General features: G+C 49.4%; 3 protein-coding genes across 4 annotated transcripts; all 3 read left to right on the top strand.

Moving 5' to 3' along the window:
* Nucleotides 1-1,246: 1,246 nt before the first annotated feature.
* Nucleotides 1,247-9,179, top strand: LOC122374720 (trypsin-3-like). Its single transcript, XM_043353647.1, has 8 exons — nt 1,247-1,448; nt 4,682-4,731; nt 5,181-5,336; nt 5,420-5,538; nt 6,683-6,788; nt 6,988-7,156; nt 8,109-8,305; nt 8,812-9,179. Exons 1-8 carry the CDS (start codon nt 1,355-1,357, stop codon nt 9,019-9,021), a joined length of 1,101 nt encoding a protein of 366 aa, XP_043209582.1. The 5' UTR covers nt 1,247-1,354; the 3' UTR covers nt 9,022-9,179.
* A 6,394-nt stretch (nt 9,180-15,573) lies between these two features.
* Nucleotides 15,574-86,421, top strand: LOC122374705 (hemocyte protein-glutamine gamma-glutamyltransferase-like). 2 transcript variants are annotated; one of them, XM_043353627.1, is made up of 18 exons: nt 15,574-15,689; nt 38,502-38,977; nt 41,673-41,798; nt 45,102-45,256; nt 51,393-51,596; nt 52,580-52,707; nt 53,055-53,193; nt 63,018-63,244; nt 64,570-64,750; nt 66,305-66,420; nt 66,884-67,022; nt 68,326-68,494; nt 68,907-68,994; nt 69,270-69,446; nt 69,824-69,950; nt 71,779-71,939; nt 73,280-73,419; nt 84,717-86,421. In XM_043353627.1, exons 4-18 carry the CDS (start codon nt 45,145-45,147, stop codon nt 84,856-84,858), a joined length of 2,250 nt encoding a protein of 749 aa, XP_043209562.1. In that variant the 5' UTR covers nt 15,574-15,689; nt 38,502-38,977; nt 41,673-41,798; nt 45,102-45,144; the 3' UTR covers nt 84,859-86,421. The 2 variants fall into 2 exon arrangements, with proteins under 2 accessions (XP_043209562.1, XP_043209570.1); XM_043353635.1 differs by lacking the exons at nt 15,574-15,689; nt 38,502-38,977; nt 41,673-41,798; nt 45,102-45,256 and adding an exon at nt 47,833-48,258.
* A 1,217-nt stretch (nt 86,422-87,638) lies between these two features.
* Nucleotides 87,639-89,551, top strand: LOC122374696 (NAD-dependent protein deacetylase Sirt6-like). The gene has a single exon (XM_043353616.1). It carries the CDS (start codon nt 87,786-87,788, stop codon nt 89,115-89,117), a length of 1,332 nt encoding a protein of 443 aa, XP_043209551.1. The 5' UTR covers nt 87,639-87,785; the 3' UTR covers nt 89,118-89,551.
* Nucleotides 89,552-121,896: the final 32,345 nt, after the last annotated feature.

Raw genomic sequence — 121,896 nt, 5'->3', positions numbered from 1 at the left:
TTTGAAATTGCTTGGTAACTGTAGCTTTTGTGAGCGTTTCAATATTTCATGTTTTTTGCTCATTTTTGCTCGAATATGACCTCAGTTTGACCTCAATAGCTCCTGACCTAAGGTGACCTAAGATTTGAAATTTTGTGTGAAGGTGTCAAATTGATGCCCGGGAAGGTACAGAAAATTTGGTGCCGCTGCGCGCCGCCGTGTTCTTGCTATTCAGGAAACACCACAGGGAGGGGGGGGGGGCAAATTGCCCCCCCCCCCAGCGGGGCGAGGGTTAAAGGTTTGGTAACGATATGTGATTATATGTAGTACTTTAGGAGATATCGACAGAAAGAGAGAGGGGCCGTTTCTGTTGCCCCGGGGCGTGGGTTAAGATGTTGATTTCATGTCCATAATGGGTCAAACCCAGCTAGGCTACGCAGTCCGTCGAAGGCGGTCATGCTGCACACAGAAAAATATTAACACCGTTAGCGGTGTAATTGCACTGTACATATGTGAGCACTTGAGGAAAGTTAATTTAGTCCCTTCCCCGCTTAAATTACTCGCGCTTCCAAATGAACACCAGGAAGAAGGTAATAGAACACTGTTAGGAGGGTTGGGTGTTTTGCTACATGTAGTAAAACACCCAACCCTCCTAACAGTGTTCTATTACCTTCTTCCTGGTGTTCATTTGGAAGCGCGAGTAATTTAAGCGGGGAAGGGACTAAATTAACTTTCCTCAAGTGCTCAGATATGTACTGTGCAATTACACCGCTAACGGTGTCAATATTTTTCTGTGTGTGTATATCTGTTTTCTTTATAATTCCTGTACTACCTGTCCACAATTGATGAGGAATGCCGCGAAGGGAAGACCTACAGCAACATTGGTAAGGATTTCCTCCATTGCTCTTGGTGATAGTGTAGCAATGGAAAAAGACAGCGGGCAATACTAAATCCAGGTGACGGAGCTGACACCAACTACCCATCAAGGTGAGGGGGAGGGGGGAGCGGCTGTTCCCGATTCGGCCGACAGTGGGGGGAGGGTCAGCTCACAGCCGGCGGACTCCGGGCAGAGGAGGGGTAGGCACTAGGCAGGTGATCCCCGGTTTGGCCGCTGTGAACAATGTTCGGTGAGAGAGGGTGACGGAGAGGAGCCGAGGGAGTGACCGAGGGATGACCCGGGGGAGCAGAGGGGGTGACCGAGGGGACAGAGTGGGCGGGGCCACACGCCGGGCCGAGCTGACGAGTCTGGGTCGGTTTGAACGGTCGGTTGTCGGCTGTAGCGGGGCCAGCGGTCAACAGGCGCCTCTCGCACTGTCAGAGCTGGGAATACAGTGCACACGTGCTGTATACAGTGCGCACAGAGACGGGTTCCGTTATGGGCAGCGGTAACCTCCACTGGCCGGTGGTGCTGCTCGGTGTGGCTGTGGGTTTTCTGGTGGCACCGCGCACGCTCTCTGCTGCCGGACTCGGTAAGTGGAGACGGTAACTGGGACGGTAACTGGGACGGAAACTGAGACGGTAACTGGGACGGTTATTGGGACGGTAACTGGGAAGGTAACTGAGACTGGGATGGTAGCTGGGACGATTACTGGGACGGTAACTAGGATGGTAACTGGGACGGTAACTGGGACGGTAACTGGGACGGTAACTGAGACGGTAACTGAGACGGTTACTGGGATGGTAACTGGGATGGTAACTGGGATGGTAACTGGGATGGTAACTGGGATGGTAACTGAAACGGTAACTGAGACGGCAACTGGGATGGTAACTGGGACGGCAACTGGGATGGTAACTGGGACGGTAACTGGGATGGTAACTGAGACGGTAACTGAGACGGTTACTGGGACGGTTACTGGGACGGTAACTGGGACGGAAACTGAGACGGTAACTGGGACGGTTATTGGGACGGTAACTGGGAAGGTAACTGAGACTGGGATGGTAACTGGGACGATTACTGGGACGGTAACTAGTTAGGATGGTAACTGGGACGGTAACTGAGACGGTAAGTGGGACGGTAACTGGGACGGTTATTGGGACGGTAACTGAGGCCGACTGTCAGCACGACAGTGCACCTGTGTGTAACTATGTGTGCAAAGACGCGCTAAATTTGCTCAACCGTGAATCTCTCGAGAGAACTCGTCAGCGGGGGATCGACCTTACATCAGCCAACTATGTGAAAGTGATTACCGTGCAGATTTTTGCCTTTATGATAGGTAGAGGCAGGTATGCTTACTGGTATCATATAAAATGCACTTTAAACATGCTTTTACACATCATTTAATTTTGAACGTTAGCGTCAACTTTTCAAAAACTTAAGCTATGTTATTACATACTTATTTGGTATGTATTACATACCAAATACAATTATTTGAACATCTTAAATACTGCAGCATGACTACAGCTTTAGAAAAAATTTGTTTTCTTAGCGATGTTTCAATAGTTATGTGTATCAATAGTTATAGTTCAATAGTTATCTTTGTGCAATTCACACGTACATATTTAGCTCCTTTGATGCTTGAAGGACGTCAATGTTCTTTCTTATACATATACGCAAAACGATTAACCTTCGCCCTACCACCCTGTCGCGTTTTTTGCGTGTGAATAAAAAACCGCGGCGCATAGCGCCGCGCCACTTGGGTTAGCTTTTGGTACATCAATTTTGGACAATGTGTGAAATTGTTGACCCCAGGTCATGTCAGGTCAGGTCACCAGGTCAAGTTAACTGACTAAGCCTAAAAAAGTTAGCAATCCTGTCCAGCCTGCAGTGTTTGTCAAAAAGGTTTTAAACTTGGTGGATTGCATGCTGTTATGGGCGCCTACAATTTGTATATCTCGGATTTTTTATATCCATGACCTAAGGTCAGGTCAGTGGCGTGACCTTTCCATTACAAGTCAATGGAGAAAAATGACAATGCCTTTAGATCCGTGTGTACGCATAGGAACAGTCCAAATATTTCAGAATTACAATGATTTAGACCACTCGTGATGACCAAGGTGTATTTTTTTGCTGATAGCCTCTAGAAAGGTCATCCGAGGTCATTTGAGGCTACAAACAGTTTTTTTTGCCAATAACTCGCGATTGGAAAGAGGTAGAACGCTGGGGATGGTCTCATTGTGTTTGTCTTGTTGAGACGCATCGACTGATCAGGGCTGGTAAAAAAGCAAATTGCGTCCCCGACCAAAAAATGAGAGCGAAAAATGACCCCGACCTTTTTACGATTCATGTATGCAGGCTGCATGCAACTACGATGCGCGTTTCCTTAGGTTTCATTTCTACATTATTTTTTTACGAGCAGTCATATGTACTAAATTGCTTATCAGACTCGCGCTTCGAAATTTCCAGTTTGTTAATTACATGTCACGGCATCACTCGGTCAGCGGGTAGCGTAACAGACGAAGAACCCGGAAAGGGTAGGGGGCGCTGCGATCGTCAAACAGATGCAATAGGTGTCGCTATTGTATCGGTAGCTCACAACGACGACGGCTAGAAACTATCGACCCCGCATGAATTTACCATGTCCAACCGGTTCGACCCCGGTTCTGAATCTAGTCGTTTGTCTAGTCGTATAGCTGGCTACAACTGGTCGTCAATCAACCCCGCTTGAAATAGCACAGCCGACAGCGGGGTCGGTGTCTAAGCGTCTGTTAGTATGTGTTTGATCATCTAGTTTGATCTAGTTTTCGTTAGCAACTGTCGACGGTAGTTTTGCTGTTAACGGAAGTGAGTTGTGGCTACTAATTGTTCATAACCATGCTGTAGGTATGAATTAGGTATAGGGGCTTTTTATGTCCTTGTTAAAGGGGATATACGTTGTGGATTCAATGATATCTTTTACTTGCGTTTAGTTCCTGCTTTATTTGAAAGTTATTTATTACTGTAAAAGTTTACTAAATGTGGTAATTTTGACCCCGGGTACTTGAACTTTTACTGGTACTGTGTCCCCGACGACGTCAATAGGACATAACACTTTACCAGCCTTGCGACTGATATGCAACATGACCTTTTCCGGTCAGGTCATGACCTTGACCTGAGGTCAAATTTTCAAGTTGATCATTCAAGGTCAAATTATAGTTCATTCGACGCGTCTCGGCGAGAGGAACACGATTCTGCCAATAGAAATGTCGTGGCTTTTTGAAGTCGAAAGTTATTGTCGAAAAACACTTTTCGTAAAAAACAGCTATTTTTGGAGTTTTTGCCCTCTGGAGGCTAAACCGTTGACCTGAGGTCAATTTTGATTATGACCTTATCAAAAGAAGAGTTCAAAAGCTATCGATTGCTTTCATGCGTTTTTAGCTACCATAGTTCCTGAGATAGCGGCATGTTTTCTGAAAAACATAATGACAATTGGCAAATTTTGACCTTTGATGACCTCTGGTGACCCCAATATTGCTCTAAGGTGAAAAATGACTGAAATACTTTCAAACGTACGCATTGAGAGCTATCGACTGCTTTTTACCGCGTCTTTCTAGCCCTCTTAGTTTTTTTAGTTAGAGGTGGGTGGTAACATATGCCCCCCCCCCCCCCCCCCCACTAGGGCGAAGTTGGCTGAGACCGCCACTGGGGCGCGGGTTAATTGGCGCTAGGCTTATCTGTAGAACAGCTTTTGATCGTATCGCTTTCTTGCCATATAGCCATGCATTGTTGTCACATTTCATAATGACATATCGACTCAAAGCACTAACGCCGCTGGCCATATTTCAGACCGTTTCGTCCAAGGTACATCGATCAAAGCTTCTGTCTTTTCCAATGACGTAAGTACTTACATACCCAAAAACGTTGGTTTGCTGCGAAGTGCTAACTATTGTATTTGGCCTATAGCAGCGGCTCGAGGTGAATAGAACTCTAAAGATGAGCATTTGATTTGTTAGCTGCGTTAAAATTGAAACGGATGGATTCAGAGGCAACATGCAAAAGTTTCCTAAATAGATTTTGCATGAAAACTACCGCCAATCACTCTCGTGAATTGTCAATTGTTAGCTGCACCTAGCAGCGAGTTTTCTTCAGTTATCAACGCATTTCACAATTCAACATTGCCTATATAGAAACTACTGCTGCTTATATCCACGAAACACTGTACATATAGAGTCTTGTAATCTATAAATTTTGCCAAATACACTATGCACATTACCAACTGCTATCGGGTCCTCGAAAGTTCCGTCCGCTGACCGCTGCTGGCACCCCCCCCCCCTCCCCGCTACAGGACGACCCGGCCCCGTCTCGAGGGGGACGGCTGACGGCGGCCGGGGACCATCCGTTCGGCGGCCGGCAGACGCAGGCCATTTTCGGGGGTCGTCCGGCCACCTACGACCCGGACGTGCCTTACGGCCAACGCCAGCGCTCCAAGTGGCCCTGGATGGTAAGGGTATAGTACTAAGAGCGGGCCGGCTGCGTTCAGAGGTGAGTTCCCGGCTGATATCTGTCACTTCTCTGTGTGTGCAGGCCATGCTGCGAGCCCGTACGAAAGCCGTCTTCAGAGTGCACGTCTGCGGCGGCTCGGTGGTCGACTCCCGACACATTCTAACGGCAGCCCACTGTATGGATGAAAGCCGCATCAAACGGTCAGTGGTTCATCAGTTACTCAATAAATGAGTAGGTAGTTATGTTGAGGATTATCAATAGACAGGTGTGACATATTATAGTGCATGTATGGCCTAAACTTTTGAATTCATTTTAAAAGGGAAAAACGCAAGAAATTACCCTTTTAAAATGTTTTTCCCTTTTAAATTAATTCAAAAGTTTAGGCCATACATGCACTATAAGGTAGTTATGTACCGGGACAGCCAACCACTCCAGTATGCAATGTCAGTGCGAGCTCAGTTTAAATCAGGTCCAGGTTTCAGAGATCAGGTCAGGCTACACTTCAAATTTCCAAGCTCATCATTCCGAGGAGTAATCCAGAGATCGCGGACCTATTATCTATTCATGCTGAACCAGTGACTTGCTGGCAGGGGGGGGGGGGCGTTAAACTCACGCAAAATCTACTCGCTCTCTTCAATATTTGGATCAATTTTCTAAATTTTTCTTTAAAAAAAAATGAATTCGGGTACTTTCTCGTGATAAGTTCATGCATCGTCACGATGCATGAACTATTTTTTACCAAAAACGCACTTTTAGGTAATGATAAATGGGTGTCACAATAGACTTCTAGCCTAAAAGTGTTCATGAATATATGTCATAACTCATATGCCGCGAATGCCGAATTTGATTTTCGGGGGTTGGCTCTTACCCAAGTGACCTGATCTCGACTCTGACATTGCGCTTAACCCGCGCCCGACTTGGGGTCCTGGATTTCCACGCCCTGCTGGGGGGGGGTGTTTGAACACTCCCCCCCCCCTTATAACTCGGCTCCTGGACCAGGTAGCGATACGCGGAAGGCGGCGTTCGAAAGAGCGCCAAAAATAATGACGAAATCACTTGGTCACTTTTTGATCAGGTCAAAGGTCAGGTCTCCAGCGGTCATTGAAGGCAAAATGTCGCCGATTTTCAGGTCGAATGTCGACAATTTCCAGGAAGCCAATGCATAACTCGGGAACCAATATAGAGCTAAAGCGCCGCGGAAAAGCGCATTCGATAGCCCAGATTCTGTCGCGGGCTAAATATATTCTGTAGACTTACGTGCTTATTAACTGCTATGGAAATTGCTCATCTAAATAAATCGATTACCTATATGATGGACATCGTGCTGCTTTGTTGATGTTGCAGGGACTCCCTTCGGGTCCGACTGGGGGAGTATGATTCATCCACCTTCATCGAAGGAAACCACACAGAATATGACGTCGAGCGCATTATATTGCACCCTAACTATGAAGTAAGTAACGATTCGACCGACTGATCTAATATGGGACGAATTCTTAGACAGCATGTCTTATATACGTTTATGAAAGTTGCGTGTACATACATATATCTGTATAGTGTATGAAAAGCATACGTTATGTTCTCGAAGCAAGCTATGTTCTGTTCGCGGTGCGGTTTTCTGACCTCTCTGTGTTCCCTGCCCGGCGGAGCAGGCAGGTGTGCTGAACTACGACATCGCGCTGCTGCGTCTCAGCCGGGAGATCGCCTTCTCTTCGTCGGTGTGCACCATTCCGCTGCCGGACGGTCCCAGTGGAGACCTGGCCGGAAAGACGGTCACCGTCGCCGGCTGGGGCATCACTGAGCGGACCCTCAGCTACCAGCGTGGGTCACACAGGCAGCGGAAGGGATTTACGACTACCTGTGTGGGTCGCAGAGGCAGGGGGAGGGCTGCAGCCTGTAACGCTCAGAAGCTTGTCCGTAAACCTCTGGTATTTACGTTCGTAACCATTGCCCCCTTTCATAAAAGGGCGTAAAATACTACTGCCGTAGTTTTTCATCCATGCTGCTGCATTTTACGCCCGAACGTTTTCATAAAACAAATGCGGAAAGAACCAAATGGTGTTACCGATTATGGTTTAGTTAATAAATGTAGTAAAATAGGTATAGTTCTGCAGGGCAAACGGAAACATACAAGTGGCGCAGAATGCGCCCACTACTGCTACCTTCTAGTGACAATTTGGTTTCTACCCTTATAGTGCTGATATTCCAGCTAGTGATATTGCAGATAAATTACATGTATCTTTATAGCATAACTGGCCGTTTTGTGCATATAGAATTATGCATGCTGTTTTTACAGTTTACTTGAAAGTAAATCCATTTAAAACTGTCAGAAATCAAGCAAAAAGATCGGCTGTCACATGAGATTTTAAGCATGGAGCGCGTCTATGAGCTCCATGCTGTGCTGGCCGGCTTGTACCTACCAGTTGGTGACCGGCTGCCCCTGTTCCCCCAGACTCGAGGTGACCGGCTGCCCCTGTTCCCCCAGACTCGAGGTGACCGGCTGCCCCTGTTCCCCCAGACTCGAGGTGACCGGCTGACCCTGTTTCCCCATACTCGATGTGACCGGCTGCCCCTGTTCCCCCAGACTCGAGGCGACCGGCTGTCCCCGTTCCCCCAGACGCGAGGTGACTCTCGAGGTGACTGGCTGTCCCTGTTCCCCCAGGCTCGAGGTGACCGGCTGTCTCTGCTCCCCCAGACGTTCCCCCAGACTCGAGGTGACCGGCTGCCCCTGTTCCCCCATGCTCGAGGTGACCGGCTGCCCCTGTTCCCCCAGTCTCGAACAGCGTGCTGAGCGAGCTCAACATGACGGCAGTCAGTGCCAGCGACTGCCGCGATAAGATCCAGCTGGCTCTGGCTGGTGGAGATGTGCCCACACAGTCACAGATAGAGTTGGACATTTTCAGCGGCGGCTTCAGGAAAGACGACCATCTCTGCGCCGTTCCCAAGGAAAATGGCCAGGGCATCTGCTTCGTAAGTTGTAGTAGGTACGAGTGAGTGTCTTAGAGCTCTATCTTCGTTTGTCTATTTGTGCAACCGTCTGCCTTCTCTCTCTCTCTCTCTCTCTCTCTCTCTCTCTCTCTCTCTCTCTCTCTCTCTCTCTCTCTCTCTCTCTCTCTCTCTCTCTCTCTCTCTCTCTCTCTCTCTCTCTCTCTCTCTCTCTCTCTCTCTCTCTCTCTCTCTCTCTCTCTCTCTCTCTCTCTCTCTCTCTCTCTCTCTCTCTCTCTCTCTCTCTCTCTCTCTCTCTCTCTCTCTCCTCTCTCTCTCTCCTCTCTCTCTCTCTCCTCTCTCTCTCTCTCTCTCTCTCTCTCTCTCTCTCTCTCTCTCTCTATCTCTCTCTCTCTCTCTCCACTTTGCTATTCATTTTTGACACGGAATACTTTATTGATGTTTCGTTTCTCTAGCTATGCTAGCATGTGCCGTTGTTGGTTTCATCACTCATTACCGCTAAACTTATTGTATACACTAAACTCCGGCAGGGCGACTCTGGGAGCCCGCTGCTCGAGTTTGGTCAGTTCCGGGTGGTCGGCGTCGTCTCGAGCGCCTTCGGTGACTGCGGCTACCCGTGGGTGCCGGAGCTGTACACCAGGGTCAGCGCCTTCCTGGACTGGATCAGGAACGCCACGGCCATACCGGGCCAGGAGACAAAGACGCACCACTGCCAGAACCCCTTCGTCGCGGCCGACTAATGCAGACACACCGGGAACTGACACGGGTACCAGATATGGCCGATCTGGCGCCAAAGCTCTCAACGCCCATTCCAAGAGCACCATGCTTGTTCTGAAATGTACGGTCAGTTTATGCACTGGGTTATGGACGAAAATAAAGAGCAACTGCGTATATCCACGCCTCCTGTTTTTCTCTGTTGTTGACAACACAATCAACTGGCGGCGCAGAGCTCGTCATGTTTGTTATCAATAATTCAAATAGCTCAGCAAAACGTCTTTGGGTTTGTGCGACGGTCAAGTGAGCGCAATGTTGACTGGTGAGTCACGCTCACGACCTTGGATGAATGACACATAACTCAGTCACCATTGCCCTATTTCGGGATGCCCGTCACTACATATACCCATGGTCTCTGAATGCCCACCCAGGCAGATCCTTCACGGACATCATATTTTATGGTATCGAAATGCATGGGGTTGACATCCGCATGGTCTCTGCCAACGCCGCACGTTCACGGCAACGGGGCGGGCTCAGTAGTTGCGGCCCAAGCCAAGCCAATTGCACTGCAGCTCAACTTTTTTTCTCACCCAGTGGCCCTAACATGTTGGGGAAGCGGGGGGAACACCGCCACTGTGGGAAACACCGGCACCCCATCTGGCGGCGAAAGTATGAACTATAAAGTGTAAAAATCCGTTATTTCCTATTAACTGCACGAAGGTAAGCGTCTTCTGATTTGTGTTCCGGTGTTTCAGTGTAATCGAAGCTCATTGTGGGCATTTAAAGAAAAATGCACATTCTCTTATAAAAATTCGATGAGTTGGGAGCACTTTTGAACGGTCTTTAGAGACTCATTTTGATTTACTTGATTACATCGAAAAATAACTGATCGGCTTTGTCCAGTAAGATAGGTTTGCTTGAACCGTGTAGTACATTCTTGCCGCTGGCGATTTTTGCTTGTGATCACTTATTGGGGAACACCGCCACCCCGTGGCGGTGTTACCCCAATTGAGGTTGCGGTGTTTCCTGTTCGTTGCGTGATAAGTGATGAAATTCCAAAGACACGCTTTATTTATGTTCGTAGATGTTCCTAAGTCGGGAATAAGCAGCTTATTTGACTTTTTACTTTATATTTTTCATGCATCCCGACCAAGCACTTGCCAGCAGTATAAAACTGGCAAACAGCTGATGAACCTATACCTATTTAGGTGTCCATTACCGATTATTTGCGAAAATTACCACTTACCGACAGGAAACTCATTGCACGCGATCTCTGAACAATTAAAAGCTTTCGTAGGGATGGGTTGGGTTAACATCAACACCGGTGGCGGGGTTACCCACACAATTTGTATAGGCGGCAAATATGCAAGGTATTTTTATTTTTTAAAAGTCTTGATACATGAAAACCTTTTAGGAGCATGCAAAATAAGTACCTAAAACACGTGAGCAAATGTTTAACCCGCGCACCGACGGGGGTCTGCGCCAACTTAGTACCGACGGGGGGGGCGGATGACCGCCCCCCCCCTGAGATCTCGAGAACGAAGCAAGATAGCGACAAGCGGTAAACGGCATCGGATACGCACGGACAAGGTCTACAATTTTTACTAAGGTCATTTTCGGGTCAGGTCAAAGATGACGTCACAGGGGTCGAAAAAGTCAAAATGGCGGCGCTAGATATGGAGAGGGTTTTTCTAGAATAACTTTCGAAGTAGTCAAGATAGGAACAAACTAAGGGCATCATCGTGATCCTCTCGTCAATCCGCATCGAATGATATATATGTTGACCTCGAAAGGTCAAGGTCAAAGGTTGACCTCAGGTCACGTGACCTCGAGGTCATCATGTATATCATTCGATGCGTCTTGACGAGCTGAACACAATGAGACCATCCGCGCGGCTATATCTTGTTCCTGTAAGGAGTTATTGGCAAAAAACCTTTGGTGACCTTTGATGACGTCACATGACCTTACAGCTGCCCAACAGCAAAACAGACCTCAAGGTAGTGAAGGTTGATCGTATGTGAAGTCATGTATGGTATATGGGGCCATTCTGACCCGTTTTAGTGGTAAAAACAGGGAGTTGATTTTTCCCCCATTGACTTATAATGGGGAGGTCGCGAAATTGACCTGACCTTAGGTCACCGACATCAAAATTCCGAGATATACAAATTGTAGCTACTAATGACCTAATAACATCCTGCGACTCTCAAAGGCCTCCGACATCTACTGTAGCTCTGGCACGGTGACAAAGTTGCAAAAAAGTGACTTGAGGTTGGGTCATTCAAAGTGACCTGGTGACCTGACCTTGAAAGTTAGGAGGTTCAAACTTGCACACCATGTGTAAAATTGATGAGAGAATAGTCATACCAAATTTCGCGGCGCTACGCGCCGCGGTTTTCCCGCTATCCGCGAAAAACCTCAGGGGGGGCGGATATCCGCCCCCCCCCGTCGGTGCGCGGGTTAAATATTGTAACCAAGACAATAACTACCAAGAGACTTCACACATATTCTCTCATTTTGGCGAAAAGCTTAGGGGGGCGGTGTTACCCCCGCTTCCCCTTCTAAATATGAGTAGACCCAAGTGGCCTCAAATAGCAAAACTAATTCGAAGTGGAGTCAGCAGTCAAAAAGTACGGAGTCCATATTGGGTCACACAAGAAACTTATTACGAAGAGCTCACTTCACACTACACAGTAAAAAGCATGACGATGGTTCAAGCTGGGTGTCATCGGGTGCCTTTCGTGACGGGCAGGACGTTCAGTTGTCGCAGAGTATACCGTTCAATTAGATGTAAAACCGCTAGCAGTGAGTCATGTCCGTTCCTCTTCCCATGCTCGGCACTTCGAGAACCAATAGCATATGTGAGGGTTTTTTTCTGGCACAAACGATCCTCTATTTTCATTATGTACGTTATAAGGCATATCGTTCCGCTGAGCGAATCCACGAATTAATACAAATAATGCTTCAAGCTTGATATATCTACATAGTGGTTCATGCAAGGATTAGCCGTTTGTATAGCGTGAGAGGCACTGGTCCTCAGCTGCGTGTGACAAAAACTGGCTGCTTGCCGTCCTGGGTTACGGGTAGCCACCGTGACCGACCCACGGCCCGCATAAAACGCCGCCTAGCCGAGCAGACGGGCAGTGTGGTCGCAGTGCTCCCACGGTAACCAGACTGAGGACTGAAGAGGCTACGCGGTAACAATGAAAAAGGTCAGATCTTCGGTTTCGAAGTTATCTGGGCAAGCCCTATCTGGGCAAAAGAGGCATTGTACAATGTACATCTCCCTGTTTTTTTTTCGCGATTGTTTGGAACGCGGGATGTTAACTGAAATCTGGGTTATCTATTTAACTCTTGATTCAAGTTAGATCTTTTGATAGGTACAAAAGTTGGTATGTACTTACATACCAACCGCACTTCTCAGGTCGGATCAGGTCACTGAACTATTATGACGTCCTATACCTAATGTTAACCCTCGCCCTGGCAGGGGGGGTCGATGCGACCCCCCCCCCTTAGGTTTATCGAAGATAGCGTAAAAACGGCGGCGCACAGCGCCGCCAAATTTAGCACAGCCTATGGGGCAACCTTTTTACATATGATCAGGTCCGGATGACCTTGGGTCAGGTCACCAGGTCAGAAAAACCGGTACAAGGTCATGGTCAAATTTCAATTTTCTTTTTGCACCAGTTCAACTCACAGTTTTCGACTGATTTCCTTCAAACTTTCTGGATGTGCTAAGTTCACCGAGTTATATTACATATAGTTCGGGTTTTTTGAGGTCACGGACCTGAGGTCAGTTAGAGGTCATTGCGTCGTAATGTTAAGCCTATGGGAAAATACTAAATTCGGAAAATAGGTATCCTACTTGAGATATCCGCTTCGTTCTATCGCTTTTGTGCTTTGAAACCACAGTACTTAACAGCAGGTCACTTGGTGCTTCTTTGTTTGGTGTACTTATCCATGGGTCAGGTCAAATGAGGTCAACTGAGGCCAAATGACGTTTTTGCCAATAACTTGGCACATAATGACGCTAGAGCTAAAAAAAAATGGTGTCATTGTGTTCCTGGTGATCAATCGAATCGAATGATATGCGATATGATGCAATTTGGTTAATTTGAACTTAATTAATTAATTAAAGTTTACTTAAAAATTAAGAAAAAACTTTAAGTACACTTAAGCAAGCTAAAAAGTATATCATTCGACGCGCCTTGACGTGCTGAGTTCACTGGTGCTTTTCTTTTTGCTCTATCTGAATTAGACCAAAAGTTAGGTAATAGGTATACTTAACCCTCGCCCTGGCATGAGGGCATTTTTCATAACACGGCCTGGCAGGGGGGGTCGATGCGACCCCCCCTCGCGATTGGCTCCTATGGCACCTAGAAACACCAAATTTGGTAGGTAGGTGAACCCCCTGGAGTTCTCGCCCCTGTGCAAATTTGGTTGCTCTAGGTCAATATTTAGGGGGGTTTTGGGGGGTACAAATGTAAAAATTTCGCTAAAAACAGGTCAAAAGTTTTTCGCTTATAACTTTTGATCTAATTAAGATAAAGCAAAAGAAAAGCACCAGTGAACTCAGCACGTCAAGGCGCGTCGAATGATATACATTTTAGCTTGCTTAAGTGTGCTTAAAGTTTTTCTTAAATTTTAAGTAAACTTAAATTAATAAATTAAGTTAAAGTTAACCAAATTGCATCATATCGCATATCATTCGATTCGGCTGATCACCAGGAACACAATGATACCGTTTTTTAAGCTCTAGCGTCATTATGTGCCAAGTTATTGGCAAAAACGTCATTTGACCTCAGTTGACCTCATTTGACCTGACCCATGGATAAGTACACCAAACAAAGAAGCACCAAGTGACCTGCTGTTAAGTACTGTGGTTTCAAAGCACAAAAGTGATAGAACGAAGCGGATATCTCCGGTATTTTCCGAATTTAGTATTTTCCCATAGGCTTAACATTACGACGTAATGACCTCTAACTGACCTCAGGTCAGTGACCTCGAAAAACCCGAACTATATGTTATACAACTCGGTGAACTTAGCACATCCTGAAAGTTTGAAGGAAATCAGTGCAAAACTGTGAGTTGGACAGGTGCAAAAAGAAAATTGAAATTTGACCATGACCTTGTACCGGTTTTTCTGACCTGGTGACCTGACCCAAGGTCACCCTGAACTGAAATTTTCAGGTCATATGTAAAAAGGTTGCCCCATAAGCTGTGCCAAATTTGGCGGCGCTGCGCGCCGCCGTTTTTACGCTATCTTCGAAAAACCTTAGGGGGGGGGGTCGCATCGACCCCCCCCCCCCTGCCAGGGCGAGGGTTAAAGGGACCCTCCCACCTTAACATTAGTTTTGAGTTGAGATAGCCAAGTTTGCGGCCAGGCTCAGAAACCACCATTTATCCTGGTCGCAACCCCCGCAGCTTTATGGTGTTCAAGAAATTTCTTCCCTTTACTTGCAGGGTGGGACCAGCGTGGTCCCTATCTCTTAACCATTACGGGAATCTGATGACGTCATCAGACTGTCGAACGTCCGTTAAATATTTGACTAAAACGTTTTGTAGCACGCGGTGGTATATGCTGCTTTGCGCGCAACAAATGCCGCACTTTCAAATAAAGTCGCTAGGAACAGCGGCCGATTCCAAAAAGTAAACAAAAGTAAAAGTCTAATATCTTGAAAACCGGTGAATATTTTTCGATGAAATTTGGTAGATATTCGTTTTTGCTCTTTCTGAACCGAGCGACATCACTTTCATGCCAATTCATTAACTTTTTTGAAGGTGGGAGGGTCCCTTTAAGCGAAAAACTTTTGACCTGTTTTTAGCAATTTTTTTACATTTATACCCCCCCAAAACCCCCCTTTGACCCAGAGCAACCAAATTTGCACAGGGGCGAGAACTTTAGGGGGCCCACCTACCTACCAAATTTGGTGTTTCTAGGTGCCATAGGAGCCCATCGCCCCCCTGCCAGGCCGTGTTATGAAAAATGCCCTGCCAGGGCGAGGGATAAAGGATAACGATCAACGGTTAGCGTATTTTCATCGCAACGTGGGCAGAGAAACAAATAAAATTAGGCATTCATAACCACCTCGGACTTCACCCTATTCCTAGAAAACTGCACAGGGTGAGGTCCATCAGTTTTGAATTTCGACATAATGGCAACAGTTATGCCCTATTAATCCAGCCTGCAAAGCGTTTTATCGTGCTTTCCGAAATGATATATCTGAGGTCATTCTATTCTTTTGGCGGCTGCAGCCCCGTCACAAATAATATCGGTCCCACTTACATCCCTCTCGGTTACTAATGTCTCGTTTATCCTCTGCACTGGTGAAGCATTTGTAGCACCATTCCAGCCATCCAAAATCACCCGGCACCGCTGCACCCTCAATTTGCCTCGTCTTGCACCCCATCGCGCATGACTGGTAGGCCTATTTGCGGCGCCTGGCGCGACAGTCAAGCGGACAAACCTTCCTCGAAGTGCCGCCGGCGCGACAGGCCCTCCGGGGCTGCTCCGGGGTCCGCCGGGGGGTCGGGGGGTCTGGGGGGGGGGCGCCACCGTCGCGGCCCGCGCGCCCCCTGGCGGGGAGGCTCAGCCAGGGGACGGAGCTGGGCGGTAGGAGACGGACTGTATAAATAGTGCCGGCGCGGCGACCGGGTGACTTTCAGAGTGGTGACCGACGGCAGACCGTCGTGACCGGTGAGTCGGGACCTGGGGCATGGGGGACCTCGTGAATGGCTGATCAAACACCGGTCTGATAGCTGAGCACAAAATCTGCCTGCTTTGCTTTTGATCTATTCGGATTTTCATATTTTTTCCATGAATAATGGGTATTCGTCGCGAAAGTAGGTATGTCATAACCCTGTTCATGGTTCAGGAATCAGGCTCACTTCGCCGAATGGCGAACAAGGATGGCAATTGGCAAGGTCTGGTCTGGGCTGCGGACGTAAATTACCCTGGCTGAAATGAACACCTGGGCTCAGATCCCTGGAAGGATTTTTGCCCCGTTTCATCATTTTTCAGACCTCAAACCAGCCAACTAAGTAGCCAACTTATCAGTCGGAGAAATTTCCGGCAGCTGCCAACCGGTAGGTATATTTAGGAGCCGTGGTGTTCATAAAACAATGCTGTGCGTTCGGGCTCCGTTACAACATTCATCGTGTACGGTTCGATCACTTATGGACTTAATATTACTTCAATAATTTGATGGTAACCGACAAATCGTATATGTAACGGAAGTTGGCACAGATTCAGCACAGGTTCAGCACAGCACAGATTCGGTAGGGGGAAAAAAGGCCACGGTAGAGGGAAACCTTTATGACCCGTTTTCCCCTAGAAATGACGTCACAAGGAGGTAAAAATGGGTATCAATCGAAAGCTCTCGTTTACCCAGACACAGTCCTGCAGGAAAATTTCACTTTTTCCCCATAGGAAAGTTTGTACGGGAAAATCAAAATTTTGGGTCAATGGGGGGTCCCCCCGATTTCGTTCAAAATCGGCACACAGGTGCCCCACCACCAGCCGAGAAACTTTCCCCAAAACGGTCCCCGTTGCATTGACGTTTAAGGCCCGTAAAGCCCCCTAGACTCGTAAAATATCCGTAAAATCGCCTTTGTACGGACAAAAAAGTGGTGCTATGGTAAAAATGGGTATCAATCGAAAGCTCTCGGTTACCCAGACACAGTCCTGCAGGAAAATTTCACTTTTTCCCCATAGGAAAGTTTTTACGGGAAAATCAAAATTTTGGGTCAATGGGGGGTCCCCCCCGATTTCGTTCAAAATCGGCACACAGGTGCCCCACCACCAGCCGAGAAACTTTCCCCAAAACGGTCCCCGTTGCATTGACGTTTAAGGCCCGTAAAGCCCCCTAGACTCGTAAAATATCCGTAAAATCGCCTTTGTACGGACAAAAAAGTGGTGCTATGGTAAAAATGGGTATCAATCGAAAGCTCTCGGTTACCCAGACACAGTCCTGCAGGAAAATTTCACTTTTTCCCCATAGGAAAGTTTGTAAGGGAAAATCAAAATTTTGGGTCAATGGGGGGTCCCCCCCGATTTCGTTCAAAATCGGCACACAGGTGCCCCACCACCAGCCGAGAAACTTTCCCCAAAACGGTCCCCGTTGCATTGACGTTTAAGGCCCGTAAAGCCCCCTAGACTCGTAAAATATCCGTAAAATCGCCTTTGTACGGACAAAAAAGTGGTGCTATGGTAAAAATGGGTATCAATCGAAAGCTCTCGGTTACCCAGACACAGTCCTGCAGGAAAATTTCACTTTTTCCCCATAGGAAAGTTTTTACGGGAAAATCAAAATTTTGGGTCAATGGGGGGTCCCCCCCCGATTTCGTTCAAAATCGGCACACAGGTGCCCCACCACCAGCCGAGAAACTTTCCCCAAAACGGTCCCCGTTGCATTGACGTTTAAGGCCCGTAAAGCCCCCTAGACTCGTAAAATATCCGTAAAATCGCCTTTGTACGGACAAAAAAGTGGTGCTATGGTAAAAATGGGTATCAATCGAAAGCTCTCGGTTACCCAGACACAGTCCTGCAGGAAAATTTCACTTTTTCCCCATAGGAAAGTTTTTACGGGAAAATCAAAATTTTGGGTCAAAGGGGGGTCCCCCCCGATTTCGTTCAAAATCGGCACACAGGTGCCCCACCACCAGCCGAGAAACTTTCCCCAAAACGGTCCCCGTTGCATTGACCCGTAAGGCCCGTAAAGCCCCCTAGACTCGTAAAATATCCGTAAAATCGCCTTTGTACGGACAAAAAAGTGGTGCTATGGTAAAAATGGGTATCAATCGAAAGCTCTCGTTTACCCAGACACAGTCCTGCAGAAAAATTTCACTTTTTCCCCATAGGAAAGTTTTTACGGGAAAATCAAAATTTTGGGTCAATGGGGGTCCCCCCCGATTTCGTTCAAAATCGGCACACAGGTGCCCCACCACCAGCCGAGAAACTTTCCCCAAAACGGTCCCCGTTGCATTGACGTTTAAGGCCCGTAAAGCCCCCTAGACTCGTAAAATATCCGTAAAATCGCCTTTGTACGGACAAAAAAGTGGTGCTATGGTAAAAATGGGTATCAATCGAAAGCTCTTGTTTACCCAGACACAGTCCTGCAGGAAAATTTCACTTTTTCCCCATAGGAAAGTTTGTACGGGAAAATCAAAATTTTGGGTCAATAGGGGGTCCCCCCCGATTTCGTTCAAAATCGGCACACAGGTGCCCCACCACCAGCCGAGAAACTTTCCCCAAAACGGTCCCCGTTGCATTGACGTTTAAGGCCCGTAAAGCCCCCTAGACTCGTAAAATATCCGTAAAATCGCCTTTGTACGGACAAAAAAGTGGTGCTATGGTAAAAAATGGGTATCAATCGAAAGCTCTCGGTTACCCAGACACAGTCCTGCAGGAAAATTTCACTTTTTCCCCATAGGAAAGTTTTTACGGGAAAATCAAAATTTTGGGTCAATGGGGGTCCCCCCCGATTTCGTTCAAAATCGGCACACAGGTGCCCCACCACCAGCCGAGAAACTTTCCCCAAAACGGTCCCCGTTGCATTGACGTTTAAGGCCCGTAAAGCCCCCTAGACTCGTAAAATATCCGTAAAATCGCCTTTGTACGGACAAAAAAGTGGTGCTATGGTAAAAATGGGTATCAATCGAAAGCTCTCGTTTACCCAGACACAGTCCTGCAGGAAAATTTCACTTTTTCCCCATAGGAAAGTTTTTACGGGAAAATCAAAATTTTGGGTCAATGGGGGGTCCCCCCCGATTTCGTTCAAAATCGGCACACAGGTGCCCCACCACCAGCCGAGAAACTTTCCCCAAAACGGTCCCCGTTGCATTGACGTTTAAGGCCCGTAAAGCCCCCTAGACTCGTAAAATATCCGTAAAATCGCCTTTGTACGGACAAAAAAGTGGTGCTATGGTAAAAATGGGTATCAATCGAAAGCTCTCGGTTACCCAGACACAGTCCTGCAGGAAAATTTCACTTTTTCCCCATAGGAAAGTTTGTAAGGGAAAATCAAAATTTTGGGTCAATGGGGGGTCCCCCCCCGATTTCGTTCAAAATCGGCACACAGGTGCCCCACCACCAGCCGAGAAACTTTCCCCAAAACGGTCCCCGTTGCATTGACGTTTAAGGCCCGTAAAGCCCCCTAGACTCGTAAAATATCCGTAAAATCGCCTTTGTACGGACAACAAAGTGGTGCTATGGTAAAAATGGGTATCAATCGAAAGCTCTCGGTTACCCAGACACAGTCCTGCAGGAAAATTTCACTTTTTCCCCATAGGAAAGTTTTTACGGGAAAATCAAAATTTTGGGTCAAGGGGGGGTCCCCCCCGATTTCGTTCAAAATCGGCACACAGGTGCCCCACCACCAGCCGAGAAACTTTCCCCAAAACGGTCCCCGTTGCATTGACGTTTAAGGCCCGTAAAGCCCCCTAGACTCGTAAAATATCCGTAAAATCGCCTTTGTACGGACAAAAAAGTGGTGCTATGGTAAAAATGGGTATCAATCGAAAGCTCTCGGTTACCCAGACACAGTCCTGCAGGAAAATTTCACTTTTTCCCCATAGGAAAGTTTGTAAGGGAAAATCAAAATTTTGGGTCAATGGGGGGTCCCCCCCGATTTCGTTCAAAATCGGCACACAGGTGCCCCACCACCAGCCGAGAAACTTTCCCCAAAACGGTCCCCGTTGCATTGACGTTTAAGGCCCGTAAAGCCCCCTAGACTCGTAAAATATCCGTAAAATCGCCTTTGTACGGACAAAAAAGTGGTGCTATGGTAAAAATGGGTATCAATCGAAAGCTCTCGGTTACCCAGACACAGTCCTGCAGGAAAATTTCACTTTTTTCCCATAGGAAAGTTTTTACGGGAAAATCAAAATTTTGGGTCAATGGGGGGTCCCCCCCGATTTCGTTCAAAATCGGCACACAGGTGCCCCACCACCAGCCGAGAAACTTTCCCCAAAACGGTCCCCGTTGCATTGACGTTTAAGGCCCGTAAAGCCCCCTAGACTCGTAAAATATCCGTAAAATCGCCTTTGTACGGACAAAAAAGTGGTGCTATGGTAAAAATGGGTATCAATCGAAAGCTCTCGTTTACCCAGACACAGTCCTGCAGAAAAATTTCACTTTTTCCCCATAGGAAAGTTTTTACGGGAAAATCAAAATTTTGGGTCAATGGGGGGTCCCCCCCGATTTCGTTCAAAATCGGCACACAGGTGCCCCACCACCAGCCGAGAAACTTTCCCCAAAACGGTCCCCGTTGCATTGACGTTTAAGGCCCGTAAAGCCCCCTAGACTCGTAAAATATCCGTAAAATCGCCTTTGTACGGACAAAAAAGTGGTGCTATGGTAAAAATGGGTATCAATCGAAAGCTCTCGGTTACCCAGACACAGTCCTGCAGGAAAATTTCACTTTTACTCCATAGGAAAGTTTTTACGGGAAAATCAAAATTTTGGGTCAATGGGGGGTCCCCCCGATTTCGTTCAAAATCGGCACACAGGTGCCCCACCACCAGCCGAGAAACTTTCCCCAAAACGGTCCCCGTTGCATTGACGTTTAACCCTCGCCCGTATAGGGGGGGGGGGTCGAACGGACCCCCCCCATGGTTTTTCGCGAATAACTCGCGTAAAAACCGGCCGATCGCAACGAAACTTTCAGTACCCTCGCGTTGATCAATTTTACACCCACCCTGAAAATTTCATGACCCTGACCCCAATGACCTTTGACCTGTGACCTACTTTTCGAGACCATGTTTGGCCGGAATCGCGATTCGGCGTATGTCGGCTCGCATTAGCCGCGCGTTTGCAGTCTTTTCGTGGTTTCAAGCGTTCAAACATGTGATATGATGTTGCCCCCATGCATTAGGGTGGGTGTCAAGGTCATCTGAAGGTCAGGTCAGGTCATTGACCTTTGGTGACCTCGGTTCACTTTTTCGAGTTTTACATGTTTCTAGGCCAGTTTTTTTTAGCTGAATTCGAATTTAGTAACCATATGAACGTTTACGAAGTAGTTTTGGTACCTTCGTAACATGTTACGAAGCTGTCAGAGGCGGTTGACACCTACTAGGAATACCCGGCAGGACCCCTACTGGTTGACCTGACCTGACCTGACCCGACCTGGACTAAATGCATAAAGACATCATCTGTGATCAAAACTAACATGATATTCGTGATCGGCGCCCCGAAAACCCCCATAGCAGCCACACTTTACGACGTTTTAACAGGTCCCGATTTTCCCGACTTTTGGGTCATTGACCTGACCTGCAAGGTCAACCAATGACCTAGGACCTTAAAATTAGGTATCATCGGCTTCCTCTCGTGACGGGCAACACGCTCGTTTTTTCCGCGAAGCTCTAGCTCGATCAGGGGCGAAACGGCAAGGGGGGGTCCAACGGACCCCCCCCCCCCCCTTATACGTTCGCGGCTGGAAAAACACTAATACGGGCGAGGGTTAAGGCCCGTAAAGCCCCCTAGACCCGTAAAATATCCGTAAAATCGCCTTTGTACGGACAAAAAAGTGGTGCTATGGTAAAAATGGGTATCAATCGAAAGCTCTCGGTTACCCAGACACAGTCCTGCAGGAAAATTTCACTTTTTCCCCATAGGAAAGTTTTTACGGGAAAATCAAAATTTTGGGTCAATGGGGGGTCCCCCCCGATTTCGTTCAAAATCGGCACACAGGTGCCCCACCACCAGCCGAGAAACTTTCCCCAAAACGGTCCCCGTTGCATTGACGTTTAAGGCCCGTAAAGCCCCCTAGACTCGTAAAATATCCGTAAAATCGCCTTTGTACGGACAAAAAAGTGGTGCTATGGTAAAAATGGGTATCAATCGAAAGCTCTCGGTTACCCAGACACAGTCCTGCAGGAAAATTTCACTTTTTCCCCATAGGAAAGTTTGTACGGGAAAATCAAAATTTTGGGTCAATAGGGGGTCCCCCCCGATTTCGTTCAAAATCGGCACACAGGTGCCCCACCACCAGCCGAGAAACTTTCCCCAAAACGGTCCCCGTTGCATTGACGTTTAAGGCCCGTAAAGCCCCCTAGACTCGTAAAATATCCGTAAAATCGCCTTTGTACGGACAAAAAAGTGGTGCTATGGTAAAAATGGGTATCAATCGAAAGCTCTCGGTTACCCAGACACAGTCCTGCAGGAAAATTTCACTTTTTCCCCATAGGAAAGTTTTTACGGGAAAATCAAAATTTTGGGTCAAAGGGGGGTCCCCCCCGATTTCGTTCAAAATCGGCACACAGGTGCCCCACCACCAGCCGAGAAACTTTCCCCAAAACGGTCCCCGTTGCATTGACCCGTAAGGCCCGTAAAGCCCCCTAGACTCGTAAAATATCCGTAAAATCGCCTTTGTACGGACAAAAAAGTGGTGCTATGGTAAAAATGGGTATCAATCGAAAGCTCTCGTTTACCCAGACACAGTCCTGCAGAAAAATTTCACTTTTTCCCCATAGGAAAGTTTTTACGGGAAAATCAAAATTTTGGGTCAATGGGGGTCCCCCCCGATTTCGTTCAAAATCGGCACACAGGTGCCCCACCACCAGCCGAGAAACTTTCCCCAAAACGGTCCCCGTTGCATTGACGTTTAAGGCCCGTAAAGCCCCCTAGACTCGTAAAATATCCGTAAAATCGCCTTTGTACGGACAAAAAAGTGGTGCTATGGTAAAAATGGGTATCAATCGAAAGCTCTTGTTTACCTAGACACAGTCCTGCAGGAAAATTTCACTTTTTCCCCATAGGAAAGTTTGTACGGGAAAATCAAAATTTTGGGTCAATAGGGGGTCCCCCCCGATTTCGTTCAAAATCGGCACACAGGTGCCCCACCACCAGCCGAGAAACTTTCCCCAAAACGGTCCCCGTTGCATTGACGTTTAAGGCCCGTAAAGCCCCCTAGACTCGTAAAATATCCGTAAAATCGCCTTTGTACGGACAAAAAAGTGGTGCTATGGTAAAAAATGGGTATCAATCGAAAGCTCTCGGTTACCCAGACACAGTCCTGCAGGAAAATTTCACTTTTTCCCCATAGGAAAGTTTTTACGGGAAAATCAAAATTTTGGGTCAATGGGGGGTCCCCCCCGATTTCGTTCAAAATCGGCACACAGGTGCCCCACCACCAGCCGAGAAACTTTCCCCAAAACGGTCCCCGTTGCATTGACGTTTAAGGCCCGTAAAGCCCCCTAGACTCGTAAAATATCCGTAAAATCGCCTTTGTACGGACAAAAAAGTGGTGCTATGGTAAAAATGGGTATCAATCGAAAGCTCTCGTTTACCCAGACACAGTCCTGCAGGAAAATTTCACTTTTTCCCCATAGGAAAGTTTTTACGGGAAAATCAAAATTTTGGGTCAATGGGGGGTCCCCCCCGATTTCGTTCAAAATCGGCACACAGGTGCCCCACCACCAGCCGAGAAACTTTCCCCAAAACGGTCCCCGTTGCATTGACGTTTAAGGCCCGTAAAGCCCCCTAGACTCGTAAAATATCCGTAAAATCGCCTTTGTACGGACAAAAAAGTGGTGCTATGGTAAAAATGGGTATCAATCGAAAGCTCTCGGTTACCCAGACACAGTCCTGCAGGAAAATTTCACTTTTTCCCCATAGGAAAGTTTGTAAGGGAAAATCAAAATTTTGGGTCAATGGGGGGTCCCCCCCCGATTTCGTTCAAAATCGGCACACAGGTGCCCCACCACCAGCCGAGAAACTTTCCCCAAAACGGTCCCCGTTGCATTGACGTTTAAGGCCCGTAAAGCCCCCTAGACTCGTAAAATATCCGTAAAATCGCCTTTGTACGGACAACAAAGTGGTGCTATGGTAAAAATGGGTATCAATCGAAAGCTCTCGGTTACCCAGACACAGTCCTGCAGGAAAATTTCACTTTTTCCCCATAGGAAAGTTTTTACGGGAAAATCAAAATTTTGGGTCAAGGGGGGGTCCCCCCCGATTTCGTTCAAAATCGGCACACAGGTGCCCCACCACCAGCCGAGAAACTTTCCCCAAAACGGTCCCCGTTGCATTGACGTTTAAGGCCCGTAAAGCCCCCTAGACTCGTAAAATATCCGTAAAATCGCCTTTGTACGGACAAAAAAGTGGTGCTATGGTAAAAATGGGTATCAATCGAAAGCTCTCGGTTACCCAGACACAGTCCTGCAGGAAAATTTCACTTTTACTCCATAGGAAAGTTTTTACGGGAAAATCAAAATTTTGGGTCAATGGGGGGTCCCCCCCGATTTCGTTCAAAATCGGCACACAGGTGCCCCACCACCAGCCGAGAAACTTTCCCCAAAACGGTCCCCGTTGCATTGACGTTTAAGGCCCGTAAAGCCCCCTAGACTCGTAAAATATCCGTAAAATCGCCTTTGTACGGACAAAAAAGTGGTGCTATGGTAAAAATGGGTATCAATCGAAAGCTCTCGGTTACCCAGACACAGTCCTGCAGGAAAATTTCACTTTTTCCCCATAGGAAAGTTTTTACGGGAAAATCAAAATTTTGGGTCAATGGGGGGTCCCCCCTGATTTCGTTCAAAATCGGCACACAGGTGCCCCACCACCAGCCGAAAAACTTTCCCCAAAACGGTCCCCGTTGCATTGACGTTTAAGGCCCGTAAAGCCCCCTAGACTCGTAAAATATCCGTAAAATCGCCTTTGTACGGACAAAAAAAGTGGTGCTATGGTAAAAATGGGTATCAATCGAAAGCTCTCGGTTACCCAGACACAGTCCTGCAGGAAAATTTCACTTTTTCCCCATAGGAAAGTTTTTAAGGGAAAATCAAAATTTTGGGTCAATGGGGGGTCCCCCCCGGTTTCGTTCAAAATCGGCACACAGGTGCCCCACCACCAGCCGAGAAACTTTCCCCAAAACGGTCCCCGTTGCATTGACGTTTAAGGCCCGTAAAGCCCCCTAGACTCGTAAAATATCCGTAAAATCGCCTTTGTACGGACAAAAAAGTGGTGCTATGGTAAAAATGGGTATCAATCGAAAGCTCTCGGTTACCCAGACACAGTCCTGCAGGAAAATTTCACTTTTACTCCATAGGAAAGTTTTTACGGGAAAATCAAAATTTTGGGTCAATGGGGGGTCCCCCCGATTTCGTTCAAGATCGGCACACAGGTGCCCCACCACCAGCCGAGAAACTTTCCCCAAAACGGTCCCCGTTGCATTGACGTTTAACCCTCGCCCGTATAGGGGGGGGGGTCGAACGGACCCCCCCCCCATGGTTTTTCGCGAATAACTCGCGTAAAAACCGGCCGATCGCAACGAAACTTTCAGTACCCTCGCGTTGATCAATTTTACACCCACCCTGAAAATTTCATGACCCTGACCCCAATGACCTTTGACCTGTGACCTACTTTTCGAGACCATGTTTGGCCGGAATCGCGATTCGGCGTATGTCGGCTCGCATTAGCCGCGCGTTTGCAGTCTTTTCGTGGTTTCAAGCGTTCAAACATGTGATATGATGTTGCCCCCATGCATTAGGGTGGGTGTCAAGGTCATCTGAAGGTCAGGTCAGGTCATTGACCTTTGGTGACCTCGGTTCACTTTTTCGAGTTTTACATGTTTCTAGGCCAGTTTTTTTTAGCTGAATTCGAATTTAGTAACCATATGAACGTTTACGAAGTAGTTTTGGTACCTTCGTAACATGTTACGAAGCTGTCAGAGGCGGTTGACACCTACTAGGAATACCCGGCAGGACCCCTACTGGTTGACCTGACCTGACCTGACCCGACCTGGACTAAATGCATAAAGACATCATCTGTGATCAAAACTAACATGATATTCGTGATCGGCGCCCCGAAAACCCCCATAGCAGCCACACTTTACGACGTTTTAACAGGTCCCGATTTTCCCGACTTTTGGGTCATTGACCTGACCTGCAAGGTCAACCAATGACCTAGGACCTTAAAATTAGGTATCATCGGCTTCCTCTCGTGACGGGCAACACGCTCGTTTTTTCCGCGAAGCTCTAGCTCGATCAGGGGCGAAACGGCAAGGGGGGGTCCAACGGACCCCCCCCCCTTATACGTTCGCGGCTGGAAAAACACTAATACGGGCGAGGGTTAAGGCCCGTAAAGCCCCCTAGACCCGTAAAATATCCGTAAAATCGCCTTTGTACGGACAAAAAAGTGGTGCTATGGTAAAAATGGGTATCAATCGAAAGCTCTCGGTTACCCAGACACAGTCCTGCAGGAAAATTTCACTTTTTCCCCATAGGAAAGTTTTTACGGGAAAATCAAAATTTTGGGTCAATGGGGGGTCCCCCCGATTTCGTTCAAAATCGGCACACAGGTGTCCCACCACCAGCCGAGAAACTTTCCCCAAAACGGTCCCCGTTGCATTGACGTTTAAGGCCCGTAAAGCCCCCTAGACTCGTAAAATATCCGTAAAATCGCCTTTGTACGGACAAAAAAGTGGTGCTATGGTAAAAATGGGTATCAATCGAAAGCTCTCGGTTACCCAGACACAGTCCTGCAGGAAAATTTCACTTTTTCCCATAGGAAAGTTTGTACGGGAAAATCAAAATTTTGGGTCAATAGGGGGTCCCCCCCGATTTCGTTCAAAATCGGCACACAGGTGCCCCACCACCAGCCGAGAAACTTTCCCCAAAACGGTCCCCGTTGCATTGACGTTTAAGGCCCGTAAAGCCCCCTAGACTCGTAAAATATCCGTAAAATCGCCTTTGTACGGACAAAAAAGTGGTGCTATGGTAAAAATGGGTATCAATCGAAAGCTCTCGGTTACCCAGACACAGTCCTGCAGGAAAATTTCACTTTTTCCCCATAGGAAAGTTTTTACGGGAAAATCAAAATTTTGGGTCAAAGGGGGGTCCCCCCCGATTTCGTTCAAAATCGGCACACAGGTGCCCCACCACCAGCCGAGAAACTTTCCCCAAAACGGTCCCCGTTGCATTGACCCGTAAGGCCCGTAAAGCCCCCTAGACTCGTAAAATATCCGTAAAATCGCCTTTGTACGGACAAAAAAGTGGTGCTATGGTAAAAATGGGTATCAATCGAAAGCTCTCGTTTACCCAGACACAGTCCTGCAGAAAAATTTCACTTTTTCCCCATAGGAAAGTTTTTACGGGAAAATCAAAATTTTGGGTCAATGGGGGTCCCCCCCGATTTCGTACAAAATCGGCACACAGGTGCCCCACCACCAGCCGAGAAACTTTCCCCAAAACGGTCCCCGTTGCATTGACGTTTAAGGCCCGTAAAGCCCCCTAGACTCGTAAAATATCCGTAAAATCGCCTTTGTACGGACAAAAAAGTGGTGCTATGGTAAAAATGGGTATCAATCGAAAGCTCTTGTTTACCCAGACACAGTCCTGCAGGAAAATTTCACTTTTTCAACATAGGAAATTTTTTACAGGAAAATCAAAATTTTGGGTCAATGGGGGGTCCCCCCCGATTTCGTTCAAAATCGGCACACAGGTTCCCCACCACCAACCGAGAAACTTTCCCCAAAACGGTCCCCGTTGCATTGACGTTTAAGGCCCGTAAAGCCCCCTAGACTCGTAAAATATCCGTAAAATCGCCTTTGTACGGACAAAAAAGTGGTGCTATGGTAAAAATGGGTATCAATCGAAAGCTCTCGTTTACCCAGACACAGTCCGTCCGATTTTGAACGAAATCGGGGGGACCCCCATTGACCCGAAATTTTGATTTTCCCGTAAAAACTTTCCTATGGGAAAAAAAGTGAAATTTTCCTGCCAGACTGTGTCTGGGTAACCGAGAGCTTTCGATTGATATCCATTTTTACCATAGCACCACTTTTTTGTCCGTACAAAGGCGATTTTACGGATATTTTACGAGTCTAGGGGGCTTTACGGGCCTTAAACATCAATGCAACGGGGACCGTTTTGGGGAAAGTTTCTCGGCTGGTGGTGGGGCACCTGTGTGCCGATTTTGAACGAAATCAGGGGGGACCCCCATTGACCCAAAATTTTGATTTTCCCGTAAAAACTTTCCTATGGGGAAAAAGTGAAATTTTCCTGCAGGACTGTGTCTGGGTAACCGAGAGCTTTCGATTGATACCCTTTTTTACCATAGCACCACTTTTTTGTCCGTACAAAGGCGATTTTACGGATATTTTACGAGTCTAGGGGGCTTTACGGGCCTTAAACGTCAATGCAACGGGGACCGTTTTGGGGAAAGTTTCTCGGCTGGTGGTGGGGCACCTGTGTGCCGATTTTGAACGAAATCGGGGGGGACCCCCCATTGACCCAAAATTTTGATTTTCCCGTAAAAACTTTCCTATGGAGTAAAAGTGATATTTTCCTGCAGGACTGTGTCTGAATAACCGAGAGCTTTCGATTGATACCCATTTTTACCATAGCACCACTTTTTTGTCCGTACAAAGGCGATTTTACGGATATTTTACGAGTCTAGGGGGCTTTACGGGCCTTAAACGTCAATGCAACGGGGACCGTTTTGGGGAAAGTTTCTCGGCTGGTGGTGGGGCACCTGTGTGCCGATTTTGAACGAAACCGGGGGGACCCCCCATTGACCCAAAATTTTGATTTTCCCTTAAAAACTTTCCTATGGGGAAAAAGTGAAATTTTCCTGCAGGACTGTGTCTGGGTAACCGAGAGCTTTCGATTGATACCCATTTTTACCATAGCACCACTTTTTTGTCCGTACAAAGGCGATTTTACGGATATTTTACGAGTCTAGGGGGCTTTACGGGCCTTAAACGTCAATGCAACGGGGACCGTTTTGGGGAAAGTTTCTCGGCTGGTGGTGGGGCACCTGTGTGCCGATTTTGAACGAAATCGGGGGGGACCCCCCATTGACCCAAAATTTTGATTTTCCCGTAAAAACTTTCCTATGGGGAAAAAGTGAAATTTTCCTGCAGGACTGTGTCTGGGTAACCGAGAGCTTTCGATTGATACCCATTTTTACCATAGCACCACTTTTTTGTCCGTACAAAGGCGATTTTACGGATATTTTACGAGTCTAGGGGGCTTTACGGGCCTTAAACGTCAATGCAACGGGGACCGTTTTGGGGAAAGTTTCTCGGCTGGTGGTGGGGCACCTGTGTGCCGATTTTGAACGAAATCGGTAGGGACCCCCCATTGACCCAAAATTTTGAATTTCCCGTAAAAACTTTCCTATGGTGTAAAAGTGAAATTTTCCTGCAGGACTGTGTCTGGGTAACCGAGAGCTTTCGATTGATACCCATTTTTACCATAGCCCCACTTTTTTGTCCGTACAAAGGCGATTTTACGGATATTTTACGAGTCTAGGGGGCTTTACGGGCCTTAAACGTCAATGCAACGGGGACCGTTTTGGGGAAAGTTTCTCGGCTGGTGGTGGGGCACCTGTGTGCCAATTTTGAACGAAATCGGGGGGACACCCCATTGACCCAAAATTTTGATTTTCCCGTAAAAACTTTCCTATGGGGAAAAAGTGAAATTTTTCTGCAGGACTGTGTCTGGGTAAACGAGAGCTTTCGATTGATACCCATTTTCACCATAGCACCACTTTTTTGTCCGTACAAAGGCGATTTTACGCATATTTTACGAGTCTAGGGGGCTTTACGGGCCTTAAACGTCAATGCAACGGGGACCGTTTTGGGGAAAGTTTCTCGGCTGGTGGTGGGGCACCTGTGTGCCGATTTTGAACGAAATCGGGGGGACCCCCATTGACCCAAAATTTTGATTTTCCCGTAAAAACTTTCCTATGGGGAAAAAGTGAAATTTTCCTGCAGGACTGTGTCTGGGTAACCGAGAGCTTTCGATTGATACCCATTTTTACCATAGCACCACTTTTTTGTCCGTACAAAGGCGATTTTACGGATATTTTACGAGTCTAGGGGGCTTTACGGGCCTTAAACATCAATTCAACGGGACCGTTTTGGGGAAAGTTTCTCGGCTGGTGGTGGGGCACCTGTGTTCCGATTTTGAACGAAATCAGGGGGGACCCCCTATTGACCCAAAATTTTGATTTTCCCGTAAAAACTTTCCTATGGGGAAAAAGTGAAATTTTCCTGCAGGACTGTGTCTGGGTAACCGAGAGCTTTCGATTGATACCCATTTTTACCATAGCACCACTTTTTTGTCCGTACAAAGGCGATTTTACGGATATTTTACGAGTCTAGGGGGCTTTACGGGCCTTAAACGTCAATGCAACGGGGACCGTTTTGGGGAAAGTTTCTCGGCTGGTGGTGGGGCACCTGTGTGCCGATTTTGAACGAAATCGGGGGGGACCCCCCCATTGACCCAAAATTTTAATTTTCCCGTAAAAACTTTCCTATGGAGTAAAAGTGAAATTTTCCTGCAGGACTGTGTCTGGGTAACCGAGAGCTTTCGATTGATACCCATTTTTACCATAGCACCACTTTTTTGTCCGTACAAAGGTGATTTTACGGATATTTTACGAGTCTAGGGGGCTTTACGGGCCTTAAACGTCAATGCAACGGGGACCGTTTTGGGGAAAGTTTCTCGGCTGGTGGTGGGGCACCTGTGTGCCGATTTTGAACGAAACCGGGGGGACCCCCCCATTGACCCAAAATTTTGATTTTCCCTTAAAAACTTTCCTATGGGGAAAAAGTGAAATTTTCCTGCAGGACTGTGTCTGGGTAACCGAGAGCTTTCGATTGATACCCATTTTTACCATAGCACCACTTTTTTTGTCCGTACAAAGGCGATTTTACGGATATTTTACGAGTCTAGGGGGCTTTACGGGCCTTAAACGTCAATGCAACGGGGACCGTTTTGGGGAAAGTTTTTCGGCTGGTGGTGGGGCACCTGTGTGCCGATTTTGAACGAAATCAGGGGGGACCCCCCATTGACCCAAAATTTTGATTTTCCCGTAAAAACTTTCCTATGGGGAAAAAGTGAAATTTTCCTGCAGGACTGTGTCTGGGTAACCGAGAGCTTTCGATTGATACCCATTTTTACCATAGCACCACTTTTTTGTCCGTACAAAGGCGATTTTACGGATATTTTACGAGTCTAGGGGGCTTTACGGGCCTTAAACGTCAATGCAACGGGGACCGTTTTGGGGAAAGTTTCTCGGCTGGTGGTGGGGCACCTGTGTGCCGATTTTGAACGAAATCGGGGGGGACCCCCCATTGACCCAAAATTTTGATTTTCCCGTAAAAACTTTCCTATGGAGTAAAAGTGAAATTTTCCTGCAGGACTGTGTCTGGGTAACCGAGAGCTTTCGATTGATACCCATTTTTTACCATAGCACCACTTTTTTGTCCGTACAAAGGCGATTTTACGGATATTTTACGAGTCTAGGGGGCTTTACGGGCCTTAAACGTCAATGCAACGGGGACCGTTTTGGGGAAAGTTTCTCGGCTGGTGGTGGGGCACCTGTGTGCCGATTTTGAACGAAATCGGGGGGGACCCCCCATTGACCCAAAATTTTGATTTTCCCGTAAAAACTTTCCTATGGGGAAAAAGTGAAATTTTTCTGCAGGACTGTGTCTGGGTAAACGAGAGCTTTCGATTGATACCCATTTTTACCATAGCACCACTTTGTTGTCCGTACAAAGGCGATTTTACGCATATTTTACGAGTCTAGGGGGCTTTATGGGCCTTAAACGTCAATGCAACGGGGACCGTTTTGGGGAAAGTTTCTCGGCTGGTGGTGGGGCACCTGTGTGCCGATTTTGAACGAAATCGGGGGGGACCCCCATTGACCCAAAATTTTGATTTTCCCGTAAAAACTTTTCTATGGGGAAAAAGTGAAATTTTCCTGCAGGACTGTGTCTGGGTAACCGAGAGCTTTCGATTGATACCCATTTTTACCATAGCACCACTTTTTTGTCCGTACAAAGGCGATTTTACGGATATTTTACGAGTCTAGGGGGCTTTACGGGCCTTAAACGTCAATGCAACGGGACCGTTTTGGGGAAAGTTTCTCGGCTGGTGGTGGGGCACCTGTGTGCCGATTTTGAACGAAATCGGGGGGGACCCCCTATTGACCCAAAATTTTGATTTTCCCGTAAAAACTTTCCTATGGGGAAAAAGTGAAATTTTCCTGCAGGACTGTGTCTGGGTAACCGAGAGCTTTCGATTGATACCCATTTTTACCATAGCACCACTTTTTTGTCCGTACAAAGGCGATTTTACGGATATTTTACGAGTCTAGGGGGCTTTACGGGCCTTAAACGTCAATGCAACGGGACCGTTTTGGGGAAAGTTTCTCGGCTGGTGGTGGGGCACCTGTGTGCCGATTTTGAACGAAATCGGGGGGGACCCCCCATTGACCCAAAATTTTGATTTTCCCGTAAAAACTTTCCTATGGAGTAAAAGTGAAATTTTCCTGCAGGACTGTGTCTGGGTAACCGAGAGCTTTCGATTGATACCCATTTTTACCATAGCACCACTTTTTTGTCCGTACAAAGGCGATTTTACGGATATTTTACGAGTCTAGGGGGCTTTACGGGCCTTAAACGTCAATGCAACGGGGACCGTTTTGGGGAAAGTTTCTCGGCTGGTGGTGGGGCACCTGTGTGCCGATTTTGAACGAAACCGGGGGGGACCCCCCATTGACCCAAAATTTTGATTTTCCCTTAAAAACTTTCCTATGGGGAAAAAGTGAAATTTTCCTGCAGGACTGTGTCTGGGTAACCGAGAGCTTTCGATTGATACCCATTTTTACCATAGCACCACTTTTTTTGTCCGTACAAAGGCGATTTTACGGATATTTTACGAGTCTAGGGGGCTTTACGGGCCTTAAACGTCAATGCAACGGGGACCGTTTTGGGGAAAGTTTTTCGGCTGGTGGTGGGGCACCTGTGTGCCGATTTTGAACGAAATCAGGGGGGACCCCCCATTGACCCAAAATTTTGATTTTCCCGTAAAAACTTTCCTATGGGGAAAAAGTGAAATTTTCCTGCAGGACTGTGTCTGGGTAACCGAGAGCTTTCGATTGATACCCATTTTTACCATAGCACCACTTTTTTGTCCGTACAAAGGCGATTTTACGGATATTTTACGAGTCTAGGGGGCTTTACGGGCCTTAAACGTCAATGCAACGGGGACCGTTTTGGGGAAAGTTTCTCGGCTGGTGGTGGGGCACCTGTGTGCCGATTTTGAACGAAATCGGGGGGGACCCCCCATTGACCCAAAATTTTGATTTTCCCGTAAAAACTTTCCTATGGAGTAAAAGTGAAATTTTCCTGCAGGACTGTGTCTGGGTAACCGAGAGCTTTCGATTGATACCCATTTTTACCATAGCACCACTTTTTTGTCCGTACAAAGGCGATTTTACGGATATTTTACGAGTCTAGGGGGCTTTACGGGCCTTAAACGTCAATGCAACGGGGACCGTTTTGGGGAAAGTTTCTCGGCTGGTGGTGGGGCACCTGTGTGCCGATTTTGAACGAAATCGGGGGGGGACCCCCCATTGACCCAAAATTTTGATTTTCCCGTAAAAACTTTCCTATGGGGAAAAAGTGAAATTTTCCTGCAGGACTGTGTCTGGGTAAACGAGAGCTTTCGATTGATACCCATTTTTACCATAGCACCACTTTTTTGTCCGTACAAAGGCGATTTTACGGATATTTTACGAGTCTAGGGGGCTTTACGGGCCTTAAACGTCAATGCAACGGGGACCGTTTTGGGGAAAGTTTTTCGGCTGGTGGTGGGGCACCTGTGTGCCGATTTTGAACGAAATCGGGGGGGACCCCCCATTGACCCAAAATTTTGATTTTCCCGTAAAAACTTTCCTATGGAGTAAAAGTGAAATTTTCCTGCAGGACTGTGTCTGGGTAACCGAGAGCTTTCGATTGATACCCATTTTTACCATAGCACCACTTTTTTGTCCGTACAAAGGCGATTTTACGGATATTTTACGAGTCTAGGGGGCTTTACGGGCCTTAAACGTCAATGCAACGGGGACCGTTATGGGGAAAGTTTCTCGGCTGGTGGTGGGGCACCTGTGTGCCGATTTTGAACGAAATCGGGGGGACCCCCCATTGACCCAAAATTTTGATTTTCCCGTAAAAACTTTTCTATGGGGAAAAAGTGAAATTTTTCTGCAGGACTGTGTCTGGGTAAACGAGAGCTTTCGATTGATACCCATTTTTACCATAGCACCACTTTTTTGTCCGTACAAAGGCGATTTTACGCATATTTTACGAGTCTAGGGGGCTTTACGGGCCTTAAACGTCAATGCAACGGGGACCGTTTTGGGGAAAGTTTCTCGGCTGGTGGTGGGGCACCTGTGTGCCGATTTTGAACGAAATCGGGGGGACCCCCATTGAACCAAAATTTTGATTTTCCCGTAAAAACTTTCCTATGGGGAAAAAGTGAAATTTTCCTGCAGGACTGTGTCTGGGTAACCGAGAGCTTTCGATTGATACCCATTTTTACCATAGCACCACTTTTTTGTCCGTACAAAGGCGATTTTACGGATATTTTACGAGTCTAGGGGGCTTTACGGGCCTTAAACATCAATGCAACGGGGACCGTTTTGGGGAAAGTTTCTCGGCTGGTGGTGGGGCACCTGTGTGCCGATTTTGAACGAAATCAGGGGGGACCCCCTATTGACCCAAAATTTTGATTTTCCCGTAAAAACTTTCCTATGGGGAAAAAGTGAAATTTTCCTGCAGGACTGTGTCTGGGTAACCGAGAGCTTTCGATTGATACCCATTTTTACCATAGCACCACTTTTTTGTCCGTACAAAGGCGATTTTACGGATATTTTACGAGTCTAGGGGGCTTTACGGGCCTTAAACGTCAATGCAACGGGGACCGTTTTGGGGAAAGTTTCTCGGCTGGTGGTGGGGCACCTGTGTGCCGATTTTGAACGAAATCGGGGGGGACCCCCCCATTGACCCAAAATTTTGATTTTCCCGTAAAAACTTTCCTATGGAGTAAAAGTGAAATTTTCCTGCAGGACTGTGTCTGGGTAACCGAGAGCTTTCGATTGATACCCATTTTTACCATAGCACCACTTTTTTGTCCGTACAAAGGCGATTTTACGGATATTTTACGAGTCTAGGGGGCTTTACGGGCCTTAAACGTCAATGCAACGGGGACCGTTTTGGGGAAAGTTTCTCGGCTGGTGGTGGGGCACCTGTGTGCCGATTTTGAACGAAACCGGGGGGACCCCCCATTGACCCAAAATTTTGATTTTCCCTTAAAAACTTTCCTATGGGGAAAAAGTGAAATTTTCCTGTAGGACTGTGTCTGGGTAACCGAGAGCTTTCGATTGATACCCATTTTTACCATAGCACCACTTTTTTTGTCCGTACAAAGGCGATTTTACGGATATTTTACGAGTCTAGGGGGCTTTACGGGCCTTAAACGTCAATGCAACGGGGACCGTTTTGGGGAAAGTTTTTCGGCTGGTGGTGGGGCACCTGTGTGCCGATTTTGAACGAAATCAGGGGGGACCCCCCATTGACCCAAAATTTTGATTTTCCCGTAAAAACTTTCCTATGGGGAAAAAGTGAAATTTTCCTGCAGGACTGTGTCTGGGTAACCGAGAGCTTTCGATTGATACCCATTTTTACCATAGCACCACTTTTTTGTCCGTACAAAGGCGATTTTACGGATATTTTACGAGTCTAGGGGGCTTTACGGGCCTTAAACGTCAATGCAACGGGGACCGTTTTGGGGAAAGTTTCTCGGCTGGTGGTGGGGCACCTGTGTGCCGATTTTGAACGAAATCGGGGGGGACCCCCCATTGACCCAAAATTTTGATTTTCCCGTAAAAACTTTCCTATGGAGTAAAAGTGAAATTTTCCTGCAGGACTGTGTCTGGGTAACCGAGAGCTTTCGATTGATACCCATTTTTACCATAGCACCACTTTTTTGTCCGTACAAAGGCGATTTTACGGATATTTTACGAGTCTAGGGGGCTTTACGGGCCTTAAACGTCAATGCAACGGGGACCGTTTTGGGGAAAGTTTCTCGGCTGGTGGTGGGGCACCTGTGTGCCGATTTTGAACGAAATCGGGGGGGACCCCCCATTGACCCAAAATTTTGATTTTCCCGTAAAAACTTTCCTATGGGGAAAAAGTGAAATTTTTCTGCAGGACTGTGTCTGGGTAAACGAGAGCTTTCGATTGATACCCATTTTTACCATAGCACCACTTTTTTGTCCGTACAAAGGCGATTTTACGCATATTTTACGAGTCTAGGGGGCTTTATGGGCCTTAAACGTCAATGCAACGGGGACCGTTTTGGGGAAAGTTTCTCGGCTGGTGGTGGGGCACCTGTGGGCCGATTTTGAACGAAATCAGGGGGGACCCCCTATTGACCCAAAATTTTGATTTTCCCGTAAAAACTTTCCTATGGGGAAAAAGTGAAATTTTCCTGCAGGACTGTGTCTGGGTAACCGAGAGCTTTCGATTGATACCCATTTTTACCATAGCACCACTTTTTTGTCCGTACAAAGGCGATTTTACGGATATTTTACGAGTCTAGGGGGCTTTACGGGCCTTAAACGTCAATGCAACGGGACCGTTTTGGGGAAAGTTTCTCGGCTGGTGGTGGGGCACCTGTGTGCCGATTTTGAACGAAATCGGGGGGACCCCCCATTGACCCAAAATTTTGATTTTCCCGTAAAAACTTTCCTATGGAGTAAAAGTGAAATTTTCCTGCAGGACTGTGTCTGGGTAACCGAGAGCTTTCGATTGATACCCATTTTTACCATAGCACCACTTTTTTGTCCGTACAAAGGCGATTTTACGGATATTTTACGAGTCTAGGGGGCTTTACGGGCCTTAAACGTCAATGCAACGGGGACCGTTTTGGGGAAAGTTTCTCGGCTGGTGGTGGGGCACCTGTGTGCCGATTTTGAACGAAACCGGGGGGACCCCCCATTGACCCAAAATTTTGATTTTCCCTTAAAAACTTTCCTATGGGGAAAAAGTGAAATTTTCCTGCAGGACTGTGTCTGGGTAACCGAGAGCTTTCGATTGATACCCATTTTTACCATAGCACCACTTTTTTTGTCCGTACAAAGGCGATTTTACGGATATTTTACGAGTCTAGGGGGCTTTACGGGCCTTAAACGTCAATGCAACGGGGACCGTTTTGGGGAAAGTTTTTCGGCTGGTGGTGGGGCACCTGTGTGCCGATTTTGAACGAAATCAGGGGGGACCCCCCATTGACCCAAAATTTTGATTTTCCCGTAAAAACTTTCCTATGGGGAAAAAGTGAAATTTTCCTGCAGGACTGTGTCTGGGTAACCGAGAGCTTTCGATTGATACCCATTTTTACCATAGCACCACTTTTTTGTCCGTACAAAGGCGATTTTACGGATATTTTACGAGTCTAGGGGGCTTTACGGGCCTTAAACGTCAATGCAACGGGGACCGTTTTGGGGAAAGTTTCTCGGCTGGTGGTGGGGCACCTGTGTGCCGATTTTGAACGAAATCGGGGGGACCCCCCATTGACCCAAAATTTTGATTTTCCCGTAAAAACTTTCCTATGGAGTAAAAGTGAAATTTTCCTGCAGGACTGTGTCTGGGTAACCGAGAGCTTTCGATTGATACCCATTTTTACCATAGCACCACTTTTTTGTCCGTACAAAGGCGATTTTACGGATATTTTACGAGTCTAGGGGGCTTTACGGGCCTTAAACGTCAATGCAACGGGGACCGTTTTGGGGAAAGTTTCTCGGCTGGTGGTGGGGCACCTGTGTGCCGATTTTGAACGAAATCGGGGGGGACCCCCCATTGACCCAAAATTTTGATTTTCCCGTAAAAACTTTCCTATGGGGAAAAAGTGAAATTTTCCTGCAGGACTGTGTCTGGGTAAACGAGAGCTTTCGATTGATACCCATTTTTACCTCCTTGTGACGTCATTTCTAGGGGAAAACGGGTCATAAAGGTTTCCCTCTACCGGGGCCTTTTTTCCCCCTACCGAATCTGTGCTGTGCTGAACCTGTGCTGAATCTGTGCCAACTTCCGTTACATAAATCGTATGCCATATTTATGAGACGTATGCATACCTACAAGTTGTTTTCGCTAACTCCATGCAAAAGTTCACACAAAGGTCAAAGTTCCATTATAAATATGCAACGCATTACTGACCAAATAAAAGATCGGTTTCAACAAAAAAAAACAAGTTTTGACATTGACGACATTGATGACATTGACGCAGCTGAAAAATATGTGTGTGCTGGCGAAAGGCTGTGAGTGTATATGCCATGGCAAAAAGTGAGTTTTTTCTTATTTTCTTCTTATTAGCATCAGTGTCGAGGCGACATTCTTCCATGGCTGCTCCCGGCACTGATGGAATCACACTGTTTCTCATGTCCTCCGTCGGTTGTCACACAAGGTCATGTGGACCCGGTTCACCTTCCGAAAAAAAACTTGCTCTCCTGCTGCGCGGCGTACTGCTAATTTATTCCACGGCGGCTCTCTCGCGGCCTCGGTAACAGACGAGCCGACTCCCACTCCCTGCCGCTCCTTTCCGCCGAACGGGCCCTCTCCTCCCTCCCTCTCCTCCCTCCCTCCCTTTGACCGCCGCTGACTGCGTCTCCCGCTATCTGACGGCGTTTCCTGACCAGTCTCCTGGTGCGTTTCAGACCCGTTCATCTCGCCCCGACCGACGCGGTCAGCAGCGCCGACCGACCTCTCCGGCACTACCGCCCTTCCCGGGAGACAGCGAGGAGCGCCTCTCCTGCCGGTGCCCTTCCCCCGCCGCCGGCGACTACCGACAGCACAGAGACTACGACCGCTGTCCGCAGCGAGACTACGACCGGTACCCACAGCGAGACTACTCTCCGCGCCCGGGCCCCAGCCGATCCGTAAACGACGGAAACTGCGGCGACTACAACCACTCCGGCGACCGGCGCTCGAAAAATCTCTACAACTCCGGTGAGTGCTGCCGCTCAGGCGACTACAGCCGCCCCGGCGACTACTACCGCCGCGACTACGAGGACTATTTGAGCCCCGACGACACCGAGCCCGGCCGGGTCTCCGACCGAAACTACCGAGCTCCGAGCACCGACCAGGAAAGGAGGCGACGGGCCGCGACCGCTGCCGACCGCTCATCGAAACGGTACGTCACTACTTTTATGCAGCCTTTGTTACGTGTCAACCATCCATACACGACAATGCTTCACCTCGCGCGCAAATGTGTTCAATTCATTACCCGTTAAAACTATTTTATGTTTTCATTAATGCAGTGGTTCGTTTGCTCTAGAAGTCCCTTTTCACGAACTTCTATGATTTGCAAGTCTATTGTTACATTTTAAACCGTTCTACGTTGTAAGTAGGGCAGCTCTGTACCGTCCAGCGCCGGTGAATTATCTGAGAGGATGTCTGTCGTCATTATTCCGCAAACAGTCATCCCAGACATCTGGTCATTCATCCCTTTTCCGGCTACCTCCGTGACGTGTTGCACTACCGGCGCAGAGGGTTCTCAGCATTGTGCTCACTCACGGGCTCCATGACGCACATCCTCACACCATGGCGTGGTAACCGACCCATTTCCCCGGGGTCAGCTCATGAGTCGAGATGACGAAACTCACCTCGCGGCTGCCGGAGCCCGGGATCCGCCCAGATTCGTATTGATGATACTATGCGGCCGATTCCTGTGAAAATTACACCTTGGTCCGCAGTAGTCTGTTGTGCCCGCGCTGACCTTGGCAGGGGGCCACCGGCCACCGGGGTTCCTCATTAACCCGCGCCCTGCTGGGGGGGGTGTTTGAACACCCCCCCTTGTGGTTTTTCGCGAATATCTCAAAAACGGCGGCGCGAGGCGCCGCCGTTTTTGGTACACCTTATCATACATCAATTCTACACATGTTGTGAAAATTTCAGACCAAGGTCATTCAAGGTCAGGTCACCAGGTCACTTGAAGTGACCTCACCTCATAAAAAGTTTCAATGTCTGTCATAGCCACACCGAGTGACCGATCGCTTTGAAACTTTCAGCGATTGCTAAGAGCAATAGCACATACAAAATGTATATCTCAGAATTTTGATATCGATGACCTAAGGTCAGGTCAATTTTGCGATCTCCCCATTATAAGTCAATGGGAGAAAATTGAAATGCGCCTCTTTTGGACGAAAGACATTATAAACACTCCCAAACACTGAATTACAAGTGGTTTAGACACACTGAACATGAAAATGGTGTCCGTGACCCCTGTTTATGCCCTGAGGTCATCTTAGGTCACGAATGGTATCTAACAGTTTTTCGCAAATAACTTTTGATAGAGGCATGCTATAGCGATGAAAACGCACTAGCTGTGTTCAGCTCGACGATACGGATCGACTGATATGCAACATGACCCTTTCAGGTCAGGTCATGACCTTGACCTGAGGTCAAATTTTTAAGTTGACCTTTCAAGGTCAAATTATAGTTCATTCGATGCGTCTTGACGAGAGGAACACGATGACGGTAAAAGTAAGCTCGTGCAAGGCTTGGGTCAAAAGTTATTGCAGAAAAACACTTTCCGAAAAAATCGGCTATTTTTGCAGTTTTTGCCCCCTGCAGGCAAAACCGTTGACGTTAGGTCAAATCTGAGAGAATTATTCAGAAAGGGCGTTAATAGGGCTATCGGATGCACTTTTCTGCGGCGCTGTAGCTCTATTGGTTCCCGAGTTATGCGTTGGCATCTTGGAAATTGTCGACATTCGACCTGGAAATCGGCGAAATTTTGCTTTCAATGACCTCTGGTGACCTGACCTTTGACCTGACCAAAAAATTGACCGAGGTGATTTCGTCATTATTTTTGACGCTCTTTCGAACGCCGCCTTCCGCGTATCGCTACGTGGCCCAGGGGCCGAGTTAGAAGGGGGGGGTGTTCAGACACCCCCCCCCCCCCCCAGCAGGGCGTGGAAATCCAGGACCCCCAGCCGGGCGCGGGTTAACAACTCATGGGGGAGGGGCTGCTGGCCGCCAGACTGGCAGCCCCTCCACGAGACCTCCGAATACGATACCGGCTGCATGACCGATGTGTCCGCGTCTTCGTGTCTCTGCAATGATGTATCGCCAAACTGTCCGATCGGGCCTGTTGTCATGCCAGTCACGGCTTTGTGCCAATGTCGGAGCTCGTCTTTATGACGGAGGGCGGGGACGCGCCTGACGTACCGGCTCCGTATACTCCCGTATTCGGTGCACGAGCTCCTGCACGGCTTGTCCTGCACCATGCACGGCGATCGTTTCCCGGGATGGGATAATTGGAAACGATCCGCAGCGCTCCTCCTGAACCGATCGCCCAACGCATCAGTCGCTCGTTCCACGGCCTTATACGCCTTATGGAAATGCGCCGTTTGGGGTAGTGGCAACCACTGTGGTCAGGACGAGTCGTACGTGATGTGTGGCATTCTACTTTTAGGTATTTCGCTCATGAATTTATTGTGCAATGTGCATGGTGTCTGGCCGAGCCACACTTGGTCTGCATCTTTTTACAGCGTTAAGCTATTCATAAGGTTTGAACAAGGTGTCCGATCGTCCATTCCTGCATGACCAGCGAGCGATTTTGACGTTTATCCTTCAATCAGTCCACGGCTTCCGTTTCTTACACGGTGCGCGGTACGCACACTCTCCCTTCGATCAAGGCTATAGCTCCATGGTTTCACAGTTGTTGAACTGAAAACACACGGCTGTCTTCTGCTGGTAAAGTTAACTTTGCCTTGCCTGTCACACCTCTCACCTACTCCTTTGTTCCGTCACCCCGTTACGTTACCGTCACCCCAGGTCTCCCTCACCTGCCCCTCACCTGACCCTGTACCTCTCCCTTACAGGGAGGCCGCCCTCTCACCGAGTCGACCCAGCCGCCGAGGAGACGACCGGCGTTCGCTCTGCACGGTACCCTACTTTGGCTACTCGACCCTCGGAGGAGCCCCTCGCCAGGAACCGACCGATACCCGGTGAGTGTCATCCGCTCGGCACGGAGGGACGCTGGCCGCTGGGTCACCTGCCCGGCACGGAGGGCCGCTGGGTCGGCTCACCCGCCCCCTGGGAGGGTCGCTGGGTCGGGTCACCAGGAGGGACGCTGGCCGTTGGGTCACCAGCCCGGTACGGAGGGACGCTGGGTCGGGTCACCCGCCCGGTACGGAGGGCCGCTGGGTCGGGTCACCCGCCTGGCATGGAGGGTACTCTCGGCTAGCTCGACTGATGAGCCTGGTTATAGACATCTAAACAAACTTCAAATGATAATGCATATTTGGCATATCAAAAGAAAAAAATATAATTTTTTGGCATACAAGATTAGGAAGCGATCCTTTATTAAATTTATTGAAATATCAGAGTAAGACCTAAATCCATGGGAGCTTTCGTACGAGTATGTATAGCACACTGACCTATCAGACGCTTTTACGAGCGAAAAGGTAGGTCTAACTAGTCTACAAGGAAAATACTAACTGGTTCATATGCCGTGTCTAAGCATGTCGCTGCAATTCGTGAGAAGGTAATTATGGAACTATAAAATACCGCACAGCTATCCATCATATTTTCCTTCCTAACAATGACATTGACAACAGTCGCGCATGATAATATTGAGAACGAATGGGACTTAGCGCTATATTTAGAACCATGTTTTGGTACAAAGCAGCATGGCTTTCATCACTTTCCTTATAATTCATGTTATTACTCTATGCCCTCACATTCCACTCGTTGCACTACATAGAAGGATAAACCGTTAAGCTTGCTTTAATTTTGACATTATTTCATTATAACGTTACGTTTTTAGGAAAAATGCAAACAGAGTTGCACGCAATATTGATAAAGACGAGGTCTTAGAACTATCAACATATCCGTTGTTTTTCAATGACATATACCTTATTTTATGTTCTTTTTCCTGTAATTGTGTTTTACTATTAGTATTCAGCTTAGTTTGAGCATTTTTCATGGTACGATTGAGAACCGTGTCCGTGCTCCCGGATGTAAAGCGCTCGATCTCAACGGATGTTCGACCGTCCCTGATTTCTCGGTAGGCTGGTATCTGTAACACAGACTGGGCTCTGTTTCCCCGTACACTCTCTGTCGTTCGTAGATTTCCTTCGTCGCGACATTCCATGTCACAGTAATCCCTATCCTGGCACGGACGTAGTTCATGGTTTTGTGGCACATTGCATCAGAGAATGATAATGCTTGATGTTGAGAATCTAGGATCCGCACAATTTTCTAGTCAGTACCCAGCACGTACCGCCTAATCGTATACCATTTGTAGGCGCGCCTAATTTGCTCCTTCTACGGAATACCTGCCCTACCATTGCGGCATTTGTAAAGTTCATTTGAACGACACCTAGCTCGCCTCGCCGTTGATCAATACCTGCTCCCAAACAATCAGTTCAGTTCCAAGAATATTGACGGCTACGAATGTTGGACAGCGACTAACTATATACGTGTTGTTCCATCGATATATTGTCCTTCATCTCCGCTGCCCAACTCCGAACAGCACCGAGCGACAGCACCATTAAAGGGACCCTCCCACCTTAACATTAGTTTTGAGTTGAGATAGCCAAATTGGTGGCCATGGCCTGAAAATACCGGTTTGGGCATTCACAACATCGAAAAATGCTTTAATTCGGAGATATGGAATTTCAAACTTGCAGTTCTCGGATTCTAAGGGGCTAATGCATTGGTATGCCCCCTTAGAATTTGTGACGTCAGCGGAGATCTAACGATTTTTAAATCTTTTACTAAAACGTTTGGCAGCACGCGGTGGTATATGCTGCTTTGCGCGCAACAAATGCCGCACTTTCAAATAAAGTCGCTAGGAACAGCGGAGATCCCAAAAAGTAAACAAAAGTAAAAGTCTAATATCTTGAAAACCGGTGAATATTTTTCGATGAAATTTGGTAGATATTCATTTTTGCTCTTTCTGAACCGAGCGACATCACTTTCATGCCAATTCATTAACTTTTTTGAAGGTGGGAGCCGGGAGGGTCCCTTTAACACGCGCACTGCAGGGGGGGTGTTTTCAACCCCCCCTGTGGTTTTTCGCAAATTGCGAGAAAACGGCGGCGCGTAGCGCCGCCAAATTTTGCATACCTGTTCTCACAACTTTTGCACACCTTGAGTAAAAATTTTGACCCCAGGTGACCTATGGTCAGGTCACCAGGTCAGGTCAAGTGACCCTACCTCGAAACATAAATTTCGAAGTTTGCAATCCCACCAAGCCCACAGTTGTTGAGATATGATCTTGAAACCCACAGGAAATAGTAAAGTCATCACGAGCTACAACTTGTATATCTCGGAATTTTTATATCGATGACCTAAGGTCAGGTCATTTTTGCGACCGGCCCATTATAAGTCAATGGGAGAAATTTCAACTTACTCTGAATGCCATCCTATGACTTCAACACGCTCAGGATCATAGTATTACAGGTCCCTGTTGGTGATTTCACCGAAACATATCACTTATGACCTTTGGAAGGTGATATCCAGGTCATCTTAGGTCACCTGAGGTCACCAGCGGTTTTTCTTCAATAACTTGAGATTGAGTAGAGATAGAGACTCCGTTCGACGTTTATCGTGCTTTTCTCGTCAGTGCGGATCGAATGATATGCAACATGACCTATTTCGGTCAGGTCATGACCTTGACCTGAGGTCAAATTTTCAACTTGACCTTTCGAGGTCATATTATATATCATTCGATGCGCCTTGACGAGCTAAGAACGATGGCGTTCGAATCGATCCTCTGTCTTGTGTGCAAGACAAGTTATTCAAGAAAACTACCGCGAAATTCCTGTTGTGAAAATCGTAACATTTTATCTTCGGTGACCTCTGGTGACCTCGTTTTTGACCTGACCCAAAAATGATCTTAGTATTTCTTGTCGATCTCATCTTAACCTATCCAACGCCGTTTACCGCTTGTCGCTACGTTGCGCCGTTTTCGAGATCTCAGGGGGGGTTGTTTTCAACCCCCCCCCCTGCAGTTCGTGTTCGGCTCAGACCCGCTATACAGTGCGCGTGTTAAACCTCTCCCAGCCTCCGCCGCCCCCCCCCCCCCCCGCAGAATATCGGCTGCTTCTGACGACGTCGTGGCTTGCTCTGACGGTCCCTGCGGCTCGATCTGACCCCAAAGACCTCCATTGCCCCTGCCAGCCTCTTCAGCCTCCTGCCGACTCAGAGGTCCTCTAGACTCGACTCCCTGTGGCTATCGCTGACCTTGAATGATGTTGCACCCTCAAGTGACCTATGTTGACGAGTTCTGTTCACTCGGGCAGGGTTGGTGATTTCTCGTCCGGACCGAACCACTCTCCTGACACCATGCACCGCCGCTACAACCGACGGATGGGCGGCAGCTACGCCGGCTACGCCAGTGAGATGGCGTCCCGCTTCCGGCGCGATAACGACCGCCGCCAGCAGCCGTCCGAAGCAGGTACGTACCGCCGCCAGCAGCCGTCCGAAGCAAGTACGTACCGCCGCCAGCAGCCTTCAGGTACGTACCGCCGCCAGCAGCCTTCAGAGGCAGGTACGTTCGTACCGCCGCCAGCAGCCTTCAGAGGCAGGTGCGTACCGCCGCCAGCGGCCTTCAGAGGCAGGTGTCCAGGGATGTACCGCCAACAGGCGTTGGGGCCAGGTAGGTAAAGGAGACGAGAGAATTTTAACGGGACGGGACGGGACGGGACGGAAACGGACTGGAACGGGACTGGTCGGGATAGAGGGAGACACAAGCCGAGCCAGGTGGGTGAATGGAACGGGACGGGACGGTACGAAATGGCACAGCTCAGCATGGCACGGCACGGCACGGGACGGGACGGGAAGACGCGAGACAATTATGGACAAAAATCATGTAAATGAATTCTTCCCATTGTTCTCATTCAGCAAGCACGGTATTGCTTAGCGAGGCTTCGCATGGGTGCAATTATTGTTAAATATCATCGCTTAGCCTGCCATTTAAATGAGACTGGAATAAAGGAAAATGGCATTAGTTGTCACGAACTATCGCCGACAAATGTCAAAGAAGGGCAGACGGAGAACAATCGCATGATGCTATTTGACAGAATTCCGCAAAAACATGCCGTAGCGAATAAGACGTCACGAAGAGCCCGCTGCTCGCCATGCGATGCCAGATCACAGTTGATAATGTTTATGTTGCACAAAGTTCAACGGGTTAATTACGACTGAACATTCCCATCACTACGCCAAAGAGACAAAGAACCTTCTATTGTTTTCGTCGGCCACCAATGTTTGCTCAGGCGATAGCGCCATGATAGAATTTTAGAACATTAGGTATATTTAGTCATCTAATGAGGACATAAGCGAATGCATATGTATACCATGCACCCTCCCTGACACGTTATACTTTTATGGTACATGTGGTATTTCTCTGCATACAATAAACACACAACACACAATGCATAATGCATATCACGAGATGGACGGGACCTGCACAGCTATATAATAATGCACATACGAGACGAAAAGGACTGAGACAGTGACGGACGTGACGGAACGGACGGAACGGACGGAGACGGTGACGAACCTGACAGAAGTTATTGACAGAACTGAGACATTGACGAACGTGACGGAACGGACCGAGATATTGACGGACGTGACGGGACGGACCGAGACATTGACGGACGTGACGGAACGGACCGTGATATTGACGGACGTGACGGAACGGAACGAGACATTGACGGACGTGACGGAACGGACCGAGATATTGACGGACGTGACGGGACGGACCGAGACATTGACGGACGTGACGAGCTCAGTGACGGTGACCGACGCCCACCCCGTGACGCGTGAATCGAGCCCCAGACGTGCGGCGTGCCTGCTGGGATGCTGCCAGCCGCAGCTCTTGCTATGAATATTGACCTGAAGACATATAAAACCTAGACTGCTTTAGATTTAGATTTAGAAAATAGCACGAACGGCAACATACCTCACACCTGCATTGGTTGGCATCTTTTACAGCTCCGTCGTTGCAGCTGAGTCAGTCGCATTTTGTATGTAGGTATTGCTGTTTATAGCAAGTTATTAGGCAGTTTTAGATAAAGGTTTTGTTTACGCTAATGATACCGACTTTTGAGTACACCTATCGTACAAGTGTACCTACGAAAGAGTTGGCTATTTTATTTTTGTTTGTTTTGCTTCATTGCACGTTTGCCCTTAAATACATGTATAGCATATAGCTACTTACAGTTGCTTGTTTGATATATCTATGTTTAACACGCCGAAAGTTGTAATACACATGTATGTCGTTCGACTCTTATTTGTCATATAGCTCACCACATGGGGAACTGGATAGTGGATAAAATCCACGACGCCTTCCACTTCCGAAACATGTGAACCACTGGTACTGTAATTATGGATGGTCATAAGATGTTATCACGCACTAATCAGTGGCTTCTGTATGCACTCTGTTTTTTTGTCAACCAAGTCAGTAGCTCTCTGCATCTATCAGCTCAACAAAGCATCTCGAGTGGTATGGCTGCTACTTTTCTGCAATTATCTGCAGCTATCTTCACCAACTAATATAGCCTCTACTTTATATCTAAAGGCAATATTTTTGCCAGTGCAATACGAAATGACATATTGTTTTTCATTCACATTGACACTCAATTTTAGTCGAAGTATTGCAGTAGATCGTGTGCAGATCTACTGCTGCAAGCACTGCAACAAATATCCTGCCTATGATTCCTATCTCTTTTCATTCCATTTATCTCCCGTCCTATATTTTCTACCCCGTGGACACCCGATCCACTTCTACCCAGTATGGACGCTCCGTTTGATTATATCTTCCTGGTATGGGCGCTCCGTGGGGTCATTTTCGCCCGGTATGGGCGTACCGTTTTCGCGATGGCCCGCCTGTCAGGCCGCTGACCTTATGCAGGTGATGGGTGCACGCGCGTCCAATGGTCCACGAGCGGCTCGTGCGCCGGGCACCGTAGGAAACCAGTTTCGGGACCTTCGGCGGGGCGCTGCGGCCATGCGGCGGCCTGCGGGACTGGACAATGGGGAGGCCAGTGGCGGAGGGCGCAGGCTGGACAGTTGTGGGTGGAGGGGGCACCGGTGTGCACGCCACGCCGGGACGCCGAGACGGGTGGCGAGAGACGGGTGACGAGTGACGGGAGACGAGTGAGGTGTGAGGGAGTGAGAGAGTGACAAAGGGACAGCACCCGGGGCGTGTGAGGGGTGTGACTTCTTCAGCTGCTGGTCTCAGGGGATAAGGCTGTGAACGTGAGATGTGAGTTAAAGTGAGAAGTGAGCCAGTGCCGTGGTGAGGTGCGAGTGCTTGATACTCTCAGTCTGGCACTGATCTGGGGGTCCGCTGATACTGCTACTGAGCCCCTCCGCGCCGTACCCGGTACCTCGTCATGTACCGGTACCGGCGATACCAGGCAGCGGCGCCGCTCGCCCCCAGCAAGGACAAGTGTGAGTGCGTGGGAGGGAAGCGCCGAGCGACCCAGGTGCGACCCACGCCGCCGCCCGCGCGACCCGTCCGACCCGCGGCGCCGCCCAGCCATCGACGGCGGCCGCGCGGCGTGCGGGCCAGTACTTTTAAATAGTTAGTGCTGTCGTTAATTATGTCTGGATAGGTGGAGATGTAGGTGGGGGGATGTTTAGCTCGATGAAAAGTGTTTTTTTTTGTGTTTCATGTTTTACTTATCGCACCATGCGTGCTCGTGAGGCACATATCTCAAATTTGGGATTTTGCTCCCATTACTACAAACAGCGCTATCACCTTCGCTGCTTTCTGATTTTCCTCTTCATCTAGCATCCCATGTCCAAATAAATTCACTTGCCAGAATTATCTGTTTGCCTCATTCATAATTCCTATCACAGCCGAATCGAACCCAAACAATGTCACGTGAGTCCCGGCTGCGGCCGACCGGCCTTGGCGGCTCGTCGATCCACCACCTGTTCGCTCTGCGGGCGCCTGTGGGCCCGCTAAGGCCGTCCCCGCCCCCGTCTCTCCCGTGTGCGTACTCAGCACCGTCAACTACACCGTGGCGCCGTCCGATTTGGGCAGCGCCGTCCCATAACTCCCCGCTCGCCTGGTGTCTCCGCGGGTTGACGACTGCCGCGCTCGGTAAAAAGTGGGCGGCGGTGACACGCGAGCTCCGGCTGACGGCACGGGCTGCAGAAATCCGAGCTGCCGGCTCGAATGTGACTCCCAGCTACTGTGGTAGCCGCGCCAGAGAGGTGTTGTTTGTACACATGAGACGGCGGGATCGGGTAGTCGTCACGGCCATGGTCATCGGCTGAACGTGACCAAAGGTGTGCAATAAGTGCATAGGTGCTAGTACTTACAGCACGGACTGCTGTATTGTCTGCCGAGAGGTAAACACAGTGACGTGTCACACTGTACGAGCTGTACTGTTCCAGTGGGCCCACCCTTCGACAGATCTTCGTTTTTATCATTCGCCTTTTCTTAGGAGCGGAGATGATATAAATGCCTACTATTTTGTGTTATTGTGCATGACACGCAGCATCCCTATAGATTCTAGACATTGGGCGTTAGACTTGGCCCATTGAAGTCGCCTGTGTCGCTTCTGTCACCATCGGGGTGCGTTGGACACCCCTTCCTTGCCCACCTGGAGTCGCCGCTGCTTCTGCAGACAGCACTGGGGCACTCAGTCCCCAATTACAATACATTACATCCGGGAGCCGCAGGTATCTGCCGGACCGCTCAAGGCCGCAGCCCTGTGCACGAGATATCGAGACCCTCGCCCGGCGCCAGCGGCGGGAGGTGGCTGGGTCCCACCAGAAGCCGTCCCATCCCGTTAGATGTGACGGGGACCCATCAGCAGCCGTCCCACCCCGTTAGATGTGACGGGGACCCATCAGCAGCCGTCCCACCCCGTTAGATGTGACGGGGACCCATCAGCAGTGGTCCCGTCCCGTTAGATGTGACGGGGACCCATCAGCAGTGGTCCCGTCCCGTTAGATGTGACTGGGGATCCACCAGCAGTCGTCCCACCCCGTTAGATGTGACGGGGATCCATCAGCAGTGGTCCCGTCCCGTTAGATGTGACGGGGACCCATCAGCAGTGGTCCCGTCCCGTTAGATGTGACTGGGGATCCACCAGCAGCCGTCCCACCCCGTTGGATGTGACTGGGGATCCATCAGCAGTGGTCCCGTCCCGTTAGATGTGACTGGGGATCCATCAGCAGTGGTCCCGTCCCGTTAGATGTGACAGGGACCCATCAGCAGCCGTCCCATCCCGTTAGATGTGACAGGGACCCATCAGCAGTGGTCCCGTCCCGTTAGATGTGACGGGGACCCATCAGCAGTGGTCCCGTCCCGTTAGATGTGACTGGGGATCCACCAGCAGTCGTCCCACCCCGTTAGATGTGACGGGGATCCATCAGCAGTGGTCCCGTCCCGTTAGATGTGACGGGGACCCATCAGCAGTGGTCCCGTCCCGTTAGATGTGACTGGGGATCCACCAGCAGCCGTCCCACCCCGTTGGATGTGACTGGGGACCCATCAGCAGTGGTCCCGTCCCGTTACATGTGACGGGGGACCCATCAGCAGTGGTCCCGTCCCGTCCTGAGCTGGATGGAGTTCCGCCAGCCCACCGGCCATCTCGTCCCGTCGATGTCTCTGAGGTCCGTCCAGCGGCGGCCCCTTCTCGTCCTGTCCTATGATTGATACGAGGATGGCGGGGCGGACGGTGTATCTGAATCGCAACACGATAGGCCTACATAATTGGTAAACACTAAACAATGCTACCTCAAACACCAGTATGTATGTTAGTACACCAAGCACCAAAGGCATTGTAATGCGCGAGACAGACTCGATGACATTGTAGTCGTCAAGTTCGACTATACCTTCTACTAAAATAAAGTTTATAGCTGATGCGCCGTAAAGATAGTGTTCTGTCTGTGGCTTCCATAACTATGATTCCTTGGGACATAGGCGACCTTGGATATCTTCCTAGTAAGCATTCACTACATTTCAGTATTGTCCGTATGTAAACAAGGGGACGTGAAGCCAAGGGAGTCGTAGAATGCTGGCCTTTTACGTGACATTTTATCAACCAAACATGGCTTTGGTAACAAAAAAGTTGCAGCAACAGGCTAAATGATATCAATTACAATCCCGATCACCTGATATTTTGTTATTTATTATTAGCTGAAGATTCTTGCTGTTCTACATTTAGCTTCGTAACATTCGTAATTTACCTAAAACGTATACAAGAGATGTAATAAGCCACAGAATACAAAACACACCGTGAACATGGTACCTAACTGCTTTCCCATGAGCGACAGGTTTCTGTCCTCTCAGTTTCCACCCGTCAGCGAAAATCGGCCACCTGACTCTTGAGCGGGCCACCAAATTGCATCGGGACAATCATCCAGGTCCTGTCACAACCTTCTGACCATTTGTCAGCTGAATTAGTAGGTAATGCTGTTTGAGTGGACTAAACAAGACACTGGCCGTCCCCCCTCGGAACTTCGGAAATTTACAGATGGACGAATTGTCCGATGGGATGCGCAAAGAATCTGGTTATAATAATAGTGATCTGACCTGACCTGATCTGCCCTGCCCTGTCCCGCAGTCTCGGAGCTGCCGCACGTGAAGCGTGTCGAGTTCTACGCGCCCCAGAACGCGCGCGTGCACCACACGCTCAAGTACGAGCTGGTGGGCGACCGGTACCGTGCCGACCCGGTGCTACGCCGCGGTCAGCCCTTCTACCTGGCCGTCCAGCTGGACCGACAGATCAACCCGGCCAGCGAGAAACTCTACGTGGTCTTCACTTACGGTGAGTCGAGGCTGCACGGACGGCGCTGTGCTCTCTCTCTCTCTCTCTCTCTCTCTCTCTCTCTCTCTCTCTCTCTCTCTCTCTCTCTCTCTCTCTCTCTCTCTCTCTCTCTCTCTCTCTCTCTCTCTCTCTCTCTCTCCTCTCTCTCTCTCCCTCTCTCTCTCCATTTAGCTCTCTCTCCTCTCTCCCTCTAATCATCTAATGAGTGGAAGGTAGAGTAAGTTGTAAGGCAGTAAAGTAATAGCGGCGCGCACGTCATTAGAGCGCATACGATCACCGACGGGTTTATTGACCGATGCTACGTTAGTCGACCCACTGCTGTGCTGACACCGCGACACTCATATGTCACTGTCCGCTGTGTCAGACGAGGGTGGCTGGCCGTTTTCCGGTCAGCAACAGAGGGTGTTGCAACTTGGAAGGCTAATGTCGCACGGGCTACGTCTGACTAAGTTCGTCCCCGTAACCAAATCAGTTGTGCTCGTTGAGGGTGGTCCACTCTTTGCACTGTGATGCACTGACGGTGATTGATCGAATGGATGACGTCCTCTGAAGTCATCGTCACCACCTGCACCGTGCAATGAAGACATTTATCGCCCGTAAAACAGTCACATGGCTGGTAATCAAAAGGCCTCGAATGCTGGGACTGCGAGCCAAAGTTCCTATTTCCGTCTGATATACCTGTAGCTTATCAGATTATTTTGATTACATTTAATAATGTTGCTTGAAAACACAATAAATCCATGTTTTATTCTAAACAGCGAAATGGAAACAACAATTTCTGGTATCTCATCTGATGTCCGATATAAACAACAGCCAGCCGCTCAGCGCGAAGCTCACGACAAATGACGATTGGAATGCATCTGAAACTTAGCAATCCGGCAGCACACCCCAATGATAGCGTCCCCCTATGGTCTGTCGCTCCCGTGTGCAGCACAGGACTGCGGGCGGCGGTGACGTCTGACGTTCGTTTGCTGGTGCCGCAGGACCCCGGGCGGCGGTGACGCTGGGCACCAAGGTCTACCTGGTGGCCAATAAGCGGGAGTTTACCAAGGAGAAGCAGCACTGGGACGTCCGCATCCACGGAGTGGAGGGCGACACACTGGTGCTGCAGGTCAGTGAACTATATCGCTGAATTATGTAGGTCTTGAACTACCTACCCACTCTTCTTGTGTGTGAAGGAAATGATAAAGTAAGCTGAACTGAACTGAACTGCTTGTTCAACAGATACCGATCCCGTACGACTGCCTGTAACATCCTCACTCGACAGATCCAGATCCTGTACGTGTGTCATTCTCGGCCGACAGATCCTGGTCCCGTATATCTGTATGTCACAGATCCCGTACGACGGGGAATCTCTCTCAGCCGACAAATACAGATCCCGTTCGACTGTCTGTATGCGCTGTTTCCGGCCGACAGAGCGAGATCCCGTACTACTGTCTGTGTTGTTCTGGCCGACAGATCCAGATCCCGTACGACTGTCTGGTGGGAGACTGGAGCGCCAGCATCCAGACTGTGGCCGACGGCTCCCACGGCCGGCGGCGCGCCGAGTTCCGGTGCCGGGAGAACGTCTACATCCTCTTCAACCCCTGGTGTGAGGGTAAGTAGGGAGCGAGAACGTCTACATCCTCTTCAACCCCGGGTGTGAGGGTAAGTAAGGAGCGAGAACGTCTACATCCTCTTCAACCCCTGGTGTGAAGGTGAGTTACGAGTGTGGGTCGGGAGAACGTCTACATCCTCTTCAACCCCTGGTGTGAAGGTGAGTTACGAGTGTGTGCCGGGAGAACGTCTACATCCTCTTCAACCCCTGGTGTTATAGGGCAAGGAGCGAGAACGTCTACATTACATCCTCTCCCAAATCCGTGTGAAGGTGAGCTGTACATCCGAGTGAGCGTCGACATCTTCTCCAGCCCCGCTGATGTGAATGTGAGTTGGGAGCGAGAACGTATACATCCTGGTGTGACGGTGAGTGGCATTGCCGCGAGAACGTCTACAGGACCCAATCTTACCAAATGCCGTGAATGTGCGCTCACGGGATTTGGTACAATTCAAAACTATTCAACATTCATTTTTTCTCAAATACGTCGAAACACCGGGGGTTGAAATAGTTTTATGTTCTCTGTTGAACGATACGGCTGCACAATATGCAATGCAGAAAATGGCCAAGAAAGAGGTGCCCATGGTCAGCAGGTCGCTATTCCAAATGTATCTGTACTACATAGTAATACGCGTTTATTTAGTCGGGACAACATTTGCTGGGTGTCACAGTGTATGATTGCGATGGCACAGACTACACGTAAGTCACACCCTGCCCTAATGAGGAAGGCACTCGTATTATCACTGACCTTATGAAGGACGCCTAGTGCACGGTTGAACCCATTGGAGCGCTTCATTTAGGCCGGCTAATGCTGCCTGTCGGACAGATCATATCCAGACACCATATCACATCTCAGATTGCCGTCGTGATTGCGGCCGTTTGCTGTGGCAGATAAACGCAGCAACTCGGCCGTCCTCCCTTGAAGTTTATCTCGCCCTCATCCGCTATGCACTGCTGCCCATTCAGAGCAGATAATCAGCTTGTACGGAATTCTGACGTGTCCCATGGTTTACCGTCAAGTACATGACATCAGCGTTCACCATTCCCGGCCTCGCGTGGCTCCCTTCTACGTAGTGGCCGGCGTGGTTTGAGGTAGGTGCTCATAAATACCGAGTTTGTGTAATTATTTGTCGTTTCCCTGAAGCTATTTGCATATGTCATGTGCCTTGATCCGCATATCACGTCTATTTGAATATAATGAGCTGCTAATTGACGGTCGTCCAGTGAGCTACATAACTTTGCATCAGGAAGCGCAAATATCTATGTTTATTTGCTTATACTTATTGTCATGCACAGTTTGCCATGTATTGCGTTCACTGTATTTAAAACATGATAATTTATTAGATGAATCTGCGACAGAAACAAACTTGAGAATTATAGTCAGCCAATGGAGGGAAGGGCTACGTTTCGATAAACATAAGCCAGTGTGTCTTGCATATCTAGACCGGAAATGGTTTGCGAATACTGTTTAGCCAAGTACCGGTCGTTGATGGGACTCACCCCGGTCTGTGCAGCGACCAGGCGGCAGGATGCGTTTCGGTAAGCTGTCGCACAATGATTGGTTATTATCTCTGTTCGAAAATGTGCTCGGCAGCTCCGCGAGTGTGACACATAACTGCGGTTTGGATACCTCGTATCCGACCGAGGTACGAGGGTCGAGGTACGAGGTACGGTAAGGGTCTATGCCGTGTCCCCCAGCTGGTCGCTGGCTGGTATATAGGTATAGGGTGCTGTCGGTTCACTGTCTGAGAGCTGCGATGCTGTGTTGACGACACGCCGGGTCAGCGGAGCAGGGCCTGCGCCTGGCTTCAGCCCAACAGCCGCCGGGCGCCGACATCTGCCGGGACCAGCGCCTCTATATGTGGCACAGATGCGCACGCAATTACTGTAAATCTCGTGCCAGTTTGTTTTAGTTGCGTCACTGGAGCCAACGCATGTTGTCAGCTGTTTGCCTTTGTTTTATGCTGCTTCTTTGAAGTCGCTGGTCTGAGAACTGTAACGACAGATGCGGTCTCATAAACGCTGGATTTTGTACTAACTAACCATCTGCGAGGGCCATTAATGTCTTTCAGCATAGATAACATGAACTACCTGGATTGGACACTCGTTTTTGGCGCCAAAAATAAGAGGCCACTTTGGCCTCTTATTTTTAAAGACGGCCTGTAACACTTTTGAGAGGCTGATATATCAGCAACCACTGGGCCGATTAGCCTGCGGTCTTTTTTGTTCGGTAGCCCCATCCCTTCTGCCCCATAATTGACTTCTCATGATGCGTCTAGGTGACTGCCGTAGCACGTGCCACGTGAAAAGTCAGGGGTGTTCACTGTTCAGGGTATTTTGCATAAGTAGCGCTTTTGCGAGGCTTATATCTCAGCAACCACTTGACCGATGTACATGCGGTAATTTTTGTAGGGTAGCTTCATTCATTTTACCAAGTATTGGACTGTTCCCGATGCATGTGGGTGACCCCTTATGCACGTGCCACGTGCAATACGAAGAAGTGTCAGTTTTGTAACAATTGCAATATCTCGGTAACTACTCGGCCGATTGCGCTGAAACTTGGCATACAAATACGCACCCACCGGCAATGTATATCCATGTGCCAGAAATGGGGTGCTGCTGCACGTGCGCACGTGCAGGGCAGGGGTCGTTTCCAGATCTCGAGAACGGCTGGACCGATGGCGCTCAAATTTGGTACACGGCTAGGGACCAGTTAGAAGGGTGCCGTGCACAAGTCAGTTGGGACCCATATTGCACGTGCGCACGTGCAGGGTGCCGCTTCCAGATCTCGAGAACGGCTGGACCGATGGCGCTCAAATTTGGTACACGGTTAGGGACCAGTTAGAAGGGTGCCGTGCACAAGTCAGTTGGGACCCATATTGCACGTGCGCACGTGCAGGGTGCCGCTTCCAGATCTCGAGAACGGCTTGACCGATGGCGCTCAAATTTGGTACACGGTTAGGGACCAGTTAGAACGGTGCCGTGCACAAGGCAGTTGGGACCCATATTGCACGTGCGCACGTGCAGGGTGCCGCTTCCAGATCTCGAGAACGGCTGGACCGATTGCACTCATATTTGGCACATCGCTATAGACCGGTTAGTAGGGTGCCGTGCACCGAGAAAGTTGTGGCTCTGCGCGTGCTCACGCGCGCACGTGCACACCCCTCCGTCATATCTCGGGAACGGACTGACCGATTGCAATGAAATTTGGTGTGTGGCTGTTTGTTGCTTTTGTTGTGTGACCATGATGCTGACCGTGTATGAATTTTTCTCAGTCGACGAAGGTAAAGTAATGCACGTGCGCACATGCACACCTTATTTATATTTCTTCGAAAATCACCAAATATAACTGGTTTCCACATACATGTTTTGAAAAGCACATTTCATCGCAGTATGAGCACGGTGCACAACACATAAATAAAAGTCGTTTTGGCCTGCTTGACCAAAACAGGCAAGAGTTTTTTAGATGACCACCCCAAACCCGAGGAAAAGTAAGAATGCCCATCCAACCGAGGAGAGTCCCACGATGCCAACCTCTTCGCCAGCGTCTTGTACAAACTAAGCCTATGTATAAAAAACAACGGCATAAGATAAGAGCACTTAACACAATTGTGGGTCACCACACTCCTCACGCTCACGCATGTGGGACTACGGTACGCCCGGTCGGCCAGACTGGGACGGCGCCGTATGACAGTTTCCACAGTCCATGGGAGTCCGTAGGCTATCTGCAGAGTTAGCCCGGATAGGTAAAGGGCGAGGCACGAAAGCACTACCACAGTTCAGTTGAGTTCTCGACAACATGTGCGAGATCGCACACGCCTCTTCGTGTGTGCGCTAGTACCTCTAGGCTCTAGCTCTTCTTGATGCCGGATAGCTTACGCCTCTTATCGTCTGTTGCTTTCTTCGCTGCACAGTTTCCACGTTTGGCATGGATCGCGCTGTTGATGTCCCTCACCATGTTGCCTGCAAACAGGTTAAACAAGGCCCTTGACATACGTTCCAAGCTTTGGGCGAATCCATGCCCCTTGGGGCAGCTTGTATCTCTGACGATGGAGCTTCGTGTCGTGACTGCTTTTACCACGTCGACAAATGCCTCTCTGGGACTAAAGCATTCAAAAAGAAGTCTTTTTGATGCCTCTTTTCGCACGAGTTCTTTCCAGATTCTAAGGATAAGCATCGTGGTTTCTATGGCGAGCGAGGACGGCACGATGAGTCGCCCTCGATCCAATATCTTCGTGAAAGACTGGACGATGCTGTCCTCCTGGTCCTCATTGTTCACTTGAATGGGTATGCTGCCATGCTCTCTTGAGACCAGAACGTCGGAGCACTCCTTGCACTGCCCGTTTTTTGTTGCTGACCGAGCCAGGTATCCGGCGATATGCCCCAGTGCTGCCTTTTCTGAATCAGACGGCTGGTCTTGTTCAGCGTCTTCTGATTCTTCGACAGCTTCTCTCAGCTTGAGTACGGCTGCTGAGTCACCTTGGGCTCTGGTCTTCTGCGAAAGTGCCATTCTGGTCGGTAGTTCGGAGACCTTTACTCCAGACCACCAGATAAGACTGCTGACGCGGATGACCGTTTCGCCCTCCATGAACTGACGTACACTGGCCCAGTAGTTGCTCCCAATTTTTGATCAATTTCGGTTGATCAATTTTTTTCGGCAAAAGATGCGCAAAGGTTGCCCCAGAGGGTATTGAAAATTTCAGCCCGCTACGACAAGCCGTTTAGCGTGCACTTCGAAAAAACCTCAGGGGGTTTATCCCCTAATCGTAAGCCAACTTCGATCAATATCGGGCCTGCTCGTTATTAAGCCGTTATTATGAGGTGTGCACGTGGCACGTGCATATTCACACCCTTCTGAGGCACACAGTCACGACACTTTGTTATCCTTCAATCGCACACCAGCTTTTTATTGAAGGCGGCGTGTCCCATTTTTAGCTGGAACTATGGGATGTGCACGTGCGAACGTGCATTACCTCACCTTCGTCGACTGAGAAAAACTCATACACGGTCAGCATCCAGCCACACACCAAATTTCATTGCAGTCGGTCAGTCCGTTCCCGAGATATGACGGAGGGGTGTGCACGTGCGCGCGTGAGCACGCGCAGAGCCACAACTTTCTCGGTGCACGGCACCCTACTAACCGGTCTATAGCGATGTGCCAAATATGAGTGCAATCGGCCCAGCCGTTCTTGAGATGTGGAAGCGACACCTTGCACGTGCGCACGTGCAATATGGGTCCCAACTGCCTTGTGCACGGCACCCTACTAACTGGTCCCTAACCGTGTACCAAATTTGAGCGCCATCGGTCCAGCCGTTCTCGAGATCTGGAAGCGGCACCCTGCACGTGCGCACGTGCAATATGGGTCCCAACTGCCTTGTGCACGGCACCCTTCTAACTGGTCCCTAACCGTGTACCAAATTTGAGCGCCATCGGTCCAGCCGTTCTCGAGATCTGGAAGCGGCACCCTGCACGTGCGCACGTGCAATATGGGTCCCAACTGACTTGTGCACGGCACCCTTCTAACTGGTCCCTAACCGTGTACCAAATTTGAGCGCCATCGGTCCAGCCGTTCTCGAGATCTGGAAGCGGCACCCTGCACGTGCGCACGTGCAATATGGGTCCCAACTGACTTGTGCACGGCACCCTTCTAACTGGTCCCTAACCGTGTACCAAATTTGAGCGCCATCGGTCCAGCCGTTCTCGAGATCTGGAAGCGGCACCCTGCACGTGCGCACGTGCAATATGGGTCCCAACTGACTTGTGCACGGCACCCTTCTAACTGGTCCCTAGCCGTGTACCAAATTTGAGCGCCATCGGTCCAGCCGTTCTCGAGATCTGGAAACGACCCCTGCCCTGCACGTGCGCACGTGCAGCAGCACCCCATTTCTGGCACATGGATATACATTGCCGGTGGGTGCGTATTTGTATGCCAAGTTTCAGCGCAATCGGCCGAGTAGTTACCGAGATATTGCAATTGTTACAAAACTGACACTTCTTCGTATTGCACGTGGCACGTGCATAAGGGGTCACCCACATGCATCGGGAACAGTCCAATACTTGGTAAAATGAATGAAGCTACCCTACAAAAATTACCGCATGTACATCGGTCAAGTGGTTGCTGAGATATAAGCCTCGCAAAAGCGCTACTTATGCAAAATACCCTGAACAGTGAACACCCCTGACTTTTCACGTGGCACGTGCTACGGCAGTCACCTAGACGCATCATGAGAAGTCAATTATGGGGCAGAAGGGATGGGGCTACCGAACAAAAAAGACCGCAGTCTAATCGGCCCAGTGGTTGCTGAGATATCAGCCTCTCAAAAGTGTTACAGGCCGTCTTTAAAAATAAGAGGCCAAAGTGGCCTCTTATTTTTGGCGCCAAAAACGAGTGTCCAATCCAGGTAGTTCATGTTATCTATGCTTTCAGTCATCTAGTTGCTGCAGCATGTTGCTGTCGTATTATTTAATGTTGTTTAGGTATGATGCCAGTCATCTAGTACGCAATTAATCATTTTAATTCGTATCCCTGTTTATGTCTATCGGGCCTTCAGAAGCCTAGGAGACCACCCATTTAAGTTACGTCCCGTGCATTGCTAGATGTCAGGGGCCTGCCAGTGATCTCTCTCACCCTTTATATTGCATTTGGAGACAGTGAGATCCATAATTACGCATTACGATTGCGTAATGTTGACGTGGATGTATATGAAGACGATTCGTTAATGGCTAACGTATGAAGGTACGAATCATCCATCATAAAGTTACCTTGTGTTAGCCATGAGTTAAGCTCCTTTCAACTATCGAAACGCATAAAATAGTAAACAATTGTGTTTTGAAAAAAGTAATGATGTGTAGTAAATGTGAAACGTTTCAAACCTGCGCAAGCTATCCATCATAACAAATTAGCAAGTTGTCGTGGTAGCAATCAGCATTTTAATATTTATCTACCTAAAGGTCTCCTGATAACACGCCGGCACATTCATATTCATGTATTTGAATTTGGAAACTTCTGCGATTAACTCGGGGCTTTTCAAACTCCCTTCCATTCCCTCGCACGATGGGTAATGCGATACGAGACGCGCAGAGCTGCCGACCACGCGCTGCCGAGAATCCGCACGGAAGCCGGTCGCCGGCGGCTCTGTTATAGCGCAGTGCGTGAGTACGACTCTCTGCCGTTTGACGTCACCGTGCGAAACTTTCGGCGCCAGCTCAAAAAGCATCTATTGAAAGAACAGTGTGAGGCGCATGGTTAGCTCAGGTCGAGTGGTTGAGTGCTGCTTTTTATGCCTGGTCTTTTACTTGTGTTGTAAATGTTTGACGTGTGCCAATGAAAAACCATGCACCATGGATTTGTCATGAATATATTATCTGTATCTGTATCTATCTGATATATAGTTCTAATTGCTTAACCCCACGAGACTACCTATAATGTAGGCCTGCTGGCTGCTAGTCTCTTAAAGCGAACACAAAATTAACACAGTGACAGTGTTTGTATCGCAACGTTTCCTAGAACGACAAATCAGAGTAGGTATAGGTATTGAGTTTATGTTATATTGAGTTTATGAGTTTTAACAAACCGGGCGTAATATCTTTCTGCCAACTATGGGCGTATTCTCAAAGTACCTATGCAAAGGGAAAGGTTGCATGCTACAGTCTGGGGACCGCAGAACCGTTAGGACGATGGTGGCATGTCTTCGTCTGTATCCCTTTCGTCCCGCGGGGCTGTCGGCTCCGTCAGTGTAATTCGTGCAGCGCTGCACCGCCTGTTAGTCTATTTCGGACATCGAGCCCCGTGGGAGTTGGATGGCCTCCCGGCGCGGAAATGTATGATACTGAATGACACCGAGGGGTGTGTTCTGTGTAGTGCTTATTTGTCAGTCGACATTGCTAAAAGCTGAGTTTTCTTCAGTTAAAGAAGAATAAAACAGCCATATGCAATGAAACTCATTAAAAGGTAACCGTCTTGCATACCATTAATGAACCTACGTGAGGTAATAACCGGTAAATAAAATGTTTCCTTTGTTACTTGGAAAGGCTGGATAATGTGTCTTCCTTGAATTCTATTATGAATAGCTCGGGGTCGAAAGGAATGGCAGTTATCAGTAATCACAAGTGGTGTCAGTCGTATGCGTCAACCAAAAACAATACATGATAATTTAGCTTTCATTTTTAGGTCCAAGTTCCAACCTTTCCGGCATTCGCACGTCTTGTGAGTTGGCTAGGCTGCGGTAGGTGAGTCTACCATTTTAGATCGTTTTTTGCTTGTGACCTGGGATGCCATAAGTCCAGCCGTGCCCGAACCCTGGCCGAGCCGAGGTCGACTGTGGGGTGCGAGCTCATTTGAGCATTTGCTGTTACAGCATGCTGTTGCGCCTTTACAAAACACGTTAAACACACCTTGTTTGAGTGTACTCGTATTCCGCCTGGTGGAAGGTCACGGACAAAAACAACACAATTATAAATCACACAATATTACCACGTTCCCGTTTAACGAGCCAATTCGTGGGCGCAGCAACATGCAGCGTAACACCACCGATCCCTAACACGATGGTGGCCTCCGCGTATCCCAGTATGTCGGGTGTTTTTATGGAGGTGTTGATAGCACACTTATTTATCGAACATTGTCCCAAAGTTGAAGGCCCGTCACTACTTTCAACTTTGCCAGTTTATGCTGAGTTCCAGCACCAGTTTGTTCTGTTGACGGGTCAGAATTCGGTCCTTCCGGCTCGTCTGTCCTTTCCTGGTCGTGTCTTGTTGAAAGGTCAGTTCGGTTCCTCCCGGGCCGTCCGTCTATTCCTGGTCGTGTTTTGTTGACAGGTTAGATATGTCCCCCCTCCGGGCCATTCGTCTATTCCTGGTCGTATTCTGTTGAAAGGTCAGTGCGGTCCTTTCGGGCCGTCTCTCCACCCCTGTTCGTACTTTGTTGACAGTGCGAGCGGCTCACGTACCGTTCCGCCGTTCGTATTTTATCGCTGCTCACTCAGTTCACTGCCGCCCAGTGCACGCTCGGTTTGACCCCTTGCCGGTGACCCCGTATCAGGTCACCGGCACAGTTCCGCACTTACTCACGGTTCACTGAGGGGCTGGATGCCGTGAGCTCGTCCCCCGTCACTCGTCAGAGACTGATGTAGCTGCGACTCTGAAAGTTGTGCAAGCGAAAGTACTGCGGAGAGCTTCACCGCAGGCGGCATTGATATACATTCATATTCAGCATCGGCGTGTGATTATCGATCACGTAGCTTTGTGAAGCATGCCATTATGAGCAATTGTCTTGTAGGGCGTTTCACTTTGCACGCGATTCCCATGACCATTTCGTCTGTTCCCATCAGCACAAATTACTGTTTTCCAGTTTCATAGCATACCTAATAACTATGCCGGTCTTGCTGGTATCGAGCGTCGTTAAAACGCACTGCGATCGAGGAAACGTGTTTCATATTTGACCTCTGACACTCCGAGAATCGGGCGTGGTGTGACGTCACTCGAGTTCGGGAAGAGGCGTGAGGTCACGTGACTCATAAACGGCCCGTGAGCAGCTCGAGACGTGAGCGGGATGCACAAACACACTGCAGCGTTCAGGAAACGGCTACGGAGCGGCTGGCTTGTCTGAGCCGTTGAGTGTTGAGCCATCAGAAGGTGGATGGCCGGCTTCCATGGGAGAGTGCAATTCATCTGTTACCGTTTACCATATAGAAATCAGGTGACAGGGGTGAGCATCAGTGTGAAATACGGGAACTTTTTTATTTGAGCATTATTATTGCATCATTGCGTTCGACCAGTGCCCCCTCCCCCTTGCTCTGCCCCCGCTGACCTGCCCCGCCCTCCCGGACAGAGGACCCGTGCTACATGGAGAACGAGGCAGAGCGAGATGAGTACGTCACCAACGACAACGGGAAGATATTCGTGGGCGCGCACAACCGCTACAAGGGCCGCCACTGGGTGTTTGGCCAGCACGACAACGCCGTGCTGCCGGCCGTGCAGCTGATTCTGGAGATGTCCGGCCTGTCGCACGCTGAGCGCGGCAGCCCCGTCAAGGTGGTGCGCGCCATCACCGGCGCCGTGAGTAAACTCTAGTTACACAGCTCACCGCCGCGCGGCGCTACGTGTGCAGCGCCGCTGCGGTACGAGGCTCCTGCTGACTGTGGACCTCTGCTAAACGAGCTTTGTCGCTGGAGTCATTTGTAAGCATGTTTTTTACTTATTAGAAGACGCAAATATTAAAAAGTCCTCCCAACATTTAGCGAACAGCATAAATTGAGGTCATTGAATGCTATTCACTGCCGAAATTTTTACGGATTGCAATTAGGTATGCACGTTGGCATTGTAGCATTAGGTATTGTTCTTTTTTACAATTCAGACTTAACCAACACCCAAAGTGAACTTTTGCTGGCCTTAGAAGTTTCCACTTTGGAAACTTCTAAGTGGGCATGCCTACATCTTTGAATCTCCTAAGTGGATCGGGGCTGCGTCGAATGGCTTGAAACGTAGGTAGGTACCTACAAAAAAAAAATGAAATCCACAAAGACCAAATCAAAATGATCTACTGCACTGGTCTCCTGACAGGGCTTTAAATCCAATTTCAACACATAACTCCATGATTTTGCTATACATGTCCATTTGTCCCTCACGATTCATTGACGTTTCATGCATCGCTAAGAAGCCTAATGTAAATGCCGTAGATAGATTTAACTGCACAGTTCGCCTGTCACGAATAAATTCGATCACCGGCCTAGACCTGTTCAAATTGAAGTCATACTCGATGCCTGGTTCGACCATCTATAACTAACACTGGTCACAAACTGAAGCCGGTATCGGGCATGAAATGGTCAGAATGGCCGAAATGCCCAAAATTCAACAATCAATCAATCAATCAAGCAGCCGGTATCATGACATTGACTCATTCATTTCACATCACATTTTCGACCCCAGCCGGACTTCACAGCGCACCATCTGACTGGAGCCGATCTGTCTGATTAATCTGACAATGCTAATTCCTCATCACGACACCTGACTATCTGGCCTTAGCTTACCTAGACCCGATATTCCCAACCTAGTGCAACCCGAACCATGTGAGCCGGACCTCTTATAAGACCCTACGATAACTCGTGATCTGGCACCCTTAACTAATGTCATCTGACCCTGTCATTTTATGACCTGACCCCTGCAACCTGAAGTCACCTATCCCATATGATATGATAGCTTAACCCATGTGGCCTAATGTGCCCTGACCCAATATGACCTGATGTGACCAGACCTCTGTGCCCTGATATGACCTGGCCCGTGTGACCCGATGTGATCTAACCCCTATGACCTGCTGTAACCTAACCTGGCCTGACCCCTGGTCCCCTGTGACCTAATGTGACCTGACCTCTGTGCGTCCGCAGCTGCACTCGGAAAATGAGGGCGGCGGCGTGCTGGAGGCCCGCTGGAACGGCCAGTACGAGGGAGGAGTCTCGCCCTGGACCTGGACGGGCAGTGTGCGCATCCTGGAGCAGTTTCTGCGCAGCGGAGGCGCCACTGTCAAATACGGCCAGTGCTGGGTGTTTGCCGGACTGCTGACTACAGGTGAGGACAAAGGCGGCGGGGATCGACGATTTGGAAAGGTATTGCTGACAGTGCAATTACCAACCATATTGTATGTAGGTACCGTGTGACGACAGGTATATATAATCGCTATTCTATTGATGCCGAGATATGTGCGGTATGTAAGACGTTGTGATATTGCCCCGTGTAACATTCCGAATGTTTCTTTGGGAGAAATGAAGAGACATATCATTAATAATCGATTTCAATATTTCACCAATGATTTACCTGCCGATCACCGATTTTTTCTCATTTAAAATTGATATAAAAGACTTTCTGGACAAACATTTTCGTATGTAGTTATGAAAAAATGATCCATAAAATGGTTTATTAGACATCTGCGCCACTCAAAGTGTCACCCACCGTCTAGCGCCCAAAGAGGTCATCCAGTGATGGCCGCCAGAGTACCCCATCTGTGGCGCTGACCGCTGTATGTACAAACAGCGCCTCTGAGCCGACCAGCGGGTCGTTCCCACAGTAATGCTGGATAGGCTCTCTCAGTAACCCTTGAGGCTCCTCTCTGACGACTGACACTCGTCCCTGTCCAGTGTGCCGAGCTGTGGGTATTCCGTGTGGATACTCCTCTCCTCTCCTCTCCCTGACACCGTCCGTGTCTCTCTGTTACAGTGTGCCGAGCTGTGGGCATCCCGTGTGGATGCCCCTCCCCTCTCAGCTCTGACACCGTCCGTGTCTCTCTGTTCCAGTGTGTCGGGCTCTGGGCATCCCGTGTGGATGCTCCCCTCCTGCCCTCCACCCTCACTCTGACACCGTACCGTCCATGTCTCTCTGTTCATGTGTGCCGAGATCTGGGCATTCCGTGTGGATGCTCCTCCCCTCCCTCCCTCCCCTCTCAGCTCTGACACCGCCCCTCTCCACTGTGCCGAGCTGTGGGCATTCCGTGTGGATGCTCCTCTCCTCCCCTCTCCCTGACACCGTCCGTGTCTCTCTGTTCCAGTGTGCCGAGCTGTGGGCATTCCGTGTGGATACTCCTCCCCTCCCTCCCTCCCCTCTCAGCTCTGACACCGTCCGTGTCTCCATGTTACAGTGTGCCGGGCTCTTAGCATCCTGTGTGGATGCTCCCCTCCTGCCCTCCGCCCTCACTCGGACGCCTTCCGTGTCTCTCTGTTACAGTGTGCCGACCTCTGGGTATCCCGTGTGGATACTCCTTCCCTCTCAGCTCTGACACCGTCCGTGTCTCTCTGTTCCAGTGTGCCGGGCTCTGGGTATCCCGTGTCGGCCCGTCACCAGCTTCGTGTCGGCTCTGACACCGTCCGTGTCTCTCCGTTACAGTGTGCCGAGCTCTGGGCATCCCGTGTCGGCCCGTCACCAACTTCGTGTCGGCTCTGACACCGTCCGTGTCTCTCCGTTACAGTGTGCCGAGCTCTGGGCATCCCGTGTCGGCCCGTCACCAACTTCGTGTCGGCTCTGACACCGTCCGTGTCTCTCCGTTACAGTGTGCCGAGCTCTGGGCATCCCGTGTCGGCCCGTCACCAACTTCGTGTCGGCTCTGACACCGTCCGTGACTCTCTGTTACAGTGTGCCGGGCTCTGGGCATCCCGTGTCGGCCCGTCACCAACTTCGTCTCGGCCCACGACACCGACGGCACCCTCACCGTCGACAAGTTCTTCGACCTCTTCGGCACCGAGATCGAGGTCAGGGCGGCTGACGGAGAATCGAATATCTTGGGTAGGATTTTCGCTCACCGGTAATCAATATGCATTTTGATATAGCAACTATGTTTTACTTCGATCTCGCTATGTTTTATGGTATTTATTGTTGTTTTGTGAATACATCTTTTTAGAACCTCATGTGCTCAATGATGTAATTAGCTTATACAGTGGAAACGCAACACCTAATAACAGTGATAATTTAGTAAGAGCAGCAGCAAGCTTTCATGGTTCATTGTACAAATTTTTCTTGTAAGTTGTATGACCCAGTCATATGAAACTCCTTATTTGATAAACGACTGTATCGCCGACGATAACGGCATGGCACGCTGCCAAATAGCAGACGGGTTATATGGCCTTGAGCAGGCGTATCCTCTGCGGCGGGAACGTCGCACCACCCCTCTCCACCCCCCCCCCCACCGCTGACCGCCCCCCTCCCACTCCACAGCACGGTCCGAACGGCGACGCCAACGACTCGCTGTGGAACTTCCACGTGTGGAACGACGTGTGGATGTCTCGGCCGGACCTGCCGCAGGGCTACGGCGGCTGGCAGGCGGTGGACGCCACGCCGCAGCAGGAGAGCGAGAGTGAGTGGAGCGGGGAGGGAGAGAGAGGAAGAGGAAATGAGCGAGAGGGAGTAGAGCAGAGAGACGGGAGAGTGATTGCAGCGGGGAGAGGGGAGAGAGAGGGAGAGGAAGGAAGCGAGAAGGAGTGGAGCAGAGAGAGGGAGAGAGAGAGGGGGAGAGGGAGAGAGAGAGAGAGAGAGAGAGAGAGAGAGAGAGAGAGAGGAGAGAGAGAGAGAGAGAGAGAGAGAGAGAGAGAGAGAGAGAGAGAGAGAGAGAGAGAGAGAGAGAGAGAGAGAGAGAGAGAAAAGGAGAGAGAAAGCAGGAGCGAGAGGGAGTGGAGCATAGAGAAGGGAGAGAGAGGGAGGGCGAGAAAGAGAGAGAAAGAGAGAGGGAGAGAAAGAGAGTGAGAGAAAGAGAGAGCGGGAGCGAGATGGAGGGCGAGAGTGAGTGGAGCAGGGAGATGGAGAGAGGGAAGGAGAGGTGCTGAAAAGATATGTGTTTAATCTCGCCTCTCGCAATTTCTGCTTAGAACTTTCCACAATACATCAGCGACTTTATTTCGTTTTGGCAAATGCTTCCACTCGCTGCAATGTGTTTTATTAAAGCCGGTTTAAAATGGTCGAGTAGCGCCCTAATTGCGCCCATCCTTCACATGCACATGTCATGACCAAGCGAGCAGTGCGGCTGACACCGCAATTATGGGCTAACAGATTAGCAGGAAAAGGCTCCCCTGCCTTCAGTGTATGAGGGCTTTCATCATGACTCCAAGGTGGATATGATAAGTGCCTCAAACCAGAGCCGCCAAATGCGTACGGCGGGGCGGATACTAGTTATTTCCGTTTGTACGTGTTTCTTCTTCTTCTTTTTTGTCGATCATTGCGCACATGAGATTTATTTGGAAGCGGGGACGTGGTCTTCACTATATGCCCTGATCTTGACGTATTACCAGAAATAAACCGTCAAACCTTTCCAGCCCATGTTTATTCTCTGAAACGCGCAACCGATTTATTTATACTAATAAGTTAATCTGGTACGTAAATGTTATTTGATTAGATCGTGCAGCCCATTTCTTGACGTTGGGTCAGATTCACAAACTGACTTGACATATATCGAAAGATGGTCCCAGACAAGTGGCGTTTCGGATGTCCCGTAAGATGCAGTTTTGCATGTTGAATAACAACACTGGCGAGCTCCATGTTTGTACCTTATTTCCCCGGTTCTCACTGTCCCGGATAACAGATCCCACAGACACAGATCCCAGTGCAGTCTGTGTGAGTAGGTATGTTTGCATGTACCTCACCTTCCCGGTTCTTCCCTGTCCCAGATAAGTTCCAGTGCGGCCCGTGCTCGCTGGAGGCCATCCGGCGGGGCGAGGTCGGCTTCGGGTTCGACACGACGTTCCTGTTCTCTGAAGTGAACGCAGACCTGGTGCACTGGAGGGAGGACCCCGACAGCGACTGGGGATTCAGCAAGATGAAACGCGACCACTACCAGTGAGTGAGAGGGACACTAATAGTGAGTTAGAGGGGCACTACCAATGTGTGGGAGGGGCTCTACCAGTGAGTGAGAGCCGAGAGGGACACTAATGGTGAATGAGTGGGGCAGACGTAACCCTAGGGGACCCCGACAGCGGAGATTCAGCAAGATGAAACGCCACCGCTACCAGTGAGTGAGGTGAGAGTGAGGGGGGGGGGGCATTACTATGAATGGGGCGGACCTCCTCCAGTGCCAGTGCGCCGAGACCTTTACCACTGAGTCAGAGAGGTCACCACGAGTGATGCGTGTCTATTGCATGCAGCTGTTGTCTGGCCGCCACTAATCGAGTGCTGTGAAACCTGTTGTTTAGGCGCTATGTGAATGCCCGCTGTCTTTGTGCGTGTACTGACGCGATCCGCTGTCCCGTAGTGTCGGTCGGTCAGTGCTGACCAAACGCAGCGGACCCACCCACGACGATGACGACCAGGACATTGAGAACATCACGCACTTGTACAAGGTGAGGCGTCTGACTTCGGCACTGTGGCCGCGGAGCCGCAGTTAGAACGGTGTATTCCTTAGGCCTCGCTAGTTTTGACGTTTTACAGTTGAATGATAATGCAATTTAGACGTTGAATGCTACAGTCAGTTACCTTTGCGTTGTATCAGACGTCTATAGGTACTCGATTATTCCTTCATTTTTTATTTGATTTTTGCTTTCTTTATTATATTTATTTATTCGTAACTTCGTTACCCTGTTATCCCTGACCCGTGACCCGTGACCCCGCGCTGCAGAATCCCGAGGGCACCGCCGCCGAGCGGCTGGCCGTGTTCAACGCGGTGCGCGGCACTGCCGGCGCGCAGAAGTACTTTGACTACCCGGAGAGCGGCCAGGAGGACGTGACCTTCGAGCTGACCGACATCGACCAGGTCATGATCGGCCAGCCGTTCCACGTCGACGTCAGCATCGTGGTAAGAAGGCTGAGGCGCCCCAGGTAGCAGGGATGGGGTCATTGCATGGTAGCCGAGTCATTGCAGTGGTGCGGTTATTGCGGTTACCCGGTTACTGTGGTTGACGGTTACTACTGACGTTATGGCTAGAATTAACGAGCTATGGAGTTAAGTTATTATGGGTAACATGTCAGGCAAAATGTCGAGCTAAAATGTGTTTTGAGCGTGTAGTTTCTTTTCCCTGCAACACTATGAATAGTGAATACCACCTTCATATGTCATTTCCAGTCAGCACACTGGCTCTGAAATGGCGGCTTTCTTCTGTATTGTCTTCGAGCTACAATATAGGCTACAATATCCCAGTAAGTAGTGACAGTCCCTGTGTCTCTCTCCGTCAGAACAACGCTGAGGAGGAGCGTACCATCAAGGTATCGCTGCACGCCAACAGCATGTACTACACGGGCATCAAGGCCATGGACATCGTCACCGACCCAGTGCAGGAGTTTGTGCTTCAGCCCGGACACAGTGAGTGCAGTGCAAGGAGGGAAAGAGAGGGGCAGACCAGAGGGAGAGCGACAGAGACGGACGGACAGAGGATGAAGGCAGACGTGTGTTTAGTTGGCGAAGCCTTTGCATATAGAAGGTGAAGACTTTTGCCTAAGGCGGAAAGTGGTTTCTTTCCAAATATATTACTATACGACTTTTCTTATATGTACTTTTCCATAATACATATACGACTATGTAGATCGCGAGAATTGCGAATACCTATGTATATGTAACGTCCGACATTGATTTCGTTCGAATCCTCAGGCCTCCCATGGGCATGAAATGGTCTATTCGGCCGAAAAGCCCTAAATAGAAACAAAGACAAAGACAAGGCCTCCCACAGTCATATTAAAGGCCCAATGATGGGAACTGAAAAAGGGACGATAGATATTGTTCGGTACGTTAGAAAATTAACGTTAAATGTAGCTAGGAAAAAACTTGTACCGCACATCGAAGTTAATTTTCATCAAGATTCAAGATGGCACATGCCGATCAATTTCTTTGATCTTGACATGGAACCCGATTATACCCTCATAGTACACCTATTACCTAACCCGCATTCACGGTGTGTTTTTGCCTTTCAGCTTATATGCGGTAAAATTAGCATGAGATTTTGGTTTTCTTTAAAGGGACCCTCCCAGTTCCCACGTTCAAAAAAGTTTATGAATTGGCATGAAAGTGATGTCGCTCGGTTCAGAAAGAGCGAAAACGAATATCCACCAAATTTCACCGAAAAATATTCACCGGTTTTCAAGATATTAGACTTTTACTTTTGTTTACTTTTTGGGATCTCCGCTGTTCCTAGCGACTTTACTTGGAAGCAATAGTTTGGCAGCTGAAAGTGCGGCACTTGTTGCGCGCAAAGCAGCATATACCACCGCTTGCTACAAAACGTTTTAGTCAAACATTTAAAAATCGTTAGAAATCTGCGCTGACGTCACACATTCAGAGGGGTATTCATATGCATTAGCCCCTCTGAATCAAGATGCTGCAATTTTGAAATTCAATATTGCCGATTTAAGGCATTTCTCGATGTTGTGAGTGCCGAAACCGGTAATTGTGAGCCAGGAACCCCATTTTGGCTATCTCAACTCAAATCTAATGTTAAGGTGGGAGGGTCCCTTTAAAGGGAAGCACTTATGAAGACTGATAGTGGCAAAGATTATGAACAATGAGTTAAATGCTGCAAGGATTATTAAGTCTCGTAATTTTGATTGGCATGCGACGCATTGGAGCATAAGAAAATGCCCTGAAAAGTTAATTTTACGATGTTATTATTCAGTCACCGCCCGCCCCCGCCGGAGGCTCTGGGTCGTCGGAAGGGGGTCAGGGGTCACGCTCGACGCCCCGTGGCGCCGTGGGAGGTCACTGACCCCTGACCGGCCGCCGCCGCCAGGCAGGGCTGTCACTGCCGCGGCGTGACAAGACACTGCCTCTGAGGCGGCCGGTGACGGCTCGGGTGCGGTGCGAACCAGACCGCCACTAATGGGATCTGCAGTGGAAACTGACAACCGCGCTGTGAACTGCAGCGGAGACATTGCAAAAAGTGACTGAGGGGAACGAGCGAACTAGTGCGCCAAGTCATCCTAACGGAGCCACAAAGAAGGGAAAGTCGGGTTTCGGAGCTGGAATCGGTGGCTGTTGTCGAATATCGCATCTAAGTTGTTAATTAACCACTAATTGTCATCCCAACACACGATGGTGGTATATTCATGAGTGTGTTATATAGCGGAGGCAGAGCGCGCTAAACACTAACGACCTTTCCTTCGTTGACTCCCCTCTGATCTCTGTTTTCTCTGTTCTCCAGCCGAGAAGATGGTGGTCGAGATCACGCCGGAGCAGTACATGGACAAGCTGGTCGACTACTGCATGGTGAAGATCTACGCCATGGCTAGTGTCACGGAGACGCGCCAGGCCTGGAGCGAGGAGGACGATTTCGTCATCTCCAAACCCAAACTCAGCATCCAGGTGAGGCCGACCATGCTAAGAACCAGCAGCACCTAAATGCATCGACATCGTAAACATTAGCCCGCGCGATTTAGTTCCTCACTTCATTGTTCTCACCTTTGAATTGTTAACTAAACTAATCACCGCCCAAAGATCACCCCAAACTAGCCGATTATCGAGCGCTCGGTGGCGCGCTCGTCCCGACTGCCCCGCGCAGCCCGCACAAATTCCGGCTAGTGTACTTACAGTGTACTTACACACAGCGAGTGGGCGCGTGGGCGGCCAGAAATAATGCGATCTCCATGTCACGGGGCTCGCAGGGCGGGCGAATTTCCCGCGAGACTGACGTACGAGTCCTGCAGGCCATTAGGCCGGCCGCCGGCTGCCCAGAAACGCAGAGCCAATGCTCCACTTAGTTCGCGCCCCGTTTAACGCTATTACCATTCGCGAAACGAAGTATCGTCGAGGTCGAGACTTTCCGGCGTGAGCGCGAGTTATCGACATTGGAGTGGGTAAAATCGGGAGGTGCATTATCCACGCAATCCCTGCAATGGCTCGGAAATTAAAAAGCCTGTTTTCGATGGATGTTCAATTCAATTCCTAAATAATCCAAAAAGTTTAAAATGAATATGTCAGTGACTAGGGACAATGTTCGCTACAGGTTATAAATGACTTTCGTCTAATGATGTCGCTTCAATGACGCAAAATTATTGCTTTTTCCACGCGTTACGATAGGTAATAATTTTAGGTCTCTTATGGATTTTAGGCTTGGAACTGGCATTTGTTTTCCTCTGCGTAGGTATGTATCAGCGTCAATTGCACGCCAGTGGCACACGGCCCGCAAGCCACCCAAGCTTTACGGCAAATTATCAGTTTGAGTGCCTAACTGCCTACTATCTACCATGTCCGTTTCATTGTCCATGACACCATCTGACCCCATCTTTACCCCTAATGACACCACCCATATTTTTAATGAAGTCATCTGACCTCTATGTAGTGACGTCATCCTACCATCAGTGGCGTCACCCGTACCTTCAGTAACGTCACCCATGCCCTCAGTGACGTCACCTGTTTCCTCAATGACGTAACCCGTACCCTCATGAACGTTACGGCTTACTGTTTCCGGTACCGTCCCCGTGGGCTGTTGCTGTATCAGGAGGATGGGGCCGTGCGCGGCGGGCCAACGCCCGCAGTGTCGTCACTGCACTGGCCAGCAGTGTGGTTACTGCTGGTTCCGTGTGTTTTGGGCGAGCGGTGTCGTCACTGGCCAGCAGTGCGGTTACTGCTGGCTCCGTGTGTTTTGGGCGAGCGGTGTCGTCACTGGCCAGCAGTGTGGTTACTGCCGGTTGTTTCTGTTTCAGTTGGACGGGCCGTGCGTGGTGGGCCAGCAGTGTCTCGTCAATTTCTCGTTCGTCAACCCGCTGAGCGTGCCGCTGACGGACTGCATGTTCAGCTTCGAGGGCTCCGGCCTGATCCGACCCAGCGTCTCCAAGCTGCGGAGGTCAGTCGGGCAGGGCAATAGGCACGGGTATCAGGAATAAAGAAATATCATAAAAGACGTTCGAGGTCCCCATAATTTCCAGCTTTGCATGCTTCTCTGTGATTGGTTCTTCCAGTTCCGAACCGTTTTACGGAATCGGCCGGTGTATGGGATTTCAATAAGAGGGATGGCTGGGATGCATGCTCCCCTCGTATATTGTTTACGGCAGCGATCCACATATATCCGCCACCTGCTGCAGGTACTCCGGGTTCGCTCAGGGATGGCCGTTCCCGATGCCCCGCTTTGTGCTCTCTGAAGATGCGGTTGGTCCCTGGTGAGCGGATGGAGTCGATAAAGTTGCTGTTTGAAGCATACCAAAAGGAGCGCAGTAGCGTCAATTTGTGGGCTTAACACGTTTAAACGTATCGTATTTTTGCCACATCGACGACTAGTGGAACCGTTGAGGTTCGAGTTGAGGATAAGCTTACTATTTGTGAGTCAAACACCGGTAAATTTGCTGCACGGTTCTCTGAGATTTTTAAATGTTATCTTTTCTAAAGCTACGCTATCAGCAAAAAAAAAAACTATAGCAAGAAAAGAACGAAGAGTGACAAAATAAGTCAAAATTAAAACTTAACAGAGCTTTGGTATGCAAAGTAACAAACTTTCTGGTCCAGACCTGCACTGCCAAGAAATTGAACTTCGCTTGTTGATCTGCTGCTGCAGTCTGCAGCCTGTAGTTGTGTAACCATTCGGCGGTTTTGGAACTATGTATTTGACCCAATCACATAAATCGCCGTGATGGGATGCCGCCAGGGAGGCTGGTGCGTCCATGGGAACCCCTGGAGATCGGGTGGGGGACGGCGCTCGGTCCAGTATTGAGCGCTCACCAACGGGTTCTCAGCCTCGTGTTTGTTCCGGGCACACAGTACCGGGCAGCTCCGGCAGCTCCGTTACAGCTACTGGTCCGATGAGCCAAACAGGTATTTACGCTGTCTCTCGGATCGTGCCGCGAATATGACGCCGGAATTGAACGGGTCCATCTCATTCCGGGTAACTCGAATCAGGCTTGATTCTTTTACTGTGTTAGCATTAGGCGCTCTCCTTGCTGTGTCAATATGTTTGATTTTGTCAACACGTTATCAGTATGTCCTAAAAGCCTAAAAGCTTCAAGAAATAACAAGTTGATCAGAAAGCAATCTCAAAGTGCCGACAAACAGGCGCGATGAAGTAGCTGTTTCTATTTGCAATGTCTGGGCGTGGCGTATCCCATTGCAGCAGTCAGCGACCAGAGTTTGGGGCGGACGGCTGCGGCAGCGGCCGTTTTGACGGTGGAATACGAAACCAATCGGTAGCGCTGCGGAGACACAGTGCCGCATATCGGAACACGCAGCACAGATAGTCGCGCGCCGGGTCGAGCGCTATACAGGCGAACCCCGGCCGCTCCGCGGTTTTTTAGCATTTTGAGCGGGAAAAACTTCGGTGTGTTTGGAATCATGTGTTCTCAGTGTTCTACTACTTGCCCTGCATCTGCATTGAAGTCACCAGACCTGTGAGTGAACTGATCTGGATATTATTCATTGCTTAAAATTTTTGGTACCCGTCACCCGTGCTGCTGTCGTGAAGCCACCAGAAAATTCATCGTAGAGACGCAATCATTGTCAGTTGAAGATTGATGCATTTTTGAAAGACGCATCCAACGGTGTTATTTTTATGCGTCTATCTGCTCTCGCTTGCAAGAAAATCGCCAATATCTGCAGGACTATTTCCTTTCCGACGCGGATGCTTTCAACGACTTCTCCGCCCTCTGCCAACCGTCCTCGGTTGTCATGGCGACCAACCCCTACCGGGACCGGCCGGCGCCTGAGACGCCGGTAGCCGGCTAAACGAACAATGCCGGCCGACCCTTCCCCCCTGCCCCGGCGGCCCGCTCGGCGCGGCCGCCGCGCGGGCTGGCGCGCTCGGCGTGCGAGGGGACATGGGAGCAGCGGACAGCTGACTGCTTCCGGCACTGGGGCCCCGAACGGGTCTCGCCGTGTAGAGTGCCAAACACCGGCCAGCGACCACCGACGGGACGATCACACTGCTGAATCTGCCAGACGTGCATACGACCGGGCACATCTGATGGCGGTGCGTGACCGACTAAGCAACGACACCACTCGTGAAGTAGCCGAGACTATCCGGCGCAGTCTTCCCGCGTATCTCATCCGCTGTCTTAATCGATCACGCCCCCTCAGCCCTGCGGAAGCGGCATGTGGACCTCGCCCCGCATCGAGGACTCTCCAGTCCAGCCGGCCGACCGACCCGCCCAAATTGCTGATCGGCGCCCTAAATATTCAAAGTATCAAACCCAAACTTCAAGAGCTGACCTGCGAACTCGCTCGCCGCAACTACGACGTAATGGTGCTTTCCGAGACCTGGCTACGTCCGTCTACCCCGAAACGCCTCCTGGTCATTCCGGGCTACTCGCTCAGTCGTGTGGACCGCCCAGATGGCAGCGGATATGGCGGCGTAGCCATCATCACTAAAAACAGTTTGACGTCAATGACACTGAAGATCCCCGGCAGCGGGAGCTCCGAAAGCAAGCTGGAGTCGCAGTGGGCGCTGCTGAAGCTGGACAAGGGCCAACAGATAATCATCTGCTCCCTTTATCGGCCACCCCGACACTCTGAGGCTGCCCTGCTCGCCGACTTCACGGACCTCGAGGCCCAGCTGCAGCGGGTCCTCATCGATTACCCCAGAGTTCCGTTCGTTCTCTGCGGGGACCTCAACTGTGACCTATTGAAGGGGCCGAATTTCCGCGCGTCTCAACATCTGATCAGCTTCTTATCGAATTATTCTTTAGATCAACTAGTAACAAATCCAACTTTTACCTCCGGCTCTCTATTGGATGTATGTATTGTTAACAAACGCGAACTTGTGTGTGACACCAGCGTTAATTATTGTCACTTCAGTCCCCATAAAATCATCGACGTGATTGTCAATGTGCCGAAAGTGCGTCAAAAGCCCGCCGTTATCTCATCTCGCTCTTTTAAGCGCCTAGATCACCCTGCACTGTATCACGACTTACTCGATGTCGACTGGGATTATATCTTCTCTGCCGAAACTGTCAGTGACAAGTGGCATGCTTTCTTGTCGTTCTTCGTACCTGTTTTTGATGCCCATGCCCCAATCAAGCGTGTGTCTATCCGTAACCCGACCGCTCCTCCCGTCTCCGCCGCCACCCGTAACCTCATGTCTCAACGTCGCGCTGCGCTTCGCCATCTAGGCCGCAACTCGAGCGAATACAGAGACCTAAACCGCTCAGTCCGGGCGGCAGTGCGTCGAGACAGGCGAATAGAGATACGGAGGGAAATTGGGGAGCGGGGCCCCAACAAAGTTTGGCAGTGCATCAGGTCAGTGGTAGCCGCGAAGAAGGACGGCCCAGACGTCCAGCCCGATCTATCTGCCGATGATTTAAATTCATTTTTTGTATCTGTCGGTCCTCGTGTCGCTGACGAGATCCGAGCCCAAAACACTCCCACCGATTTGGATGTGCGTCTCACCCGTGTCGGCGCATGCAGTTTTCAACTTCGTGAGATAACACTGGGGGAGCTCGAGCGGATTATTTTCAGCATGCGTAACTCGAGTGCCTGCGGCTCCGATAACGTGTGTGTCCGCATGCTGAAATTCGGATTCCCCGCTATTGGTGGTGTCATCCTGCATATTATCAATACCTGCTTAATCCAATCTGACATCCCCGATTCATGGAAACATTCCATAGTTCACCCTCTGTTCAAGTCTGGTAACCCTTCAGACCCCGCAAACTTCCGACCCATTTCCCTAGTTCCTGTAATCATGAAAGTAGTTGAACGCATTGTCCATCAGCAGCTCTACGCCTACCTCTCCCATAATCACCTTCTGGCATCCTCCCAGCACGGCTTCCGCCCCCGGCACTCCACGGAAACCGCGTTGCTGTCTGTCACTGAACACATCCTGGCCGCCACTGATAGGGGGGATTTGTCAATGCTATGCCTTCTCGATCTCAGTAAATGTTTCGACGTGATTGACCACGATCTTCTGATGCAAAAACTGATGTTACACGGCATTGAAATTTCCTGGTTCGCCGCCTATCTACATGGACACACTCAGAGCGTGTCTTTGAAAGATGTATCCGGACGTAGAGTGCTGTCTAGGCCTCTTTCTAATGCCATGGGTGTCTTCCAGGGCTCTGCGTTAGGGCCGCTTCTTTTCACCATTTTCTCTAACAACTTATCGCTATACGCGGGCGACGCAAAAGTGTTTCAGTACACTGAAAAAAATTTTTACTCACTTTTCTGAGTAATGACTGAGTTGCCATTTTGTCCAATGGTAAAACTCACTCTAAATCCGCGTACTCAGGTAAAACTCAGGGCGGAACGCAGGTAAAACTCGGGCAAAACTCATTGCAAGTGAGTAGCATGTGAGTAACAAAGTGAGTTGCCATTTTGTCCGATGGTAAAACTCAGATAAAACTCAGTAAGTACTCATGCGTAACTCATGTCCTACTCAGACAACTCAGGCCAAACTCAGGTATTAGTAAGTCATTACTCATGAAAAACTAGGAAGTAACTCACATGTAACTCAGCTGGTACTAATGTATAACTCAGGTGGTAGTACGGCCATAACTCAGTTGGAACTCATCGGTTATTCAGTGAAAACTAGGGCTGTACTCAGGACGTACTCACGTCGATAACTCATACGATACTCGGGTGTTACTCAGGCGCCGCCTGAAACGGCTGATCGGATTCGTTTTATATTGGCTCAAGCCAATGTATAGGCTCGCCGCCCATGATAACAGCTGCCGCATCAGCATTATGCAATATGCATGCATGATGCTCATACAACAGCCACTACCAGGCAGCTAGTCTATATATTGGGATTGGCCAATATATAACGAATCATTGCCCAAAACCAGCATACATATCTGTATTATACCATGCCCGACCAACGTCTAGTCTTGCACTATTCGCCCCAGCCCTTACAAGAAATACATGTTTGTAGAAACGGTCGCATTGCGCTGTATTTCAATTCTGACACACGCCAAACTGCGTCGGGGGGGGGGGGGGGATCAACTCCACGTCAGCTCAGCTTCACTCTTTTGCCAGCTTCTCGACCTCAGTCTTCGCGCCTACAGGTGGCTGGCGCTCAGCATTGAATGGTGTGTGGAGCACATGGATACACACAAACCACAGCGTGTTTCGCACTTTGTGCGCCGTTTGTTGACTGAGCACAAAGTGCGCCGTCGCCCACAGCAAAAGACTCCCTTCCAAACCATGGATCCCCACAAGACTTCCGTTCGCTCCACGATGAGGCGGCACCGTTCGTTTTCTTCAGACTTGTTATGATAGGGGTGATCCAAATTTTCGTCACCCGTGTACGCCACCACTGACGCCTTCTCCGCCAAGATGCAGAGGAGGCTCAATGGGCCGTTCCCTGAAAACACAATAAAAAATCAGATTTTCTTTTGCCAGTAAGAGAAACGGAAGTTATAGGGCATGCAAGGTGATTGAAATATCAAAAGTTATCAAGTTACCTCAGCTCAAAATTAATGTTAAACCGCGCCGTGCTGGTGCTCTGAGTTTACCGTGATGTACTGAGGGGAGGGGGTCGTCTTCACGTCCCCTCTTCTAACTCGGCTGTTGGGGTTGGGCCACGTAGCGACACGCCGTAAGCGGCTTTCGAAAAAGCATTAAAGATATTTAAGGAAATACTTGGGTAATTTTAAGGTCAAGTCAAGTGCCAGGTCACCAGAGGTCAGGAAAGGCCAAATTTTGCTTATTTCAATATTTTCGAAAAACTGGTGCTTAACTCGGAACCAAAAGAGCTGCCCGCGGAAAAATGCAGTCAAAAGCCCTTTCGACTTTTTTCTTGCTGGCGTTTGATCTCAGATTTGACCTCAGGTCAACAATTAAGCCTCCAGAGAGCAAAAACTCTAAAAAGCCGTTTTTACCAAAATGTTTTCTGTAATACTTTCCACTCAAGAGTCACGACATTTATTTTGCCGTTAGCATAGTGTTCTTCTCGTCGGGACGAATGAACTATAATTAGACCTTGAAAGGCCATATTTAAAACTTGACCTTAGGTTGACCTGACCAGGTCATGTTGCATATCAGTCGATCCAAACCGTCAAGCTGAACACATATGAGGTGTTTTATTGCACTAGCAAACATATTTTATACATGCCGTAAGGTTGATACTTGAGACATGGTGATGGGACAGTATCAAAAACGCTATACAATGAAATCCGTTCGATATTTTTTTGACATTTTACCTCAAACTGGTGTGAAATCGAGCGGTGAATTCCCTGAGCGAAAATGACAAAAATATCGAACGGTTTCCATGGCACGTTGCGAACGGTGCGATCGTCAGCGACCATTGAAATTTTTCCGATGTTAAGTCATTTGACGTGACCTGACCTTGAACGACCTGGGTCTAAAATTTCTTCATATGCAGAAACAAATGTATGAGCAGGTGTGCCGAAAATGGTGGCGCTGCGCGCCGCCGTTCTTAGATATTCGCGAAAAACCTGAGGGGGCGGGGTGGGGGGGGGGGGGGGGCGTAAAACGCCACCCAGCACAGCGCGGGTGAAGGTCGGATGGTCACCTTAACATTCGGGTTTTAGTCTCGCAAAACACTTCCATGGGCGTCCAATATTAAAATCAGCTTGAAACAATCACATAAAATGTGTTATACTTAACAGTAATGGAAATAAGTATGTCACGTCCAAACGCGTCTCGCCGCGGTATCTAATAATCTAATATGTAAGGAAGGTTGAAAATGCTCGCTGAAATCGAATAGTGTGCGAAAATATGTGTGTAGGCATTAAAAAAAAAACAGTCGGAAAAAATAATAACAGTGGAAAAATAATAAGCACAAACGAGACAAAAGAATCTTAAACGGTTCAGCGAGCGGAATTAAGACCATGGGCTCCACCACCGGGGGGGGGGGAAGGGTACGGGGGACGTGTCCCCCAATATTTTACATTTTTAACATTGTGCCTATGGATGCTGCATGGAAAGAATCGACTTCAAACAACCTTCGCCCCCCCCCCCAAAAAAAAACATCGGGTCGTGACGGAGTTCTTGTTTAAAGAAGTAAAAAGGGTCAAATGAACGTTCTTTTAGGATAAGGACAACATTATCCCACAAACATGTTTTTTTCTAACCCTCGCATGTGTAGGGGGGGGGTCGGATTGACCCCCCTTTCCCCATGGTTTTTCGCGAATAACTCGCGTAAAAAGCGGCTGATCGCGACGAAACTTTCAGTACCATCGCATTGATCAATTTTACACCTACCCTGAAACTTTCATGACCCTGACCCAAATGACCTTTGACCTGTGACCTCTTTTCCGAGACCATGTTTGGCCGGAATCGCGATTCGGCGTACGTCGGCTCGCATTAGCCGCGCGTTTGCAAGCTTTTCGTGGTTTCAAACGTTCAAACATGTGATTTGATGTTGCTCCCATGCATTAGGGTGGGTGTCAAGGTCACCTGAAGGTCAGGTCAGGTCATTGACCTTTGGTGACCTCGGGTGACCTCGGTTCACTTTTTCGAGTTTTACATGTTTCTAGGCTAGTTTTTGGAGCTGAATTCGAATTTAACAACCATTTGAACACTTACGAAGTAGTTTTGGTGCCTTCGTAACATGTTACGAAGCTGTCAGAGGCGGTTGACACGTACTACGAATACCCGTCACGACGCCTACTGATTGACCTGACCTGACCTGACCCGACCTGGTCTAAATGCTTAAAGACATCATCTGTGATCAAAACTAACACGATATTCGTGATCAGTACCCCGAAAAACCCCTTAGCAGCCACACTTTACGACTTTCTAATAGGTCCCGATTTTCCCGACTTTGGGTCATTGACCTGACCTGGAAGGTCAACCAATGACCTAGGACCTTAAAATTGGGTATCATCGGCTTCCTCTCGTCACGGGCAACACGCTCGTTTTTTTCCGCGAAGCTCTAGCTCGATCAGGGGCCAAACGGCAAGGGTTAAATTTAACCGACCAAATCGGTTAAATCCAACCGACCCCCCCCCCCCCCCTACACATTAGAAGCTGGAAAACGCCGCACACATGCAAGGGTTAAATTTAAATATAGCATAACTCACCTCTTCTTTTTCGAACTATGCCGGGTAGGTATCCCTCAGTTTCTCGATCGATCTGCTCCGCCGTTCACGGTTGGCACCGACCTCCTGACGCCGGCGGGGAATGTCTGCTGGTCCATCAGTTCACCTCCCTGTTCTCCGCGGCGCATGCGATTGATAAAGGCTTCATCGACAATCACCGAGCTCTTCACAGATAACTTACCGGTCCCATCCTTCGCTGCACGCCTTCCCCGCTCCTGCACTCTCCCGCACAATTTCACAATAGCCTCAACAATTCAACGTGAACTACGCGAGTCACCGCAACGGACTGAAGCGCGCGTCGCGGTTTTCGAACGCAACGGCTATAATACTCATCACGCGAACTCACGCATCACGCAGGAAACTCACCCTGCCGCGCATGCGCGCATCTTCAAGCCGGGGGTACCTCACGCACAACTGCACGTGAATTCGCGAGAACTCATGCATTGCGCAGGAAACTAGATTTGCCCAAGCAAAACTCATTTCCGACTCAGTTCGAATTCACGAAACTAAGCACTCAGAACTCACGCATAACGAAGTCACCCTGGTGATGTGAGTTAGATCAGCCAATAAGTGAGCACCACTATCGTATTCACTGAGTTTCTTCATGAGTTATTACTGAGTAATGCCTGGCCTGAGTAAAAAATTTTTTCAGTGTATGCCGATGACACTCAAGTATTGGTTAGCGGTCCAGCTCGGGACCTCGAAGTTCTCATCTCGCGCATGGAGGACTCGCTCGCGTCTCTCAACGACTGGTTTTGCGCTAACGCCCTCAAAGTGAACGCAAGTAAAACACAGCTTATTGTATTTGGCACTCGTCAAAATCTTCGTAAATTACCAGACTTTAGAGTACCATTCCGCAACGCAGCGTTGCAACCGTGCGCACAAGTCGGGAACCTTGGCGTCACTTTTGACAGCACTATGTCATGGGACGCACACGTCTCTGAACTCTGCCGCCGGTGTACGGGACTGTTGATTGGTCTTTCACATGCGCGCCACTGTCTCCCAGATGGCATCATTCGAACGCTCGTGACGGCACTCGTTGTATCGCGTATCCAGTACTGCCTTTCAGTTTATGGTAATGGGTCCCAAAAAAATTTCGATCGACTCCAAAAAATTCTTAACTTCGCCGCTAGAGTTATTTTCGGCCGCCGTAAATTTGACCATGTCTCCGACCTGCGAACAAAACTCGGGTGGTTGTCCCCGCGCGGTATGTCCGATTTCCACACCCTTGTCATCGCACACAAGGTCATACAGCGCCGTGAACCTGAGCAACTAGCAGCCCTGTTCGTCGCTAATAGCGCTATCCGCGAGAGACCATCCAGACAAGATCACTTCTTCCATCTTCCCCGTCCACGGCTGGAAACGGGCAAGCGGCGGTTTGGCTATCGAGCTGCAGCTCTGCTGAACAGCCTGCCACCTCACCTGTCGCAGCTGCCTCCCGCCCGCTTCGCCCGCGCTGTTAAAGCCGCAATCGTGGACGATGAATCAGCACATCGTCGCTGACCAATAGGATAGGGGTGGGTAAAAGCGATGAGGCTGTCCTGAGAGTGTTTTGTCCTAGTTTTGACGTGAGTGAATGTGCAACTGTTTTGAATGATTAGATTAGCAACCGCGGATACGGATTCTGAGCAGTAATCGCCACGCACTTTGTATGTGGATCGCTCTTAAATGTAAATAATAAAAAAAAAAATAATAAATAAGATAGGGTCACGGCTTCATAGACCGGGACACAACGGCAAAAACAAACGTCCAGCGGCACAAACCTTTTCTCGGAACCCGGTAAATAACAGGACTTATCAGAGTAGTACCGAACCAGGGAGTAATCAAAGCATAGGCTGGAGCCATGCAACACAGACCAGAACCATAGGCGGCGGAACGACGGGGAGGGCACCGGGGCACCGTGCCCTCCTTTGATTTTGGCTTTTTAACATTAGCCCTAATGGCGTTGCATGGAAAGAATGGGACCAAAAGTCGGCAGTGCCCCCCTTAATTGAAGGTGTTCCGCCGCTACTGGCTCAAAATAAGTAAAGACGCCGCTCAATGATCCGATTTAAAAGCTGGAAATAAAGACCGTTCACTGATAAAAATTGGCGGGACGCGTTCCGGGACAGGTCTCATATTTGACCAGGCTCCCCTGCTTGGGACTGACGGTCACTCTATACCGCTATAGGTACTCAGACAATCGGAGACGGAGATGCCGGCATACCTATAGGAGCACGCCCCTGCGTGTTAACTGGACCGTCTGAGTGGCTATGGTGACCTGTGTGCCACCTATACATCCCAACGGGATGGACTCAGCCCCTGAAACGCATCAGCCATGGAGCGGATCAGCCCAATGTCTTCGCTATTATCCCTGTCCTCCCATCTCATGGCCCTGAAACAAGTTTCTATAGACCGGAAGGTCTAACCCTTCAAAACAAGTGTGAGCAACCAGATCAAAGCAAAAAGGCAATAAACATCATATGCCCTGAAACGATTTTAAATGCATCCGTGCGGCTAGAGTTAGAAAATAGAATAATGAAAAAAACTGCAACATGAAGCATCTAAATAAAGATAATCGTTCGCAACAGTTCCTCTTTTCAATGAAGTGGGAAATTGTCAACCAAAATGGGTGAGTTTTCCATAACTTAGAATATCATCTTTAGTCGAAGTGGAAAGGTGACAGGGGAGAGCACTTGAACATATCCCCCTACCTTATCCCAGGTGAACCGCGTTTTAAGTGGATAGCGGAAGGCCGTCTTATTCTCCGTCGAAGCTCATGTTTGACCCGCCTTCTGAACTGGCACTTGCCTCCCCCGTGTGGGCTGACCGGTGTTGTCTAAGGTGACCTGTCCTCTCCGTGATCCCTGCCGTCTGAACTGACCAGTGACCAGTGACCTACTGCTTCAAGTGATCGGCTGTCGTTCGGAACTGACCGATCGTCTGAAGTCTGAATTGATCCCTTCTCGCGTCTTATACTCGATGTCTGACCTGACCTGACGCGTCTTATACTCGATGCGTCTGACCTAACGTCTGACCGGCCGACCGTCTGACCCACCCTCTGACCCGACCGGCCGCCTAGCCCACCCTCCCACCTGACCTGACCTGGCGTCTGACCCGCCCTCTGACCTGACCTGGCGTCTGACCCGCCCTCTGACCTGACCTGCCGGCGGTCTGTCCCCAGCACCGTGCAGCCCGGCGCGACGTTCACCCATGCGGAATCGTTTGTTCCGCGCGTGTCGGGTGAGAAGACGATCGTGGCCAGCTTCCAGTGCCGCCAGCTATTCGACATCGAGGGCAGCAAGACGCTCACCGTCTCCGGCTGAGCGGCCTGACGTCACCGGGTCCCCGGGCGTGACGTCACCGGGTCCCCGGGCCGGCCGCGAAACTCCGCGGGGAGCAGCGCCCGGACTGAAGCCACTAACGGCGATGACAATAAACGGACGGCCGAATATCGAGAGCTCGCTTCTTGCCGATACAGCACTTTTAGTTAAGCCCCAACCACGGAATGGCTGCTTTTATCCAAATTCAACCGGTAGAGTCAAATAGCAAGACTGTAGAATTAGTTACATAGTTGTCGGCTTGCAAAAGCTGCTATTCGGGGTGGTAAACTGTGACAGCGTATCTGACGTGCGAGGCAGTATAAGTTGCTACTAACTTGCCAACCAGCAGCGTGTAATGTGACGTGCAAGTGTTAAGCGCGGGGTAAAGTTGAGAAGTTACAGTCGCTTTTGCGGTGTATCGCATGCGTTCAATGTTTGTAGTTTCGGGGCAGCCATATTGCAAGTAGTTATGATGAGATGCCCGCTGCTCCCCAATCCGTAAGACAGTGTGCTGGTTGCGTGTGATCTGTAGCTGCATGCTGAGAGAGATGTGAGGGATGACATTTCGGGGACTCTTGTCATTACAATGCGGCGCCACACTGACCGAGCGTTATTTGATGTGCGTATCTTTGGCGTAAATGAGGTAAAGTGGCACTGCACTCGCTGCCTTGGTACGCATCCGATGCGCGCACACCAGCCGCTAACACTCGCACGTGAATGTTCGCTTCTGGATGTTCCCGGCCGAGGTCGCACAATGTGTTTTGATAGAGTACGCCCATGTATGTGCGGATATGACTTCAATGATTTTGACCGGGATTCCTTAAATGAGCATGGCTGTTATCGAACTGAATTCCGAAATATCTTTATAACATATCATGGACGTAGGACCCTCACGAAAAGTGTGGGGGCAGGCAGCGAAACATCAATGTCACTTTGTGGGAGCCCCATTAGGCCATTACCCATATGAAGAAATTATTTGCAGTTTTGTGCTCATCTTGCCTTTCTCAACCATTTTCTGCTCTTAGCTTTGTATTCAAATCAAAAATAAAGATTTTTACTTTAAAGAATGTCTGAAATGGGGGTCACCCCCCCCCCCCCCCGTTCTACGCCCATGTAACATTTGGCTCCGTAGAAAGTTTGCGAAGCCTCAAGCTTGCATCGAAGCCGCATGAATGTGTGATTAACATGTTGAAACAGAGACTGATGGATCATTGGATGTAGCGCAATGTGGTCGTGTGGTGATAATGCATTTTGTATGCCTTGTGATGATTAGCCCTAGATTGGCTGAGTAAGTTAGAGGAGCGCAGTGTCTTTCATGTGTGCGTTCAATGTGTCCTGACTGAGCAGTGTGAGATACGATTTCTGCTGGGCGTTTAGTAGCTCGCTGCGTGCAGCCGATTTACTTTTTATCGGGCTTTTTTGGCATCGACGCAACAAATAATAGTTTTGTAGCATTTTTCTTTCAACTTTTGTTGATATTTTTTCTGGTATGCATGTGCTAATACATAATACGCTAAAAACTGTTTATGCCATTCGAACGCAATAAATAAAGTGCCTTGCAGCCTTCAAACTTTTTCATTTCTGATATGGATCACCCAGGAGCCACGCCTACGATAACCCGCGCCGGGCCGGTGCTCCGAGATTCCCGCGGGCCGGGGGTGTCTGAACACCCCCCCCCTCTTCTAACTCGGCTCCTGGGCCACGTAGCGACACGCGGTAAGCGGCAATCGAAAGAACGTCCAAAATAAGGGCGAAAACACAAGTCATTTTTTGAGTCAGGTCAAAGGTCAGATCACCAGAGGTCACCAAAGGTAAAATGTTGACTATTTCAACATTTTGGAAACTGCCGCCACGTTAATCTCGGGAACCGATAGAGCTACAGCACCGCGGAAAAGCGCATTCGATAGTTCCACAGCCTTGGATTGGATGATGTGGCCTAGGAGCCGAGTTAGAAGGGGGGTGTTCATTCAAACACCCCCCCCCCCCCCTCCCCCGGAAGGGCGTGGAAATCCAGTACCTACCCCCAGCGGGGCGCGGGTTAACGTGCGCACTTAGCCGCGCACAGCCGGTCAAGGGCGGCAGTATCAGCCGGTCCCCTACTGACTTCGCCTGGCTACGGCTTGCCACCAACCGCAACCATATCTGTCAGGATACCCATAAATGTCAAGCGCCCGTCGCGCTTCGAACCCGGACTATTATAATCGGGAACGCGTGCTCTCACCACGCGGAGTCCAACAGTGCTCTGCCGACTGAGCTACGGGACCCAATAGGACCGGCATATATACTGATACCTATGTATGGATCCGAGTGTGAATGGATATCTCAGCGGATCTCGAAGCAAGCGAAGCAAATGCTGACCTCAATAAGCAGCTGCTTAACGTTCCCTGTTGTCAAGTCAATAAGAACAGCCAGATTTTCCTTTCTGTTGGCCCGCAGAAAACGATATTTACGTTTACTCATATCTGAGGTAAAATCTGAGGAGCATGAAGCCAAGATTCCATGAAGCAAAGTAAGAGTATTTTCGTAATTTGGTAGTAATCTCTCCGCTACCATATTTTTTCATATCCTGCGCATCTGTGACAAACCGGACAAGCATAAAGTGAATAAAACAATAAAAAAGTATTCTGCCTGTGAATTGTAAGGTCAAAAGCTGTGTTATTGTCATCAATTTATTATTGATCAAGTGCCCTCACATGTATCCATCAGAACATTGATTGTTCTGTTTCAAGCTTTGTTGTTTCTTTCATTGGTCTGGTCTTAAAATTCAATAATTCTTATTCATTTTGTCAGCAAGCTGAAACCATCCAAATCAAGCATGTGATATGTGATCCTATTGCAAATATGACAAGATAAGAAAGCTAATCAAGATTTGAAATTGAATTGTTTCAATAAATGTTCATCTACATTGGTATGTTTCATTGAATCTTGAGATGTCCTGTAACTATGCAGAAGGCTTGTCTCCATATGAAAATAAAGGCAAGTGTGGATTGCCTGAAAAGTTTGATTCGCTGGAAACAGTTCAGAAGAAGGTGAGTGAATTGGCCACTATGATTCAGAAAGCTGGCCATGTTGTCTTTCACACAGGTGCAGGTGTCAGTACTTCTGCTGGTATTCCTGATTTCCGTGGACCGAATGGTGTCTGGACTTTGGAGAAGAAAGGCTTGAAGCCAGAAATCAATGTGTCATGGGATGATGCAAAGCCCACAACCACTCACCTGGCCTTAGCATCATTGCAAGAGGCAGGGTATGTGCAGTATGTCATCACTCAAAATATTGATGGTCTCCACTTAAAGTCTGGATTGCCAAGGCTTAAAATGTCAGAACTGCATGGAAATATGTTCGTTCACCAGTGCAACTTCTGCAAGAGGCAGTTTGTTCGCAAGTCAGCCGTGACCACAGTTGGGGAGAAGTGCCTCAACCTGCCTTGTCCTGGAACAGGGAAGGCAGGTAGAGGATGCCGGGGAAAGCTGCATGACATCATCTTGGACTGGGAGGGCTCCCTGCCTGAAAAGGACTTGGAACTGGCTGAGATGCACTCAGAAGTTGCTGATCTCAGTGTTTGTTTGGGAACCACATTGCAGATTCTTCCCAGTGGCAACTTACCAACATGGACAAAGAAACGTGGTGGAAAGCTGGTGATCTGTAACCTGCAGCCCACAAAGCATGACAAGAAGGGAGACCTGATTATTAACACCTATGTTGATGATGTCATGACTCAACTGTGCAAAAGGCTTGGAGTGGAGATAAAGGAGTATGACGAGGCCCAGGATCCCACAAAATGTACAGCATCAGGTGATCAGATCATTGAGTGGACTATACCTCAGTCTAGCTTCAAAGATGCTGTCCTGCTTGAAAAGGTGAAAAAGGTCAAGGTCAAAGTGAAAGACACAAAACTGAGTGTGAAAAGATCTAAGGAAACCAAAACCAACTCCCCCTCAGCAAAGAAACTCAAAACACAGAGCCCAGGGGGAAATGACAATGGTTCCAGTCCATCTAAGTCAGGTACTCACAGTGTCTGTGGCAGCCAGGAGCAGGCAGCTGTCACCAATGGTACTGGCGCATCTGGTGGTGGTGCTGACGGCTGCCAGTCTGACCAGGCACCAGGTGATGAGCTGGTGCCATCTGCACCCTCCAGTGAGACTGCTGAAGATGCTGAACAGGTGCAGGGACACAGTGGGTTGGGTGCTGTGCCTGATGGGAAGCCATCAGATAGTGGTGAGCAGCAGCATAGCTCGTCTGTGGTGAAACTGAACACATCATGAACCTGACTGATGTGCTGTTGTTAGTTGTCATCTCCATGAGTCTCATCTCATCAAGTAGGAAACAATCATGTATCCATGCTGCCATACAGTTTTCTTCCTTTTTGTTCAGTGAGAAGTTTTGCTCCTGTGTTTCATGTATCATTGCACATTTCATGCTGACCCATTGTAATAGTGTGTAGTCATGCCGATTGAACTCAGAAAACCTTTTGTGAGGTCATTTTTTGATTGAGTTAGTGTATCAAAACAGGAATCAAGTGGTAACTGGTAAGATAAAGTGGTAACACCGCTTCTCAAACCAGATTAAATGTCCTTCAAGTCACATTCTTGCTCCATGTTTTGAGTGCTTGTGGCTACTGGCTACTGCATTTACTGAATTGTTATGTGGACTCGAAGTTGTGTGCTCTTGTAATTAATAAATTGAGTTCATCTCATTATCATGTAGTCTAAAGTGAAAAATCAGTATCGACTTATAGAGTTCAGGAGCTACTCAGATGTTTGCTCTGTAGGTGGTGTTTCACCGTCTTACACATGACTATCAAAAACATACGAGTAAAACATCAGCGGTGTAGTTGCCATTTACCAGCACTGGCGACTGAACGCGTTCGAGCCCGTCGTGCAGGGCCGGTGCTTGGTCGCCGTACCCCGCAGGGTCGCTGACGTCCGTGCCTGGCCGAGCGCGTGATGACGGCGGGCGCTCGGTCATCGGTGTGACGACAATCTGGCGTCGGACAGAGCCGATCACGGACACGTATGGCCGCATCTGACGGACGGACGGACGGACGGGCGGAGCGCGGGTGCGGTGCCAGTTGCCACTGATACTGGCGTCGTACACGGCCGTCTCAGGCGAAAGGAGGCGCTGGCTCGCTGAGATATGGGCTCCAGATGTGTGGGGGCCGGTACTCGGCGGAGAACGGCCTCCCCAGCTGCGCGGCCTGCACTTCAGTTCAGACGGCCACTGCCACTTTTGTCATCTGGCCGGAACTCGTCGCAGAAATGTCGCGAAAATGAGGATGTCGAGCGGCGGAGAGTCAGGTCGTAACTGGGCGCGGGACGTGGTTTGGCCGTCCTCTAGGCAGCAGTGATAGGAACGTAATCGGCCAATGTGTGGGCAATATGCGGCCAACTGGATGCAGTAACTCGTGCTTATCTGACTGAGCCGTCCCGAGGCTCGGTCCAGAACTGGACAGTGGACAGCCGTGCGTCACCGGCTGGCCAGAACTGGCGAATACGGCGCCGCCTCTGACAGCTTCGCAACATGTTACGAAGGCACCAAACTACTTCGTAAATGTTCAAATGGTTGCTAAATTGGAATTCAGCTACAAAAAAAAACTGGCTTAGAAACATGTAAAACTCGAAAAAGTGAACTGAGGTCACCAATGTTCAGTGACCTGACCTGACATTCAGGTGACCTTGACATCCACCCTAATGCATGGGAGCAACATCAACCCTCGCATGTGTGCGGCGTTTTCCAGCTTCTAATGTGTAGGGGGGGGGGGGTCGGTTGCACCCCCCTTGCCGTTTGGCCCCTGATCGAGCTAGAGCTTCGCGGAAAAAACGAGCGTGTTGCCCGTGACGAGAGGATGCCGATGATACCCAATTTTAAGGTCCTAGGTCATTGGTTGACCTTCCAGGTCAGGTCAATGACCCAAAGCCGGGAAAATCGGGACCTATTAGAAAGTCGTAAAGTGTGGCTGCTAAGGGGTTTTTCGGGGTGCTGATCACGAATATCGTGTTAGTTTTGATCACAGATGATGTCTTTAAGCATTTAGACCAGGTCGGGTCAGGTCAGGTCAGGTCAATCAGTAGGCGTCGTGACGGGTATTCGTAGTACGTGTCAACCGCCTCTGACAGCTTCGTAACATGTTACGAAGGCACCAAAACTACTTCGTAAATGTTCAAATGGTTGCTAAATTCGAGTTCAGCTCCAAAAACTAGCCTAGAAACATGTAAAACTCGAAAAAGTGAACCGAGGTCACCCGAGGTCACCAAAGGTCAATGACCTGACCTGACCTTCAGGTGATCTTGACACCCACCCTAATGCATGGGAGCAACATCAAATCACATGTTTGAACGTTTGAAACCACGAAAAGCTTGCAAACGCGCGGCTAATGCGAGCCGACGTACGCCGAATCGCGATTCCGGCCAAACATGGTCTCGGAAAAGAGGTCACAGGTCAAAGGTCATTTGGGTCAGGGTCATGAAATTTTCAGGGTAGGTGTCAAATTGATCAATGCGAGGGTACTGAAAGTTTCGTCGCGATCGGCCGCTTTTTACGCGAGTTATTCGCGAAAAACCATGGGGGGGTCCATCCGACCCCCCCCCCCTACACATGCGAGGGTCAAATCACATGTTTGAACGTTTGAAACCACGAAAAGCTTGCAAACGCACGGCTAATGCGAGCCGACATACGCCGAATCGCGATTCTGGCCAAACATGGTCTCGAAAAGTAGGGTGAATAGGTCAAAAACGCCCCCCTTAAGCGCGAAACCTTCTGACACTCAACCCAACACAGATTACTTAAACCTTTGGGCACCATCATGTAGCTCATTCTTTTTACTACGTTTTGAGACCAAGAAAAGACACCTGCGTGAGGTATTTAACCCCCCCAAAAGGTTTTCGCATACCCTTGCAAAAGGGCGTTTTGCCCCATACCCTGGGTAATACGCCCACACCCATGTGCAAAGCGCCCCCACCCCATCTATCAACAGAAAATGATGAACATGGCAGAACTTGACGTCATTCTGACGTCATTTGTGGTCAACCTATCATAGCCTTTGGAATAAAATTTTGTTGCAATGTGTAAAATGGATGCCCGGAGGAGTCCTGAAAGTTTGGTGACGATATCTGCAGTCGTTTAGGATATATCAGCAAAAAAGGACAGGGAGAGGCCTTTTCGGCCCCGACCTACAGGGCGCTACCCTGCACTCTCACCACCGTGCAAAACGCCCCCCTTTCAGAAAACTGGGGGCGTCTTGCCCCATGCATCGAGTAGGCGTCTTGCCCCATCCACTCCATTTCCGGTCAACAAAATATTGACAAAAAACGCGCCACTAACGCCGCAGCATAATATATTCAACAGAATGACAATAAAACGCACTTTTGAGTGATGTGCACAATAGCAAGTTTTGTGATATAAAGAGGGCATCAAAATATTAGGAATCTTCTGTAAAAACAACAAAAACAACACCCAAAACCAACATCAGCACCTACCCACGCTGCTCCTCAAGACTCAGAACCGGAAATAGAGACCTACGTAAACAAGCAGCTGACTGTTCTGAAAGACAGGATAAAACACCTATCCGTCGATAAGAAATACGATTTTTTTAGGGGAGGCGTTTAACCCAGGGGTGCGTTTTCCCCATAGTTACCCTAAGTCACAGGTCAAAGGTCATTTTGGTCAGGGTCATGAAATTTTCAGGGTAGGTGTAAAATGGATCAATGCGAGTGTAATGAAAGTTTCGTCGCGATCTGCCGCTTTTTACGCAAGTTATTCGCGAAAACCTCAGGGGGGTTGCATCAACCCCCCGTGCCGGCGAGGGTTAAAAGCATCTCTTGAGAGTGATTGCCATAGTCAGTGGCGTATCCAAGGGGGACCCTGGGGGTCCTAGGATCCCCCCTGGAGCCTAGACAAAACGTTTTTTTTTAATAACACGAAAAAATTGAAATAACTTCAAGGGCCCTTTTGACCACTTCCCATTTTATTCGCAAAAAGAAAAAGTATTGTAGAACTCTTTTAGGGACTCCCTGAGGACTATAAGAGGACACCTTTAGGCCAATGAGGGGCCTTGTGAAGTAAACAGAGGGCCCTCTCAGGTACACAGAGGGCCCTCTCAGGCACACAGAGGGCCCTCTCAGGTACACAGAGAGTCCTCTGAGACACACACAGCCACATGGCCCTTTTAGGCACACAGTGGGCCCTCTCAGGCACACAGAGGGCCCTCTCAGATACACATAGGGCCCTCTCAGACACACATAGGGCCCTCTCAGGTACAGAGAGGGCCCTTTCAGGCACACAGAGGACCCTCTCAAACACACAGGGCCCTCTCAGGTACACAGAGGGCCCTCTGAGACACACAGAGTGCCCTTTCAGGCACACGGAGGGCCCTCTCAGGCACACAGAGGGCCCTCTCAGGTACACAGAGGGCCCTCTCAGGTACACAGAGGGCCCTCTCAGGCACACAGAGGGCCCTCTCAGGCTCACAGAGAGTCCTCTGAGACACACAGAGGCCCTTTCAGGCACACAGAGGGCCCTTTCAGGCACACAGAGGGCCCTTTCAGGCACACAGAGGGACCTCTCAGGCAAACAGAGGGCCCTCTCAGGTACACATAGAGCCCTCTCAGGCACACATAGGGCCCTCTCTAGCACACAGAGGACCCTCTCAGGCACACAGAGGACCCTCTCAGGCAAACAGAGGGCCCTCTCAGGTACAGAGAGGGCCCTTTCAGGCACACAGAGGGCCCTCTCAAACACACAGGGCCCTCTCAGGTACACAGAGGGCCCTCTGAGACACACAGAGTGCCCTTTCAGGCACACAGAGGGCCCTCTCAGGCACACAGAGGGCCCTCTCAGGCTCACAGAAGGTCCTCTGAGACACATAAAGGCCCTTTCAGGCACACAGAGGGCCCTCTCAGGCACACAGAGGGCCCTCTCAGGCTCACAGAGGGCCCTCTCAGGCACACATAGGGCCCTCTCAGGCACACATAGGGCCCTCTCAGGCACACATAGGGCCCTCTCAGGCACACAGAGGGCCCTCTCAGGCAAACAGAGGGCCCTCTCAGGCAAACAGAGGGCCCTCTCAGGTACACAGAGGGCCCTTTCAGGCACACAGAGGGCCCTCTCAAACACAGAGGGCCCTCTCAGGCACTCAGGGGGGCCTCCCAGACACACAAAGGGCCCGCTAAGACCAACAGAGGGCCCCTTAAGACTAACAGAAGGCCCTCTGAGGTACCAAGGTCAATTTCAGGCCACAAGGTGTCCTATGAGGCCACCAGACGGCCCTCTTATATCAAAGAAAGTCCCTGGAGGTCACCAGAGGGCCCTCTGAGGTGAACAAAGGGCCCTCTCAGCCGCCTCAAAGAGGGCCCTCTGAGATCGAGGCGATCAAAGAGATCACAGAGGGGCCTCTAAGGCGAATGGAGGGCCTTCAAATGCCAGAAAGTGCCCTCTGAGGCCACTGGAGGGCCTTCTGAGGTGCTATGAGGCTATGTCAGACCATCATGAGCCCTATGAGGTCATCAGGCCCTCTGAGATCAAAGAGGGTTCTTGGAAGTCATCGGAGGACCCCTTGAGGCCCGTTGAGGCAAACAAAGGCCAGAGGGCCCCCTTAGACACCATAAAGAAGTAAAAAAGATCCCTCTGAGGTCAAAGACAGCTCTCTGAGATGTAATAGGGCCATTTGAGGCATCCGAGGGCCCTCTGATGCCACAGAGAGGCGCCCTCTGATGCCAAAATAGGGTCCTCTGAAGTTTGAAGCCACCAGAGGGCCCCCTGAGGCGAACAGAGGGCCCTCACATCCACCTCAAAGAGGGCCCTCTGAAAATCAACTGGCCCTCGTAGTCAGTATCCCAAAATTGTATTTTGGCTTCGGTGTCAGAGGGGGAAATAGGTCACCCAAAAGGGGGATAAGAGTGGACAATTGTCAGTCACAGGGCAGTCGGAGCCCTCTGAGAAGGCCACTCGAGCCTTACAACAGGAACAGAGGGCCCTCTGAGGTGATATGAAGGCTATGTCAGGCCACTATGGGCTCTATGAGGTCATCAGGCACTCTGAGGAAAAAGCTGGCCCTCTGATGCGAACAGAGGGCCCTTTAGGACAATCAGAGGACTTTTAGGCCAACTAGGCCAACTTATGAGGCCAACAATGAGTGAGTGACAATAGAGTGTCACGTTTGGGACACAAACAGGGCCTCTCAGGCACCCGGAGGGACCTCTTTTCTAAGGCAAACAGGGGATCCCCTTAGATGATATGAGGGCTTTTGTAGGCCACCAGGGGTCTCATGTATTAGACCAACATACGGCCATCTGAAGTAAAAGAGGACCTTTGGAGGTAAAAAGGGTCCCTGGAGAGAAAACAGAGGGCCCTTTCGGGTATTCAGAAAGACTATCCCGCGCCCTGGTGGGGTCTGTTTATAACGCGACCTGGTGGGGGGGGGCTATTTTTTGCCCCCCCCCCCTCATATCTCCGAAACTACTGGACGGATCCGCAAAATTCAAACGGCGTTCGAAAGGCCTGTCAAATTTATCGAAGGAAACCAAATTTCATTGACCTCGGGGTCACCGATGACGTCACAGGTCAGGTCAAAGATGAAATGTTTCACCGTGCACGGGTCTTCTAAGGAGTGCGCTATAACACCGAGGAAAACGCATTTTGTCAAGAATCAGCGATAGGGCGTCAGTTGCCTAGTAGATATGTTGCTATTAGAGGTCACTGACAATACAAGGTCACGTCACAGGTCAGGTCACCAAGGGTCACAGGTCAGGTCACATGAGCCCAACTTTACTAAGGTTGTGTGCTAGAAGCTGTCTCCAAACGAGAAAAGAAAACTCGTTCTTAAAATGTTGATCACTGCCATGGGCGTAATATTGCAAATCAGGTAACTAACTATTTGCTTAACCCTATTCCTGGCGGGCTCCGCCGGGACAAGAAACTGGCGGGGGGGGGGCCGATTCGGCCCCCCCCCCCTGAGATCTCGAGAACGAAGCAAGATAGCGAGAAGCGGTAAACGGCATCGGATACGCACGGCCAGGATCTACAATTTTTACTAAGGTCATTTTCAGGTCAGGCCAAAGATGACGTCACAGGGGTCGAAAAAGTCAAAATGGCGGCGCTAGATATGGAGAGAGTTTTTCTCGAATAACTTTCGAATTAGTCAAGATAGGAACAAACTAAGGGCATCATCGTGATCCTCTCCTCAATCCGCATCGAATGATATATATGTTGACCTCGAAAGGTCAAGGTCAAAGGTTGACCTAAGGTCACGTGACCTCGAGGTCATCATGTATATCATTCGATGCGTCTTGACGAGCTGAACACAATGAGACCATCCACGCGTCTGTATCTTGTTCCTGTACGGAGTTATTGGCCAAAAACCTTTGGTGACCTTTGATGACGTCACATGACCTCACAGCTGCCCAACAGCAAAACAGACCTCAAGGTAGTGAAGGTTGATCGTATATGAAGTCATGTATGGTATATGGGGCCATTCCGACCCGTTTTAGTGGTAAAAACAGGGAGTTGATTTTTCCCCCATTGACTTATAATGGGGAGGTCGCGAAACTGACCTGACCTTAGGTCACCGATATCAAAATTCCGAGATATACAAATTGCACATACTGGTACCCTAACTAAAGCCTGAAGAGAAGAAATTGATCGGTCAAAAACTCTAGCTCTGGCGTGATTGCAAACTTTTCTGAGGTAGGGTCACCAAACCGCCTCTGGTGACCTGACCTGAGGTCAGATCAACTCAAAATTTTCAGACATGTTGCGTAGAAGCCTTTTAGGAAAAGTCAGAAAATTTGAGCTTCCTAGCTCAACGCGTTTGGGAGAAATAACCAAAAAACCTCAGGGGGGGCTCCTGAGGCCCCCCCCCGCCAGGAATAGGGTTAAAGGGACCCTCCCACCTTCAAAAAAGTTAATGAATTGGCATGAAAGTGATGTCCCTTGGTTCAGAAAGAGCGAAAACGAATATCTACCAAATTTCACCGAAAAATTTTCACTGGTTTTCAAGATATTAGGCTTTTACTTTTGTTTACTTTTTGGGATCTCCCCTGTTTCTAGCGACTTTATTTGGAAGCAATAATTTGGCAGCCTTAAAGTGCGGCAGACGTTGCGCGCAAAGCAGCGTATACAACCACGTGTTAACGATGGTTTTAGTCTAAGATTTAAAAATCGTTAGATCTCCGCTGACGTCACAAATTCTAAGGGGGCATTCCAATGCATTAGCCCCTTAGAATCCGAAAACTGCAAGTCTGAAATTCCATATCTTCGAATTAAAGCATTTTTCGATGTTGTGAGTGCCCAAACCGGTATTTGCAGGCCATGGCCACCAATTTGGCTATCTCAACTCAAAACTAATGTTAAGGTGGGAGTGTCCCTTTAACATACCATAATCTCCAGCCCCAGGACCCGCGTGTGGTCGCCAATGCCAAGACTGCTCTCAAATCGGGTTCAGTTTCGAAAATTTGGCGCGTTTTCGGCGCACTTTTTCTGAAACAATGCTTGACCTCGCTGCCTCCGACTGGCCTGCCAGTGCCAAAGACCGCAACCATACCTGTTTATAATAGCGTACTCGTCAGGATGCTCATAAACACCGAGCGTCCGTTGCACGCTTCGAAATCGGACTGTTGTAACCGGGACGCGTACTCTTGCCACGCGGAGTCCAACGCTCTACCGACTAAGCTGCGAGACCGGGACCGGTCGATATTCCTGGATCGACTCCCTGTTTGTTTTTTAGGAGGTTGAGCTGCCCAACATTGAAGAAGGCTGCGTAAGGGGTTTGCTTATGATGACTGTTGACAACAATGTGAGCATATCGTCTTTCCGACTATTGGTCGCCGGCCGGGGTAACTTTTTCAAACATCCTCCACCCATGGACAGCATGTTTTATGGCCAATTTTTCATTTCCAACTCAATGGTGTTGGTTATAAGACTATCAGGTACGGCTTAGGTCACTTTCTGGTGAAGTTTAGGTCAAGGTCAGGTCAAGGTCAGGCCAAAAAAGGTCAAATTTTAAAGTTGATAGTTTTGCATAAAATGGGTATTGATTCGATGCAGCTCGTCACGGGGAGTCTAATGGTGGTCTTTGTTTTGCGCTACGGGGTCTAGAATTGCTAAAAATTGAGTTTGAAAATTTGACGTCATCAATTTTGAACAGTTTTTTCACTATAACTTCGCCAAAAAAAGAGGAATCAATCTCAAATTTGGTATGTGGATGGAAGGCGGTAAGGACTATCACATATATTCCGGTTTTTGCGAAATTCAAAAAACTTTTTGGATTTTTTGATCATTATATCCAAAAAAATTATTTTTTGATTTTTGGGGGTCAAAATCCAAAAATTTCAAAAATCCGAGATAGCAGTTTTGTAGCCCTGTCAATTCTACAGCTTTTATGTTCTAATCATTTTTCTGTATTTGCAAAGATATAGGCCTGACAGCTCTTCCCGCGAAACCCTTTTTTGGGTCGAAAACGGCAGAACATGACGTCACTCTGACGTCATTTCCGGCCAACCTATCATAGCCTTTGGAAAAATTTTTGGTCACCACATGTAAAATTGATGTCCGGGAGGGTACTGAAAGTTTGGTTACGATCGGCGCAGCGGTTCTGGAGATATATCGAAAAGTCTGGAGGGGGGGCAAAAAATAGCCCCCCCCACCAGGGCGCGGGCTATGGGGCCACTGAGGGCCCTTTGAGGCCAGTGATGGTCTTCAGAGGCCATCAGAGGTTCCCTCTGAGGGTAACAGAGAGTCCTTAAGACGACCAGAGGCCCCGCGTGAAAATGCAGGTGTCACAAGGCCCGGTTTGCATCAAAGGTTAGGTAGCTATGTCCAGTTTTGGCTCTCTGTTGCCGACGTGTTCCGAACTGTCGCAAAAAAATCGATGTGGTGGCACCCACGCCCCCGGCCCCCCTCGGCCGGCCAGGGTCCTTCTAACCAGGGATGCAGAGCCGTGGAAATTTCAGACGGCTCCGGCTCCGGAAAAAAAATCGGATCCGGCTCCGGCTCCGGCTCCGGCGGCTCCGGCTCCAGTACTCAGTAATCCTCTATACAGTTAACCCGCGCCCCGTTGGGCTCTGCCGAGCAACGCGCCCGGTTGGGGGGGGGGCCATTTTGGCCCCCCCCCCTAAGATCTCGAGAACCACGCAACATAGCGACAAGCGGTAAACGGCGTTGGATAGCCCCAACGGGGAACTACCTTGTGACCCAATTTTATTGACCTAGGTCAAACCGATGACGTCACAGGTCAGGTCAAAGGTTCAATTTTCACCGTTTACAGGCACTTCAAGAAATGCGTTGTAAAATCGAGTAAAATGCATTTCATTGAAAATCATCGATGGGGAAATGTTCTTCAAACACATATTTTGCTATTTGAGGTTACTGATACCAGGTCAGGTCACAGAGGTCAGGTCACGGGGGGGTCACAATATGAAAGTGTCGTGTGATACATGTTTTATGGTCCATTTTACATGACAAATGCGATTATATGGGTCAGGCAGCCTTTGGGGCCAGCTTAGATCACGTTTTGGTCAAGGTCAGGTCAAGGTCAGGTCAAGGTCAGGTCAAGGTCAGGTCAAATTAGGTCAAATTTCAAAGTTAATATTTTTGCATAAAATGGGTATCGAATCGATGCAGCTCGTCACGGGGAGTTCAATGGTGGTCTTTGTTTTCCCGTACGTGGTCTAGAATTCCTAAAAATTGAGTTCAAAAAATTGACGTCATCATTTTTGAACAGTTTTTTTCGCTATAACTTGGCCAAAAAACGAGATATCGATCTGAAATTTGGTATGTATATAGAAGAGCGCTGGGACTATCACATATATTCCGTTTTTTTTCGAAATTCGGAAAATTTTTGGATTTTTTCAAAGTTTTTTTCTAAAAAAAATCAATTTTTTGATTTTTTTTTGTCAAAAACCAAAAATTTTGAAAATCCGAGATAGCAGTTTTGTAGCGCCGCTTTTTGTCTACTAGACCATATAAAGAACTTTGAAATTGCTTGATAACTGTAGATTTGGTGAGCGTTTCAAGATTGCATGTTTTTTGCTCATTTTTGCTCGAACATGACCTCAGTTTGACCTCAATAACTCCTGACCTAAGGTGACCTAAGACTTGAAATTTGGTGTGAAGGTGTCAAATTGATGCCCGGGAAGGTACTGAAAATTTGGCGGCGCTGCGCGCCGCCGTTTTCTTGCTATTCAGGAAAAACCACAGGGGGGGCCAAAATGCCCCCCCCAACGGGGCGAGGGTTAAATACGGGTGGAAGAGAAAAGATGAAGGATTGGTTCACGTTCCTTCTGTATTTGCATAGCAAGGCTGTTTTGAATGTCACATGTTTTACTGCCTTGTACTGTCAAACCGAACTATGTAGGTCAATAATTGTTTCCTCTTTAAAAAAAAGTAGCTGGAGTCGCCGCCTTTTTTGAATGTTCCGGCTTCGGCTCCGGCTCCGGGCTATATTCTTTCACGGCTCCGGCTCCGGGCAAAATATGCCTGCTCCGGCGGCTCTGCAGCTCCAGCTCCGCGACTCCGCACCCCTGCTTCTAACTCGGCTTCTGAGCCACGACACGCCAAAGGCAGCGTTTGAAGGGACGCAAACAATAATGACGAAATTACTCTGGTCACTTTTTAGATCAGGTCAAAAGTCAGTTCACATAGGTCATCCAAGGGCAAATTTCGCCAATTTTCAGATCCAATTTCGACAATTTTCAACAAACCATCGCATGACTCGGAAATGTGGAGCTACAGTGCCGGGGAAAAGCGTAGTTAATAGCTCTTTCAACACCCGTTTCGCCGTTTCCATCCTCATGACATTCAAATCCTTCTCCTCCATGCCGCAAACCCTGATCCGGGCTGGACCTGGACGGGCAACTTTATTCCATGCGGGCGGCTCCCATTGGAGCGCACTGCAGCTGCTAATCAAGCACGCTCGTGACCGCGTGCAGTGAGCACTTGGGGGGCACGGCTGCGCGCCCTATCCCACAAAGAAGAAGAGCACTTGGGGGGCTGGTCGGCCTGTCCTGTTGGACAGGGTCAGCCCCGGTGACTCACCAAGGTGCCCGCCCAGACCAATGTCTCCCTCAATTCCTTTCCTATCATCCTTCCGTCCCTGAGCTCTGTTCGCACCCCGTTTATTTATCAGCAGGCTGCGAGCATGCTGCTACTTCTTGGCTCCTCATTGGTCGAATTCAAGTGGTCTATTCGTTAGACCAATGAGAGACCAAGAAGCGCCAGCAATAACTTCCTTATATGGGGAAAACCGACAGCACGCTGATATAAAAACAGTGATCAAACAGGGCTCTGAACACCGTTCCATGCTTCTATCCTCAGGAAACTGAAATCCTTCTCCTCCACGCCGCAACCCCTCTCCGGGCTGGACAGGCAACTTTATCTCATGCGGGCTGCTCCCTTGGAGCGGCATCGCTGCTCCCGAGGGAGCGCACCCCGTAGCCGGGTGCAGTGAGTGCATAGGCGTAGGAACAGGGGGGGGCCAGGTGGGCAAGTGCCCACCCACTTTTCGAGGTGGGGGGTCCAACCATGTGTTTTGGCCCACCCACTTTTCACTCGAGGCCCCCTCGTCTCGATTTGAGAGGACGTCGACGTCGTCACCTTCCAGAATAAACAAACTCGGTAAAAAATAAGTTCCACGAATCCCTACGCTCGGACTCCAAGGGGCCGTGATGGATCCAAGGAGGCCCTCTGTTCATACTTGTCAGTCGAAGCCCCTGAGACTGATGGCCTGAGAGGCCCTAGTGGATCTGAGGAGGCCCCAATATCCACACTGAGGCCCCTGACACTGGCGGTCTGGGAGGCCCCTCTATCCACACTAGTCAGAGGAGGCCCCTCTATCCTCAATAGTCAGAAGAGGCCCCTGAGACTGATGGTCTGGGAGGCCTGTCCATCTGCACTGTAGTCAGAGGAGGCCCCTGAGACTGATGACCTGAGAGGCCCTTATAATCACACCAGGCAGAAGAGGCCCATGAGACTGATGGACTGAGAGGCCCTTCTATTCATACTGGCCACAGGAGACCCCCAAACTTTCGGTCTGGGAGGTCCCTCAATCCACACCAGTCAGAAGAGTCTCCTGAGACTGATGACCTGGGAAGCCCTTATCTTCACACTAGGCAGAGGAGGCCCCTGAGACTGATAGTATGAGAGGCCCTCATATTCACACCAGTCAGAAGAGGCCCCTGAGGCTGATGGCTGTGAGGCCCTTCTGTTCATATAACTGGCCACTGGAGGCCCCTGAAACTGGTGGTCTGGGAGGGCCCTCTATCCACACACTAGTTAGTCAGAAGAGGCCCCTGAGACCGATGGTCTGAGAGGCTCTTATATTCATACTGGCAACAAGAGGCCCCTGAGACTGATAGAAAGGTCCACTCCTAATGAATCTGAGGGGGCCCTCTATCCACATTTGCACTTTTCTAGGAAGGCCCCCGAGACTGATGGTCTGAGAGGCCCTTTTATTTATACTGTCCACAGGACCTCCCTGAGATTAATGGTCTGAGAGGCTCTTCTATATATTTATAATAACCATAGGAGGCCCCTAGGATTGATGGTCTAACAGGCCCTTCTATTTATACTAGCCAGAGGAGGCCCATGAGACTGATGGCCTGAGAGGCCCTTGGCCTTCTATTCAAACTAGGCAGATGAGGCCCCTGAGAATGATAGTCCGAAGAGCCATGCGGCGGCAACTGGCCGTGGTCATATTTCGGCTCGGTAGGGCCCCACAGAGCTCATGAGAGCACCTCAAGGGCTCCTAAGTAGACACGCTTATCCCCATAAGGGTGCCATGCCGGCTTCTGAAGGCTCCTTGTAGGCATCTAAGGGCCCTTTCCGGCCTCTAACGGCTCCACCCGCCTGTGATGGCTCCACAACAGTGTTTATGAGCGCCACACAGCGGCGCCTTTGAGGGTCATACTAGTGTCTCTTAGGGCCCTATATCGGTGGCTCTGGGGGGCCCACACCGGCGCCTCTGTGGGCCACCACGCCTGTGCATCTCAAGGCTCTATAGGTACATCTGAAGGACCCTCACCGACACCTCTGAGGGCCCCACACCAGTTTCTCGGAGTTCTGAAGGCCCCACACCGGTGACTCTGAGGACTCACCGGCTCCTGAGAGCACCATGTTGATGTCTAACGGCTCCACAAGGCCACTGAAGGTACCACACAAGCTCTCACTGAGCTCTAATGTCCATGTACCGGCCTCTGTGGGATTTAAGCCAGCGCATTCATAGCTCCACACCAGCAATTGTAAGGGCTTCACACTGAAGTATCTGAGGGTTCCACACCGGTGGCTCTAAGGGCCACATACCGGCATCTCTGAGGGCCCCATACCGGCGTCTCCGAGGGTTCACATCTGGCGGGCACCCATCAGCGACTGAAAGTCCCACACTGTCGACTCCGCCCCATCTGCGTCTGGGAGCACCATGCCGTCTCTAAGAACCACAGCGGCTCCTCCGTACGAAAGATGGGCGTCTGCATGCCAAAGGGGAGCGGTTCTGAGACAGTAGGGCACCTAAGTGCAATAGAGGGGCGCCTATGAAGCCCATAGGGGCGCCTCAATGCGAAAGAGGGGCGCCTCTGAGGCCTCCATATATGGGCGTCCACATGCAATAGAGGTCTGCAATTGATCAATGCCATGGGGGTGCATTGATAAGAAACAGGGGCGCCGGCATGGCAAAGAGAGGCGCCTTCAAGTGTCCATAAAAGAGAGACGCCTATGATAAGCGCACATTGTATGCGACAACGGGGCGACTGTCCGGGACATATAGGGATGTCTCTGATGACTATAGGGCGCTTATATGCCAAAGCGGGCGCCTATGAAGCTAATGGGGGCACCTGGGAAACGAGGAAGACATTTGTGTAAGGGTTTTCAGGGGTCATGCGCCGTTTGCGGCAAATAGATTCTTAAAAAATCGGAGGGGAAATAAGTTTTAAAAATGGTGCGGACTTTCCGCACTGTTCGCTTAAGCGGTTACGCCTCTGGGTACATCTGCACGATCTCAGAAGCTAGATTTGGAGGTCATACTTGAAAGCAGCCAGCAGGACGAGGCAAAAGTTGGAGGCCCCTGAAAATAGGAGGCCCCCTAGAAAAGGAGGCCCTTCGACAGGGTGGCCCACCCACTTTTCATGACGTTCCTACGCCCATGAGTGAGTGCCTTGGGGCTGGGTGGCCTGTCCTCTGGACGGGCTCAGCCCCGGCGACTCACTAGGGTGCCTGACCAGACCAATGTCTCCCCCTATATCTCATCATCTCCAATGTCTCCCCCTATATCTCATCCTATATCATCCTCCCGGCTCTGAAATGGTCTTAATGGACCGAAAGGGCCTAACCCAATAAAACAAAAAACAAGGGCTCTGAAATGGACTCGCCAGACCGAAAGGGCCTGGGCCCAACCCAACAAAACAATCAAAGCTCTTTTAATGCTCTTTCTGTAAACTGTGCTCAGATTTGACCTAGGCCTGTTAATTCTACACCTTTTAAGTCGGAACATTTTTATGTTTCTACAGCTCTGTAGGCCTGTGGCTCTTCTTGCGAAACCTTTTTTTTGTCGAAAATGGCAGAACATGACGATTTGCGGCCAAACTATCATAGCCTCTGGAAAAAAAATTGGTCACAATGTGTAAAATGGATGCCCAGAGAGGTCCTGAAAGTTTGGTGGCGATATTTGCAGTCATTTAGGAGATAGCTACGGAAGAGGACAGGGGGCCGTTTCGCCCCCCCCCCCCCCTCCCTACGGGGCGCGGGTTAACGCCCTTTCAACTCAGGCTACAAGGGCCCTTTTGCCACTTAAGGGCCCTTTCAACTCAGTCAGTCAAGGGCCCTTTTGACTGCGGATCCCCCCTGAGAGAAATCCTAGATACGCCACTGGCCATAGTTCAATGTTTTGCATCAAAATCGGCCGAAGACGTCATTCTGACGTAATTTCCGGTCAATTTACGGCCGTAGCCACGAAATTTTGGTTTTGACACAAGGTGTCAAATTGAGGCAGCCATCGAAGGTGGCAGCCCGGCAGGCAGTGGGCCTCCCGGCCACCTTCCGCGCGGTGGGGTGGGGGTGGGGGCATTTTTTGTCGCCCCCCGTAGGTATCTCCGAAACTACCGGACGGATCCGTAAAATTCAAACGGCGTTCGATAGCCCTGTCAAATTTGTTGAGGAAAACCAAATTTCATTGACCGCGGGGTCACCGATGACGTCACAGACCAGGTCAAAGATAAAATGCTTCACCGTTCACGGGTCCTCTAGGGAATGCGCTATAACACCGAGTAAAACGCATTTTGTCGAAAATCAGCGATAGGGCGTCAGTTGCATAGTATACAGGGTTGGGCAGATAAATTGGGACAAAATACATATTTGCATTTAGAACGCCGTAGCTTAGAAATTTGTAAACATAGGCATTTCAAATTTGGATCACATATTGTCACACCAATTTTACACATTTTCACCAAATATGGTCACCGTGGTCCACCTGCATCAGTCCTTATCGGTGCCTAGACTGGCCGCACGCGCGGCGAGATTTTCCGTCTGAAATGGCTCGTAATTGTAGCCAACTGGCACTGCTGAGGCTCACCACAGTCACATCGGGACGTTCGTTAGACTCACCCGCAAAAACGCCCCAGCAACCAGAACTTGTGTGGGCTGAGGTTTACTGAGGAAGGGGGCATTTTATTTTCCCTTGGGTACAGTTTGCGGGATCCTCCGTTTCAGGAGATTTTGTATTTAATTTACTGTATGCCGGGGAGGTGACTCCTCGAAGAGCATCACTCCATGCAGGATGTTGCCTTCTTTCATCTTGTTGATTCGAACTGCCGGAATAATGGTTAGCTACCCTGTAATGGCGAACCCCCTCCCGATCCCGTAAAATAAGGGGGCCCCACGTGACCGTCAGAAGTCACCGGGTGGAATGCCATCACCGATGTCTGCTGCATGCTTTCAGGAACTAAGATCACGTCTTCTGGGCTGGTTGCGATGTTACATGGTGTTTAAGGTTGTTCATATGTTCGGTTATGGGGAGGGGATACCATCGTCGAAAAAGACCTGCACGTGCTTGCTCGCTTCTCCAAGCCCTTCAAGAGGAAACAATCTTTTTAAAGTCACAGCTGCTTCAACATCTATGTTGACAGGTTGATATGCATCAATGCATAATAGTGCATGTTTGAGGTGCTGGTATATCGCTTTCTCATGGCGCGGCTACCTTCGTTGTAAGCTCGCGCCACTGTTTTCGCGAGGATCCTCTGATTTAACCGAATTTTGCCTTTTAGGCCCCCCTGGAAAACCGGGGAAGCGGCCGGTGTCAATGCAATAGGTATATAAGGATGAGTCAATATCATCTCTTCTTCCAACGTTTACGTCTGTTCGATACACACTACTTTCAGCCATTTTATGGAGCATAATTAGAGTATTGGCACGCATGTGCGCGCGGACTAAGTTGACAGTGGCTTGCTTAAGCCCACGTTCTGTGACAGCCGACTCAAAATTACAACACAACCTGCATAACATGGAAACGTATTCATTAGCCTATATTTATGTTCAAAAATTATCTTTATCACTCAAAAAATAGTCGTTTTAGAGGAAGTTGAAATTTGTCCCAATTTATCTGCCCAACCAACCCTGTATATGTTGCTATTAGAGGTCACTGATAATATCGGGTCAGGTCAGGTCACAGTTCAGGTCACCTAGGGTCAGCATATGAACCCAACTTTACTAAAGCCGTGCGATGCATGTTTTATGGCCAATTTTTCATTTCCAGCTCAATGGTGTTGGTTATAAGACCATCAGGTACGGTTGAGGTCACTTTCTGGTGAAGGTCAGGTCAAAAAAGGTCAAATTTTAAAGTTGATAGTTTTGCATAAAATGGGTATTGATTCGATGCAGGTCGTCATGGGGAGTCTAATGGTGGTTTTGCGCTACGAGGTCTAGAATTGCTAAAAGTTGAGTTTGAAAATTTGACGTCATTTATTTTGAACAGTTTTTTTTTTCCGCTATAACTTGGCCAAAAAAGCGGTATCGATCTCAAATTTGGTAGGTACGTAGATAAAAGGCGGTAAGGACTATCATATATATTCCGTTTTTTCGAAATTCAAAAAACTTTGTTTTGGATTTTTCGGCTATTATTTAAAAAAAAAAACTTTCTGATTTTGGGGGTCAAAATCCAAAAAGTTCAAAAATCCGGGATAGCAGTTTTGTAGCCCTTTTAACCCGCGCCGGGCTGGGGGTGTTTGAACACCCCCCCCCCCCCTGCGGTTTTTCGCAGATATCTCAAAAACGGCGGCGCACCTGTTCGTGCATCTTTTCCGCACATGTTGTGAAAATGTCAGACCCAGGTCGCCTTAGGTCAGGTCACCAGGTCACGCCAAGTGACCTCACCTCAGAAAAAATAAGAATGCTTGTCATAGTTACACCGATTGATCAATTGCCTTGAAACTTTCAGCGATTGATTAGAGCAACATTATCTATAAAATTTATATCTCGGAATTTTGATATCGGTGACCTAAGGTCAGGTCAATTTTGCGGCCTCTCCATTATAGGTAATAGGGTGTGTCACTAGAAACAGATCAATTGCTTCCGCTGATTTTCCTTGTCCCTGTGTCTATGGAAGCCCATTGGTGCAGTTCTTTTTTCCATGCATCGAAAATTCGATCGGCGCCGGCTAAAAGAAGTTCGGGATTTATCGTGGCGCCCGGCGTTGCAGTCTCCATGTTTGGCGTAATGCGTTTGATGACACTAACACCAGCCGCGCGCGTCTTCGCCTGTTAGCGTTGACAGACGCTGTCAATACGGATGTAAGCAATGCAAACGAGGCAGTATCCTCTTTTTAGACAACGGTTACACAGAAAAGATGCATCTTTGCCATTCAATAGCAAACTGAATTCAACTGAATTAGCATTTGCCTACCTTGTATGGTTCAGGGGACCGATTTTCTTCCAGGCCTCCTTTGAGGAGATGTTGCCCGTCCGCGCGGCTCTGGTGAGCTGATACAGCAGGAGTTGGTCGCTGCTGTGGTCGGCGATGATGTCCGGCAGATCCAGCTCTGGGCCTCTCACCAGTCACCGGTCGGAACTTCACGGGAGAAAGACGGTGCACGGAGCAGCCAGCTGCCTTACCCAACGGCCCCGTGAATGATCCGGGTCCACTGGTTTTGCCGTCCAAGTTCTGGAACACTTCCCTGAGTACAAGCTCATTCGAGTGCAGCTGGCAAGCAAACCAATGGACCGTTTTCTCTTGAATAAGCTCCAAAAGTCGGCATATTCCTCCAGATCTGCCCGTATTGACAGCCGCGCCATCGCAGCCTATTAGCCAGAGAGGCAGCGTTTATCAGCTCATTGGCTTGATCAATGGCTTTACCCGAAATTGGCGTAAAGTTGGAGAGATATTCGTTTCCTGGTTCTGCTACCTTAGCCACATGTTCCTCAGCTGCCGTGTCGCCGCCTCGGCCCGTGCTAGTTTGATCATGCCTTCCATCAAAGTACATGGCCTTGAGCTCAGCGTCGCTGTGTTGTTGGTCCCGCGCGGCCACTGTACTTGGTCTCATCCGGCATCTTTCTCTCTATACTTTTTCGGGTCGACCAGCAATTCTGCTTTGCCGCTCGCTACGCGACCGATATCCATCTGAAAACCGTTGATGACGGCCGTCACAGCACGGTTGGATAAACCATACCTGTCAGTCAGCTGCCAGTGCAGTGTTTGTCATATCATCATCGTTTGAGTCTTTGATGCATTTCTTCATCTCAAATCATCTTCAGTGCATCACTTGTGACGTCTTCATTGTTGTCGTTGGTGTCGGTCGTTGCCGACGAGTCTACCTGGCCTGTCTCGTCGATATTGACGCCGTTGGAATAGGTACGGAGGTGGGAAGGACCAGCTTGACCCACGTCGCCCCTCCTCTCGTTCCGCTCCCGTCTCATTCTAAGGCTCGCAGTCTTACGCCGTTTCCTTGTCTCCTCGTAGTCCACACCACCCAGTCTCATCTTCCGAACTCCTCTCTGGTCTCGAAGGAATGCTATTTCCGCTGGCGGTACCCGGTTTGAAAGTGGAGAGGTACAGCTTCGCCGATCTTTACAGCGGCAGCGGGCGATGTCAAAAAGCTTACGAAACAGACTCGCTTCAGAAAGACTTTGTTTCGCTTGTCCCTCCTGCATTCTTTTGGGCACCTTATTCGATCGGCGAAATCTTTCGTAGATTTGCTTTACCTTCCGAACCACATTGTGCATTTGTATCGTTGGTATGCCCTCACTCGACCACATTGCAACCACAGCTTCCGCTGCTTCACGTAAACATGCAGTGACTGTCCGCTCACTTTTTCTATCCCCTGCCAAGAGTCTCACATAGTTCAATACAACTCTGTTTGTAGGCAGCTGATTTACCTACCGGCAACACACTGGGAGACCCGATAACAAAATGTTTCGCTTTGCTTCGCAACGGCATCACTGCGGCACGGATAGTCCGATTCGATTGCGCCACACGCATTTCTGCTCACGCCGCAGCTGAAACCAGACTGACCCACGTTCTTCACAAGCTCGTGTGCCTCGGGGAGACAGCACATGACTCAAAAGCCGACACATTGTGTTGCCGACGGAGGGGTGATACCCGAGACCCCGCTCACGTTGCCCTCTGTCCATCCGTGCTCTCATTCTCTCTGCCCCACTCGTGATAGTCTTGCCAAGGCTGCAGCGTGATCCTATTATATGGATCATCTGTGGGTCCCTGAATGGCCCCAACACATTAAGATAGCAGTATGTTTCGTCCGACGTCCATTTAAACAAGAAATAGCAATCGAATTTTAACCGTCAAACAGTGTTGGCCGCAACAGGCCGACGGCGAGTCATATGGCTGGTGTTATCGCTACGGTACGCATTGTGTTCAGTATGGAGACTTCAACGCCGGGCGCCATTGGAAATGTCGAAATTGATTGGGCCCGCGCCGCCTGAATTTTCGGTGCAGCGAAAAAAGAACGGTGCCAATGGGCTTCAATGAACCCAGGGACGAGGAATATCCGCGGAAGCGCTTGATCTGAGACAAAAATATTAGATATGACACACCCTAATAGGTAAGTCAATGGGAGAAAATTGAAAAGCGTCTGTTTTGCACGAACGCTATTCTAGACACTCTCAAACATCGAGATGTAGGTACAATTGACACACTGAACCGGAAAATGGCAACTGTGACCCCTCGTTATGTCCCCAAGGTCATCTCAGGTCACGAACAGAATCTAACAGTTTTTCGCTAATAACTTCTGATATAGGCGTGCTAGAGCGCTGAAACGCCTTAGATGTGTTCGGCTCGACGTTGCGGATCGACTGATATGCAACATGACCTTTTCCGGTCGGGTCATGACCTTGACCTGAGGTCAAATTTTCAAGTTGACCTTTTAAGGTCAAATTATAGTTCATTCGACGCGTCTCGACGAGAGGAACACGATGCTGGCAAAAGTAATGTCATGGCTCTTTTGAGTCAAAAGTTATTGCCGAAAAAAACGCTTTTCGTAAAAACGGCTATTTTTGGAGTTTTTGCCCTCTGGAGGCTAAACCGTTGACCTGAGGTCAAATCTGAGAACATCACTCAGAAAGGTCTGTAAAAGGGCTATCGAATGCGCTTTTCCGCGGTGCTGTAGCTCTATCGGTTCCCGAGATAGCCGTTGGCAGTTTCCAAAATGTTGAAATAGTCAACATTTTACCTTTGGTGACCTCTGGTGACCTGACCTTTGACCTGAGGCCAGTTTTACCAAAAAATACCAGCCGGCCGCCGAAATAAAATATCCAGCCGAAAAAATAGACGCCACACAGCCACGAGTTTCACCAACCAAAAAATTCCAGCCGACTTCGGACGGAAATTATTTGTCGCCGGTAGTCAGCTGATATTCTGTTACGATATCAAATTACGATATGTCAAGGAGGTTAATAAATCATTTAAAGCATGTTTTCAATCAAATTGAAGCGTGATTTCTTATACAAATGCTATATACATTTCGAAATATTATTATCGTAAATTATTACATTATTTTCAAGAGTAATAACAACAAAGTAGAGCATTATAAACTTTCATATCTATAATAAAATTCTGGTGCCCAGCAAAAGCCAATCAATACAAAACTACCAAATTGTAAACGTAGGTACGTCATTCATAAAGGTGACGTAAGCAAGCTTGCATTTAAGGCAAATTTAAGATGGATCTTTTTTCCTGTCAGCCTATTATATTAATTTTTACAATACCTTCAACTTGTTATGTACCTTTTTGTCTGTTTTTAGTCGCACCTTGTAGAAAATCATCGTGTAGACCGAGAACGCAATGTGTGGACCTCCAGCTATGAGGTGGGGACTAGATGAGACCCACTCCAGTGGCAGCGGAACACCTTCAATTAAGGGGGCACTGCCGACTTTTGGTCCCATTCCCATTCTTTCCATGCAACGCCCATAGGGCTAATATTAAAATGTCAAAATCAAAGGGGGGCACGGTGCCCCGGTGCCCTACCCGTTCCGCCGCCTATGAGTCCCGCTCCCGACAGATCCGGGAGCCGCACCTCTTTCCTAGCTTTCAAAAGAGCGGCAAATAAGCGGTCAGCATTGCTCCCAGAGACGCCACCTGAAGCTGGACGGACGACGGGCAGTTCCGCTGCCGAGCGATTGAAGTTGAACTGCGGTGCTACGAGGCGGCTTCGCGTGCACTGCATTAGCACCTTCTAGCGGGAGTAAGAGGGCTAACGAACTCGCCAAGGCCTATATATGTAAAGCATTGTGCAAAGGCGAGTGTCTTACCTTAGGAAAATACCTACCCAGATTAACTGCTGCACCGCGGTCATTGCAGGGCTGAGGGTACGTCGTTCGCTCCGCTTCGGCGAGGTGGAGGTCAGACTGCCCGGCTAGGTGGTTTTAGCCGATATGCAGGCCCCGTTTGCCGGGCCCGGTCGAGCAGAAGGAACGCCACACAGCAAAGAATATTTGCTCCAGGCCCGCTACACTGGTCCGGCTCGTAAGTCGTAACAAATTAACAATACCTGCGCTAGCGTCGTCGACCGTCGTTCGACTACGCCCAGTACCGCTCAGTGGAGAGTCCTGCCGAACTCCTCTGCGTGTGCCCAGATCATTCGTTGCGCGCGGACACAATCGTCCGACGGAGACCGCTGTGCATTATGATCGGGTGGTTACCACCTTGGTCGCCGGCTTTCACACCCAGCCGAGCCATCTGGCTACGCCCCAAATGATCGTCTAAGCCTTTCGATTGGTTTGTAACTCGGGTCTAATATCGAAATGTTTGGGAGTAAGGACATGTTAAATCCGTGTTCATGAACAAACATACATTATGCAACTAAAACGCTTTACTTACTTTAACTTTTCTAGGCTGATGACAAGGCATACCTACATCTATTTCATTGCAATATTTCTAAAATGTAAATAAATCATGAGCAATGAGCATAAAAAACAACAGCGATCCACTAGAAGCTAGTGTGGAAATCCACTGACGTAGGTCGCCTCGTACTGGCGCAGCTCGTAGCTCGTCCAGCAGCGCCAGCGTCTCCCGCACCCGGCCGCCCGCCTGCACCATCAGCCGCTGGAAATTGCTGCGCTGCCGCTCCAACATTAGCTTGACCGCCTGGCCGGCCCGGCGGATGCGCGCCGTCCGAAGCACGCAGTGTACGTCTTCAACCGCGCCGGGATGTCGTACGACACGACCGCGTCCACGGCGTCCACGTCAATACCGCGCGCTATAGCCTCGAGCACACCAGCGCGGCCATCTCAGCTAGCGCGCGCCGCCGCCGGCACGCCGGCACTACCCCACAGAACTCAGTCACGCGCGCGCCCAGCACAGACAGCGGTAGCTCCAGCTGGTGCGCCACCTCGTTCCAGTTGACCAACACGAGCGAGCGTCGCCAGTCGGGCTGTCGGAGCAAATGGTGCATCAGCAGCGGCTTCAGCGGCTGCGGCGCCACCACGTTGAACGACTCGCTCAGCTCGGCCGGCGTGGTGAACCTGCCGACGAACTGACCGGGCAGTGCGACGGCGGCGGCCGCCGTGCCGACCACCAGCAGTCGCGGCTGGAACAGCGACATTCGCTCCAGCTTCTCCGGCCTCCGGGTTCTGTGACAGGGTGGCCAAGAATGGCAGCTTCTGAAGCGGCAGGTGAGGCGCGCAGACGGCGGCGGCCGTCAGCCGGCCGGCGATGCAGGGCGGCGGGCCGTGGCCGCCGCCACCCGCTCCACCGCTTTCAGCCAGCCCGTCTCGGCCATCTCGATCACCCGGTCGGCTTGGTCGATCACCAGGTAGCGCAGGTGCGGTAGCGAGAAGCCCTCGGCGCTGGTTATGTGATCCATCAGCCAGCCGGGAGTGCTCACCACGATCAGCCAGGGAGGCCGGGCCGCGCGGCCCCACCACCATCAGTTGGCGCCCCCTCGTGCCACTGTGTCTCCACCCAGCAGCTGGACGCAGAGCGGCGTGTCGGCGTCGTACTGGCGGAACACGGCGGGCACCGAGCGGCCGGCCGGCGCCGAGACTCAGAGGTCGGCCGGTGGCAGTGGCGACTCTGCGGCCGCCAGCAGCTCGGGCAGCACGGTCACCTGCACCAGGAACACCTGTTCGATGCCCTCGGCGGCCAGCCGGGCGCGCAGCTCGGGGCAGAACGCCGGCAGATTGGCCGGCGCCGGCCGCCGGTCGCCAATCGGCTGCAGGTGCGCCAGCCAGTCGGGCAGCGCACGCGGTGCACGGTCTGTCGGCTCGAGCGCTCCACCTCGTCCAGCACGGTGAAGTCGTCAGCGGCGGCGTCTCCGTCCGACTCGGAGGTGTCCTCACTGTCGTTATTGGCGCCGGCGGCTGCCGCTGTGCGCTCAGTCAGGTCGGCCATCACAGCAACACTCGCCGATGATTGGCGTCATCGAAACCGTCGGACGATGGTGGATTCATCACCGTTTTTGCAGCAGAGACTGGAAAAACCTCAGCAATAAACAAGGGAAACCTTACAACATGCCACAGCCTGCAATTGTGCATATTGTTATTATATTTCTCACATGACAGAAAATATTGGCTGCTTTATTCTAGGAACTGGCATGAAAAACATAAGCTAAAATCAAGCTAAGTGAATTATTATTGTATTTCAACATGAGACTGGGAAAAAATCCTTGTCACTGTCAACATGACCAGTGTAACGGATGGGCTGCATGAACATTTCGGCGCATGATCTGAAAACTCTGTGAGCAGAAATTTCAGCGCTAAGGTGAACAAATAACATTTCGGCCGCAATTTGCCTGGTGCCTCCACAATTTTGCAAAACTAACTCACAATACTTACAGCCAGTTTTAACATGATCCCTGCATGACTCATGCATGCAAGATACACATGCATTCAATATCAGCACAGTGCACACACAACAGTTATGGATTCATTTACATTTTACAACATTACTATTATTTTCTTTTCCTTCAATATTGGCAGCATGGCTTGCTGAGCTCAGTGGCACAATCTTATGACAGCAAGTTTGTTCGGGTTCGCAACCATGCAAACTTTGCACGTTTGGCTTCAAAAACAAGCCTTTATACATTTCTTTCATGCTATTCAATTTCTTTTTTCAATTTACTGTCATTGATCTTGAAAATCTTGCCATTTTGGTCTTAGCCATGTCAATTGCACCTTCCCTATTCCGCACAGCTCAAGTAAGTTCCACGGCCAAAAGTAGTAGTGGTATCAGTAGTTGGCGCCTTGCATTGTCAAATGTAGCTGAATATGTGAAAACAGTGACATATTTATTTAAAATCTTGAGTCCAATGAGCCTACCCTGAACCCTCTCTGCCTCTCCTTCCAGCATTTGTTCAATCACCTTCAATTTTCGAAAATGATCTTGCATCATTATTTTCCACTTCCGTGCGACTCGCACGAGCAATGAACTTGTAAGCTGACCACTAGTTAATAATGTGCTATCATCTTGCTGTTGGGCGCTTGTAGCCAAAAGATAATATAAACGAAAAAACTAACACCACAACACCAAACACCAGTCTTGTTGGCTCCTTTTGGTCCTGCCTGGTGACAAAGGCTCTTTCTTTACGCAATATCATCAGTATTCCTCTTCTAATCTTGAAGCCCAGATGCTTTACAAATTGGCCATGAATGATACTAAATTATTATATCAACTGGGAAGCGCAAATCACGATAATTAGTAACAAATGAGGCCAATTATTCCAACACGACATCAAAAAAATAGACGGGGTCCCCCGTCTATTTTTTGGGCTGTTTTTCTACAAATAATGGCGCAAAATAACACTCCATTAATGCCGCATTTGCCGTTGGTGAAACTCATTGGCTATTTTTCTGGCCGATATTTTTTCACGCCGGCGGATATTTTTTCGCCTGGTTGGTGAAACTCGTCGGCTGGTTTTTGATAGAAAAATTGCGCCGGGCTGCTATTTTTCTGTTGGTAAAACTGGCCTCTGATCCAAAAAATGACCGAAGTGTTTTCGTGGCCTTATTTTGGACGTTCTTTCGATTGCCGCTTACCGCGTGTCGCTACGTGGCCCAGGAGCCGAGTTAGAAGGGGGTGTTCAGACACCCCCGCCCCCCGGCCCGGCGCGGAATCTCAGAGCACCGGCCCGGCGCGGGTTAATGTTAACACCTTTTTTTATCTGGATTAGGACTTTTTTCACGTTTATTGATCGGAACACCCATCCATCAGCACACATCAACCCAGCAGCACGGTAGCAGCTCACACTCGAGCATGCTACACACATTCTAAACATCACCAGGCGCTCTCCCATAGCAGACATCTGTCACCCCCGTGATCCGTCAATAAATTTAGCGTCCGGCGCACCGCTCGCTGCCTGTCGCCAGTGTGTTTACTACCTATTCACGAGCCAGGCGGCGCCACGACGCCCCACGACGGCGGCCCCCGGCCCGGCGGACCGGCAGAGGACGGCGCGGGCGGCAACGTGGAGACCTTGGAAATGGTCTCGTGAGATAAATCGCGCGACAACCGCCAACGCCGTACAGCGGCCGACGCGCTCGCTAGCTTGATTGAAGGAAGGAGAATATCAGGGTTTGGGATACTATGAGAGGGTGCCAATGTGTATTGTGTTATAAGAGTATAGGTGGCGGTAATGTGTTCATGTGGCTGTGCAGTGTGTTTGTGTGTTGTGTATGTGTGTGTGTATGTGTTTTTTTCTTCATGTCCTATTCATTTTTAATACAGTCTTCACTGTTTAAGCATTGATATGCCTAAGTGCTCCCCATTTCTCTTGAAAGTTATTTTGTTTGCCGAGCAACTCGGCAACTTTGCTTTCTGTTTCGATTTCTTGTTTTAACATGTTCATCCAGTGTGTGATGTGTGGTGTGCTATCTTTGCAGCGCGCTCTGTATATTGCTATTTTTTGCTAATGTGAATAGCAATGTTTCCCTGGCTGGTAAATCTGTGGGAAATAACCATGTTTTTAAATTTACACTTACACTTACGTTGTACTTGTTTAGAAGTTCTGTTTTCACTGCCGTGATAAATTCTTTTGTTATGGGACAGTACCAAAATAAGTGTGATATTGTCTCGGGCTCAGCATTACAGAAAGTACAGTTTTCGCTTTCTTTCACATTGATCATCCGCAAGTATTTGTTGGTAACTGTGATGCGATTTACAATTTTATATTGAAACATTCTGTTGTAACTTGAGTTCGTAGCATTGACGGCTTCGACAAAACTGCTAGCTTCGAAGCAACCTACATCCCTGAGCCACTTTTGCTCTAGCCGTTCATTTGCATCTTTTATTTCCTTTTGCCTATGGATCACGAATTGCATGTAGGCGAAGCGTGTGAAATAAGTGTGATTTAGTGCCAAGTTCATCCTTGGCGGCATGTTTGGTTCAGATCTTTTCTTAACCCTCGCATGTGTGCGGCGTTTGCCAGCTTCTAATGTGTAGGGGGGGGGGGGTCGGTTGGACCCCCCCCCCCCTTGCCGTTTGGCCCCTGATCGAGCTAGAGCTTCGCGGAAAAAACGAGCGTGTTGCCCGTGACGAGAGGAAGCCGATGATACCCAATTTTAAGGTCCTAGGTCATTGGTTGACCTTCCAGGTCAGGTCAATGACCCAAAGTCGGGAAAATCGGGACCTGTTAGAAAGTCGTAAAGTGTGGCTGCTAAGGGGTTTTTGGGGTGCTGATCACGAATATCGTGTTAGTTTTGATCACAGATGATGTCTTGAAGCATTTAGACCAGGTCGGGTCAGGTCAGGTCAGGTCAACCAGTAGGCGTCGTGACGGGTATTCGTAGTACGTGTCAACCGCCTCTGACAGCTTCGTAACATGTTACGAAGTCACCAAAACTACTTCGTAAATGTTCAAATGGTTGCTAAATTCGAATTCAGCTCCAAAAACTAGCCTAGAAACATGTAAAACTCGAAAAAGTGACCCGAGGTCACCCGAGGTCACCAAAGGTCAATGACCTGACCTGACCTTCAGATGATCTTGACACACACGGGAGTAACATCAAATCACATGTTTGAACGTTTGAAACCACGAAAAGCTTGCAAACACGCGGCTAGTGCGAGCCGACATACGCGAAATCGCGATTCCGGCCAAACATGGTCTCGGAAAAGAGGTCACAGGTCAAAGGTCATTTGGGTCAGGGTCATGAAATTTTCAGGGTAGGTGTAAAATTGATCAATGCGAGGGTACTGAAAGTTTCGTCGCGATCGGCCGCTTTTTACGCGAGTTATTCGCGAAAAACCATGGGGGGGTCCATCCGACCCCCCCCCCCCCTACACATGCGAGGGTTAATTGAGGCGTTTTTTATTGAATCAGGTAAGCTTCTTACCAGGCTCGCGTAACAGAGAAATGTCATCTTAATGTTGTATGCTTTTTCTAAACTTTCTTTGGTGTGAAGACGTCCTGTATTTTCATCGAATAAATCATAAATGAAGCGTATTCCTCTTGAGTGCCAACTTCTTATCATCGATCCCGTGAATTTTGTGTAATCCGAAAACCATATGCTTTCAGACAGTATTTCTTCTGTGTCGGAGGTGTGTTCTCGGGTAAAAAATTCGAACGCTTCTAAAGGTCAAGCTACACGGGAAACTTTTTCGGTTTTTGATTTTTCGGTTTTTCGCTTTTTCGGTTCGATTTATCGCTTTTTCGCGTCGCTTTTTCGCTTTTTTCGATTTATCGCTTCGTGGCTTGAGTTTTTCGAGTTTCGTTGATTTTTGTTTAGTTGTAACGCGCTGTGCAACCGCCAGCTCTTTTTATTTTGTTTGCAACCAGTGCAACGCTTTGGTCGCAGATTTGCCTTAGGGGCTTTAGGGGTCTGTTTTGTTGTCTATTTTAACAGATGGAAATTACTTAAACTAGATCTCGTCTGTTTTGTAGTAGGAAGTTGGCTTGACTAAACTTCCAGCAGCTCGGCTACTAACCGGCGCCCCGCTGGGACTCCTGGATTTCCACGCCCTGCTGGTAGGGGAACACCCCTTCTAACTTTGGCTCCTGAGCCAGGTAGCGACACGCCGTAGGTGACACTTGAAAGAGCTAAAAAATAAGGAACAAACTGCTTCGGACATTTTTAGGTCAGGTGTAGGCCAAAGGGCAGGTCACCAAAGGTCATCGAAGGTAAAATGTCGCCAATATCTATAGGTCAAACTTCGACAATTTTCGACAAATCGGTCCATAGCTCAGGAATGGATTGAGCTATAGCGCCGCGGAGAAGCGCAATCAAACGTTCTTTTAACGTTCTTTCGCTAGCATGTCCTCAGATTTGACGTAAGGTCCACCGTTTATCCTGCAGGGGCATAAACGTTCAAAAAATACGATTCTGCAAAAACAGTTTTTCCGCAATAACTTTTGACTCTAAACTTGCACGAGCTTTCCTTCACCAGAAACGTGTTTCTCTGGTCGAGACGCATCGAATGAACTTTAAGCTAACTGGAATGGTCTAGGTCATGACCTGGCCGGAAAGTTCGTGATGCATATCAGTCGATTTGTACACTAAGAAAACACTTTGAGAACATTTTTGAATAAAGACTCAATTGAGTGCTGAAACAAGCCTCAAATGTGTCTGATTTTAAAAACGGTTTCAGTAAGGCTTCCTTTTAGGGCTCATGTACTTTGAGCCAGAATACTGTGATTCAAGTGAGACTGAAATTGGGGATCGGGCTGAAAACTGGTTTCATAGTGAGACTGATTTTAAAAGCTTGACACCGATAATAGGTACTGCCTGAGATCTGTTTCTGCAATCAATGGCGTTGCTCAGAAAGTATTCTCAAAATGTGTGGTCTGTTTTGAATAGGGGACATTAGCCCGAAAACTGGTCTCTGAGACCGAAAATGGAGAAACTGTTTTCTCAGTGTATCGTCCAGTGGAACACATCGAATGTGTTTTAATCGCTCTATAGTAGCATGCCTTTATCGAAATTTATTACCGAAAATTGTACATACCTTTCGCGACCTGATATGACCTCATGGCATAACAAGGGGTCACGGATGCCATATTCCGGTTCATTGTGTCATGTGTACCTACTTGCATAGGCGGGAACAGCTGGAACATTCTGGGTGCAGAAATCCAACCATCGCCCGTGGAGCAGGGGGGTTAGGGAGCGGCACCGGGTATCTTGTTCTCTCTTTCTATTTTGGAATGTACATCGCCACCGATATTAGAAAACGGTTTCATGCGGGGGGCTCATTTCGATCTTCGAGGGGTGTACTGTACGACGTCGAAAGGGTATCGGAGCATTGCATTTTGAAGTTTTGATGTCAATAATTCACCCAGCACAAGGGGCCTATTCGGGCCTGTTTTCAAGATACCGAGCTAAAACTTTCTAGAGTGGGTCATGTGTACATATGTGTTCTATCACATGTGTTCCGTTTTTTTCAATGTTATGAAGACAAAGAAGCAAATGACTCGAAAGATGGGTAAAAGGGAAAATATCCTGAACTCATACTGCATGTGAACAGTGGCGTAGACAGGGGGGGCCATGGGGGCCATGGCCCCCCCCCCTTTCCGCCCAGCCGCCCAAATGGCACCCCAATTAGCGCCGACTAGGCTGATGCCGTTTTACAGAGAGAACATGAATTAAAAAGTGATGTGCAGGCAGGGATCGAACTCAATATCTCTTTGGGGTGCCTGGACACCTAAATAATCTCCAGGGCACCCCCAAATACGACCTGAGCCCCCAAATGTTCAAGGGCGCCCCTCCGGAAACCAGAATATTCCGAACCCCCATGGCCGATGGCGCCCCTGAAGAGCCGCTGGCACCCACCTAAACGGAACAGTCGCCCCATTAAAGCTTGATGGCGCCCCTCTAGAGCACCCGGCGCCCTTCTGAAGTTCACAGCTGCCCCAATCGACCCATCCAAGATCGATCCCTGAAACCACTGGCGCCCCTCTAAAGCACCCGCATTCTTCTCAAGATCACAGTCGCCCTATCCGAGATCAATAGCGCCCTCAAGAGCCACTAGCGCCCCACCCCCTTGAGACTGAAGTCGTCCCGCTTGAGACTAAAGTCGGCCCATTCAAGCCCAATGACGCCCCTTCAGAGCGTCCAGCGCGCTTCTGAAGATCACGCCCATCTAAACGAAGGTTACAGCTGCCCCATCTTAAGATCGATGACAGCCCTCTGAAACCAATGGCGCCCTTCTAGACTACCCGCCACCCCTCTGAAAATCACATTCACCCCATCCGAGACAACGCCCCTGGAGACTACAGTCGGCCCACCCAAGCTCAGGCCCCTCCAGAGCCTCCCTGCGGCGCCCTGCTGAAGGCAACAGTGGCCCCATCCATGCCCAATGGCGCCCCTCAACGCCGTTCTAAAGATCACAGTCGCCCCATCAATCCGAGGTCGCTGGCGCCCCTCAAGAGCCACTGGCTCCCACCTGAACCGGGGATTCAGTCGGCCCATCCTTGATCAATGGCGCCCCTCTGAAACCACTGATGCTCCTCTGAAAATCCCAGTCGGACCATCCGAGATCAATGGCGCCCCTCCAGAGCGTTCGACGCCCTACTGAAGGCAGCAGTGACCCCATCCAAGCATTGCACCCCTCTAGAGCACCCGGTGCCCTTCTGAAGATCACATTCGCCCTATCCGAGGTCGTTCAGACGCCCTCCAGTAGTCACTGACGCGAAACTGAATGGATACTTCGGTCGCCCCGCCCCATTCAAGATTGATAGCGCCCCCCCCCCCCGAAACCACTGACGCTAGGCAATTATTTGACAATGGGGCTTTCTCATCGACACTAAGGGCCCTTTTCAAGATGCAGCAGCTAGGCGGCGCCGAGCTGGGCTTGGATGTGCCAAGCGTTCCTTATTAGGCAGCCTTGTAAGTGCCACCCTCGTTGCGATACCGCCCCTCAACGCGACGCTGCCCCTTCACCGTACAATGCCACCCCTCAATGCAAGTGGCGCCCCTCAGCGCTGTGCCGCCCATTATTGCGATGCCGACAGCGCCTAGCAGTGGGGTGCCGCCCCCAGCGTAAGCGTTTTTTTTATTGAACCTGCTTGGGGTGTTTGAACACCCACTTCTAACTCAGCTTGTGGGCCACGTCGAGACACGCAGTAGGCGGCGTTCGAAAGAGCGTCAAAAACTATTACAAAACTATTAAGATCATTTTAACCCTATTAGTGGCAGGGGGGTTCTTTTTATCCACCCCTCAGGTTTTTCGGGAATATCTCCGAAACCGCTGAAGCTACGATGCTGAAATTTTCTGACTTTTCCTAAAACTAAATTGGGCACATTCACTGAAAATTTCAAGTTCATAACTTTACCAGGGGCGGCTCCAGAGCACTGGGAATTGGGGGTCCTATTCGTGAAGCGAGTCATTTGGGCGAAGATCACGATGCTGCACCAGTTTTACGAACAGTGAATGAAAGGTATCATGTGATAACATATACAAAGTTATTGTGCATCCTCTTTTGACACGTTTTTGCTATAATAGGCGGATCCAGGCGTCCAAAAAGGGGGGTTATTTTTTACCTCCCAACATAGGTGCCCTGACACCGCCTATGCATGACCAATACAATTTTAGTCGTTCTCTCATAAGAACATTGTAACATAACAAGACCATTGCCACCCTTTTTAGAAACAGTACCAACAAAAACCTTATTTACTATACTTTTTGTGTACCCCCAATCTC

The sequence above is a fragment of the Amphibalanus amphitrite genome, unplaced genomic scaffold (assembly GCF_019059575.1).
Source record: "Amphibalanus amphitrite isolate SeventyFive unplaced genomic scaffold, NRLGWU_Aamphi_draft 000040F_arrow, whole genome shotgun sequence".
Taxonomy (NCBI): domain Eukaryota; kingdom Metazoa; phylum Arthropoda; class Thecostraca; order Balanomorpha; family Balanidae; genus Amphibalanus; species Amphibalanus amphitrite.
Note: the sequence above shows the minus strand (reverse complement) of the source record. Positions and strands in the feature narration are given on the sequence as shown.

What these genes read in the sequence shown, in the direction of transcription:
- LOC122374720 (XM_043353647.1), top strand. Translation starts at nt 1,355, where the DNA reads ATGGGCAGCGGTAACCTCCACTGGCCGGTGGTGCTGCTCGGTGTGGCT. An exon ending in GATGAAAGCCGCATCAAACG is followed by an intron (nt 5,539 to 6,682) that starts GTCAGTGGTTCA and finishes TTGATGTTGCAG; the next exon opens with GGACTCCCTTCGGGTCCGAC. An exon ending in GCGGACCCTCAGCTACCAGC is followed by an intron (nt 7,157 to 8,108) that starts GTGGGTCACACA and finishes CTGTTCCCCCAG; the next exon opens with TCTCGAACAGCGTGCTGAGC.
- LOC122374705 (XM_043353627.1), top strand. Translation starts at nt 45,145, where the DNA reads ATGCACCGCCGCTACAACCGACGGATGGGCGGCAGCTACGCCGGCTAC. An exon ending in GCGACACACTGGTGCTGCAG is followed by an intron (nt 52,708 to 53,054) that starts GTCAGTGAACTA and finishes TCTGGCCGACAG; the next exon opens with ATCCAGATCCCGTACGACTG. An exon ending in TGCGCGCCATCACCGGCGCC is followed by an intron (nt 63,245 to 64,569) that starts GTGAGTAAACTC and finishes GTGCGTCCGCAG; the next exon opens with CTGCACTCGGAAAATGAGGG.
- LOC122374696 (XM_043353616.1), top strand. Translation starts at nt 87,786, where the DNA reads ATGTCCTGTAACTATGCAGAAGGCTTGTCTCCATATGAAAATAAAGGC.